Source organism: Mixophyes fleayi, chromosome 8, assembly GCF_038048845.1.
Source record: "Mixophyes fleayi isolate aMixFle1 chromosome 8, aMixFle1.hap1, whole genome shotgun sequence".
Taxonomy (NCBI): domain Eukaryota; kingdom Metazoa; phylum Chordata; class Amphibia; order Anura; family Limnodynastidae; genus Mixophyes; species Mixophyes fleayi.
The window spans coordinates 140,083,732-140,227,910 of NC_134409.1; the positions used below are offsets into that span (position 1 = coordinate 140,083,732).

At 44.5% G+C, this 144,179-nt stretch overlaps 7 protein-coding genes and 1 long non-coding RNA gene across 12 annotated transcripts in view; 5 read left to right on the forward strand and 3 right to left on the reverse strand.

The window, feature by feature from the left end:
• Positions 1–1,549, forward strand: part of MANF (mesencephalic astrocyte derived neurotrophic factor) — an 8,908-nt gene extending 7,359 nt beyond the window's left edge. Inside the window, exons 3-4 of the mRNA XM_075183849.1 lie at positions 531–672; positions 758–1,549. Of these exons, the coding sequence (XP_075039950.1) occupies positions 531–672; positions 758–942 (327 nt within the window). The 3' untranslated portion in view covers positions 943–1,549. The remainder of the gene's footprint in view (positions 1–530; positions 673–757) is intronic.
• A 5,477-nt stretch (positions 1,550–7,026) lies between these two features.
• RBM15B (RNA binding motif protein 15B) lies at positions 7,027–13,007 on the forward strand. Its single transcript, XM_075183850.1, has one exon. It carries the CDS (start codon positions 7,142–7,144, stop codon positions 9,335–9,337), a length of 2,196 nt encoding a protein of 731 aa, XP_075039951.1. The 5' UTR covers positions 7,027–7,141; the 3' UTR covers positions 9,338–13,007.
• Positions 13,008–21,556: 8,549 nt separating this feature from the next.
• DCAF1 (DDB1 and CUL4 associated factor 1) lies at positions 21,557–42,228 on the reverse strand. Of its 4 annotated transcripts, none has more exons than XM_075183851.1 (24): positions 42,105–42,228; positions 36,878–36,989; positions 36,643–36,719; positions 35,869–35,942; positions 35,533–35,646; positions 35,285–35,422; positions 34,537–35,013; positions 33,971–34,072; positions 33,721–33,879; positions 33,455–33,634; positions 33,004–33,213; positions 32,011–32,180; positions 30,446–30,570; positions 29,071–30,331; positions 28,780–28,978; positions 28,431–28,513; positions 28,259–28,343; positions 26,732–26,965; positions 26,074–26,167; positions 25,889–25,993; positions 25,486–25,559; positions 24,787–24,888; positions 24,448–24,706; positions 21,557–22,480 (listed from the first exon to the last, which is right to left on the reverse strand). In XM_075183851.1, exons 2-24 carry the CDS (start codon positions 36,985–36,987, stop codon positions 22,422–22,424), a joined length of 4,491 nt encoding a protein of 1,496 aa, XP_075039952.1. In that variant the 5' UTR covers positions 36,988–36,989; positions 42,105–42,228; the 3' UTR covers positions 21,557–22,421. The 4 variants fall into 4 exon arrangements, with proteins under 4 accessions (XP_075039952.1, XP_075039953.1, XP_075039955.1 ...); XM_075183852.1 differs by lacking the exon at positions 42,105–42,228 and adding an exon at positions 41,969–42,059; XM_075183854.1 differs by lacking the exon at positions 42,105–42,228 and adding an exon at positions 41,985–42,005.
• Positions 42,229–46,320: 4,092 nt separating this feature from the next.
• On the reverse strand, positions 46,321–72,479 carry RAD54L2 (RAD54 like 2). The gene is made up of 22 exons (XM_075183856.1): positions 72,336–72,479; positions 66,245–66,472; positions 59,045–59,216; positions 57,789–57,934; positions 57,575–57,700; positions 56,808–57,040; positions 56,516–56,698; positions 55,140–55,273; positions 54,677–54,873; positions 54,250–54,592; positions 53,867–54,044; positions 53,288–53,530; positions 52,725–52,843; positions 52,528–52,646; positions 52,056–52,155; positions 51,762–51,967; positions 51,501–51,676; positions 51,018–51,214; positions 50,742–50,935; positions 50,242–50,331; positions 49,758–49,847; positions 46,321–49,426 (listed from the first exon to the last, which is right to left on the reverse strand). The coding sequence occupies exons 2-22, from the start codon at positions 66,411–66,413 to the stop codon at positions 48,636–48,638; spliced, it is 4,206 nt and encodes a 1,401-aa protein (XP_075039957.1). The 5' UTR covers positions 66,414–66,472; positions 72,336–72,479; the 3' UTR covers positions 46,321–48,635.
• Positions 72,480–74,199: 1,720 nt separating this feature from the next.
• On the forward strand, positions 74,200–88,571 carry ZMYND10 (zinc finger MYND-type containing 10). Its single transcript, XM_075183876.1, has 12 exons — positions 74,200–74,483; positions 76,313–76,421; positions 81,379–81,495; positions 81,608–81,661; positions 84,570–84,719; positions 85,339–85,427; positions 85,505–85,605; positions 85,762–85,934; positions 86,058–86,183; positions 86,646–86,767; positions 86,841–86,966; positions 88,269–88,571. Exons 1-12 carry the CDS (start codon positions 74,392–74,394, stop codon positions 88,375–88,377), a joined length of 1,368 nt encoding a protein of 455 aa, XP_075039977.1. The 5' UTR covers positions 74,200–74,391; the 3' UTR covers positions 88,378–88,571.
• A 7,858-nt stretch (positions 88,572–96,429) lies between these two features.
• Positions 96,430–119,834, forward strand: RASSF1 (Ras association domain family member 1). 2 transcript variants are annotated; one of them, XM_075183877.1, is made up of 6 exons: positions 96,430–97,371; positions 106,769–106,893; positions 116,021–116,125; positions 118,533–118,827; positions 118,918–119,033; positions 119,141–119,834. In XM_075183877.1, exons 1-6 carry the CDS (start codon positions 97,050–97,052, stop codon positions 119,285–119,287), a joined length of 1,110 nt encoding a protein of 369 aa, XP_075039978.1. In that variant the 5' UTR covers positions 96,430–97,049; the 3' UTR covers positions 119,288–119,834. The 2 variants fall into 2 exon arrangements, with proteins under 2 accessions (XP_075039978.1, XP_075039979.1); XM_075183878.1 differs by lacking the exons at positions 96,430–97,371; positions 106,769–106,893 and adding an exon at positions 111,241–111,525.
• A 4,498-nt stretch (positions 119,835–124,332) lies between these two features.
• TUSC2 (tumor suppressor 2, mitochondrial calcium regulator) lies at positions 124,333–132,981 on the forward strand. The gene is made up of 3 exons (XM_075183857.1): positions 124,333–124,570; positions 131,002–131,122; positions 131,953–132,981. Exons 1-3 carry the CDS (start codon positions 124,440–124,442, stop codon positions 132,016–132,018), a joined length of 318 nt encoding a protein of 105 aa, XP_075039958.1. The 5' UTR covers positions 124,333–124,439; the 3' UTR covers positions 132,019–132,981.
• Positions 132,982–141,221: 8,240 nt separating this feature from the next.
• The window catches only part of LOC142099906 (uncharacterized), a 17,386-nt gene continuing 14,428 nt past the window's right edge, over positions 141,222–144,179 (reverse strand). The window contains exon 3 of the long non-coding RNA XR_012678630.1: positions 141,222–142,068. This is a non-coding gene — a long non-coding RNA (uncharacterized LOC142099906). The remainder of the gene's footprint in view (positions 142,069–144,179) is intronic.

Consider the following 144,179-nt stretch of genomic DNA (forward strand, 5'->3'; position numbering starts at 1 on the left):
AGGTTGGGACATTTCAGTTGACTGATGTCATTACAGCTTGATATACTGCGTGTGAAACGCAGATTATTATATTTAGGTTTGAACAACATCTTAGTGATTCAGAGCCATGGGTAAGTGCACAAAGCCACAACAGATTTGGGGGGTGCACCTTCCCTTTTGTAAATGCTGATCCCTACTTTTGGTTAGGTGACAGAACGTTATACAGGGCGCTGAGTGCAGGATATCTCTGGGTGTGAGGCACTTGTGTTACGTATGTCTAACCAGCAATCATGTCACAGCTAGAGAGGGCATTGTGGGTACATTGGGTTAGTTTGTTTGAGTGGGAGAAACTTGGTCCTCTGTGAGATGACATTTCTGACTTCTAGACCAATTCATTGGTCCTATTATAAGCCAAGCGTTTCAATTACTTATTATAAATGCAGCTATCAGATGATGTTGCTATTTTAATAGTGGCCAGTAGGGGGAGACGTGCTTCCAGGAATCTTTAGCACCTGTTTTATTAATATCCTCCTAAACATTGTCTTCCTCAGTGCTATTATATCGGGGCAACCAGTGATGCTGCCACTAAGATTACCAATGAGGTTTCCAAGCCACTAAGCAACCACATCCCACCTGAGAAGATCTGTGAGAAGCTGAAGAAGAAAGACGGACAGATTTGCGAGTTGAAATACGGTGAGTGTGAGTGTGAGTGCGGTGGTTATACCGGTGAGGGCTGCAGCCGCTGGGCCAGAGTGTAACCAATTCCTTCTCCTCACAGACAAACAGATTGATCTGAGCAAAGTGGATCTGAAGAAGCTGAGGGTGAAGGAACTGAAGAAAATTTTGGATGACTGGGGAGAGAACTGCAAGGGCTGTGCCGAGAAATCCGACTACATCCGCAAGATCAACGAGCTGATGCCCAAGTACGCACCCAAAGCTGCTAGTGCACGGACTGACCTCTGACCCCGAGGTGCCGTGCACGGACTCTGACCTCAGGAGCCAGCGAGTAGACTGATCCTGAATCCTAGTTTCATTTACTTTTTTAAGGAATAGGTTATGTTTTTTCCCTTGTTTTGGTTAGTCTGGAGAATCCCCGGACGGCAGGAGATTGCAGAAAAGTGGGACACTCTTTTGTGATATACAATTTCTTGTAAGTTATTGTCCCTCTCGCACTGTTTCGGCAGCAGTGGTTTTTCCTTTTTTTATCACCTTTTTTCCTTTTTATGAGTGGTATTTTTTTTCTATGAAAATAAAAGAATCCGCTCTGGTCTTTCTGTGCTGACCGTGTTAGTGGTGCCTGAGAGCAGCTGTGGGGCTGCATGTTCCACATCTCTGTACCTCAATAAACGGACTGCGCATCACTGTAAGTAGCGCTATCTACCGGTTACTGGTTGTTCCGCTGGACATCATCTGAAGTCAGTATTTTACTACACGAGGAGAGATTCCTCCTGCACTCTGTATACTGTAGGTGCCATCAATGCCTTCGGGGGAGGGGGTCTCGTCTCCATTGATCACTATTTAGGTTTCTATTAAAGGCTACTCTCTCTGTTGAATGACGCCGTTATACATATCTGCTGTTCTGTATTATTTAACACCTCTAATAATAAACTTGTAAGTGGAACAAAGATAAAATAGCGATTCAGAAAACATACAAATGAGTTGGCTAATTTCTAACACCCAGTTCTCCCATCAGACTAGATCTCAACATCATTTATTCTGCTATATTACCGTAGAAAGGTCATCTCTCCCATTCTGTACTTGGGGACAGGGGTAGGTGCTACGTCTGGGAACATCCAGAGCAGGTTTTGTGCCTCTGATTATCTGTGTGTTTGTTCATTATAATGCAGCATTGTTCAGTTACATATCAGGCAGGGGACATGTAACCACAAACCTAAATCCTAATGTTTTCCAGACATGAATATTGTTTAATATGGAGATGACAAGTTGGTGGTTACTCTGTATTTACTATAAGACGCAGTAGTAGTTTATGGTGTTACACTCACGGTAATAAAGCTGTCTGACATGTAGAGCAGCTGCAGCATTGCTTCCTGCTTTCCCTGCCTCCCTTCATCTGATTGGTTCCTCCATCTGCAGAGAAACCAATGAGAAGGTGGAGACACCCACGAGGATGATGGCGCAGAGTTTGCGTTCTCTGCCGGGAACCTCCGGCCCATTATCTGCAGACAGATCGTCCGTCTCCGCTGTGTTTACTTGTGCACAGAAGTGGCTGGTTTGTGATTTACGGTATGAAACAAGGCAAGTCCTGGGAGGTTAGAGGGGTTAGGGCAGAGGCGGATCGCCCCCCCCCCCCTAGCAGGGGCTTGCTGCCGACAGCTGCACACTGTGCAGGTCCGTTCAGCAGTGACAGTGTGCTGCCCAGCTGCTCTGATTGTGTTTTAAACACAATCAGAGCAGCGGGGCAGCACACTGCCACTGCCGAGCGGACCTGCACAAAGTGTGCAGCCGCCGGCAGCCTTAGGAATCAAAAAGGGGGCGGGCCTAAATCCCCCCCTAAAATGGCCCCGGGTATATCGTATATCAAGAGTCTAGATCCGCCCCTGGGTTAGGGGCAGAGCTCTATATCATTATATTACAGGAATATAACAGCTGCTCTAGTGCCACTACAGACTGTCTCCAGCAGGGGTCACTGGAGAGATGGGCTTCAGCAGTATATTAAATGAGACATCTGCTTAACCCCTCGCCCGCCAAAGAGAAAAACAACAATAAAAAATAATGTGACAATGCTTTAATGTCTGAGCTGAGGGTATTCTCCATGCTGGTGTTTGTGGTATTCAGAAGCTGCAGCGATGCTATCGGAGATATAATCTGTTGTATACAATTATCTTACTACAAAAAATACATCATTTTTATTTATATTGGTTCGGTTGGAATCGTCCTTATTTGCTGGTGTCAGCCCCTTGCTGACAATGGTGCATATAGCAGTATAATGGGGGAGAGTCGCTACGTATCATCATACTGCCTCATGGACTGTCCTGTACTCCTACATCCTGGACTTATCCTGCAACTTCCCACCTGTCCAGTGACATATTCATATAGACGGTGTGTGGTGTAGTCTGCAGTCTATATAAAGTGCAATATGGAATCCCCAATCTAACAGAACAATAGAGACTTAAAGCTGCAGTGAGTGCCTACAAAATATATGTTTGTGGTTTTAGTTTTTAATATATGTTAATAGAAACTAAACCTAAAATACATATTGCTGCAATGTTCCTATGGTATTATTGAATTTAATACAATACATTTCTTAATCGTAACTACCTTGTTCACATATATTATTATTTGAGGACTTACATGAGGATGATGGGGCCACGTTAGGAATCTGCCCTTGTCCTATATACACAATCCAGCAGTGTTTTCCCAACTCTCTTCCAAGCCAGGTTTTACTGATCTCTGTGCTTAAGTACAGGTGATTTTATTGCCTCAGTTATTCTGATTCAATCACCTGTGTTCAAGCATGGATATCCTTAAAACCTGGACTGTAGGGAGGTAATGAAGGTTTTGAGGTCAGCAGTTGGGAATTACCGTATGTTAGAAGTAATTGTCTCGGTCTTAACTGCGGTTGGCTGTACAATTATGAAATATTGAAACAGTAAAGGAATAACAACAGACACTGAGGTATAATGATTAGAGTTAGAGAGCTTACTTAGCTTTGTAGATGATCAGACAGGTACGGGAGGCAGGATGACTGATAGGGGCACTAGACGACTGGAGAAAAGGAAAGTAATGTGTGAGTTGATAGGATTATTATAACTAATTGGGAATGTTGGAAAATGATAATTAAAGGAGAGGAAAGAGAGGTGCGAAGGAGATTAGAGACCGGCTGGAGATGTTAATGCAGAGAAAGGAATGATGAACCCAATGAGGAAGCCACAATCTGTAGTAAATACGTTGGTACAACCTTTACATCATTTGATTACTGAATCCCCTTAGTATATTTTACTAATTTGCCGTTTTGTATATCTTTGTTTTCATCATCATCTTATTATACAGTTTGATGTCTTCCTACCTCCATTTAAACCACCAGATCATCCATTGCCATCCGATCACTATCCTAGATCCCATTTTGTTACATAACAGTATATTAATTGGTCACTTCTGCCGTTTACAGCTAAATTAGCAGATTTTACCCACTGAGCTTTCCATCTTTCCAGTGTGTTACCTTCACCTCACCATATGTATCACCCCTCTATATCCCACACCCCCCCTTACTTTCCTTGTGTGCACAAACCTGAATACTACAGATAACTATCAACCAGCAAGTTCGGTGGTGGTGAAGTGATGATTTGGGGTTGTTTTGCAGCATTGTAATCAGTTTGAGTCAACCACATACTCCTCTCTGTACTAGAGTATTGTACAAGAAAACGTGAGGCCCTCTGTCTGACCACTGAAGCTCGACTGAAATTGGATCAAGCAGCAATTCCCCGATCCCCTAAAGTTTGCTAAAAACGGACCTTTAGTGGCACATAAAGATGTTGTGTGTATGTGTATATATATATATATATATATATATATATATATATATATATATTAAGGTATTTAATTAAGATCCATGTCAGCTTGGATCTATTAGCACTGCCTTGGATTGGATGGCTGATGCAGCTGTCCCAATGAAGGGCCCATGTATGGCACCTGGAGGAAACCCCTAGTGACATCACATGGTGACATCACTGGGGTTTCCTGTGACAAATCTGGAGCCCCCCAATTCCATCACATTGTAATTGTACAGACTGCAAGGTCAAGAAATGCAGATGGTTCTCTCCAAAAATAGTTTTATTGTTCCAGCCTCCGCATGTGCTTTCAGGACATGATTTTATATCATCAGGCAGAGTTGATATGACCAGATCTGCTGTGCTCTCTGTAACTGATACAGGTGTGTTGTATACAAGGGAAAATTCAGCTTTCCCTGATCATGTAACAACATGACCATAAGGACAGGTGATGTATTTAGTATAAGATGCAGCAAGAGGACAAATGCACAGCAATAAAAAATCTGAAGTTGGAATCATATTCAAGATATGAACTGGTACCAGGATCCAGGCACCTTGTTTGGGAGAAATCTGGATTACATATGGGTACCAAAGCTGCAGCCAAAAGCCTACATGTAATATTGTAACATAACAACTATTAAAAGGGGAAATTATCAACAATTAATGAACCTGGAAACTGGGCATCTTATAATGTCTGTGTCTATTAATAACCCCACTCAGACTGTCATCTAAACCAATGGTTCTGTCTTGTACACAGAACTTACTGAGGAACCCCTACGTCTCCATATCCCACCTCCCTCCAGAGCTGGGATACAAGTTTCTGGTACCTTAACTAAAAATATATATTTGAGTAGTAGGGAAACAAAGTAAGTAAATAAGTAAATAATAACCACTGGAACAAGCTCCCCCCCCCCCCTCCCTCCATCAGAACTTGCCCTAATCTGTCCAGTTTCAAATGGGCTTTAAAAACCCACCTTTTTCTTACAGCTTTCCAGTCTCCCACTTAACTTCCTACCCTTTCTTCTGCCTCTTTCCCTTAATTCCCTTGCCATCATAGTTATCCTCCGTTCCTCCCTCTCTCCCCCGTGTCTCTCTGTCTGTCTACCCCACCCCTTAGATTGTACACTCCTTTGAGCAGGGTCATCTCTCCTCCTGTCTTCACCACTCTTAACTCTGCTACCAGCCCTCCTCCTCGAGGACCCTCTAATCCCCCCCCCCCCCAGTCCCCTCTCGCTCCCTCCTCTCTCTCTGGGAGTTTCCCTGTCACCCGTGCCCTCCCTCCTGGGCTCCGTCGTATGAGGACTCTCCCCTCACCCTACCCTAGCGTTGAGCTCATTGAGTTACTGTGCTTATTGTTTACTGTACTGTGCTGTCTCACCTCGTATTGTAATTTTGTTTGTCCCTGTACGGCGCCACGGACACCTAGTGGCGCCATATAAATAAAGATTAATAATAATAATAATAATAATAAAATACCAGCATTAATTTGTCTTATGTCCATTGTGAGGCGATGTCATCTGCTCCTGTGGAAAGGTGGAGAAATCGAAGCTTAGAGAGGCACAGAATGTTCCGGGCAGCGTTTGGCAAGGAGTCAGCAAGGGTGGTACTAAGAACACTGGAGTGAAGCAGCGGTAGACGGCCCATGCGCTATAAGTGGCAGAATGATTAGTATTGAATGTCGACAGGTGAATTTGTACATACAAATATAGGACCAACATTATGTTTATTCATCCCGCGGAACCATTGGTGGAGTATTAGGGGACCGAGGAACCCAGTTTGAGAGATGCTGATGTAAACATACAGCACTGTGGCTGCTCAAGGGGGTTACTATACCTCTTATCAGATGAGAGGAACCTCCCTCATGGGATGAACTCTAAAGTTCCATTTAATACAGTCACTGGGGTCCCAGGAGAGAACCAAGCACACTCCCACCACCCAAACAACCACTGCTCCCCACCACAGGACAGGCTCAGTCCTTTAGAATTATTATTAGGTACATCATGAGGTGTATTACCAGGTGTAGTATCAGGTACATTATCAGGTGTATATGAGGGGTATTATCATTGATACATTATAATATGCTATTTGCGGAGATGTTGGGGCCACAGTCTCTCTCCTGGTTGAATAGGGGGCCTCCAGTTATTTATACAGTGAGGAGGGGGGGCTCCAATTATGTGTAAAGTAGGGAGTGGAGGGACATCAGACACCTTTAGACGGACAGGGAGACTCTGCCTTAATTGGGGGCGGCTCCCGCCGCACACTGTACTGTGTCTTTAAGGCCACCATTTTGGTGAAGCCGATTCCATTACCCTCAATGGAGGTAGATTTCTCAGCAAATGGATCCCAGCGGCGGACAGTTTTCTCTCTAGCACCCACTGACCTATCCGGGCGCCCAATCTGACGGCCCGGACGGTTTCCATGGCAATCTCGCGGCTCCTGTCACTCACGTCACTCCGCCGTCACCCCGCCCACCCTCCCCTGTCAAATCGCAGGGCGGCCTCGGGCGCGCGGCTCACGTGACGATGTCCGGCCACGCCCCGCCCCCGGCGCCCCCTGATGACGGCTGGAGCTCTCCCTCCCGACTCATTGTGGAAGATGGCGGCCGCAGAGTGAGCGCGCCCCCCGCGGACACCGAGCTGAGCCCCGGGAGCAGCATGAAGCGGCAGAGCGAGCGCGGGGAGCCCAGTCCCGGCCGAGCCAAGCGGGCCCGAGAGAGGCGGGAGGAGGCCGGAGGCGGCCACCACAAGAGCTCGGGGGGGAGGCGGGAGAGGCCCAACCAGGCCGGAGCCTCCACCTCACGGCGGCCCCGGGACCCTCCGCCCCGGCCCCTGCTCCAGCCCAGCCAGCCCGAGTCCCCGGGGCTGGAGTACAAGACGCTGCTGATCAGTAACCTGGGCTCCACCCTGCCGGAGCCGCTGCTGGAGGACTGGCTCTTCCGACACTTCCAGCGCTTCGGGGACATCAGCGTCAAACTGTCCCACACCCCGGAGCTGGGCCGGGTGGCTTACATCAACTTCCGGCGCCCGGCCGAGGCCCGACAAGCCCGACACGCCAAGCTGCGGCCTCTGCTGTATGACCGGCCCCTGCGTGTGGAGCCCGTCTTCACTCAGCAGCCGGCCCGCAGGCCGGACCCCGTGCCCCTCAGTACCCTGCCGGCCTATCCCCGCTCCACCTCCCCCCGTCACCTGCTGCTGCCCCCAGCCTCGGCCGAGGCCTACTACAACCTGTACGAGGACCGGGCCCGGGGCAACAACTACAGCCTGGGCAGCACGGCCGACACCGACGAGCAGCTGGCCCCTGAGGATGACCACAGGGCCACCCGCAACCTGTTCATCGGGAACCTGGACCACACGGTGACAGAACTGGACCTCCGCAGGGCGTTCGACAAGTACGGCCCCATCGAGGAGGTTGTGATCAAGCGTCCGGCCAGGGGCCAAGGGGCCGCCTACGCCTTCCTCAAGTTTCAGAACCTGGACATGGCGCACCGGGCCAAGCTGGCCATGAGCGGCCGCCTGCTGGGGCGTAACGCCATGAAGATCGGCTACGGGAAGGCCAACCCCAGCACCCGCCTCTGGGTCGGAGGTCTGGGCCCTAACACATCGCTGGCGGCCCTGGCCCGAGAGTTTGACCGCTTTGGGAGTATCCGTACGGTGGACTATGTGAAAGGTGACAGCTTTGCCTATATTCAGTATGAAAGCTTGGACGCTGCTCAGGCCGCTTGTACACAGATGCGCGGCTTTCCTCTCGGGGACCGCAGGCTTCGAGTGGATTTTGCAAAAGTGACCCCAGAGGAAGCCGCAGCAGCAGCATCCAGATACGCCCCCGTTCAGCCCACTCCATACCCACTTCCTCTGCCCTATGAACTGCTACAATCTGAGGCTTATAGCCGGCATCGGGCAGCACTGGAGCCAGATCTGAGAGTGAGAGATAGGACTCCTCCGCACCTTCTGTATTCTGATCGTGAGAGGCCTTTTGTGGAGGCAGGATGGGTAAACTCTGAGCGGAGAACTGCTGTACAAGGTGCACGGAGCAGGAGTGGGGACCGAGGGGGTGGGAGCAGCTCTAAGCCCAGGGAAGAGAGACGGAGACGACGCAGTTTGTCTGGAGATAGAGGGAGGAGTAGAGTGGAAAGGAGTCCAGATCGTCCTAGGAGGGAACCCTCAGAGAGAGAGCCAAGCACCCCACCATCCCCACCACACAACCATCGCCCCCCACCACAGGACAAGCCCCGTCCCCCAACCCCTGAACCACCCCAGCCCAGGAGGAACCATCATCCAAGGCCACCTGAGCCCCCTGCAGAAAGACAATCTCCAGGGGTAGAGAAAGGACGGACGCTGCCGCCCCTCTGGTGTGGCCACCTGGTACTAAAGAACAGCTGTTTTCCTACCTATCTACACTTCTTGGAGGGGGACCGTGATGTGCCCAGTGCCCTCCTTAGGGACCGCACAGCATCCAGTGGGGGTAGTTTGGCACAGCTCAAAATTGCTCAGCGTCTCAGGCTTGATCAGCCCAAGCTAGAGGAGGTCACCCGCCGCGTGAGGCAAGGAACTACTGGAGGCCATGCCGTACTTGTTGCCAGTCAGGCTCCACAGAACGAAGGGGCAATCCCCGGGGAGCCCGGCTTACAGCGCCGCCTGCTCAGGAACCTGGTCTCATATCTGAAGCAGAAGCAGGCGGCCGGTGTTATTAGCCTGCCAGTGGGAGGGAGCGGAAAGAGCAGGGACCCCAGCGGCATGCTGTACGCTTTCCCACCATGTGACTTCCACCAATTGTACCAGCAGACTGCCCAACGCACTGTAGGCAAACTAGAGGAGAACATGATTATTGTGCTGGTGAAAGACAGCGCCTGAACCAAGAGTTACTGTGGCCGCGAGGGCCTCCTCAGACCGGCTAATGTCCACTCTGTCCTGTCTCTGTTATGGTTTTCAGGGCTGAATTTGTGACTGAAATGTGTGGTTAGCATTTACCCTTTAAATACTGAAGGTGTCTGTTTTGCATTTAAATGATGCAGTTCAGGCTCCTTCCGCATTCAAGGGCTTAAAGATGGCACAGCAACAAGTAACTGCACCCCTGTGATACATTGCTACGTAATAGGCAGAGCTGGTTACAGTAGGGAGTCTTGTCCCAGTTATTCCTCAGCAATCACTCTGGTAACAGAGTGACAGATCAGGTCCTCTTTTATATGTCTGAATAGAACTGAATTCTCCCAGTCATGCTGCTGGACAGATTATATGTATATTTTTTTGTTTTTATTCTCTTCACCTTGTCTGCTGTGTTCTGCTCCCAAGCTCCTCATAGAACCCCTAACAAGTTTGCTTTGTGTCTTTGGATGGGCGGTGGTGGGATAGCGTAATGTTTTCTTTGGTCACAGATGGGGAGGGGGCTAGCGCTGTTTTTTAGTTTTGTGTGCTTGTGTGGTTCTGGATCCCTCTGTAGTGGGCGGACCCAGTGAGTGCCTTATGTATATGTGACTCTAGTGCAATGCGTACTGTCACTGTGTGTCTATGCTGGATGTGTGTGGGAATAGGGGATGGTGTCTAGGCCCTGAGGTATCATTAGTTGCTTTACAGTCTCATTGTTTATAACCAGAAGAAGCCCCCAAGGATCAGAGCCTGCTCGTTATCTCTTAATGAAGTTCTCAGTACGCCACACCCTGACAATTAACAAATTATGATGTGCAGTGAGACTATCTGTCCCTTATTATCTGTAGATAAAACATCATTAACCCTGTCACTGCTAGAGGATCACACATAAAACACTGTAGGCTTTTCTGTGGGTATATTTACACCTTTCCAAGTGTGTACATGTTATCTATGTATCTGCCCCGCAATGTAACTTCTACCTTCTGGAGGGTTATTTTCATATATCCTTAGACATGACAGGTTATATTTGTTTCAACCCATGTGTGGTCTGTCTGCTATACACACGTGTGTCTATGTTTTATATAGTTACCTGTGTGTAGTTTTAATTCGGTCTATGTTTGACATTTTATTTACATATGTAACGACTACACACTTGTGTGCAGAATATGGGCACAAACTCTCTAAAAACAAAATATCAACTGAGCTCAGAACATATGAATTAAGAAATATAATACAGTAGCCTATGAAAGACTCAGAAGCCATACGTGTATGTAGTAATATGCAGAGGCTGATCAGACACTTGGCTGTTCTAGATGAATGACATATACCAAATATGGGAACTGTACAGGGGGTTGATATCATTCATTCGTAGAAAATTGCATATCCAAAATAACTTTTATACAGATTTACAAAGTAGAAAAATTAAGGTTTTACCCAGTGGTCAGTTTCCGGGGGTTGTGTGAATGCCCCCCACCCGCGATGGAGGTATGTGAAAGACGTGCTCCCCTGATCATGTTTCTACGTCTCGTCTCCTTTCAGAGGTTGTGTGGACAGTTATCATTTTGTACCCGACCGAGGCGTTGTCCCTCTAGAGGAATTTTACTTATTTATTAACAATTCTGTGGCCAATTATGGTTCTCTAAGCTGTTGTCAGGGATGTCTGCGCAGGACAGGGCCCTCGTGTGTCTTTAGGGTTGAATGATCAGTATGTAGCGCAATGTGAGAGCAGCTCTTCGTTATCCATCACCTGCTCTGTGGTGTTCGTCCTCTCCCCTCAGCTTGTATCATTCATCTGGTCGCTCTTCTGCATTAACCCCACTGTTTTGTTGTGTGTTAAATGCCGGAGGGCTCAACCCATGGGTTATACAGGAATTCAATTTAAAGGTTTTTTTTTTGGATGAGATGTACATTGAATGCGACTTCTGACTGGATCGTTATTCTGGCTGTTCAACCAATCAGGTGCCACATTCAATACACACCTCTTCCAACACAGCCTTCAATGTTCTCCCATGGCTTGAGTCCTCCCCTGATTTCACCGGTGACCCCCTAACTAGTGAGGGTAGATGCGTTGTTGTTTGGAAGCGTCCACCCCCCTTAAGCAAGATGTGGTTTGCTGGCCTGAGGACTGAAATGGCCGTTATCTACCCTGCTGTAGACAGTCTTTGCCACTTTGATGTTGCTGAACAGCAACTCTCATGTTTCCCGGACCAGCCATCCTGGCTTTGCTTTATGTAAGTTGTAGTTGAGCAGCCGGAGTGTCAAAGACTGTCCGTCCCATGAACCAATATCTCTGCAGCCTTCTGCCCACTGGCTGCTCAGTCGGTCACATGAGACAGCCAAAGTGCTCTTCCCTGGTCAGTTTGGATGTGGACTGCTGGCCGGCTCCTAATAGCTGAATTTCCCAGAATAAATGAGTTTCATGTGTGTTCTCCTCAGTTATACACGTCTGCTGTCATCTTTAGCCTAAGGGCGGTCACAACGGCATCGCAGAGCGTTGGGACTTCTGACCAGGAAACTGCGGCTGTATAAAGCATAGATACGCTCTTAGCAGAGCAATCACTGTCTGTTCCATAACACCATAGACGTTTTCCATTTACCCATGTTACCCCAACTGCGCATATCTTCAGCGCCGCAGCCGTTTCCTGGTCAGAAATCATCGACGTCCTAAAATCACCCGTTTGGCCTCACCCTTGGGTCACAGGAGAGGAGATGCTCTTATCTTCACGTAAATGTGTTAACGTCCTGCACGGTCATTGGGCAAACTGGGGCTCTCCAGCTGCTGGGGAACTAAAAGTCCCAGCATGTTCTGCCAACTGGACAGGCAAAGGTTGCTCTAAACTACTATCTTACTGATCTATTACTTTTCTTTTGCTACATGTGATGTTCTCACCGTAAACCTGTGTATGCAAATGAAGGAATTTCTCCCGCAATGTTTGTGGCATAGAACGCGAGTGAGTCACTAGGTGCCAGTTCCCCGAGACATTAGTTACAATATTCAGCAGCATTCTTCCAGATTGTATAGAGAAAATGTCAATAAACCACGTTGGAATAAAGTGTATGTGAGACCGACTGATTTACTGATTGTGGTTCTACAGAGCGCTCTGTGATTTACCCTGTGTAAGATTGTGTCTGTCGTTATGTTATTGTACAATCACCGTTTACAATGTACTGTCCGTATGGAGTGCAGGTGGAAGTGCTGGTGAGATGCAGCAGTATAGGGATTATTGATGACAACGTACATCGTTTTCTAACCTTAATTATCAGAGAAACAATCTGTTCCTATAGCTGTAATGTTATCTCCCTCAATGCAGCATGTCACCTGTACTTCTACCTCTTCTGTATGGAACACAGTTTGTTTTTAAAGGCATTAGTCCAGATCCAAATTCTGGTCCGTTATGAAAAAGGTGCTATACGTTTGATTTTATTTTCACCAGAAAAAAAAAAGATATTAAGAATCTGATTGCAGCATCATGTTGTGTACACTCAGGTTCCGGTGTAGCTCTCTCTGTATCCTGTGACACTTGTAGTGTTTGAAGAGCCCAATCTGGTCTACAAGCTTACAGTTCGCACTTATTCCTATGTATCGTATCTGCTCCACCTTGTCCTAAAAGACACCGAAGAAGTCTATTAAAATGGTTCTCTCTGGTTTGTCCTATAAGCCTGCAGTCATGTTTATTCATTGTATGTGAGGCATGAATCAGGGTAGAGTCACAAGACTAATTACAATTACAGCAATTAGCTGCCTTTTGTATTGACAGGTTGTTTTAGAAGCGTAGACATACTGGTATGGAAACAAACCAGTTATTTGCATGTTGGTTATTGCAGAGTCTGTGTCTAGCAGAGGAAATTTGGGTAATGCTAAGTAGATGGACACGTTTACACCAGCACTAGTCAGCTGTCAAAAGGATCGTTAGTGGTCTAAAATGGCAATAATGTTTAAATAAACCCAGTTTTTCATAGAAAACTTATCTTAGATGGTCAGATAACATAGAGTATAACCTTTAACAGGTCTATGGCAATAATTTTGGCCCTCTGGCCTTGTACACATGCGTTAAATAAATGGCCGGTAAAATCGTAGACAGAACCTTGTACTGTCCTTGAGTTTAATATCGTTCAATTCCATTATATTGTGCTGGATGTTAACAATTGTTCAGATCATTATTATAAATATTCAGGTGAGTCCAAGAGGTATGTTTACTAAACTGCGGGTTTGAAAAAGTGGAGATGTTGCCTATAGCAACTAATCAGATTCTAGCTGTCATTTTGTAGAATGTACTAAATATCTAGAATGTGATTGGTTGCTATAGGCAACATCTCCACTTTTTCAAACCTGCAGTTTAGTAAATATACTTCCAAAAGTTTACAGGAATCAAGCCTATGATTCAAAATGGCAGACAGAGGGGTGTGCTAGCCAGCTTTAGTTAAATAGTTTGTACCTAAAGATCAACTTCTCAGCACCACTTATCTGTAAGAAGCAGGAAAACATATGTATAGAATAGAGACTCCAATACAATATAAAAATGATGAAGTAAAAGAGATTGGTCCTCAGCCATCCATCTGATATTCTTTATACATTTTCTATAGTTAAAGTTGTACTAATTCACAGTCCCTTAATGATCCTCATCATCTACATTTACGTAGCACTTTACAATTGGAAACAAACAGTAATAAAACAATACTGGGTAATACAGACAGAGAGGTATGAGGGCTCTGCTTACAATCTATGGGACAATAAGTGTTTGATATATGATATATATATAGCATATTGGTCCAGACAGCTTGCAAAGATAAAAAAAAGTGCTTAGTGACTATATGATGCAGTCACACCAATGCTGCTCAGAGGTTTGTTGTCTTGTGTAAAGGGTGGTAATAGGGTAATCGAGGTTGAGGAATATTATAAGCTTGCCTGAAGAGGTGGATTTTCAGGGAATGCTTGAAGACAAGAGTAAAGTCTTATTGTGCAAGGGAGGGAATATATTCAACAAAGTGAGTGCAGCCGGAAAAAAGTTCTCTAACGGGGAATGGGAGGATGTGATGAGTGGAAGAGAGACGCAGAACGTACGTGTCGAGTTGGGAGACATTTTCAGACAAGTGAGGAGATGTATGTTGGTGCACTTTTGTTGATGGCCTCGTATGTTAGTAAAAGTATTGTGTTGGATTCCGTAAAACAGACAACCGATGTAGAGACTGACAGAGTGGTTCAGCAGAGGAAGAATGATTTGCAAGGAAAATCGATATAGCCGCTGTGTGCAAAATAGATTGTAGAGGTGAGTCTGATTTAGGGAAGACCGGTAAGAAGGGAATTACAATAGTCTATGCAGGAGATAAGTGCAAGAATTAAAGTTTTTGCAGTGAGATATGTACGTATTCTGGAAATGTTTTTTAGATGTATGCAGCATGATGTAAATATAGAGTCGATGAGGGGAACAAAGGATAACTGTGAGTCAAGGATTACACCTAGGCAGCGAGCTTGCAGGGTGGGATTTATGGTCATGTTGTCAATAGAAATGTCAGGTAGGTAACTTCTGTTGATGTGTGGGAATATTATAAACTTTTTTAAAACATTGAGTTTGAGTTGGCTGAGCCTTGTGGTCTGATAAAGGACGCGGAGTAGAGGTGGATCCAGAGAAATTAACACTGAAAGAGCGATTAGATAGGTAGGATGAGAACCAGGATAGGACAGTGCCTACAAGACCTAGGGATTGTAGCGTCTGTATGAGGAGAGAGTGGTCAACACTGTCAAATGCAGCAGAGAGATCCAGGAGAATTAGGAGAGTAATGGCGTTTAGTTTTCGCTGTCATCAGATCATTGACAACCTTGGTCAGCGCAGTCTCTGGAATGTTGAGAGCGAAAGCCTGACTGAAGAGAACCAAGTAGGTTTGCTGTAAGAAAGTGTGTGAGGCGAGTGTAGGCAGGTCTTACAAGAAGCTTGGAGGGGCATGGGAGCTGAGAGATGGGGCGGTAATTTGAAAGAGTTTGGGTCAGAATTTACTTTTTCTCGGAATAGGAGTAATCAGTGTGTGCTTGTATAATGAAGGAAACACCAGTAGAGAGAGAGATATCATAAACTTTAGTTAGAGGTAGAATGAGCACAGGAGACACCGATCTCCCGAATTGTGAGGGAATAGGATCAGGAGCTAGAGTAGGATGATAAGAGAGTAGAAACTTCCTCTTCGGGAAAGAATTAAGCTGATTACTTGTTGAGGAAGAAGGTACCATTTATAGATGTTATTATAAAGCCCATTTAGTTTACAAATTCATGTATATTCCAAGTAAATACATAGTTCAATGTTAGATCTAGAAAGATTTTTAATCCAAAATCGATGAAGTCCGGTAAAAGCTGCCTGTACGTAATCCGGTCGGTGATTATATGTAGATCAGTATAGACATTGCCCGGTGTTCTGTCACTAGTGGGGCTGAGAAATGGGTTCTGGGAGGGGTGATAATCGCCATCAGCAGGTGCCAATCTGCCCTGACACAGGGCAGTTGGTCCAGTTTCACCGATCCTGAGTGCGTCATTCAGAGGAACATTCTAGTAGTGTCTGAACCTCTCCTAACACCACTGATGTATTCTCTGCACAAACCACAGTAAATTCCTTCCATTATGTTACCATCACAGACCAGAGGGAACACTACAATATTACATGACAAAGCACCTTCCATGTAGAAATATCCATATGAATAGGGAGCTGTACGGTTATGGGATATTATGCTGTATATCTGTTACTGTCTGAGCGGCCAGTGCTGGGTACAGACATTGTCACATTATAGAGTCTGCACCATTCAATGTTTTTAATGACCGATTTCTGTATAAATCTGTCCCCTCATTTTAAATGGCCAAAGCTCAAAATAAAGACAAAATAAAGTCTAAAACATGGAAATACAACAATTCCTATAGTAGGTGATGACAGTGATGGTAATGAACATAGTATTAGTTTCTGCCCCACTAAGGGCCTGAGGCAAAAAAAAAGGAGTAAATGTTCTCTGGGACAAACCATGTTACAATACACGGGGTGCAAATTCATTTATTTTACACATAAGTTAAATACTGACTGTTTTCATCTAGCACAAATACTTGATAGCTTTATTTTACACTGAAATTTAAAATTGACCCAGGACCTGCCCTACCCCAGCTATAATCTGTCCCCACATTTTAAATCTCCCCCCCACCCCCTCCAATGCAACATGGTTTTGTCCATTTACAGTTACTCCTTTTTTATGCTTTGCTCTCCTTAAATATTAAGGCCCTAACTGTCTATGTGTAAAAAATTGAGGAAAGTCAATACAATCCTGCTTGTTCTGTATGAGACTTCGTACGGTAACGCTGATTATTGCTCACTGCTCAGGGGGCTGTGAGCAGAAATCCGGGTTAAAATGATCGTATTAACGGTAATACTATTAGTGCCTAACTTCCTCCTATTGTAGTTGATGGTTACCGGGGAGCTCCTGGTATAGTAGCGCCTTACTTTGCCGTGTTCGGATGGAGTCTAGGGGTTGCTCCCTGCAGGTGTAGTATCCGGGGGTTCCTAATCCTCTGTGGGATGTTTATGATGATAAAACCAACGTGTTTCATCACTCAAGGTGACTTCCTCAGGAACTTTGGAGAGAGGGAGCGTTCCAAGGACCTCTTTAAATAGGTGTAGGTAGTAGCTTGTGATCAGGATTGCATGTGTGCCTAATTCATTGATTGGGAGCAATCCAACACCCCTTATCTCCCTATTAAAGACAAAACGCATATATCGCACCAGGGAAATCCTATGCATTCTAGGAGATGGCTATTTGTACCAAAATGTTTATCAGATTTTAATTATTGGAACGCCACAATCCTAGAAGAGGTGCTCCCACACATAGTAACAGATATTTACAAAAACAGAGAACCAGTATGTGTAAGTTAGGGCACTAAGGATATAGATTATATAAAACACATTTGAAGTTTATTGGTATACATTAAAATTAATATTACAGTTTTAATAATGTGTAGAGCAGTGAAATATTAAAATGAGTATATGAAAACTATGACCTGGATATAACAAAGACTGATAAAACTAGCATGTTACTGCTAGTACGCGCCGTCCTCTCTAACTATATATATATATATAGTAAAGAGCTGTAAAGAGCCAATCTTCTGCCCTTGTATTCTCTAATCTATAGAAATAATGGCACAATATATAGTTTTGACTCCCGAGTTGAGAGCCGATGTCTCGGGCAGTTATATTCTATCTGGGTTCAGAGCGATGGATCAGCGTGTATATGACTCCACCTCTGATAGATTCTGGTCCTAATAAACCTAGCCATAGATCTGTTCTGAATAGTCGTATATTGACACTGTGCTAAATTTCCCTTCTTTAACATACTGTAGTTGCTATATACCTAAATCTACCTCCTATATGATTGTATAATATTGTATTCTTAGAAGAGAAGGACAGCGCGTGAGACGCCTGTCTCAACTCGGAGTCAAAACTATATATTGTGCCATTATGGCTCTTTACAGCGGGGTGTGTTATTAACTCTGTGCAGGCACCTACTGCAATATCCAATATTATTGCAGCATATGTACATTTTGACTCTTTAGCCATAAGAGAAAGAGAGACAAATGTGTATGACTAGCATTATATAACGCTGCTCAGCTGGTACTAACCTGCTCAATAAGGCATTGCCAATATACCTATTAACATAGATCTGGTCACCGAGTATTAACACATTATTAGGATTTCCTATGTCCCACATCACTAAAGAGGTTAGATGTACCCTCTAATCAAGGTCAATTACTGACAGTGGATAGGACAAATCCTTTTGCTAACTAGACACTGTGAACTGATAACCCTTATAACGAATGTCTACAGTATAAACCTAATCACTGCTCACCCTTCTTCCTCACTAAGAAACAGATTGGCCTAATATTAGGTCCTTTATTACAGTGATATATCATTTCAATTCATATTATGATATCATTATTCTAGAAAGAAGTAACACTCATAAAATTCGTAATACCTTTCTATACTATTACCATATACTAACTATATATATATATATATATATAGTTAGAGAGGACGGCGCGTACTAGCAGTAACATACTAGTTTTATCAGTCTTTGTTATATCCAGGTCATAGTTTTCATATACTCATTTTAATATTTCACTGCTCTACACATTATTAAAACTGTAATATTAATTTTAATGTATACCAATAAGCTTCAAATGTGTTTTATATAATCTATATCCTTAGTGCCCTAACTTACACATACTGGTTCTCTGTTTTTGTAATTATCTCCCTATTAGTCTGATAAAAAAAATCTTGAGAGACGAAACGCGTTTGATTTTATCTTTAATATCTGTAACACTTTTGACCAAATTATCACAGAACAGCCTGAAAGACGACACTCAGCTTTGTTTACAAACGTGACCATTCAGTACACATGGGCACTGCCCAGCCGCATTGGAACTCCGGATCGGCTTCCACCAAGGTCCTGCACATCGATCGACCAGCAGCGGATGGGACCCACAGAGGATCGGACAGCCCTCTGGGTACTACACCTAAAGGGAGCAACTCCTAGACCTCATCCTGCCACAAGTAAGGAGCTACCAGCCCGGGGATTCCCCAGCAACCATCAACCACAACAAGGGTAAGTTACTCAGAGTGAGACTTCCCATCTAGATGTTTTAAGTCTCATAAGTCCATGCAGATACTTATAGGGGCAGTAACTAAGACGATGTTCATTACTATCACTGCTCATCACCACCTACTATAGGAATTGTTGTATTTCTGTATTTTGTGATTTATTTTTTTTATTTACATTTTTTCCTTGAGTTTTGGCCATATTGTGGCCATTCTATTCCTCATGACATCCAGCCCTGAGGTGACCGGCCAGGAGGTCTGTACTAGGATTTGCAATTACTTAGATCAACAGAAAGTCATTCAAATTATTTTATTGAAGTGAATTTCTGTATTTCAAATGCCCATTTCTTCTGTATACAACATACCATCATAGTCAGAATACTAGATACACTTTACTGCCACACCCTGTCTGTACCATCGTATAGATCAAAACATTACAATTAAATCTACATTTCTCACTCATTCTAAGTGGATGCAGCACTTGAGGAATTTTCTTTCACCTATTCGAGTTTAGAGGTTTGGGAATCTGTACTGGAGCAGCTCCCAGAAAGAATCTACATCAAAATTGAGAAAACCTTGAGCGCAGATCAACTGGTTCTTGTTTGGACCTGTATCTCAGTGATCAGATCATGATTATAACCAGGACCTACATTTGGTACGCGATTACTCAGTCGCACATCGAGCCGCAGCAACCAGAAAGGTGAAACTATCTTCAAGTTTCTATCACACTCGTGTTTTAGACAAATTTCCTGCAGTGAAGACTATCTCGAGCCGCAGAAGCTGCCGGCGTGCGCTATAGCCGGGAATCTGGGACTCTCTCCGAGCATTACATCACTGGATGTGCAGAAAGTGTCTAATGTATCATTTCTTCTTGTAGCCAAATTTATTTCCATTAACCTCGGCTCTTTTGCATGATTTCAAACACAGAAAAACACCAAAGATGTGACTGACGGAGCTCTGTCCTAGGTAACACAGGAGACTGTTTATTAAAGGCACAGTAACCATTTTTCATCTTTCCTGTAAGATTTATCTAATGTAGTTATACATCCATCAGCCACAACATTAAAACCACTGACAAGTGAAGCAAATTACATTATATACAAAAACACACACACCCCTCCGTGATGGCCACTATGTGTCCAATAACATCAGTCCATTCTTATCCTCAAAACTATATCTCATAAAAAAACAATTTAGAAACACAAATAATCAAATTAGTGGGCTGCTCAAGCCCGGGAAGTAAGCACCCTAGATAGACAGGCAAAGAAAGAATAAAGGGTAAAAGCTGAAAGTAATCCAACATTCACCAACGTAGATAAATACAATAAAATTAATAATTTATTAATAAACCTTAAACATCTATAAAATGATATTCAATATTGTGTATAATGTTCACTGCGTATCAAACTACCATTGGTTGAGGAAACACATGAACAACTTCCTGTGGGGTCAATTCTCTCATTACAATGGCACCCTGGCTCGTACATGTGACAGGCATTTTGCAGGGAGATCAGAATGGCTGCAGAGACGGATCCTAAGATCCCTCACCCGCAAATGCCTCCTCCCCATAGGGTAGAACAGCTGTTGCCATCAGGCTCAAGCTCTGAAAAGCCTTTTAAATTGGCCCAAACAGAAGATTATGGGGCCTGTGGTTTAATCTGCAGGAGATATTTATACTACTTCCTGCATTGGGCTTTTGTTTGATACAGACGATACTTTAAAATGCCTAAACCATGCAGAAAAATCAGTGTCAAATAGGCCCCAGAACCATTATACAGCCGGTCACACCTCTGGTCAGGGGACAGGAGAGATGAAGGACATGATCACCGACACAGAGAATGCTGAACCTCAATAATGATTTCTGTCCCCATATGTGTTGTCTTAAGCTGGGAACACACCTATGTAATCTACTTCAGATGTGATTTCTGTACCGATTTCACCAACGACTGAAAGTCTGGATGACCATCCGATTCCTGTGTACACACCTACAGGATTTACAGTCAGATCTGTGATCTTCATCTCATAACCATCTGCTGAAGAGGTCGGGACTCTACACACTGTACAGATATCTGCCTACACTGCTGGTGGTGAGTGCGTACACACTGCCATATTCACCCGACATCGTTCTATCGCTAATCGTGATTTTTAGGAAGTTTCTAAAACAAAATCAACAGATGTATTTTGGTGCCTTAAAACATGTTATTGTTGAACTGTATCAATAATGTAAGAAATGCACTATATATGATTGTATTATCTAATACTTTATACACAATGCAGCTGCCTTCTGATCACTGATTCTGCTGTACACAATTGGGGACATTTATGAAAACAAGTGGAAAAGAAACAGGTGGTGTAACCCATAGGAACCAGATGTTTCATTTACTAAAGACGGCATTTATCGCTCACTACCACCTTCCCCATAAATGTGCCCCATGTACTATTAGCGACTGCCGGACAGGCTGATAAATCATAGAATTTATTCTGTACAAAACAAGAAACTATAAAGTTCTATTCCCCCAAATCACAGTAACTGCTGTAAACCAGGAGGGCGCAGAGGGGTCACCTTCCCGAATATCAGAGAGGACACAGACACAGCGACCATTTCATTTTATTTTTTAAATAAATACACTTTACAGAAACGAAATGTTTTCTGATTTGTGATTCACAGGGAACAAAAAAAGTAAAACAAAAAAGTCTGAGTATTGGCTAAGAAATGTTATTTAGAAAAGGGGCGAGAGATGAGGAAAATGCGATACAAACTTATTATAGGGTGGGATTCAAATTCACTCACCCAAAACCCCTCCACCCCAATGCATCACGGGGGAAACATGACGTTTTCTGTGATATTTCATGGATGTAGAACCAGAGAGGACGCAGGAGGATTGTTAAAATGATTTCTAACATTAAACACACTGAACCCTAGTCAATATCATCACACTCAAATTGTCCTTTCAGTTCTAACTCTTTCAAAAAAAACAAATACACACGTTTTAAAAGGAACAAAAATACACATTTCCTATGGAATATATTACAATTTTGTCATAAAAATACTTTGTTGCTCAAAGTTAAGAAAAAAAAAACCCCCTCCTCCCTTTTTAAATAAATCTCTGCAAAAAATTGAAAACGAGTCACGTTAAAAAGGAAAATTAACACAATTATTTTTTGCCCCCTGGGGAGGAGAGGACACTGCCCGGCATTGTATATTTTTGGTTATTATTTTTTTGTTTTATATAAAACTATTTTTTATTTATTTTTTTAAGAGCTCTGTTGTTTTACAAAAGAAAAATGTCCATCTTGGAGTTTGTGGGTACAGAGGGGTGAAAGCCGCGCTGACAATAGGGAGAATGTGTTTATTTGAGGTACAGACCCCACAGTTAGTTAATACACTGCTCCATCCTAGCACCTGCTTCACAGAACAGTCCGTGCTGGTGGAGAAACACTGAATAACCCCAAATCTTCATTCATTCAACGCTAGAATAATGTCATCTTCCAGGTCCGAGTTGTCTGAACTGTCGGCTGTTGGAGAAAAAAAACAAGAAGATCAATGCTACAATTATCAACATAAATACTTACACAGTAGTAATAGCTAATCTGTGGGCTAGGCCCAGTCATGAGAATGCAGCCAATCAATTCACTTTGTGCCTCATCCCAGTGATGTCACTGGTTCCTAGTGACTGGATAGGCTGCACTCTCAGTGATGTCACTGGTTCCTACTGACTGGATAGGCTGCACTCTCAGTGATGTCACTGGTTCCTACTGACTGGATAGGCTGCACTCTCAGTGATGTCACTGGTTCCTACTGACTGGATAGGCTGCGCTCTCAGTGATGTCACTGGTTCCTACTGACTGGATAGGCTGCGCTCTCAGTGATGTCACTGGTTCCTACTGACTGGATAGGCTGCGCTCTCAGTGATGTCACTGGTTCCTAGTGACTGGATAGGCTGCGCTCTCAGTGATGTCACTGGTTCCTAGTGACTGGATAGGCTGCGCTCTCAGTGATGTCACTGGTTCCTAGTGACTGGATAGGCTGCGCTCTCAGTGATGTCACTGGTTCCTAGTGACTGGATAGGCTGCGCTCTCAGTGATGTCACTGGTTCCTAGTGACTGGATAGGCTGCGCTCTCAGTGATGTCACTGGTTCCTAGTGACTGGATAGGCTGCGCTCTCAGTGATGTCACTGGTTCCTAGTGACTGGATAGGCTGCGCTCTCAGTGATGTCACTGGTTCCTAGTGACTGGATAGGCTGCGCTCTCAGTGATGTCACTGGTTCCTAGTGACTGGATAGGCTGCGCTCTCAGTGATGTCACTGGTTCCTAGTGACTGGATAGGCTGCGCTCTCAGTGATGTCACTGGTTCCTAGTGACTGGATAGGCTGCGCTCTCAGTGATGTCACTGGTTCCTACTGACTGGATAGGCTGCGCTCTCAGTGATGTCACTGGTTCCTACTGACTGGATAGGCTGCGCTCTCAGTGATGTCACTGGTTCCTACTGACTGGATAGGCTGCGCTCTCAGTGATGTCACTGGTTCCTACTGACTGGATAGGCTGCGCTCTCAGTGATGTCACTGGTTCCTACTGACTGGATAGGCTGCACTCTCAGTGATGTCACTGGTTCCTAGTGACTGGATAGGCTGCGCTCTCAGTGATGTCACTGGTTCCTAGTGACTGGATAGGCTGCACTCTCAGTGATGTCACTGGTTCCTAGTGACTGGATAGGCTACACTCTCAGTGATGTCACTGGTTCCTAGTGACTGGATAGGCTGCACTCTCAGTGATGTCACTGGTACCTAGTGACTGGATAGGCTGCACTCTCAGTGATGTCACAGGTTTCTAGTGACTGGATAGGCTGCGCTCTCAGTGATGTCACTGTAGGTATAACCGCAGGCAGCTTTCTGCAATGGTATGGGACCGAGAACATGAATACAGAACTTACTCCAGGTATATTGCTCAGTAATACTAGGCTTTGTATTCACAAATGATCTGACTGGCTACTGGAAGGCTGAGTGAGTAAACTGGTGCAAACAGTAACCATGTACTGTAACCCATAGCAACCAGCAGTGCATTCAGACTAATGAGATCTGATTGGTTACCATCGGTTCAAGCAGCAGTTCTGTACTTACACTAATTTATTTCTAATTAGCACTCGATGAGCCCGGTGGGCATCTCTCAGGGTATCTGTACAGAGAATTTGGCAGATTTAGTACAGGTTGTATAATAACAATGATTTCTGTAACTGCTCCCCCCCAACTCAGCGGTCACATGGAGACCACTCTGAACGCTTGTTACATGGGTTTACCACCGACTACTTCCACCCTCCAGCTCCATTGAGAGGAAGCGGATACCTCTATGGTCACACATGTGTAACAAACATGCCACATCTAACGGGAAGGTCCGCGGACCATAGATACAAGACGCAGTCAGTGGAAGGAGATCCCGCGATGATGTACGGTGTGTGAGGCTCAGTCTACATTAACTCATTACTTACTATCACCCAATATCAGCTCCACCTCGGGGTCAATGTCTGAGTCTTCATCATGGCCTTCCTCATCGCCATCATCAACATCATCTTCGTCATCTTCCAGCAAGTTGGCCAGTTCTTCATCATCCGAGGGGGAGAAGTCGTTCTCTCCATCCTCACCCGCCTGCTCGCCCGCCTCTTCCTCTAAGTCACCATCCAGCAAGGGGCCAAGGTCATCAGAGTCGTCATCATCGTCGTCATCTTCATCTTCCTGTTCTTCCTCTTCCTGAACACAGAAAAGTGGAAGTTAGAAACCTAGGACGCCAGCGAGCCCCCAGTCATAATGTCCTCGTACTGTCAGCTCACCTGTTCTTCCTCTTCATCCTCATCCTCCGCCAGGCGCTGCCTCCCTACCTCGTACAGGCGGCAAACAGTGTCCATGTTCAGAGCATCCATTGTGCCTTGGTTCTGGGAGCGAAGACATTAAACGTTACTGTGTAATATAACACACAGACATTAAACGTTACTGTGTAATATAACACAGACATTAAACGTTACTGTGTAATATAACACAGACATTAAACGTTACTGTGTAATATAACACACAGACATTAAACGTTACTGTGTAATATAACACAAAGACATTAAACGTTACTGTGTAATATAACACAGAGACATTAAACGTTACTGTGTAATATAACACAGAGACATTAAACGTTACTGTGTAATATAACACAGAGACATTAAACGTTACTGTGTAATATAACACAGAGACATTAAACGTTACTGTGTAATATAACACAGAGACATTAAACGTTACTGTGTAATATAACACAGAGACATTAAACGTTACTGTGTAATATAACACAAAGACATTAAACGTTACTGTGTAATATAACACAAAGACATTAAACGTTACTGTGTAATATAACACACAGACATTAAACGTTACTGTGTAATATAACACAAAGACAGGCACCATAAACTACGAACAATTACAACTATGAAAGAGTTTATAATTGGATGTTACACAGCAGACACCATGATGCACAGAGGTCCCCTCACCTCAATCACCGCCAGGTAACAGTCTTTCGTGTCTGTGCAAAGGTCAAAAATATTCCTCTTCACATCGATCGTAGCTGAAAAGACGACACAATGCAGCATAAGAATATAGCATCATAGTACTATACAGTAATAACGTAACAATATAGTATTACGTTATCATACAGGAATAATATATTACACTACTATACAGTAATATTATAGTATTACAATACTATATAGTGATATTAAGGTAATAGTATTTGGTACATAAAATACAATCCCCTCCGTTATGTTCTCCAGACCGCCGGTTGGAGCTCCTCTATTTTCCAGGGGATTTTTCAAGAAACATTGAGAGAAATATGTGGCGGCTTCCATACACCCGTCATGGGGATGTCCCATTTTCTATTGTGCGTTACTAACTCACCAATAGGCTTGTAATCCGTGGCATTAAACGTGCGGAAAGAGGAGCCGAAGGGGCTCTTCATCCTCTCCTCCAGCAGGTCGTCTTCATCGTCCGCCTGCAGCATGGCTGGGGGGGAATGATGAGAGTGTAACACATCGGGCTCCAGCCAATAGGAGGAAGAGCAATATATATACAGGACGTCTTACCTCCGTACATCACCGTTCCCGTGTTATTGAAGACCAAACGGCACTGGTCCAGAGCCGGCACTGTGTGAAGAAGGTGGAAGGTACGTAGGTCCCACTAAGAGGATGGTTAAGGAAATAGCACCGATACTGTATCGCCCATTACACAGAAATATATAATACTCAGATTAACTGGAAATCTCAGTGTTACCGGGACTCCCAGAATATTACACCCCCCTCCGAGAACGGAGACACAGCGGCTGTAGGGGGCGGGACCAGTAAGTTGGACAATGTAATGTATGTAATATTGCTAAAGCAAACAAAACGTATAATGTGTCCCCCTTTAGAGGTGCTGGGGGCCACACGTGAGACCTCCCATATGTGCCTGGATGCCCTGCACTGCTCCCATACACATGGCGGTGTCCATTGTAGATTCTGGAAGCTGCTGTGCGAACTAATGACAGCAGACGTTTATCCCCCCTCCGTCCTCAATGCCAACAGTACCAGATCCGAGGTAATGGGAGAGCAAGAAAAACAAAGACTAAATGTGACCTATGGAAACTGTAACGTTAAAGAAAATAAAATGATAAAAGTTAATTTCTGTTTCATAACAAATCCTTTTCAGAGACGTCTGTCACCTGCCCTCCCCCCGCTAATTCTACAACCACTGGGTACAGGATACAATCTCCGTATTGACGATGACCTCCAGGCTGTTTGGATGAAACACCCCACTGATGTTCATATTGAACTTGTCAAACTTGTGAATTGCTTGAGCAGAGCGCACGTCCCACAGGACCCCGTCGTTTAGCACCAGGTCATCCGTGGGGTTGAAAGTGGCGCAGTTACGCTTGTAGTTATTGGCCAAGTCCGGGTTATACAAAGTCAGCAACTTCTGCCCGGTCTGGATGTCATAGATCTGTAGAGAGACCGCTGGACAATCAGAAAGACGGCTACAAGCACAACAATCTCCTCATAGTGACTACACCCATCTGTCAAAGGGAAACCATCATTAATACACTGCATGTTTATTAATATATTCTATAAAATTATATCTAGAAGTGGCTTTGTGACCATCCAGCTGTTGCTGTACTACAAGTCCCATCATGCCCAGCCAGATCTACCTCCCTGACATAACAGTACCTAAAAAACAGCAGAACCTCACTTCAAATATTTAAAATTTGGAATATGTCTGAACATTACAAAATGCTGAACGTATACAGCCATGCGTAAAAATTCTAAATCCCTGCTTTTACAGACCAGAACTTAATCATCTAGTCCTCACCAAGTCCTAAATCTAATCTTGTGACAAATACCACATAAGATATCATCAATTCAATAACATGAAGTTATGTATGAATAAGTAAGTGCCCCCCTTACTGCTTCCGTACGAACAGCGGATGATAAGCAGGCGCACGTCACCCCCCTCTATATAAACCTAGCACCTCTGGAGCGGCGGTCGTAGGCATCCTGATACACTTCAGGGGCCACAAATTACCCATAATCTCAGTAACAAGTAAGATACCAGTAGACATATTATACAAGTGTTACATGTTATAACAAATATCTGTAAGAGGCTGTGCATAACCAAACACCCTCAACCATGAATGAACTCAAGACACGCTGGGAGAGAATCACAGAAACACAGCGTAAGACTGATACACCCAGTATATAGCTGCTAATGCTGGTCCGACATCAGGGGCGTACTTACTTCTTCACACAGGCTTCTTCGTGGCTTTAGAGTTAGTTACCACATTTTAGGACTTGGCAAGCACCAGATGATTGTTAATGATCTCTGGTTATGTAAATGCACAGATTTGAAAGGGCGTAATTTCTTTTTCACATCACTATCTTACAGGGGTTTGTCCACCTTCAGATATCTTCACCTTATTGGTTTGTATGCCCTCCTGCGACTTATACTAAACACTGAGTTATGTCCCTGGCTTCCTGTTACACTGGGTGACGACACCGAGCTGTTCTCTCCAATGTACAGAGCTCAGCATGTCTGTCGTATCCAGGGTCCGCCCGATGATAGTCAGAGGACAATAGGAAGATAAAGCTGCAGGAGACGTACAAAGCAATAAGTTATCTGAGGGTGGACGACCTTCTTACACTACACAAGACTCCGCGTCATCCTCTCCGCCCTCTAGATGTAAAACGCGTTACAAACATTACAAGTTAATGAGGCCTCTGTGCCAATATAAATACCCACATGAGCGATGTCTTCCTTTGTGCCGATGACCCGATCCTGCGAGTGTTTACTGAACTCCACGTAATGATCATCTGTGAACGAATGTCTGCGGATACAGGAGAAGAGGGGTGAGGACGGGATCTGCTGCCACTATGGAAATGGAATTTACGTTCATTACTCAACTCACACTCACTTCATGTCAAAGACAGATTTCATGCCCCATAAGGCGGAGAGCGGCTGGCTCCACGTGGCAGCGGTGAGAAGGAGAGACCCGTCCTGTGGAGGGCGAGAGAGAGATCAGAGACACCCAGGAACCAATACTCACTACCTGTATATCATACTAACCAGGGGCTCTAGAAATTACTGGTGGAAGACTTTATGTCTCCCCAATGACAGCAGCGTTATAGGCAAAGGACAACTAGGAAACCCCATAAAAATAAATAGGTTTGGGAAGAGGAATTCAGAAAGGGCATAGCAGGACCACCCCTGGGTCAAGGCAGAAGATCGCTCCCAGAGAGGCTGGGGAGGAACCTTGTCCTTACTCTGGACGGCTCAAGGTGCGTTATGGCCGAGTTGTGACAGTTGTAACTGGCTTCTTCCTGGCCGCTGAACACGTTGTACAGTTTAAGCTGCCCCGTGCAGGTTCCCAACATCAAGAAGCGTTCTCGAGCTGAAAACGCACAACACGTAAACCCGCTTTCATCTTCGTTGGCTTCTCGGAACACAGAGATCGGACGGAACCTACCGGAAGAGAGGACAGTTCACAAATACAGCCACATCTCTGAATGTGATACAATGTAACTTAAAATGCTACATTCCCACTGTAATCTCACCTGCCAAATATGAGGTGCCGGTCAAAGCATCCCCCATCCGCACCCCCATATTTGGGGAAGGCAGCGCGGCGGGTCAATCGTGAAGTGCAATTGGTTGGTGCTTGTCTGCGTTGCTTGGGCTCTGGGCATTGGTGGGGAGTAAATAAGGAGAACGGGGGGCAAATGGCCACTGGGTTCTTACAGCGAGCATGCTGCTCCCGCAAGTATTCCGTCATGATACTGTCCAAGGTGGGCGGGGAAGGCACGTGGCGCTCCAATTGTTTCCTGAATGCCGGACTCTGGCTATAGGCGCCGTGGTCCGACTTCTGCCTCAGAACGCGTCCTCTCTTCCCATTACAGGGTGACTGGCGCTCTCGCACAAAGCTGATGCGACCAATTAGAGGGGAACCTGTGGATACCGGGGCAGGTGACGATAACTGGGGAGGCAGCTGAGCTCGGGCTGGTGGGTGAGGGCACATGGAGCTGGTGGATAAGCGTGCAGGGATGCGCGGAGTGCGCGGCAGGGAAACAGGTGAAGAGGTAGCAGGTGGCTGAGTGGCGGCTGCTGGCAGGAAGGAGGAGTGCGATGCAGCGGTCATGGGGAGGTCGGCCTCTCTCGTCAAGGTTGTGACGGTTTCCTGAAGCCCCTTTGACACAAGATGGTTGCGAATTAACAACAACAGTTCCTTCTCTGGGAAGGTGATACGAGACTGTGCTACCACATCTGCCTTCTGCAATCGTGCCAACGACACATCACTGCCCATCAGCAGGGGCTTCCCCGAGACCCGCTCAATGAGCTCAGCCGCAAACTTGCAGAAGCGGACGTGTTCGCTGCGCTTATCTTGGAGTATCGGCTCCTTCATCAGTTGCTGAATCTGACCACTGCTGAATAAGGGAAGCTTACTGATGATCTGCCGTACGGCAGTACTCCGACCTAGGCCAACCAGTGCCTTGCAGGCCACAGTCCGGATTTGGTCAGCATCCGTTATGGGCATCTTCACCGACAGCAGAGACAAGAGGACCTTGATACCATTGTTGGACTGGACGACGTTCCACATCTTGGCCAGGGTGGGCTCCCCACTTCCTCCACGTCCAGGCGGATGGAAAGAGTGGGAAATGGGAGGTCGACGACGAGGTGTCCCCGAGACATACTTGCCGATGCTGGAGATGCGCGACTCTGGAGCGCACACACAGTTGATGATAATCTGCAAGGCCGACTTCTGGATCTCTGCGTCGTGGGTGAAAAACTCGCCCTCTGCCACACCCAATACAATGCTCATTCCTAATGTGGGGAGAAAGAAACACAGTAAGAGGAGGTAGTTTGAGGGCCGCACAATGAAGCGTAAGTGGTGGGATACACTAAGAACCATTCTTACATGTAGGAATTAACTCTTACCTACAGTGGAGACAGTGGAACCTGCCTCGTCCAGAACATCTACCGACTCCGACAGCTGCAGCTGAATCTTTGGCACCACGGTGAGGATGGCGAGAACGTCCAGGGCATAGCGGACGGTATCATTTCTGTGTGGAGTTAGAGATTGAGACTCACTGGGGTGGAATTGTTTACACACAGTAAAGCTAAAGCCTCCTGCAGTATAACCACACCTGTTACTAGCCACAAAGGGGTATAATCTGGGACAGAGGAATCACATACTACAATATCTACAGAAAGCATCTTTACCCCGAGACTACATTTCACCGCGGCAAATGAGAAAAAAAAAGACAAAAAAAAAAAAGACCAAACACTGTGGAACTGGATTGCTCACCAACGAGCACACAAGTCTCAGACATACTAAAGAGCAGTAACAACATTGCATTAATTTCCACTTTGGACAACCTCTTATTGACATTTAACCATCACATATGGCGAATACAACCGGATAGAGCTGGAGAACTCGATGCTTCCACAGCTCAGAGCTCAGCCATAGAACTCCATAAAAACACTACAGACATCGGCACAACCCAGCGGTAACCGACTCCAGGTAACGTGGGGAGATCCTGAATTAGGTTTTATAGTCCGTTTATCTGCCAGAGCTGATTAGACACTTTCTTCTAATTTGAGTAAATAAGCGGTGGTAGAAAAGCATCACATGCTCTACAGCACCTGGTACCAGCGCTATCGGAGGAGGAAGTGGAAGCTCTTCAATGGCCAGAGGGTCAGTTACACTGCTCTATATGGTAAGGTATAAGGGGGGAGGGGGTCTCATACCGCTGACCTGTATATTACATCACACAGAGACAGCGCCCTCCAGTGGCCAGAGGGTCAGTTACACTGCTCTATATGGTAAGGTATAAGGGGGGAGGGGTCTCATACCGCTGACCTGTATATTACATCACACAGAGAGCGCCCTCCAGTGGCCAGAGGGTCAGTTACACAGCTCTATATGGTAAGGTATAAGGGGGGAGGGGGTCTCATACCGCTGACCTGTATATTACATCACACAGAGACAGCGCCCTCCAGTGGCCAGAGGGTCAGTTACACTGCTCTATATGGTAAGGTATAAGGGGGGAGGGGGTCTCATACCGCTGACCTGTATATTACATCACACAGAGAGCGCCCTCCAGTGGCCAGAGGGTCAGTTACACTGCTCTATATGGTCAGGTATAAGAGGGGGGGGTCTCATACCGCTGACCTGTATATTACATCACACAGAGAGCGCCCTCCAGTGGCCAGATGGTCAGTTATATCTGACCATATAGACCTGTATAAGGGAGGAGGGGGGCGGGACCTGTATATTACATCACACAGGCAGAACGCCCTCCAGTGGCCAGATGGTCAGTTACACTGCTCTATATGGTCAGGTATAAGGGGGGAGGGGGGGACCTGTACATTACATCACACAGAGACAGCGCCCTCCAGTGGCCAGATGGTCAGTTACACTGCTCTATATGGTCAGGTATAAGGGGGGAGGGGGGGACCTGTACATTACATCACACAGACAGAACGCCCCCCGCGCTCACCTTGCATAATACGTCTTCCAGCTGCAGGCGATTGAGATGAGCTGAAGCAGCAGCTGCACACAGGACAGTTTCAGGAAAACTTCTGCAGGTTCCCAGTACAGCTGAGATGGACCAAACTCTATCAGATACTCCATCATCTCCACAATCTGCTCGCGGGTGTAAGTACAAGCCTGGGAGAAGAGATGGAGAACATGTTCCTGGTACGACACCTGATGATGGCGGATAAAGACCATCTGTCTCATCCACTCTACACGTTATATACGAGAGCTAGATGGATAATCATCTGATAAAGGAACTACGTCATCAGAGATCAGGTCTACAGCAAGGATTTCTATGTTCACAAACTTTCATCAAACGTAAATAGGGAATATGTATAAGTTTATATTAATGTTATGCAAATGTGAGGTAGATCTACATAACGTCCGACCAGCGTCTTACAGCACAGCAGCGACTGTTCTGGTTCTGGGCAATGCTTATATGTGGGCATATGATGGAACGACCCATTTGATTTCACAGAGAAGTCACATAAGTGCCTCTAAGTAATCCGGTCATTTGTGGGCAGAACTCAATTGTCAAATCAATTCACTACGAACCAGTCGTTGCAGGAGCGTTAGTCAGGCCTCAGCGATTGTCACTGGTTCCCAGCAAACTGATAGGCTGCATGAGACTCAGCCCTCCCAATGACTGCCTCTACCTGTAAGTTAGTGAGGTGGCCAACAGAATGTCAATTCCTAAATCTTAAATGAGAACATTTCAGCCAGGAATATTTTGGGTCAGGAAATGTCCCCAGCAAATCCTACTGGTGAAACTGTGTCAGGAGCGTTCTCCTAATGACTTCCTACACCCTCTGTATTATATATGTACTATGCCTGTCCTTACATCTGTGTGTTGGTGGAATGTAGTTATTATTAGAGTACACTAGGGGCAAATACTTACTATGGGGGCAAAACAACAATGGAGGAGGAACATACAGTATAAATACATGTTGCTGACCTTGTAAGGAGGGGGCGGGTGAATTGGCAGCCCCCCCTCTGTACGCTGCAGCGACTGCTTGACTTGCTCCACCTTAAGGGCGAGATGCGCTTCGAAGTATCGGCGCAGGGCCATGCACGTGTGTTTCCCTGTTTGACGACTTGCAAAAATCTCATCATCACTCAGCAGAGCTCCCTGGTCTTCCAAGTTCAAGATCTCCAGAGTGCTGATCTGTGCGGGAGAACAGATCAGAGAACATCATTCATCGCTACATAAGACCTCTCCCCAATACAATATCCCTCATCTTATTCCCCTCCCACCACAGCTCACGCCGACCCTACCCAGGTACTAACACTGACAGAGGCCGTACCCCCCACTCCATCACAATCTAGACTTTAGGTACCAATGTCTGCGTGACACAGACCTCGCTTTCTCCTCCCACCTCTCGCTATAGACAACAGGCCCCACTTACAAGATTAACCAGTCGCCGCAGACCGTCTTGACTGTCGAACAGCTCCAGCACAGCCCGGAAGGAGAAGCAGATAGAGAAGAACATGGTGGCATGGCAGCAGCCGGATGCATGAGAGCACTCCATGAGCCAGAGGGTGTAACTCACTACGTCCACCAGTACCTTGTACGGGTGCATGCAGACCTGGGAGGGGAGAGACAGACGGAGATCTAGGACCTATTCACTTCAGCTAAACATCACCACGGTCAACGTCACATGGGAGTACTCACCCGTTCCATGGCGTCCTGGTTATAAGACAAGTAGTACAGACACATGGACACCCCAGTGGCTGCCATAGAAGGACGAGGAATCTCCAGCAGTTTCTGCACACCGCCATGGGCAACAAATTCTGCGGCAAACTTGTTGTGGAGGAGAAGAGACGCTAAATGCTGTACAGGAAGAGAGACTGCTGTGAGCAGAGAGAACCAGGTAACCAGCTTCAGACCAGTGTTAAAAAGGATCCCCCCCACCCAAACGTACCTTAAGTGCCTCGAATGTGAGGAGGACGTCGTTTGTTCGTTTCAGATCAATATAATACATCATCAGCTCCCGAGAACCCAACTGCATGAAAATGGGGAGCAGCTGGAAAGAGACGATAAGAATGAAGCGATCAGTGTTGCGCTACGTCATGCGCTACCTATAAGCACAGACCTATGATGGGGAGAATCGCAGCTTTGTATTCTGACCAGGTGCCCTGTCTGTACCCGTTCACTGCGTAATGTGCACAACGTATACCAAGTACCGCCAATAGGTCTAACAGCGATCACAGTATAAATGTCGTCAAAAGTCACTTTGTCTCCGTGTCCTGGGCACCAACAATAGATTATAAGATCCTCCAGGGTTATATATTATACACTATATAGTAATAAAAATGGTAAACAATAAAGGGATGTTACAAAACCTAATAATGAATTGTGAAACATGAAATCTGAGTAGAATATGACCTCTCTCTAGTAACATTTCTCCATCCTATACATGGTAACATGCAGCTCACGTGTTACTCCCTGACGCTAACAAATGGGGGGGGGGTGGGGGGTGCTTCTCACCTCTTGATATTCTCCGAGAGGTGTGAGGTACTGCAGAATCAGTCTTTGTTCAATGGCCGGGGTCAGAGGTGACAGGCTATAGTTGGTGCCGATGACCCAGACAGACATCTCTGACCAGCTGCTGTTGGAGAGTTCACTGGGTGCTCTCTCCGACTCCGAGAAGGCAAGTTTCTGTTTCACCTTGCGGTGGGCTTCGGGGTCCATCTTCATTCTCCGTGGTGGTGGTGGTCCTATGCCATCTGAATTAACGAGGACCCCAGATCCGGGGGAGGTTGCTGGCTGAAATGAGAGGTCTATGTTTTCATCTTTAGACTTTGTGCCATGCGCGTTCTCTCCATAGTCCATGTCCACGGCCTCTTCATCCAGCGGGAGGAGCGGCTCACCAAGTGGTTTACGCGGACTTGGACGTTTTGCATCCGGCTTGAAGGAGGCATCTCGAGACTGAAGCTCCCTCAACCTGCGCAGAACAAGGCCGACCTACAGCAGACAGAACACAGATTTACTGCAGGAGACGTCCCAGTGACCACAGCAAGTACAGGAGGAAAATAAAATAAATCGATTCTCCTGGAAGCGCCCCAAATCCTGGAGCCACGTATTTGTCAACACAGCAAATACCTCAAATATATCAAAATCTGTCTATTTATCTTGCACTTATTTCATCTTGAAGAGAAATGAGCCCAGGACATACCCCAAACCCACGATATACAGATCTCGCCCATGTCCTACAGTCTGTAGTCACAAATCTTACCATCTGCGAGTTCTCGTCGCGATAATTGGCAGCAATGTCTTGGTTCTCCATAGCGCCTCCAAGCAGTCCGATGGCGTAGGTGCGGAGAGGCTGTTCGGCTTCCCGAGCCCACTTGAAAAGGTTTTCCACAATCCCTTCCTAATGCCAACAAAGACAGGTCAGCGTCACATCACAGAGGTGGCAGACTCGTCCACCATGGTATGACGGACAGATATCAGCAGGACGGTCAGAGGGGGGCGAGGACTCACCTTCTCCTGGAACACCACCGCCGTCTCCAGTCCCGGCATGATGTCCAGTAATAGGCGACAAGCCGCTGTGTTCAGAGGAGGCTCCCGGCTCGTCATGACATAAGCGTTCACTAGCTACAAAGAAACCCACGCTTAGACCTTACAGAGGATGCCATAACAAGGAAAGGAAATCGTAATCGAGGAAAATAAATAATCTGAGGGAGCTACACGTTTAATCACAAAATACAGGTTTTGGGGTTTGTTTTACATCCCAAATGCCCTCAGCTGTCACACGAGGGCCCCTACAAACATATAGATACACCCACACCCCGCAGGAGCAGACAGTGATACACTTACTGCATTCATAAAGTCGTCATTCTTAAAGAGAATGCGCAGAAGGTGTCCCAGCATGCACTCTGGGTTTGCGCGCCCTGAAAGAAATACAACAGCATCGTGTAAAATAATTAAACATTTTATGACATGTAAGTTGGCGCAATCAGCTGCACTGAATACACCTAGATCAGCAGGATTAGGGGCTCTAGAGCGTGACTGTGTAAATACTCACAGGAATGATGATATATAAGAAGTTACAATTACCTCTACATGTGTTGACACAACAGGAAGAGATTGTTTAGAAACTCGATCATCCAAGTTTGTCAACTTTATCGCCTAATACTTAAATATAATTGCATCGCTAAGTGTGTGAACAGATTGAGTATTATTAATAGATCTCTACGCTGTACAAGCTCTTTATATTAAGTTTATCGGATTTAGATCATTCAGTTTAATTTCGGAAAAAGATCTTTTAATTAAAATTCACATTCAAATCCTTGAGATTGGCTACATTAAGAATTAACTATTCTTAAATGTTAACAGTGGTCAGACAGCTGTGAGCTAAGGGGCCAGAATATTACATGGTCTAATTCCCTTAATAAAGGACGATAAGTGCATTACAAGAATTATAAGTAAATGCTGTATTTCCACCATAAAGCCATCCACTCCCTACCACAACAACCACTGTTTTCAACCTGTGAATAGAAGCCTTGGAAGAAAAATCAGTGGATTACTATTGTAGTATACTAAAAACACATTTCAACTTTTATCTGCCCACATCAATAAGCATAAAGTCACCTGGATGTCGGTCGTCAAAGGGGTCGGGGTCCCCCTTGCGGTACTCCTCTGTCTCCTTCTCAATCAGCTCAGACATCCTAGGTTACAAGGGATAACATGTTGAATTGTAATTAACTTACAGACATTTACAACTTTAGGTTCTGTGTCCCAAAAATCTCATCATTAGTTCTCTCGGAATTCAAGCGAGTTACGAAGCAGAGAATCCCCATGGTGAATAGTGACTGACATCTCTCACCTGGTTAATAAAGGTACCATGTCCTGGCCGCCCCCGTGTCCAGACTCCCACTGCTCCAGCAAGGCGCTCAGTTCCGCCTTAGAGTCCACGTGTGTCCCCGAGGACGCCATGTCTGAAACATAAGACGAGGCGTAAACCGATGTCCTAGATTTATTACAATCATCTATATTAATATATGTATCAAGTCAGGAAATCCTCTATGCATGAAAGTGGGAAACACCAGTAAGATACATTGTATAGTCACCCAAGAGGGTAGGAGGGAGTATAATCATAACATTATATATATATATCACATTATATATCTATCTCTACGGCCTTTATTTCAGAGCTAGTCAGTGCAGCAGATACCACTTAAGTCACGTACAGCAGCCATCTTTATTGTAGATGTGATGACCACTAGTGACCATACCTGAACGCTCATCATTTCTGAGGCCAAAGAGGGCTCATCAATCGCGCCCCATGTTGCATCCTGCCCCTTCCTGATCATGTGACCCATTTTAATGGGTCACATGACTTGTTTTAAATTTTAGTGCATTTTTGTCCGCCACTACTTGCACTTGAATAAGTGGATGTATGAACTCACGCAACATTGAGCTGTACTCTACAAACAAACTAGCAGTTAAGTTGGTTACATACTACTGTGACTTCTGTAACGGTTTTACTAAAGACTGAAAGATCTGATGAGTAGCAGATTCCTGTGTACACACCTACATGATTTACCGTCAGATCTGTGATCTTCATCTCATAACCATCTGCTGAAAAGATCCTCACTGTACATATATCTGCCTACACTGCTGGTGGTGAGTGTGTACACACTGCCACATGTGCCCAACATCGTTCCATCGTTGATCGTGATTTTTAATCAGTTTATAAAATCAAACAATTCGATGTGCTTTAGTACGATAGAACATGATGGCCGGAGGGCACACACTAATGTGATATCGGACCTAACAGTCATTTATTTATATTGTGTGATTTGAACGATAATTGGTTGAAAAACCTGTTGTGTATACCCAACTTTACTTCCAACAAGTAATACCAACCAGATCTTCAGCAGTTGTATAAATGCAGGGATAGTCTCCAACACCAGATGACTAGTAAAAGGATGAGCTGGGTATAAACACACTGCTGCTATAATAATAATGTAATGAGGCTGTTTTACTGTTGTTAATATATAATAAAGGGGGGGGGGGATCAAGTGAAGAGTGATTTTGTTATACAAAAAATCATTTAGAAATCACTATAATAAAATTGTCACGTGGTCAAACTTTCTAATCTAGTAAATAGCATTTTATTTATTTCATTTCTAAATCAAGAGAATTGTTGCAGTATTTCACTCCAAGACCTCATCAATGTGTTGTTACAGTGTGGCCAACACTTTACCAAGTCACAACAACAGGCTGTCAGACACTGAATATATAGAACGTGCAGAATCTGTATATACATACAAGTACCTGGATGTATGTGTTCTCTGTAACAGGTACACACAGCAGCTCTGACATACATGCATATGTAAATGTTTCCACATCTTAGTAGAACTTACAATTTTTAAACACTATTACCTTCGCTGGGCAGCCTGGACTGGTTCCACAACAACAGGGGGACCCCAAACTCGTTGCACGCCCTATTTAGTTGGAACAAGCCCAGACCCTCTAGCGCTTGGACAGGTTGTGCAATTTATTGGGGGAGAAGGGGCATAAATAGGTTGATTTATGTACAAAGCTCCTCTCATTCATTCCAACAGGGTTTCTACATATATCAAATAGAATGGAAACTGCACTGAGATGAATGGGAAAAGCTCCAAGCCACTTGTGTTCTGGTTGCATATTGTGCACATTAGCAGATATTAGGTAAAGTGTACATGAACTGAATGCACAAATTCTGGTTATAATTTTGCTTTTTTAAGATATAAACGACAACATCAATGGGGTATCTGGCCTAAAACTCCTAACATGCTGTGCAGACTCCTCGGGGAAGCTTCATGAAGGCCAATAACAATCTTGTACTGACAAGGCTGATGTGAAATAGAATATTCCCTCCGTCTGCTAAGAAAAGGCAAAGCCTCAATGTGATCCAGAACATGCACTACTAATGGTGTCCTCCGGGGGGGACAGGACACATGGGAGGAGGGATAGGACGAAAGTGTGATCAGGGAGAATTGTGTAACACTTCCACACATGGCTCCAACACAGTAACAAAATACTATCTCATTATAGACTCGAAAAAAAAAGTTCTACACTAAGAAACCAGTGAAATAATCACAAAACTATTCTGTGCCACAGTAAACCCAACAATATGAGTAAACATGACAAAGGCAAAGGTTCAGTGGTACAAGATAACACATTACACCAGTTCCCATGTACCAGGTATATCAGAGCAGAGAAGGGCCTCTTGTATCCTGTACTTCTCTATCATGCATTAGACTAAAACAGATGTATCAAGATGACCCCAAGACCCCGAGTAATCCAGCAAGACGGCGCAGCTGCTGCAAACACAATACACAGTGTTCCTGTGCCATGCGGCCTGACCACAGCACTGGACCTGGTAACATGGGTACTATAAGGAACATCAGGGAGGGCTGGTGTAGTTCAGTCTTACTTGCTACATCTCACTAAGAAGTCAAGTTTAATTATTTTACAAATCACAAACAGCTGCAGTCATTGGAGCGATCCCAATCCAGTTATTTGGCAGGATCACCAAACAACCAAATCAGTGACACATTTGTCCTCAGATGTGTAGGGAAACTACACTCATCTTAGTTACTCAGTCATTGCGTCAAACAAACGTAACGCAATAAACACATGGGCCCCGGTATAGGTTGTGATGCTGGATTTTATTTTTTTTGGTCATATCAAGTGAAATCCAATCAGATACTAACCAGGTATGAAAAGCTCATACACTGAACAATGATTGGCCAAATCCAATGTAGGACAAAAAGCTGAAATGATATCCCAACATATCAGTTATTCTTACTGTGACATCACTGACAATGCCCCATGTATGAGTCCTCCAATCTTCAATACACACAACATGCCCCTGGGCTGCCCCAGAATGATGTAAAACACAGAAGCACTGCCTCCCTAAGCTACCATTTAAAATGTCTGTGTCCCTTAAAGGACAGAACAGACACCATGCTGGGCAGATTTAGTTAGACAGTACTGGGAATTGTGGCAAAGAGTCTGCCATCAATTGGGCTTTCTGGACCCATTTGGTCAGTAAAGAAAACAAAGTCACGTCCATACCTCAATTCATACCCACTACTGCTGAATACATCTTTACATATAAACACATTAGTTACAGTGTACCACTTAGTAACACAAATAAGTTACATATTGCTACAGCAGTGATATTCTGCCCTGGAAATTACCCCACTCCTACAAGAATAGATGTGGAAATGCTTCATGATCTACAATACATTATATGCAAAGAGCAATGAATGAAATCTGCATTATGGATGAATACAATCAGAATGTAATCTGTGCTCACACAAACATCAATCTGATTGGTTGAAAAATTACAGTGAGATACTTCATATTTAAAATTGTACTTCTACTTTAATACTAACAATATATTTGTTACAGTTCTACATTTCTTGCAAAGTATACACATAATGTAAAGACAAATACATATTATAGTACATATTAATAGCATAATATTTTGAATTCTGGGTGCTCTGTTCAGTGTGTAGCATCGTTACAGACAACTTATATTTTTTTATACAATCAAAGCACAAATAAAAGTTTGGTGAACAGAGGATAAAACATTAAACTGATCTTTATTATTATTATTTAAGTGGTTACCTAAATAAAACGCTCCAAGATTTCTTATTAATACTCTAGTTTTAGCTCTGCGCCCCTCATTTTTGTATTTATAATTTATATGTACTGTCTCTATTACTCCCCCACACTCTTCTAGTGGTATCATTAAACTACTTTCATTTTGCATATCTCCCCACCTCTCATGTACCTCCTATGTCAGTTATCTCTTCGCTTGTCCAGTATGTCCTCTGGCATTATAAGGCAGATGTCACATCCAGTCAGGATCTGTCAGTCAATCACCCCATGAACTACAGTAGGAAAAACAAACTGTGACTCTCCAGCTGCTATGACTGACAGCGCAAACTGGGACTTGCAGTTCCACAGCAGCTGGAAAGTCATAGGCTCTATGCTGGTCTCAGTGTCTCTTTCCCTATTACTGACACTACAGGTTTCACACAGCCTACTGAACTCTCCTGTGTGTCTTACTCACTCTCATACCTCTCTACCCCCTGGTGCCAGTATAACACCGCTCCGCCCCCTGGTGCCAGTACAACACCTCTCCGTCCCCTGGTGCCAGTACAACACCTCTCCGTCCCCTGGTGCCAGTACAACACCTCTCTGCCCCCTGGTGCCAGTATAATACCTCTCTACACACAGGTGCCAGTATAATACCTCTCTACACACAGGTGCCAGTATAATACCTCTCTACACACAGGTGCCAGTATAATACCTCTCTACACACAGGTGCCAGTATAATACCTCTCTGCCCCCTGGTGCCAGTATAATACCTCTCTGCCCCCTGGTGCCAGTATAACACCTCTCCGCCCCCTGGTGCCAGTATAATACCTCTCTGTCCCCTGGTGCCAGTATAATACCTCTCTACCCACAGGTGCCAGTAGAATACCTCTCTGCCCCCTGGTGCCAGTATAACACCTTTCTACCCACAGGTGCCAGTACAATACCTCTCTACACACAGGTGCCAGTATAATACCTCTCTGCCCCCTGGTGCCAGTATAACACCTCTCCGCCCCCTGGTGCCAGTATAATACCTCTCTACCCCCTGGTGCCAGTATAATACCTCTCTGCCCCCTGGTGTCAGTATAATACCCCTCTCTCCCCTGGTGCCAGTATAATACCTCTCCGCCCCCTGGTGCCAGTATAATACCTCTCTACCCCCTGGTGCCAGTATAATACCTCTCTGCCCCCTGGTGTCAGTATAATACCCCTCTCTCCCCTGGTGCCAGTATAACACCTCTCCGTCCCCTGGTGCCAGTATAATACCTCTCTGCCACCTGGTGCCAGTATAATACCTCTCCGCCCCCTGGTACACTACCTCGCTGTCTCCTCACCACAGCATGTCTCTCCCTCTGTGATGCGCCCACTATGACGGTCTCTCACAGCAGCTGTCACTTCCCCATCAGATCACACCCCCACTGTCACCACCTGTCTGTCTGTCTGGCTGGCTGTACCTGTCTCTGTCTCCGCCTCACCGGACAGCCGCGTCCTCCGCCTCTCACGTTCTATCAGACACCGCTATGGCGGCGCTCAATATTGACGTCACTAACCCGCGCGGGTTCTCTTTCCCTCCACAGAGAACTCGGACAGAATCGCGCCGAGGACTGCGGGTATTGTAGTTCTATCCGTGACGTAACAGGAGAGCTGCGGCCATGTTATGACTGGCAGTCATTGTGCGAGTTGTAGACATATTGTGACTGGCGAATATTTTTTCCACCCATTGACAACCATGTTGTGATTGGCATATATTGTGCGACCAGCGACCATGTTATGAGTGGCGGACATCGTGCAACGGCAGCCATGTTGTATCTGGGGATCATTGTGAGACCGGCAGCCATGTTGTGACTGGCAGGGGTACAGTGACTTTCACCACGGGGGATAGCCACACCACAGTAATGGGGATTCAAGTGTAACCATAACGAATATATTGTAGTCAATCGTAGGCAGTTGCTCTGTGCATACTGCCATACTTCTGTATTATTTTGTAGAATCCTTACCAAATGTGATATCTATGTCAGTTGGTGACCCGAGTCCTCCAAGTTACAGAGTAGACCTTACCATAAAATCATCGTTATTCTCAGTATATGTAGCACAGTATAACCACCTTAATATACACTATATCAGGCCTGTCCAACCTGCGGCCATCCAGCTGTTCTGAAACTACAAACCCCATCATGTTTTGCCAGTAAACAACCAGTTGATAGCTGAAAGGGCATGCTGGGACTTGTAGTTTCACAACACCTGGAGGGCCGCAGGTTGGACAGGCCTGTACTATATAGACAAAAGTATTCGGACGCTTGACCATTACAACAACAGGGACTGTAATGACATTGTATACAAATACATTAATATGGAGTTGGTCCCCCTTTTGCAGTGATAACAGCTTCCACTCTTCTTGGAAGGCTTTCCACAAGATGTTGGAGTATTTCTGTGGGAATTTGTGCACATTCATTCTGTAGAGTATTTATGAGGTCAGGCACTGATGTTGGACGTGAAGACCTGGCTCGCAGTCTCCGTTCCAGTTCATCCCAAAGGTGTTCGATGAGGTTGAGGTCAGGGCTCTGTGCGGGCCAGTCAAGTTCTTCCACACCAAACTCATCAAACCATGTCTTTGTAGTCCTTGCTTTGTGCACTGGGGAACAGTCATGTTGGATTACAAAAAGGCCTTCCCCAAACTGCTGCCACAAAGTTGGAAGCATAGCATTGACCAAAATGACTTGGTATGCTGAAGCATTAAGATTGCCCTTCACTGGAGATAAGGGGCCTAGCCCAAACCCTGAAAAACAGCTCCATACCATTATCCCTCCTCCACCGAACTTCACAGTTGGCATAATGCAGTCAGGTAGGTAACGTTCTCCGGCATCCGCCAAACCCAGATTCGCCCATCTGACTGCCAAACGGAGAAGCCTGATTCATCACCCCACAGAACACGTTTCTACTGCTCCACAGTCCAGTGTCGGTGTCCTTTACACCACTCCATCCGATGCTGGGCATTGGTCTTGGTGATGTAAGGCTTGCATGCAGCTGCTCGGTCATGGAAACCCATTCTATTAAGCTCCTGCAACAGTTTTTGTGCTTATATTAATGCCAGTGGAAGTTCAGAACTCTTCAGCTATGGAATCAGCAGAGCGTTGGCAACTATTATGCACCATGCGCCTTAGAAGTCATTGACCCCACTTTGTGATTTTACGTGGTCTTCCACTTCCTGCCCGAGTTGCTCTTGTTCCTAAATTCTTCCATTTTCTAATAATATCACTTACAGCTGACTGTGGAATATCCAGCAGGGATGAAATTTCACAAACCACCTTATTGCAAAGGTGCCATCTATCACAGCACCACGCTTGAAGTCACTGAGCTCTTTAAAGCGACCCATTTTGTATCACAAATGTTTGCAAAGACTGCATTGGTAGATGTTTGATGTTATACACCTCGGAATAGGTTTGATTGAATCACCTTATTTCAATAATTAACAGGTGTGGCCGAATACTATTGTCCATATAGTGTATCACCAGAGCAGCAACATTGTAAAATGCTTGGGAGTGTTTTTGTTATTCCCCCCTCTCCCCAATATGACTGAAAATTGACACGCAGATATGGCTAGTGACAGAGGCAGCCAAAATATTGGCGTGCTGGCACCTATTATCATGGCAGCCGATGCTGTGCATAAATTGGAGCCTCTTTTCCTGAGCAATGTGATATATAATCCAGAGGCAGTGAAGGAACAGAACATGATGATCATTGGGGCTAAAAAAACATTCTAGATACTGGCAATATATAATATTCATTGTGGCTGTAGAACATGAAGACCATTGAGGTTCTAGAACACTACAGACACTGAGGCTTTAGAACATTCTGTACATTGTGGCTGTAGAACCTGATGCGCACTGGACCTGGAAGACAGTCTGGAGGCTGCAGAAGATGATGGTCATTCCACTTTTACAATATTCAGAAAATGGTTGTTGGGGTTGTAGAAGATTTTGGATACTGCAGCTAAAGAACATGTGGACATTAGGGCTGTGGAACATTACAGATACAGAGGCTATAGCAGACATTGAGGCTTTTAAATACGTTGTCATTATTATTATTTTATAAGATGCCACATGGGTTCCATAGCGCAATACATAGAGGAATAACACATACAACAGAACTACATAAGTTATAAACACAAGCAACGAAAACTTACACAAGTACAAGTCACATAATGACAAAAAAAAACCAGTAAGAGTGCACTGCTCGTGAGAGCTTACAATCTAGAGCTGGTCATCCGGGTGGTAGAATATTCCAGACACAGATGGTCATTGGTGGAGTTATTGCTACAATCTGAAAACAATAACAAATTATTTTGTTTTTTTAATCTTTTTTCCATGATGCTATAATTTGTCACTAACATCACAGTAACCAATCCACTATTTGCTTTCAAAGTCCAAGTTGCATAAGACAGATAAACTCAAATTTTTCAGTTTTAATACATGAGCTCTAATTGGTAGCTACGAATTACTGCACATATGTACATTGTCGGTAATAATCCCCATCGGATCTGCTCTAGGACGTACTGCGCTCTTTATTAGTCATAAGAACGGGAGGAAAATATATTAGGAGACCCGTGTGGATGTCACGGAAACACCTATATGCCCTTCCACCAAAGCTCCCAGAGTTCTAGAAAGGAACTTTACAACAGTGATCTTGGACCCTTATATATAAACAGATGCTGACACATGGATGTCAGTCACCTCACCCGTATGGAAGCCGTTTCCATCACTTCCGCACCGATCAGGCAGCAGATCTCAGGAAAGGAGGAGGAAGCAGCTGTTTAATGGGCACAGTGGATCACATTAATGCTACTTACAAACAGGCTTTTTTTTTTTCTTAGAGCGCATTCAAAACCCTGTACGCTTCACATATGTCCCTGCGTTCACCTTGAATTACTGATGTCCAACAGCCAAACACACAGTAGTATATTTCATAGGAGCAGAAACGTGAAGAAATGCTATGGAGGAGCCAGGAACTATTAGGCTATGCCTAAAGACATATTCAAGGCTTTTGAAGGAAAAGCCCCTGGCACACTTATCTCCAGCTTATATACATCTCTGCCATTCATAAGAACACAAACTGCCCACAAATGACATGTGCTGGGTTTCCTATTATAAAAACTGCTCAAAAGTTTTCAAAGAAAACCATTTGGACACCATACTCAAGGGGGTCATCGCCTACTGAGGCTCCAGGTCAGCAATGACTGTATGTACCCACTTGGAGCACTTACCACAATGAAATGGATTTCTGACAAGAAGCATCACTCAGTAGGACACACACACATTGCTGTTCTGCTCATGCATAAAGTTACCTCCCTAAAAAGAGCCCCCGCTACAAGTGTAACATGCCTCTGCAAGAATAGCGGTCACGCGTACAGGCGTGATAGAGGCGTAATCACAAGAACATAATCTTTTTGTAACGGCGATGTCACAAGGAAACGGAAACCAGCTGAATTCAAAACATTTCTGCGCACGGCCCATTTTGCATGTAATGAGTTTTTATTTAAAATTGAAATACACAATAAATATTTAAAGACAAGTTTAGTATGTACGTTAAATTGACTATTTCCCTATGAGAGATCAGTAAGTGTTAGAATACTCTGTCATTTTACAATATAAGACTGAAATAAGACACCGTGGATTGTTTTTTAGATTTAACATTTATTTTACAAAAAGAAAAAAAGGCGGATAGTCATTTATCCTGACCGACATGACAGCCTTGAGTATCTGGTCTATTTTTTCCCATATATATAATGTGGTTTGTTTGGTGTTTTTTTAAAAAAAAAAAAAAAAAGACATGGGGCACAAGAAAGTAGAAATAAATAGATATCTATAAACAGGTGACCGGCTTTATAACTAATAACCGTCCTGACACCCCGCAAAGTTCCGGTAACGTTACTCTTGCAGTCTCGCACATTACGTTAGACACATCTCTCACACTCAGGGGAGGCCGACATTTGTGTCATGCGAGTCAGTGATGTTCATTATTTCCTAGAGAATTGAATGGTTGAATGATTGGTTCAGCCCACAAGATGTCTGCTTCCATTGTGTGTATGTGACGGGTCCACTGACAGCTGGCCAAATTTGTGCTAGATGTCACAACAACGATGCTCGTGTCCCAACAGGCTGCCACAAGATAAACAATTGTACAGTAATCAATACCTCGCTGTAGGGTAATCCTGAGTATCTCCGTACAGTCCAGCAATGAGGGGGTTAACGACAGTTCTCTAATGACAAGAATACAAAGACACCCTGTAGTACAACGCAACATCGTATCATCATCACCACAATGACGCTGTAATATGACAACAGCACAGTGTGTACTGAAATAGTCTCCAAACCACTCACTCTCTCCTTCTCTCCTAGCATGTCTCCTTGTCCACTGGAATATATCATTCTGGGTTTTGCATGTTTTTAATCAGCAGCATTTTACCATCTAGAATCTCTCTCGGAGGTCGCATTGCACTGAACTATCATTGGAGAATCTGCATTCAAATGAAAACCTTTAAAAAAAACTTTGAACAAGAAATTTCATTGTGTTCTGGGTTCAGCATCCAGAATTGATTTGTAATTCAAGTTTTGACCTGTAATTTATTCTGCAAACAGCGCTATCCAAGTGTTTTCACGTTTAAGAGGCAGGACTTGGTATAAACACGTTAGAGGGATGAATATCTAGGGAAGGTCCCAAAAACCTGTCCCAGAATAATTCAGCATAAATTAGTTCCATAATGATCTAAACTACCCATTCCATGCTACAATCTCCAATTAATATTCCACCGAATGTCAGGCATGCAGTTATCAGTTTATCTGCTGATTGAGGACTGGTCTTCTTACAACACACAAGACAAGTTCCTCCTATACAAAGAGAACTTTCCGACCCATTATGGGAAAAAAATATATCCAACAGGGAATCTCCTCCGCAGCCACCCTCCTCTGATTGGTCACCACCCACCCTCCTCTGATTGGTCACCCCCCCATTTCAGATGCTGTGCTCTCACTTCTCACTGTGAATGAGTATAAATAAGTTTGTCTGACATAAGGGAGATTAAAAAAATAATAGTTTTCAAGTACACTAAAATATCAGAAGGACCTGAATTGATTAACCCCTTCACTGCAAGGCCGGGGGAAACCTAGTTTTTAGCACTGAGATATCCGCCTCCTTCAGAAAAAATATCCGAGCCTAATTCTAATGTATCATGTTGTTTCTAAAAAAATAAATAAAAAAAAAAATCTCCTGTTCTAAAAGCATCTTCCTCTTAATGTACAATAAGCCGCTTTCTCACCACGTACAGGTAGCTATTTGCACTGGAGGGACGAGCAACAGAGATGCACTCAAGGGTACTAAATGAATCCATGTGAACAGAAAACTGACGGAGCTCCGGGATGACGCTCTATCTGCCCTTGTACGCATTAGATGACTCAGGATAATCCCTAGAACCCAGTGTCCGATGTCGGCACCCACCAGTCCTTATCGTCGATGACACCACTCTGATGAGAATGGTGCCAGCGTTGTAGTGTTGTGCGCTCATTACCTGACCGGGAGAACAAATCTGCCGCTCCGCAGGGGAAGGACAAAGATGAACGTTCCCAGCCCCGTCTCGAGACAATCTGACGTAACATTCAACAAAGGTATTCGGAAGGAAGGTGTATTTGGAAGTTCTAAAAATGGACGCTTGTTTTGTTAGGGAGGACCTTAAAATTCATATGAGGGGAGCGACATCAGACCCCCCAATATCGTTGTCCTCGTCTTGTGGAATGACACAATGATGAAAATGTTTCCTGTGCTTGTTGGCCCAGCACCGCTTTTCATCTAAAGAACACTTCTTGGACGCAGCGTTTACCCCCACAACAGAACATCCGGCCTAGAATGGCCCCAGCGCAGATGAGAACCAGTTGAATATGAGGGAGGCGCAGTTCTCTGCCAACCTGTCATAGCAAAGGTCCAAAGTCTTCACATCACTTCTCCGTTACCTCCACCACATCGTCGTCTTTCCCGTCCTCCTCGCTGGACTCGAGCTCTGCTTCCATCAAAGGTAGAGATCGAGATGCAGTCCCAGCAGCTGGGGCCTGGTAGCCAGTTTGGGAAGAGAGGTAGCCGGGGAAGGTTGACGCTGCGTTGCTGGTGGATAGTCCTCGGTTGAGCACTGGGGAAGGGAATGGGGCAAACATTCGGGTCTGGGGTAGTAATGGTTGCGTAAATGGGAGAGGGAAACTAGGGGGCAGAAGGTAAGGGGACACACTGGACGGGGCAGATGAAGTACCCGAGCTGTGTGTCAGTAGGGAGTCTGGAACCATCGGGGAGCCTAACTGTGGGTCCGACAGCAAAGAAGGCAGCTGGTAGTGGGATGAACCGCTGCCCACACCCATGTACATAGAGTTCGCAGCCCTCGACAGGCTGTGGGTCAGTGAGGAGGGGGTCACGCCAAAGCCTCCTGCGCCAGGGTAACCTAGCTGTGTGTAGGGGTGCCGCTTACTGGAGGGCCAGTGGCCCGATTGGTCAGCCGGTTCCCTGCGCTTCCTGGACTGTGTTTTGGGAACCTGGTTTAGATGGTGGAGGTTAGGTTGTGGAAGAGGAGGGGCAGTGTGGGACCCTCGAGCTGCCGCAGCTTCTGCATACTGCTGCAGCTCACTTAGAATCTCCGGGCTGTCTGGAGAGAGAGGTCTTGAGGGTTCGTCGGGGTCCTGGCTGGGTGGGCTTGATGTATGTCGCCCGTTACTCATATACGCTCCAGACTGGCCCTGGGAACCTATGAACAGAGAAAAGAATCATCAATATAAACCAGGAATACTCCCTCACAGGTGTACCAGATGAAAACCACGGCGCTCATAAGCGTTAATGCCATACACAGCGCTCCAATACAGGCGGCAATACTGACGTGCGTCATTAAGAGGACATAACAATGTAACAATCAGTCTGGCTGTTAGTTATCACCTAGGCAGACTGGCAATTTTCCGAACACGGTTCAGAGGGCCGACTGTTTTGCCATTTGGTCCATACCAACCTTCTAATAAGGTAACGCAATGGCTAATATTGAATAAAGTAGAATATAATACTGAAACTCTGTACTGGTGTATTACCTAAGCCAGGACGCCGCCCTTCTGGACTCTTGTGTTTGCCGCTTGACCGTATGGCAAATATCCGCCCATCACTGGTGCGGATATATGTTCCTGCAGATAGAAACGGGATAACGGTCATTTCACAATGATTCACATGTGCTCTTTACAGAGAAACGTAACCATGAAATATAACATTACATTCTGGAACTATTTTGTATTATGACGCTTGTTACCACCCGAGCAGCAGCCTCTGGGTGGGCTCCCTGCGGCGTTTCTCCCAGGGGTCCCCGTTTCCGCACAGCCCCCGATGAAGAGACTGCAGCTTGTGCTTGGCCCCCCCACCAGTTAATGTTGGTTAATAAAATGAAACTGTCATTTCTGTATTACAGACAGAGCACCAGGAAATGCTGCATGTAAGTGGGAAATAAGAGCAAAACACAAAACAAGAAACGTTTACAATTAGGATGTTAGAAGTAGCTCACAGATCCCTCTCAGGGCCGCTCACCTTTTGTGCCGCGAATGACGTGTATGCTCTCGCCCGCGCTGATTCGCGCCTGTACGTCCGTGGATGTGGTCATTCCAGGTATAACAATGTCTGAAATACAGTGCAGTAAACATCACCTTAGGTCACCATACCTACAGCCTCTCCCTATCTGTGTGTATGTGGAGCAATCGGAACAATCAGAGGATTTTCATAAACATCTCAAATAAAATTGTTCGGATTATAAGACGTGCGCCTCAGTCATATACGGATGTAACTGTACAGAAACACAGCCGCCTATTCGGACACAACAACTTATATCCGTGGTGCAGACTTTACATTCACAATGGTGACTGTTTTGTGAAAATATTACAGTTTTTATACTTTAACAGATTATCTCCCATTGCTTCCGTCTATTTCTACCTGTTCCAATTATTTCTTCTGCATTTCTAATTCATTTTGGGACAGTTCTGTACAACTCTATGGACAGTGATAATTCTGAAAAGACTGAGGCCTCTCCTCACCCGTGGTGGTGACCACTTTCTGTACCAGGACTCCAGCTCTCTGCAGGTAGTTCACAGGGAAGTTAAAGTGGACAGAGCCCGAAGCAGATCCTCCGTGGCCCACAGGAATGTGCCGGGGCATCATGGGGATTGGTGTGGACTGCACAGGCCGAACACTAGCCACAGGCCTGTCATCCCCCTTTAGAAACTGGCGCCTGAGAAAAACAATGACATCATTAGCACATTTAATCTATGGCCCTGTCCCCCCCCTCTCCTCTCATCTGATTCTATTCTCACCAGTTCCTCTGGCTAAAAGCTGGAATATTTGCCAGGCTATGGTCTTGCGTTGGGTAGTACTGGGTATAGGAAGGCCGGGTGTAGGGTACAGAAGCTCTTTTCTCCTCCTCATAGCTGCGCTTTGCTGCTTTCTTCTCGGCCAATGTTAGTTTTTGTTCCTTGCGATCCAGGAGAAGAGATTCATGTTGGAAAGGATCCTGCAAGACAAGTTAGGACGAGGGGAAAAAAGTGTCACAAAAAGAAACATGGCAAATATGTCCTACCCACAATGCAAAGAGGCATTCCTTACACAAAGAGGCAGCCATTGGGTGTGCTGAACCAGTATTTGTAAATACCCAGCTTATTTATCGCCGAGTGATGTCACTGGTACCACATAATTGGATTATAGTACTGTACTGAATATTGGTTCAACACACAAGATGGCTGCCTCCATGATGTGCAGGCGATGGGTGCACTCCAATAAACTGGGCGTCTGGACTTTACCTTGGTGATCAGGTGCGGGAACAAAACACAGGCTCTATGCAGGACGGTCTCACAGAAGTTGGCGGGTTCCAGATGTTTGCGCATTAGATCTGGCTCCTCTTCCACAAAATGCAGCAGATTCTCCACCTCTCGCCGGGTGAAATTGACATCGGGGTTGAGGTCGTCCACCACGCGGTCTGAGAAGAGAAGATCGCAGACTCACTCACCGTTCCCACCACCAACCATTCCCCACCAACCATCTGCCCGGCTCCCCCCTCTCACCGGACATTCCCTGCTTGGTTATCTGGCGATCGTATATCTTCCTCTCCAGGGTAAAGTCAGACACTAGCCGGTAAATGTTACAGGGTTTCCTCTGCCCATATCTGTACACGCGACACACAGCCTGAGCGTCATGACACGGGTTCCAAGAGGCATCAAACACCACCACTCTGTTGGCCCCGATCAGATTTACCCCGAGGCAACCGGCACTGAAAGAAATTTGGTGTTGTCGGTAAAATAAATCGCACATCTCCCAATAAAACCCATCTCACAGAATGAAGCCCCTCCAGCACTCACCGGGTGGACAGCAGAAAGAGCCACACGTTGCTGTTGCCAGGGTCATTAAACTGATTTATTAACCGTTCCCTTTCTGAGGCCGACGTGCTTCCGTCCAGTCCTATGGAGGGAAAACATCCGCAATCAGATGGAACAGATCAATCAAACAAGGATTGTGTGTGTACAGAAAGAGCAGGACAGTGCACAAGTCCATCAGGGACAAAGGAAGCCCGGCTCTCAGGCTGCTGGATGGCAAGGCATGCTGGGAGATGCAGTTACAATTGTATCCAATGCTAGGAACAAAGCAGAACGGTGTCATAGCCAACATCAATGTGGATGACATAAAGACATGGCTGAGAGGCAAAGAAATAAGCTAGAAATAAATAAACTCATTTATAAGAGGAAGAAGTAGGACATGTACAAGTGACCTGAAGGCGGAGAACCCTGTAAGATGAACACACAAGCATCTAGCGCATCACCCTGGACCACTCACGGTAATAGTTCAGATTCCGGATCCACGTGTGACCCTCCTGACCCTCGGATCCCGGTGTGGCCGGCATTGTTCTCTTCGCTAAGAACGCCTCGATGATGGACAGTGTGGACAGGCTCTGACTGGGAGGAGAAGGGCACGTTACTCAGGGCAGTATTAGTAACTGTGTATGTCCTGTGTCCATGCTTAGTATCACATACCTGAACACAAGGGTCTTGTCACCCAGCCTCATACTGTCCTCAATCAGGTGGAAAAGCAGCACCATTTTGGGGGAGTTCTGCAGCACGCCCGGCTGGTAGTCACACATGATCTCCTTGGCCTGGAGAAACAGCAAAGGAAGAGATTATAAACCAGTCAGACAGTTTCCTGTACTACCCCTGCTTCTAAGGCCGTTCCTCTAACTACAGGAGAGTAGCCATAATTACCGGCACTGACTGCTACCAGGGAGGTTTTACCTCCAGCTATCAAATTACCATATGTAGCTGCTTATACTGTGATATATTGTCATAGCACATTAACAATAAAATGAACTACCCCTCTCACAGCACATTATAACCAGCAATAGGTGGCAGAAGAGTGCAGGGAAGAGGCATTAACCATGACAAATGCAGCTAGTACAGTGTGACAGTCCCCCCTTTCCCCCCAGCCCTGGCGCGCAGACAGCCCCCCCCCCCCCCCAGCCCTGGCGCACAGACAGCCCCCCCCCTCAGCGCGCAGACAGCCCCCCCCTAGCCCTGGCGCGCAGACAGCCCCCAGGACTCACCCATTCATAGGTCACAACTTGGTTGGCTTTCTCCTGGCTGGCATTAAGAGCCATGCCCTGCAGGAGTTTGCTGTTGGCAGACTCTCCCATAAGGGCCCCGAGAGTGCCAGGCTCCACCTTGACCTTTGCACTTTGGGACTGACACCGGGTGTTGGTACCGAGATCCTCCACATCCAAATCCTGCAAATTGGCCAAGTTCTCCTTCTGCAGGGCCTCATAGAGCACATCGGGGTGATTCCAAATCTGAGACAGAAAGGGCAGGAGTTACACTCATGTCAGAGAGGAGCATGTATTGTAGGAATACCAGTCACACAAGAAAACACAAAAAGCATCTACCGAAATAAAGGAAACACTGACATGAAGCCTGAATAGGACGACGGACACCATGCGTCGCATCCACATAAACTCAATTATGTCAGTGGCTGCACAATGATGTCTCTAGAGCAGGGGCAGGCAGCCGTCCAACCCATCACTTGTGGGATTTATCTCAACAGAAGCCCTCCAAGAACGCGCCACCCCCCTGAGAACAAACAGCTGAAGATGATTACAGAAAGTAACATACCCAGGTATAACGCTCACCTTGCAGCACACACAGAAAGCTTTCAGAGGATTCAGCCCCAGCCAACCACTATTCCCAGCATCTCGGAACCTGTTCATAAACTCTGTGTACAGGGCCCGCTGGATCGGAGACAAACGCACCAAGATAACATGCTCTTCCTTAGATGGGAGCTGAGCCTTCAATACAGTGTGTCCACGTCTAAACGACAGAGCGAAAGCCAGAGGTGGAAAGAGGAGAAGGACAAGTATATATTATATACGGCTGATGTGAAAACAGGGACTGCTCCAGCATTAACGTAAGGAAGAAGGGGAAAAGTATTACTTAGGGTACCAAATACACATGAAACATTGTCCTGTCTGCTGCGCTGTGCAGGCGGGTCTTATCACGGATGAGCAGGCCTTACCTCTGTACAAAGCCTTCCAGCAAGCTGTGAAGCACGTGGCTGCGGTATCTCATTAGCCGTTTGTCCTGGGGTGTGCTGTCCGTACACTGTCCATTCAGAATGGGCCTCTCAAACATGTTGCTAAATTCCTGCCGTGTGCCGAGAAAGTCCGGCCGCACAAAGTCTACCATACACCAGTACTCGATGAGGTTGTTCTGCAGGGGGTAGCCCGTCAGTACCACCCTCCTCCGGGAGCGAATGTTCTTCAGGGCTTGAGACGTGCTAGCGTGACAATTCTTTATACGATGGCCTTCATCGCAGATGACCACGTCCGGGCCGGGCCGAGACAGCGCCTTCTCTATCCCTATGACAGGACGGTATAGAGAGATTAGACGTGTAACAACCTGGGGGATAAAAGGAATAGGGGGACACCGTCTCCCAATCTCACCTTTCAGCATCTCTTGCTGGCGGTCTTCCTCGTCCAGGTCTATGATCACTGGTCCGGCCGCCTTCTTGCTCCTCTTCTTCCTCCCCACAGTGAAGGATTTCTTGAGGGACAGGAGCCGGTACATCTCATACCCCATTAAGAGAACACCCCCACTTGTTGCCCAGTCATTCACAACTTTGGCTCGAGCAGCTGTTGTTCTGGAGAGAAATACAATATAGATTGTAAATGGAATTGTATTCTCATTTCCACACACTGCTGAAATGTTCTTGGAAAAACTAATTACGTTTTCAATACATTTTAAACGTTTTGATAGTCGTAGAAACAGGAAGGTGGTTACATTAACTTCTAGATTGCAGTACGATATATACGCTACTGCCTGTGGGCCTGTGTGTGTCGTTATCTGCAGACCAATAGTGGCACACAGCTGTATACGGGGATCAGGCCTATTCCGGATGACACCTACTTGTGCTCGTCGTTCATAGTGTGGACCTTGAACGACCGTGGTTGGAGCAGCTCATGGTTGTGATCAGGGGGCAACGTTTCTGGTGCAGGAAGCCAAATATTAAATTCAGCCAGCCAGTTCTGTAGAGTGTTTACCTGCAATGGACAAGTGACCAAAATGATACATCACAAAGAAAAGCACCAGTGGTTTAATGTTGTAAAACAGACATTGAAGGCAAACTCGGAAGACCTGTAATACCTGACCACCTGGCATTACCCATGATCCCTAGAGTGAACCCTCCTAGCCATGTCTAGTACTGTGTGCAGAACATTTCTATCTGGCCTCTCCTTCGCCTTTTATTGGCTTAGTGTATGTCATTAAATTATGCAATCGTTGCAAAGGTACATAACTAAGATGTAGGAACAGTGACAACACGCAATACCGTACATGTATGTTTTGCTTACAGTAAGTAGTTTTTGTGGGTTTTTTTTTTACAACAGATCATTTAAATGCAGCATAAAAATATTAATTAATGCAGCTGGGAGTTAATTTTATTGCATACCCCAATTTGTATTTGATGGTTACCCAAAAAATGTAAATAACGGTTTCTACTATAGTTATTATTCTGCATATTTCTCTAAATATTCAGTATAAAAACAAATACTAGAGGGAAGTAGAATATGATCCCATTACAATATTTTAGGACAATAAACATTTTAGATGCAGGTGCAGTACTTCCTCATCGCCTGAAGATGGTGCTCTATGCAATGTATATGCAGTGAGTCTCTAAGGATCATATCACACACAGGTTGTACTACATTCCTGAGTTTTGGGAGAAAGGTTTCTAGAAGCAAAGAATAACAAAAGACACTTGTTTCCTAAAACCTAAGAATGATAGACAGAGCTTATTGATAACGTCAAACAGAACATTATTGTCTCGTATCGGTCACAGGAAGCCCACAGATTGAGAAGTACTCTCACATCGAGTGGTTAAACTTATTATCCTTTATCTATATATGATTATATTATGCAGCGTATTACAGAGAATATTCACTCATTAACATCAAGCCCTGCCCCAGTGGAGCTTGCGGTTTATATTACCTAACACACACACACACTTGCTTATAAGCTGTGGGAGGGATCTGACACAAACACGGGGAGAACATACAAACTTCACACAGATGGTGCCTTGGTTGGAATAGACCCCATGGTCCCAGTGCCGGAAGGCGATGCTAACCACCGTGCTGCCCATTAATTAAGTTTGCTCTGTGGTAGAGGGATGTAAATCTTTAGATGAAGCCAACAAGCTCAGTAATGTTGTGGGTTCAGCTGCTTCTGGAAACCTAGAGAACCACCTAACAGGATGAACAGACACATTGACCAGCGCAGATCCTCACCGGTACTATCGCCAGCACAGTCTTGGCCGGGGTGTTTCGGAAGAGCACGTCCAGGAAGGAGATGACCTGCAGGGTCTTCCCCAAACCCATGCTGTGTGCCAGGATACAGCCGAACCCGCTGCTGCTGGGAAACCTCTCCAGAGACTCCACAAGGTTATCGTACAGAAAGCGGATGCCCCCGATCTGACAAGCAGAGAACACGGAGAGGATTAGGGACGCAGTCAGAGTAAGAGGACACTGGGGGGTCATCGCTGGGTACCCAGGTAATGCCAACGCACCGTTGGGTACACACCTGATGTGGTTTGACAGCTCGGGTCAGTTGTGGAGCCAAGAAAATGTCCTTTTCATTGGGTGGGTGGTTAATATTGACGAGGACGAAGCCAAACGCATCAGGTTGGTTCACAGCGTCATTGACGTGAGAGCCGCTGTTCTCATTGCCGAGATCATCATCTACTTCATTGGTGGATTCTCCGCTGTCCACAACCTGCATAGACTCGTCCTCCCCTGAGCTCAGCTCAATCACTTCTGTAACACGGGAGGGAGAAGAAGGAACAATGGAGAATAGGGGGGCCAGGGGAAGGGAATGGTAACGAGTAATAAGACAGAGGATTAGGGATGAGGATGGATAATATGTGATGGGGGAGAGCAGGAGGGATGGTAACGGGTTGATGAGGGGTAAGACAGAGGATTAGGGAAGGATGGATAATATGGGATGGGGGAGAGTAAGAGATAAAGGATTTAGGATAAGGAAAGGAGAAGGGTGGAAGTTGGGAGAAGAAGTGAAGGAATAGTAAGGTGTAGGATATGGGGAGAGGAGAAAGGGATGATGGATAAATATGGGATTGGTGGGGGCAACAGAGGATTAGGGAGGGATGGATAATATGGAAGGGAGAAGAGAAATAATGGAGAATGGACAGACACATAATAATGATAAAGGGAGGGAAAGGAAAGATGGATAATAAGAGATGGGAAAGGAGAGTAAATGATGATTAATATAAGTATATTCTGTATAATGCCACATTATTCCATCACCACCTCTCTCACCCATCGGTGCCTCACCATCTTTGATGCCCAGGACGGCGTGCTGTGCGTCATCTTCGCTGTCCTCACTACTGCTGTCCAGGCAGATAATCTCCTGGTTTCCTACCAGCTGCGACACATCCGCCGACCTCAACTCAATCTCCTCTGCAGAGTAAATACAACAACTTATTCTCTATACAATATTACAGGATGTGTCGTCACCTCAACCGAACGCGTTCCCAGATTACTGTACCATGGAGGAAGTCTAGAGCAGGCAAGGTGGGGATCATAGGCAACGGATAATCCTTCCTCTGCTGTTCCAGACGCTTGCGCCTCTCCAGCTCCTCCTGCTGGGCGGTCTTGGTCACAGCCTCTAGCTGATCCTCGCGGAGGAGCTTCCTGCAACACACGATAAGAAGAGGAAATGAGCATAATGGGGACATAAGCTTTTCATATATGAATACGCCTGTCAGGTTTTGTGTGAACTGGCATTATGTTGGTAAGTAACCTGGGGCTTGCCGGCTGCTGTGGGACTACAAGTCCCAGCAGAAGGCTATTATTATTTACATACCGCCACTATATTACACAGCGCTGTACAGTAACTAGAGCTTACAGCCTAAATTCTCTAGCACACGCACACACAGAAAAGGGTTTCTTTTGTTTGTCACTAATTAAGAAACCAATATGTATGAAGTGTGGGAAGAACTGGAGCACCTGGAGGAAACCCATGAAAGATGGGAAGAACATACAAACTTCACACAGATACAGCCCTGGTCGGGAATAGAAACCATGACCTCAGCGCTGAGAGGCCGCAATATAACAGATACATAAGCTTTGGGGTTCTTCAGTTATTTCCAGTAATAGTCGGGTACATTACACAACCCCCGCTGCTAGGTAAGATTACTTATAACAACACATTCACCATCATGATAGTGTGATCAGCGCTACCAACATATATTAATCAGTTATCCAGCAAGGACATATATTATATGCAGAATATCTTACTGCAGATCTACCGGAAATAAAAGAAAATTGGGATAATTATGGAAACAGGCGCAGAGGTTACTGTAACCCATAACAACCAGACTCTAGCTGTCATTTCTACTATCACATTGGTTGCTATGGGTAACAGCAACTTTGAACTCTGCACCAGCATCCATAAATGCTACTGAATGTATTTATGCTAAAAGGGACAAAACCATCCATAATAATTCCTTTCCCCAAACACCAGTTACCGGGGACGCAGCAATGGTCAGAGGTGCGAGGATTACGGAGTCACCCTGGCTGCATTGTCAGATCAGCACCAGATACAACGTTACAGAGGACGCAAGTAATGTGGTTGCTGTGGTAACAAACGCTTTACAAGCAGTAACTGCAGGACGGGTATTGTCCTCTATTATTATCCTATTACATTCCAGTATCATTCCTCACCAACCTCTTCACTATTGGGTATTTGGTACCAATAGAAGCGGACATGGGACCTATAAACCACGCCCACTGCGCTCTCACCTGATGTTTCTCCTCATATTTACAGGTTTCTGTGGCCATATCTTCTTGGAGTCCTCGCTTGGTGTTGTTCTCCCCTCCTGTCCACTCTGTTCTGAGGTAGTTGAGTGTTTTCGTTCCCCGTCTTCGCTGCGCTCGGAGCCGTCTGCGCCCAGTGCGGCGCTCTGAGACTTTTCTGAAAGGACACAGGAAGACCCTGAGACCCTCGTACATTATAACTCCGCACAGAACAGGGGGACGTATGAAACGTTACAAAGTAACAGAGTTCTGCACACAGAATACACCAGTGCACATACATGACCTGTGTACATGAGCTTCAACCCTGAACACACACACACACACAGATATCACAGGATAAATAACAGTAACAGTGACAAGCTCAGTGCACGTGTCCTACATTCCATTTACAGTGCGGTCATACAATGCCAGACACACGCAAACGTCAATTCAGAACGGCTGCTTTACCTGTGACCTGTGTGTGATGCAGGACAGCCCGGACAAAGTGACGGTGTGTAATATTATAATGTGGGAAAATGGGTCCATGTCGCTACATTACGTGACTCAACATGTCACAGATTAGGCAAAACCACACATAGGGAACCCCACTATGTGCCGGTCCCCCCAATCTAGATAATAAAATAACAAATCCTGATTCCCACAGGGACGTGGTGCTGTGTCAAACAGATCACACCTAGCGTGTAACAGTGGTTGCCTCCACTCACCAACACTTTCACCCTGTACCCCTCAATATAAATTCCCCCAATAAACATTCACACCATGTGGTGCCAACAGCTGTCAGATACGAAGATACAACGTCTCCCTGTATCTGTTGTCAATATGTACAACACGCTCACTATAACACCCCCACGCATCTAACCCCGCTCTACGTGTCCACATCACGCTGGAAGGTAACGGGTGGATACATGGATGACGAAGCTCACTGCTCGTATCATTATACGAACAATGAGCTTTATAATCAGGTTTAGCTGCAAGTGGTTACATAACGGCAGTGACATTATATAACAGCCAGAGAAGTCTTCACACTAAATCTGCTTCTAAACATCATTCTGTCAGTGCCACATTATACCCAGCAAAAAGCTGCGTAACTGCGTCACCCCGGTGTGTAACTGTGTGATAGTATCTGGTAACAATGTAACTGCAGTGTGTAACAGTGTGATAGTATGTGGTACAATGTAACTGCAGTGTGTAACAGTGTGATAGCATGTGGTACAATGTAACGGCAGTGTGTAACTGTGTGATAGTATGTGGTACAATGTAACTGCAGTGTGTAACTGTGTGATAGTATGTGGTACAATGTAACTGCAGTGTGTAACAGTGTGATAGTATGTGGTACAATGTAACTGCAGTGTGTAACAGTATGATAGTATGTGGTACAATGTAACTGCAGTGTGTAACAGTGTGATAGTATGTGGTACAATGTAACTGCAGTGTGTAACAGTGTGATAGTATGTGGTACAATGTAACTGCAGTGTGTAACAGTGTGATAGTATGTGGTACAATGTAACTGCAGTGTGTAACAGTGTGATAGTATGTGGTACAATGTAACTGCAGTGTGTAACAGTGTGATAGTATGTGGTACAATGTAACGGCAGTGTGTAACAGTGTGATAGTATGTGGTACAATGTAACTGCAGTGTGTAACAGTGTGATAGTATGTAGTACAATGTAACTGCAGTGTGTAACAGTGTGATAGTATGTAGTACAATGTAACTGCAGTGTGTAACAGTGTGATAGTATGTGGTACAATGTAACTGCAGTGTGTAACAGTGTGATAGTATGTGGTACAATGTAACTGCAGTGTGTAACAGTATGTGGTACAATGTAACGGCAGTGTGTAACAGTGTGATAGTATGTAGTACAATGTAACTGCAGTGTGTAACAGTATGATAGTATGTGGTACAATGTAACTGCAGTGTGTAACAGTATGATAGTATGTGGTACAATGTAACGGCAGTGTGTAACAGTGTGATAGTATGTGGTACAATGTAACTGCAGTGTGTAACAGTGTGATAGTATGTGGTACAATGTAACTGCAGTGTGTAACAGTGTGACAGTATGTGGTACAATGTAACTGCAGTGTGTAACAGTGTGATAGTATGTGGTACAATGTAACGGCAGTGTGTAACAGTGTGATAGTATGTGGTACAATGTAACTGCAGTGTGTAACAGTGTGATAGTATGTGGTACAATGTAACTGCAGTGTGTAACAGTGTGATAGTATGTAGTACAATGTAACTGCAGTGTGTAACAGTGTGATAGTATGTAGTACAATGTAACTGCAGTGTGTAACAGTGTGATAGTATGTAGTACAATGTAACTGCAGTGTGTAACAGTGTGATAGTATGTGGTACAATGTAACTGCAGTGTGTAACAGTATGTGGTACAATGTAACTGCAGTGTGTAACAGTGTGATAGTATGTGGTACAATGTAACGGCAGTGTGTAACAGTGTGATAGTATGTAGTACAATGTAACTGCAGTGTGTAACAGTGTGATAGTATGTAGTACAATGTAACTGCAGTGTGTAACAGTGTGATAGTATGTAGTACAATGTAACTGCAGTGTGTAACAGTGTGATAGTATGTGGTACAATGTAACTGCAGTGTGTAACAGTATGATAGTATGTGGTAACAATGTAACTGCAGTGTGTAACAGTGTGATAGTATGTGGTACAATGTAACTGCAGTGTGTAACAGTGTGATAGTATCTGGTAACAATGTAACTGCAGTGTGTAACAGTGTGATAGTATGTGGTACAATGTAACTGCAGTGTGTAACAGTGTGATAGTATGTGGTACAATGTAACTGCAGTGTGTAACAGTGTGATAGTATGTGGTAACAATGTAACTGCAGTGTGTAACAGTGTGATAGTATGTGGTACAATGTAACTGCAGTGTGTAACAGTATGATAGTATGTGGTACAATGTAACTGCAGTGTGTAACAGTATGATAGTATGTGGTACAATGTAACTGCAGTGTGTAACAGTGTGATAGTATGTGGTACAATGTAACTGCAGTGTGTAACAGTATGATAGTATGTGGTACAATGTAACTGCAGTGTGTAACAGTATGATAGTATGTGGTACAATGTAACTGCAGTGTGTAACAGTGTGATAGTATGTGGTACAATGTAACTGCAGTGTGTAACAGTGTGATAGTATGTGGTACAATGTAACTGCAGTGTGTAACAGTGTGATAGTATGTGGTACAATGTAACTGCAGTGTGTAACAGTGTGATAGTATGTGGTACAATGTAACTGCAGTGTGTGACAGTATGATAGTATGTGGTACAATGTAACTGCAGTGTGTAACAGTGTGATAGTATCTGGTAGCAATGTAACTGCAGTGTGTAACAGTGTGATAGTATGTGGTACAATGTAACTGCAGTGTGTAACAGTGTGATAGTATGTAGTACAATGTAACTGCAGTGTGTAACAGTATGATAGTATGTGGTACAATGTAACGGCAGTGTGTAACAGTATGATAGTATGTGGTACAATGTAACTGCAGTGTGTAAGTGTGATAGTATGTGGTACAATGTAACTGCAGTGTGTAACAGTGTGATAGTATGTGGTACAATGTAACTGCAGTGTGTAACAGTGTGATAGTATGTGGTACAATGTAACTGCAGTGTGTAACAGTGTGATAGTATGTGGTAACAATGTAACACCGTACAGTATCATCACAGAGAGCTTATGGGACATAAAAGAAAATCACACCAAGGCTTCCAAGATAAAACAAATACAGGACGTAGTAGGCTTGTGCGACGTGTGGCTCTCCAGCTGCTGGAGAACTACAAGTTCCAGCATGCCCTAGAGAACACAGTACAACTAAATGGAACATCTGCTGTCACTATATCTAACAGGAGCATGGAAGCCTTATTACAGTAAGTCATTTATTTATATAGTATACAAATGTACATTTACAGACTCCACTCAATAAAATACAGGTAACCCATAAAGACATAGGAGTCACCTCCTGGCTCTATCACATCCAATAGGCGCTGAAAACATTAATCAGCCACAAAACCAAATCCATTCTGCTCTTTCATCTATAGATCCGTCTCTTCTTTTTAATTTCTCCCAAGTCTGCCATCTACAAAAATGGCAGAAAAACATTTTGCCCTCTTACCGGCCTCTTACACACGTCGAGAAAAGTTTATTCTAACTACAAAAAAAAAACTTCTGAATAAAGAACTAGTTATCCGATACCTGCAGGCTGCGCGGATTCATCCTGTAGACGCATGGCCACCGAGAGGCGCTACTTTCTGTGTTATAGTGACAGGAGGGGGAGAGCCTGGTCCCAGCCCCCGAGCTCTGATACAGGCAACATACTTACATAAGTATTACACGCTGCATGGAGGGGGGGCACAGGGGGGATTACTGAGGACAACACAATCCATGCAGCACCAGGATACAGAACACTGACTCCACCTGAAGGGGCCCCGTGTAAGACACGCCCACTGCTCTTACCTAACACATAACCCACTTCACGGTGACAGCACGTGTGTAGATAGCGTGTAAATATCACGCCAGGATACCGCACAAAATAAATGGGACCGATATATGATACACTATGTGGTAACTGCACTGATACACATGTTATACAACCCCTAACCAGACCATATTATTACTGCAAAACCTCACACAGCACATCCGTCACTGCAAATTCTGCTTCTCAATAAGAAAACGGTCACATATTTGGCAGTTCAAATAGAAACAGTTAAAATGAATTACTCTTTCCGGGTCGGTGGGGATTCCTCAGTTTGCCATAAAATATGTTCAACATTTTTAATTAAAAAGAGGATTAAAAAGAGGATTACAAAGTACAATTTACCCATAATTTAGTGATTATCTACAGGTCACTGAGGTACACACCAACATAGAAATATACTTATTCAAATCATGGGTATTTTATTAAAAATTTGTTTTTTTCCCCCCATCACAATGTTTATAACTTATCTTAATGAATGTATTATAATGGTGCTCATACCGATATAGAAACCAAGTCTATTTGTGAAATAACATCATAATGACACTGAAGGGACTGAGCACTTTTGCAAGATTTAATTTGTGTCTGTACGGCTCAGTCATTAAATACTGAATAATTTAGGAGTCTGATGGAAATATATACATGACAGCATATGGGGCTCTCACCTCGACTTCTGGAGTGTCATTATAGACACCCTGTGTACCCCACGACTCTATCAGACAGGATCTGGGTGCAGGAAGACAGACCTAACCCAACAATGATGTCAGTATCACATGGGTTGGGGGACATGGGGGTGTCTGCCCCCTGGGCTGGATCCATAGTGGGCTACCTTGGGTTAGGTCACTGGGCTAACACCATTTTTTCCCCCTTTAAAATGTTCCTAATAAGCCACGTCTCACCCCCTGGGCTAAAATTTACCAGTCCTGTGTATGAAACGGGTACTGTTACCCACAGCAGTCACTCACATTCCAGCCATCATTGTTCTAGTGCAAATTGCAAGATCAAAGCAAAGATCTGATTGGTTGCTATGAGCAACACCAGTATTCTTCCTGTGCATCATACAATAGGATTATTGCTCATCACACTGTATAATCCTTGGCTATGAATTAAACATTATTAAAGGAGCTTTTTGACTTCAGGCGACTTTTTTGTCTAGTATGTGCTCCCCTATAACTTACACTACATACATTGTATTTCTGGCTTCCCATGGTGCTTTTCAGCCATGTATTTATATCACCAGGCAGAGGAGATGTAACAGACAGCTGTATGTATGCCTCAGGATGATATAGACACGTGGCTGAAACCTCAGAAAGGTAAAGCAATGTATTTAGTAAATGTTGCAGGATGTTATGTACAAGCTAATAAAATAAAAGTTTCCTAACGGTTGAACCTTTATAACTTAATCGCTTACAAAACCTTCTGGACAGGTTGGTAAATGGCTCAACCACCCTATTACTGCGCATGTTCCTCACAGAGAGACGGGAAACAGCAGATTGTGTCACCTCCAAATGAGCGAATGTTCCAACCAGCACTTTCCAGGGATAGATATATGTATATTATACATTGTACACCATACATGTCCCTCTAGCTTCTATATATGTAGCTATGAACCAGGTCCTATATCATGCATACAAGATCAGACAAACAATTATTCCTAGTCTACTGGATGCATCGCAAAACTGTGAAATCTGTTCCCATCAAAAATGATCTTATCAGCAAAATAAAACTAAATATATACATATACACACACACACACATACATACATATACACACGGGAAATATTTGCAGTAAGGGAGCTGGTGGAGACGCTGGAAACGTGACACTGGGTGAGCAGGACGCTGTATCACAGCCAATAGGACGATACAATGTGATGCTTGTAAATAGTTAGAAATCCTCAGGCTCTTACACACGTCATAATTCATTACTATATCAACACTAACTATAAATCAGACCAGAGGGCTTCACAGAAATGATGACATGTTACTCACTGTGCATTCCACCATCTCTGCTGCCATTATATGGAAATAAGGGGAGAGGCCAGATTGATAGATATGAGCTCTAATGATGTCATGTTTATACAGGGTAAAACCATCGCTCAGCAAGAGCAGCTTTGGAGTATGGAGCCCGATTGGCACAAAAACATTTGCGCAGGCAGAAGGGAGGAGGTGGGTGGTGTTAACATGTACCAGCCGAAATACTGACGAGGCGCACTAGCGTACCTCACCTTACTGACCAGTGTGGGTGGGACATTTCATTGTGCTGGGATGGTAAGAGCTCACCACAAAAAACAACAACATGCCCACCCCTACCACCGTCTGGGGCCCCTACCTAACTACCACAGGCTGTGGGAGCAGGGATAAGGAGCGCCCTCTGGAGTGTCCACTTTCCATCCTTGTGGTGCCAGTATAAAGGGGACACAATCGTGTTAATTGCCCCTACACAGCACTCTTCAATTCAGGGCTGCTAGCTTGTAGGACAACGTTTTGTTTTGTACCCCCTCCCAAGCCCTGCACGGACCATAATGAGGGGAGGGAAAGCAGAGAACAGGCTGTTACAATGTTTATGTTTAGTATTGTGTAGATAAAACGCTATGTATATAACTGTCTCTGTACATCCTCTATAACCAATATCCAACCCCCTCAACAAGTACACCCCCTGCTGGATGTCAGTGGTATCCTGTGCCCCACACTGACCTTTCTTATCAGGCGCGTCATCCTCATCATCTCCATCGTTCTCATCATCCATCCCGTCCTCCTCGTCCGCTTCATCTTCGTCATCGTCGTCGTCTTCCTCGTCCTCCTCCTCCTCCTCTTCCTGCGGATCAAGCTCTGGCTCACTTGCCGAGAGGGACGTGTCAGACATTGCAAATCAGTCCAGAGAGCAACACGTTACCTGCTCATTCTGACTGGACAGACAGGGAGCTGTGGACAGACACAAATATGGCATTATCTGTCTGATACTCTGATGAGTTTTACAAGAGGAAAAAAAACTACTAAACCCTGTAGTTACTAATAACATTCAGAACCAGAACTGTACAAGAGTCAGGAAGTGATCAGAACTGAAGATATCAGAGGTAAAGCTACAATTTAACATATTATCCTAGGTAGACTCCACTTCTGTCCTGTAAAGCTGGGTACACACTACAGAATTTTTCACCAACTTTTTATACCGATCGATTTTACATCCGATCAATGGTCCGATCGCTCGGTCCATGGACTGCATACACACAGCCTTGTTTAGGACGATAAAGAGTAGAGTGGACGTCCCATTAGCGACTTTTTACAGCCATGTTGTTGTGAGCTACGATTGTAATTTCGTACTCACTGTTGTGGATCGGTCGGAAGTATATACACACTACACAGCGGAAACGAGATTGGAACGAAAATATTAAACGGTACGACCAACCAAATGAGGCGACAATCGTCCATTTGGGCAGACTTTCGACCATCGTGTCACTACACACACTGACCCGACTTTTGAACGAGCGGTCATATGTCGGCTGATTTAGCCGATTATTGGACAAAAACCCTGTAGTGTGTACCCAGCTTAAGAAAGGACACTGCAGCATCCTCTCTGTACAGCTGATAACGAAGAATGATTTACACTTGTCTACACTGCGAGATCTGTCATGATATGGGAACCTTTATATATCAGTCTGTCAATGTTATAAGTAACTTGGGTCTGACATCTATACTGAGCTCTGTTCCAAAGGGATTGAAGTATAAACCAAATCTGTTTAACTTAGTGAGCTGCTACAGTTTTGTGTTAGGTTTAGTGTAAAGTGTCTCGTCACAAACACACAGTGTAGAATTTGTATTTCTGAGCGCATCCCACAGCCCATCAATTCACTAGGAATTAGTTACGTTACTGAGACATGGAGCAGAAAATTAATATGATGCATTTACTTCTCTGCAGAAACCAGGACCGAATAATGACCCTTCTTTATCTTGTGATTGCACATTGTTTTATACAAGTGGTGATGGATGACTGGGCGCTCTCTGACAATTGTATGACGTTACAGCTGAGAGGGAAGTGGCATTGGCCTGGCTGTCAGCATGGTTGGGAAGTGAAATTTGTGATTTATATTTTCACTTGTGTCCCCGAAACTGGAGGGAGCACATTGAATGTACAGGTGGAAGTAATTCCATAGAGCCATAGTATGCCACAGATTAGGTGGTAGCTCGATATAATCTCCAAGCCACCAGATCTGCCCAATCTGGACACACTCACATAGATGCCAACATAGATCCTGTTACTCTAGAATCAGGATCGGATCTGACCTTTAATATATCTGACCATGTATTTTATCTACCTCACTGCAATCTCCTGGCATGTTATTATCATCATCATCATTTATTTATATAGCGCCAACATATTCCGTACACCATAGTGACACAAAGAGGCCCCCTGCTGTGTATTTCAATACTTATCTAGTTAGGAATCATAGTGCATAGGAAAAGACCACAGAGGTCTTGTGGGTTCTGTATAATCTCCCTGAGTTTGCCTGGCTAACTCCAGCGACAGTGATCAGTTCATATAACTATATCTGTGTGCACCTATTTTCCAGTGGTACGGAAACTAAACTGTAAGCTCCACTGGGGAAGTAGCTGATTGGTCTAAATGAAGCTCTCTGTGCAGCTCTGCAAGGAGTATATATTATCACTATATAAAGTATAGAAATAATGATCATTTTTGTCACATATTGGCCAGATTACAAATATTATAAAGTTCAACAAATGCATTTGGATTCCACTCATGCAGAATACTTCTATATCAGTCCTGCCTATAGACAGAAGAGTATGGCTGAGAATTACATTTGTAATAAGAGGAGTGGAGAACATATAGACAGATCAGCCACAACATGAAAACCACCTGAATAATATTGTGTTGGTCCTCTTAGTGCCACCAAAACAGCTCTGACCCGTCAAGCATGGACAAGACCTATGAAGGTGTCAGAGAATCTGGTACTAAAGACTTTAGTTGCAAGGTGGGGTCTCAATGTTTCGGACTTGTTTTTCCAGCATATTCCACATATGCTCCATCAGATTGAGACTTGGGGAATTTGGAGACCAAGTCAACAACTTGAACTCTTTGTCATGTTCCTCAAGCCATTCCTGAACAATTGTTGCAGTGTGGCAGAGCGCATTATCCTGCTGAAAGAGACCACTGCCATCAGGTAATACCGCTGCCATGAAGGGATGTACTTGGTCTGTAACAATGTTTAGGTAGGTGGTACGTGTCAAAGTAACATCCACAAGAATGCCAGTACCAAGGTTTCCCAGCAGAACATTGCCCAGAGCATCACACTGCCTCCGCCAGCTTGTCTTCTTCCCATAGTGCATCCTGGTGCCATCTCTTTCCTAAGTAAATGACGCACACATAACCAGCCGTCCACAAGATGTAAAAGGAAACATGATTCATCAGACCAGGCCACCTTCTTCCATTATTCTATGGTCCAGTTCTGGTGCTCACGTCCCCATTTCGGCAGTAGACAGGTCTCCAGCTACACAGCAAGCTGCAATGTACTATGTGTTCTGACACCTTTCTATCATAGCCTGCATTCACTTTTTCAGCAATTTGCGCTACAGCATCTCTTTTTTGGGATTGGACGAGACGGGCTAGCCTTCACTCCCAACGCGCATCAATGAGCTTTGGGCTCCATGTCCCTGTTACTGGTTCACTGGTTGTCCTTCCTTGGACCACTTTTGATAGGTACTAACCACTGCATACCGGAAACACCCCACAAGACCTGCTGATTTGGAGATGCTCTGAATCACAATTTGTGACCTAACCCTAACCCCAACATGTACCATTGTAGCAGATAATCAATGTTATCCACTTTACTTGTCAGTGGTTTTAATGTTGTGGCTGATCGGTGTAGTTAAGAACGTCAGTGCACAAATGTATAGTACACATAGAACCGAGTGTTATACAATTACATGTCAACATAAATCCTCATCACTCCTGTCGATCTCAGCCCATGCCAACTCTCCAAGAAATATACAAGAGTCTGACAACAAGAAAACAATCATTCCTGGTTCCATTTAATGTCACTGTCCTTATAGAGCATCTGAATACCTAGATGAGCCACATGCACATCCAGAGACCATTCCCTCAGTACAGTGTCCCAATATTTATAGAGACAGACACATACACACTGATCCATCACCCACTATACACACACACAGGGTCCCATACACACTGATCCATCATCCACTATACACACACACAGGGTCCCATACACACTGATCCATCACCCACTATACACACACACAGGGTCCCATTAACACTGATCCATTACCCACTACACACACACACAGGGTCCCATACACACTGATCCATTACCCACTACACATACACAGGGTCCCATACACACTGATCCATTACCCACTACACATACACAGGGTCCCATACACACTGATCCATCACTGACTATACACACACAGGGTCCCATACACACTGATCCATCACTGACTTTACACACACAGGGTCCCATACACACTGATCCATCACTGACTATACACACACAGGGTCCCATACACACTGATCCATCACCCGCTATACACACATACAGGGTCCCATACACACTGATCCATCACTCACTATACACACACAGGGTCCCATACACACTGATCCATCACCCACAGGGTCCCATACACACTGATCCATCACCCACAGGGTCCCATACACACTGATCCATCACCCACTATACACACAGAGGGTCCCATACACACTGATCCATTACCCACTACACACACACAGGGTCCCATACACACTGATCCATTACCCACTACACACACACACACAGGGTCCCATACACACTGATCCATCACTCACTATACACACACAGGGTCCCATACACACTGATCCATCACCCACTATACACACACAGGGTCCCATACACACTGATCCATCACCCGCTATACACACACACAGGGTCCCATACACACTGATCCATCACCCGCTATACACACACACAGGGTCCCATACACACTGATCCATCACCCGCTATACACACACACACAGGGTCCCATACACACTGATCCATCACCCACTATATACACACACACACACACACAGAGGGTCCCATACACACTGATCCATCACCCACTATATACACACACACACACACACACACACACACACACACAGAGGGTCCCATACACACTGATCCATCACCCACTATACACATACAGGGTCCCATACACACTGATCCATCACCCACAGGGTCCCATACACACTGATCCATCACCCACAGGGTCCCATACACACTGATCCATAACCCACTATACACACACACAGGATCCCATACACACTGATCCATCACCCACTATACACACACACAGGATCCCATACACACTGATCCATCACCCACTATACACACACACAGGATCCCATACACACTGATCCATCACCCACTATACACACACACAGGGTCCCATACACACTGATCCATCACCCACTATATACACACACAGGGTCCCATACACACTGATCCATCACCCACTATATACACACACAGGGTCCCATACACACTGATCCATCACCCACTATATACACACACAGGGTCCCATACACACTGATCCATCACCCACTATATGCACACACAGGGTCCCATACACACTGATCCATCACCCACTATATGCACACACAGGGTCCCATAAACACTGATCCATCACCCACTATACACAAACAGGGTCCCATACACACTGATCCATCACCCACTATACACACACAGGGTCCCATACACACTGATCCATCACCCACTATACACACACAGGGTCCCATACACACTGATCCATCACCCGCTATACACACACACACTGGGTCCCATACACACTGATCCATCACCCGCTATACACACACACAGGGTCCCATACACACTGATCCATCACCCACTATTTACACACACAGGGTCCCATACACACTGATCCATCACCCTCTATACACACACAGGTTACCATACACACTGATCCATCACCCACTATACACACACAAGGTCCCATACACTGATCCATCACCAACAGGGTCCCATACACACTGATCCATCACCCACAGGGTCCCATACACACTGATCCATCACTGACTATACACACACAGGGTCCCATACACACTGATCCTTCACCCACAGGATCCCATACACACTGATCCATCACCCACAGGGTCCCATACACACTGATCCATCACCCACAGGGTCCCATACACACTGATCCATCACCCACAGGGTCCCATACACACTGATTCATCACCCACAGGGTCCCATACACACTGATCCATCACCCAGAGGGTCCCACACACACTGATCCATCACCCAGAGGGTTCCACACACACTGATCCATCACCCAGAGAGGTCCCATACACACTGATCCATCACCCAGAGGGTCCCATACACACTGATCCATCACCCAGAGGGTCCCATACACACTGATCCATCACCCAGAGGGTCCCATACACACTGATCCATCACCCAGAGGGTCCCATACACACTGATCCATCACCCAGAGGGTCCCATACACACTGATCCATCACCCAGAGGGTCCCATACACACTGATCCATCACACACAGGGTCCCATACACACTGATCCATCACCCACATGGTTTCATACACACTGACCCAGTCTACACCTCTCAGACCCATGGATGTAACAGACACAGTGTAACATGTATATATTACACACGTGTGTAACTGTGAGGTAAACACCCCCACACCGGCACCTATGGGCAGTGTACACACTCAGAGCCGGGGGTGCTCGGCCACACTACACTCACATACACGCACTCACCTCACACGACGCACAGCTCGGACCTGTCCCCTCCCCGGGGCCTCTCTCTCTGTCTCCGGTCTACCCTGTTCCGGCCTCTCCGAGTCTCCCCCGCCTCCGCTCAGTCCCTGCAGGCCCGTCCGCCCAGCGCCGCCCCGCCGGGAACATGGGAAGCACGACACAACGTTCCGCCCGGAAAGAAAGGTTCCGCCTCATGGGACTAACAGCGCAGAGCCCTCAACAAGCTGGTGGTATCTGTAACTGATAATATCAATATCTGATAGTATCAATAGCTGGTAATATGTTATCATATATCAAGTAGTATCTGCTGTTCTCAGGACATCTGTCACCCACATTGGCTCATTCTTGTCACTGACACAACATAGCAGTGAGGACTGTTATAGACACAGCTGCCATGTATGACAACTGTATGTCCTTCTGTATGTTACAAAGGATTTCACAGATGAAAAGCTGTTCCAAAGATCATCATGGTGTTTGCTTACTACTGTGCCAGAGAAATGTGGTAATATTGGGTTAAGTAAGGGGCCCATCCATGGTCCCACACAGTACCCCACATTTGCCATATCAGGCTATTATTGGGAACTGGCACTTGTATTGGATAAGGAACAGTATGTGCTGTCCATCTCTGTGCCAGCCCCCACAGTCTAGTTGATCGTAGGGTGGTAAACCGGAATAACACCGTCCCTGGACCATAATATGGGTCTTCCTATGGCTCTGATTGGTATTTTAGATCACATTCATCAACTACAAGATATGAGTCAATCCTTTCACTAACACCACAAACCCAATGGATTTCATCAAACTCTGATTGTTTCGCAATGGTTCCCAGCCACCGAACCACTGTGCCAGGTCACAGTTTTGATTATTCAAGAGACCAGTGTAGATTTATAACAAGTGTTTTTGGGTAAGTGGGGAATAATTAATATTTATTTCAGATACGCTTGGGGGTATATGTCACCATAGAGTAATTGCTGATGACAAAAATGTTAACTATTATCCCTTTGGTTTTCAAATATACTCATATTTAAGGATGGTTATGGTTTTGTTGTGACACATTTATATGTCACAACAAAATAGTCATGTCAACTGTCAGCAGGTATAGCCCAACACCACAAAGATCAAATCACCTCTCTGTTGTTTCATACTCATCCTCGCTGTAACTTCTATATAACACAGCAAAAGACTAAATACAAAATATTACATATATTATAGAAAGAGCACCTATACCATGAAATTGGTCAATATAAAAATCATGTACATCAGGAGATATTATCCAAAATGATCACAAGCGACAAGTGAACGTTAATTGGTGTTAAAACTATTCTATACTGTTAGTGAATTAGAATAAAACTTGTGGTCTCTGTTACAGATTATGGTGAGCTTTTACCAGCATGTTACATCCCCTGCAAATAATTATTATTCCATAAACATTATTAACCATATATGTGTACCTGACATAGACTTTCCATGGTAAGAAACTGGCTAAGCATGCTGGGACTTGTAGTGCCAAAGCAGTTGGAGAATCAGAGACTCTCCCTTGTCTGCACATTTCACCTAGTTTTATTGAGACATGGAGAAATCTACAATAGTACGAAAACATCCAGCAAATGACCCCCTGCAACTTAAAATTCAAATGTTGCCACATATGGTAACGTAATAATAAAATACAAATCCATGGCCCTAACTCGCTTTAACCACACTGGCATGTAATAACAGCGATTGTATTTAACAATAAATCCAGGCGCCAACATGAGGACCATAACAAAGCAACAGGGTGTGCCAAGATGGCGCCGAGGCGCTTCCGGCCGTTACACAACAGCCAGGTCAGAGAGACGATTAAGATCATTATCAACTTCCTGTAACAGTACAAATCACAGGCCGTCCTGGGGAAACCGCCTCCGCGCATGCGTAAAACCGCGAACAAAGAAGTGCAAATTGCGCATGTGCGAAAGAAACAGACGCGTTGCCGTGGTTACTGGAGAAGCCGCGCAGGCTCTGGAGCGGCTGTGTCGTGTTTCCATAGTAACAGGTCAGAGTGACTGACAGACGGTGCAAGATGGACGGTGCCCCGGTGCTGCTGCATGGAGAAGCTGAGGGCATGATCCAGGGTCTGCAGACCTTCCCCCTACGGGACACCGGCTCAGGAGGGTGAGATGCTGGGGACTGGGTAGCACATGATGGAAGCCAGGAGACTCAGTGACTAATATAAATCCTACCTGTGACTGAGTCCTCCTGTGTTCTGCTTGTCCCACTTATTCTACAGCTGCAAGTACTGTTTATTCATCCTCTCCATGTGTTCTGCTTGTCCCACTTATTCTACAGCTGCAAGTACTGTTTATTCATCCTCTCCATGTGTTCTGCTTGTCCCACTTATTCTACAGCTGCAAGTACTGTTTATTCATCCTCTCCATGTGTTCTGCTTGTCCCACTTATTCTACAGCTGCAAGTACTGTTTATTCATCCTCTCCATGTGTTCTGCTTGTCCCACTTATTCTACAGCTGCAAGTACTGTTTATTCATCCTCTCCATGTGTTCTGCTTGTCCCACTTATTCTACAGCTGCAAGTACTTTTTATTCATCCTCTCCATGTGTTCTGCTTGTCCCACTTATTCTACAGCTGCAAGTACTGTTTATTCATCCTCTCCATGTGTTCTGCTTTTCCTACTTATTTCACAGCTGCAATTTCTGAGTTTATATATTGAGATATAGTTATATACATGCTGGTGTTTCTCCATTTGTGAATGCTGCCTCTAAATAGGGATCATTGATCCCTATGGTAAATACACTGCCAGCTCACAAAATTGACACTTTTTCTGATCAAAAACACAACAAAACCTATCCAGGAAGTTCTGGTTGAACTGTCTGATGAAGGCGTAGACTCAAGCATTTCGGAAGGTGTCATGTTTGCATTTATACTGTGCTTACTATAGGGATTAATAATACCTCTTGTTACAGGCGTTTAAGATATGTTTATGTATTGAATCTGTCAGTGGCAGGCAACGCAGTGTATACTCTTGGCTAAACGCCAGTGTGTAAGTACCATACATATTTACTGCAATTGGAGAATAAGTGTAAAAATCAGCGTAGTATCAGTGTGGGAGGACTTGGCTTAGCCATTTGCAAAAGTTTCCATTAACAAAATCACAAATGTACAGGGAAGACTTGATAGATCACAAGATTTACATTGCCCCAATTATTATTAAATAACAGATGATCCGCGAGAAGGGCAGAAACATCATCCGTTGCAGCTGTAAAATAAACACACTTTATATGTTATAATTATTCTGATGGGGATCAATCACTGCAAAATTTTATTAACCTTTAACTAAATTATAATGAATACAAATTAAACAAAGTTGGTTAGTTGGTTATGAAAGCTGATGGCGGCCATCTCTTTTTTTTTATATATGTTTAATAAACTAAAAAGAGGGTTAGATCCCAATCTCCATGGTGGTTAGGGCTCGGCTGATATGACATATATATTTATTTATTTTTTAAAAAAACTCTTTTACCACATTTCTTACTTTATCTCTTTGCTAGTTTGTTTGTTTGTTTTTTAACTCTTCCAATTGTCAGTGTTATTTTTTTTTTACTTCAATTGTCCAAAAATTAATTAGAATCTCCATTAGGACCCTGTTAAAGTTTTACGCAAGTGGTGTCTGGTATTTATTGTTAACAGTACTATTGTTGGATTGTAAAATATTAATCTCGATTTGTTTTTCTTATAAAGTTCCCATCATAACCTACACTGAAACCTGTTTATGTGATTCCCTATAAGTTCTATAGATGAAAGTTTAGAAACTGTGATAAGAGCTGAGATTATATCTCAGGAGATATCACATCCTGAGCACTAAGGTTTGTAACACGTCGCCACAATACCAGAAATCATGAATAAGTTACCGCTTTCATATGGTCTCCATATTTATGGCAGAGGACAGTAAATGACACGTGTGACATGTTATGTTGTCTCCTGCCAGGTGGTTTAAGCAGCATGAGTACATTGAGAAGCTGAACATGCAGGCTATCCTCAATGCATCTGCGGGACAGGAGGAGATCATCAAAGATTTGCTGCTCACCCACGGGAAGGTAATACTGGCAGAATACGCCCCCCTCCTGCACATGTCATGTCCTCATCCAGGGAGAATGGGTCATAGTGACATCTCCACTGTATGAAGTACAGCAGGACCCAAACCGAGGATTTATTCCCAAACCTCACTTCAAGATATTCCCAGACACAACCAAACGAGAGGCCTGGTTAAGGACACGCAAATGCCACCAATGTGTCTTTATCATCTCTGTTTTCCATTCATATTATATTAATAATAATTTATTATAGTTATTTTCTAGTTTTTAGTGCATAGAATGTTAAGAAGTGGAAAGAGCGGCTTTATGTATGGGCAGTAATGTGGTACAGTGGTTAGCATTGCTGCCTAACAGTGTCAGGCTTATGGGCTCTAGTCCGACCATCTGTGTGGAGTTTGTATGTTCTCCCCATGTTTGTGACAGTTTCTCTTGTTTCCTCTCATTCCAGGGTAATTGGCTGATGATAAAATAGCCCCTAGTTTGTGTGTATGTGTAATGGGGTATATAGATTGCAAGCTCCAGTGGGGCAGGTACTTTTGTGAATTGTTAAATATCCTCTGTAAAGAAGAGTTATAATTATGGATATAAGGGGGTTTTCTGAGTAAAACACCCTCCATTACCCCTGTATTGTATTATGCTACCAAAAATAAACAAAGCAATGCTCACTACTCTGTAATACTTCCATTATCCATCCTCCTTGAAAGGGTGTTAACAATGTTGGTTAATAATACTAATTCATACTTTTTAGGTACTTCACAATTTATTGAATGCTTAAGTGATATCCATAACAACAGACCTCCTATATACATCAATTCCCCATGATTAGGGCATATGGCAGATTAGTTAAGGACAAGAATTTGTACAATTGAGCAATAACATTTTTGTCTTCAATTATTGAATATTGTTCTGAAAATGCATTCTTATTTGATTATACGTTTTCTGGTGGAATGACGATGGGGTCTCATGTCGCCCTGCCCCATATTCAGATATATTCATGTTGTCGCTATAGTGATGATTTGTTTTGCAGAGGGGGTCAGGCACACTCTCGTTGAGTTCCACACATACTTAAATTCTGTATTGTTAAATTTGTTATATATATTTTATTTATTTTTAAAGATTTTATTTTTGCAAGAGTCAACAGAGAGTAACATTCTGTACAGCAATGTGTTACAGACAGCTGGAGAATATACAGGCATTAAAACATACAGCGACTTATTAGGAAAGAATATGAGTAAAGGAGTTGACCTGATTTTTCAATAAAGGAAGAAAGAAGAAACTTCAAAGAGAGAAGTTAGACAGAAGAGAGTGAACAGGGGAGGCAGGGTGGCGGCCGCCTGAGAATAAAAGAAAGGAAGGAGTGGAGTAGAATCTGGAAAAAAGAGGAGAAGAGATGGGAAGGATGACATAGGGAAAGGAAGGAAGGACCCAGATGGAGCGATGCTGTAGGATCACGTGATGAAAGGAATTTGGATTTGGAAGAATGAGGTCCATGGTGCCTTGTTAAATGATTTAGAGGTATTGTGGATGGTATATATCGTATTCCATTCGATAAGTGTACCATATTCTGCCGATAATTATCTGCAGAGTTGGTGCGATGGGCTGCTTCCAGTCTGTGGCAATTTGACATAGGGCAGCAGAGACTATGTGGCAAAACATCTTCATTTGATGTCTGGCAGCCGATGGAATCCCAAGAGGGAGGAGGAAAAACCTGGGAGAGTAGGAGAGTCGGGTATGTCAAGGTGCAGTAGCTGTGAAGCAAAGTCCCGAAGTTCCTTCCAGAAAGGGGTACGTTTGGGACATTGCCACCAGATATGGAGGAAGGACCCTTCAGTCCTACAACCCCTCCAACATGTGCTAGATGATAGTTTTTAAGCATTTTCTTTCAATTTAACACATATTGAACTGGAGGCTGTGTTAGTTCTTATTTCCTCCCAGTCTTCATTGTCTAGTGGTCCTCCCAGGTCCCTCTCCCGGGTCCCCCACCCAGGTCCCTCGCCCCAGGTCCCTCTCCCAGGTCCCCTCCCGGGTCCCTCTCCCGGGTCCCTCTCCCGGGTCCCTCTCCCGGGTCTCTCTCCCGGGTCTCTCTCCCGGGTCTCTCTCCCGGGTCTCTCTCCCGGGTCCCTCTCCCAGGTCCCTCGCCCCAGGTCCCTCTCCCGGGTCTCTCTCCCAGGTCCCTCTCCCGGGTCTCTCTCCCGGGTCCCTCTCCCAGGTCTCTCTCCCAGGTCTCTCTCCCAGGTCTCTCTCCCAGGTCCCTCTCCCGGGTCCCTCTCCCGGGTCTCTCTCCCAGGTCCCTCTCCCGGGTCCCTCTCCCGGGTCTCTCTCCCAGGTCTCTCTCCCAGGTCTCTCTCCCGGGTCTCTCTCCCGGGTCCCTCTCCCAGGTCTCTCTCCCAGGTCTCTCTCCCAGGTCCCTCTCCCAGGTCCCTCTCCCAGGTCCCTCTCCCGGGTCTCTCTCCCAGGTCCCTCTCCCAGGTCCCTCTCCCAGGTCCCTCTCCCGGGTCTCTCTCCCAGGTCCCTCTCCCGGGTCTCTCTCCCAGGTCCCTCTCCCAGGTCCCTCTCCCAGGTCCCTCTCCCGGGTCTCTCTCCCAGGTCTCTCTCCCAGGTCCCTCTCCCGGGTCCCTCTCCCGGGTCTCTCTCCCAGGTCTCTCTCCCGGGTCCCTCTCCCAGGTCCCTCTCCCGGGTCCCTCTCCTGGGTCTCTCTCCCGGGTCCCTCCCCCCAGGTCCCTCGCCAAGGTCTCTCTCCCAGGTCTCTCTCCCGGGTCCCTCTCCCAGGTCCCTCTCCCGGGTCTCTCTCCCGGGTCTCTCTCCCAGGTCTCTCTCCCAGGTCTCTCTCCCAGGTCCCTCGCCCCAGGTCCCTCTCCCAGGTCTCTCTCCCGGGTCCCTCTCCCGGGTCCCTCTCCCAACCCCTCTCATGAGAATCTCGGTCATCTGAATCGGGGACTCAGAGTTCCCAGTATAATAAAGAAATGAGACCTTTGGTAGAAGACCGCCGGAGAGAAAGCGATTCCAAAAAGGCCAACGGTCTACTATCTAAAGTTAATTTAGTGGTAAAATTTCTCAATTGTAGGTATTGGAAAAAGTATGTGTTTGTAGTATTAAGCTTTGTTTTTAAATCATGTGAGAGAAATGAAATGTCTCTAAAAAAACAAAACATACTGGTAGGTTAATTGGCTGCTAACAAAGTGTGTGTCTGTGTCTGTGTGTGTCTGTGTGTGTGTGTGTGTGTGTGTCTGTGTCTGTGTGTGTGTGTGTGTGTGTCTGTGTGTGTTAGGGAATTTAGACTGTAAGCTCCAATGGGGCAGGGACTGATGTGTGTTCTCTGTACAGCGCTGCGGAATTAGTGTCGCTATATAAATAAATGATGATGATGATGAATGTATTTGGTAATATCGTTGAGGTAGCGTATATATCTTTCCGCTTCCAATATTCAAAGAATGGAAAATTTGGTATATTTTTATGTGTTATATAGTAGTTGTACTGCTACAAATGGTTCCCCACCTACTGAATAGTCATGAAGTAATTATTGCGTTTGATCTTGAAGCTCTGGTTTTTCTCCTTGGTGTTATCTGACGAGTGTTCCATGGAAAGGGAAGACAAAAACATAGTGTACTGGCAAAACAAGTGGGTAATCCATTATATACTTGGGTAGAAAGAATATTCTAGTGACTAACATATGAGAGATAGGTGATCATGCGTGTTTGGAGGCACAAACATGTTTCACCAGTCTCCGGTTTCCTCAGCAGGAAGATGGCTGCAATACGGCTTCTAAGAGCGTTTTATTATCCTCACATATATTCTATTTCTATTGGTTGCTGTAGCATTGGTTCTGATTTGTCATCTGGGAGTCATGTGATAGACTTACTGTCTGTTTTGATGATTTTGATAGGCTCATGTGTATGTCTATTAGTGTGCCTGGGCCTCATTAATATATACAGTTAGTTAAAATAACTGGGGATGCTGGTGGCATAAAAGGATGTATAAGAAAAGCTACAAACTGACTTCGTTGAATGCACTCGTCAGATATCACTACTGAGGACTACCACATAGGATTACTGCTCTGGATAGATACACTCTGACAGTACGTCCTTTAGTGTATTGGCCACAAGAGTGGATAAAATAAAGACCTGGAGGTGTAGAGTTACAAACGTTTCTACAAAGGAAAATTGGAGGTGTTGCCTATAACAACCAATTAGATTCTATTATTTATCTAGAAAGTGATAACTAGACTCTGGCTGGTTGCTATGGGCAGCATTCATTTAATATGTCATTTATTGACAGATTTATGGATATAGATTTAATAGAAATGCTGTTGATGCTTCACTTTTTCAAAGTTTTCATGACTTTATACCTTAGCTGGAACTGAAATGTGAAAGTAAAAATCAACAAACTAACGTCTTAATATAACTGCAAAATGCTCACACAACTTCAAATGTAAGTTTTAACTTTATAATGCAGTCATAGTATGTTAAGGCAGCAATACCCTGAACAAATCCAGTGTGTGTGTTTACATAAATAACTGGTATTTTCCCTTGGGTTTTTTTTATGCTGCTATTAATAATTTATGATTCTGGACTACCATAGCAACCACAGTCACATGGCACATGATGTAGAGAAGTCCTTCTTCTCTCCCCTCTGCCATCACATGACATGCTGAGAGCTGTGAGCCTGTGTCTGGCAGCCATTTTTGTCTGCCAATCAGAGAGCTTTTGAAAAGGATATATTGATTTCTAGGAGGATAGCTAAGAAAAATTACTATAAGATGATCCATAAAATGTACTCCTTTGTTATTTAAATGAAAATAAATATAAATCTTCTTTGTGGAATTGTTGCTTTAAGACTTATGCTAATTATACAATGCAAAAATTACGGTATATAGTATGCCATCCATCCATATCAATCTGTGGTCACCAGATAGTTGCACTGTGCAGTGTTCACAGTCTCTCTCCCTCCCTCTCTCTCTCAGATTCCCACTTTAATCCGCCAGTTGATCAGTGTGGAGATCTGGAAGCTGAAAGTTTTCCCTGTGTTATGTCAGCTCCAGGACTTCCAGCCCAGAAGCACCTTCCCCCTGTACATGGTGGTAAGTGCAGAGATGTAGGGACATGCTCAGCAGTACATAGCCAGCATGTAACAAGCATGTAACCAGCATGGCAGGATTAGTATATGGTTACTAAATGATTTGTTTCCTACAGATACATCATGAAGCCACGGTCATTAATCTCCTAGAAACAATCTTCTATCATAAGGTGAGAGACACAGTCTGAGCTGTATAACGTAGTGTTGGCTGCGGTGTTACTTGTGTCATGTCCGTGGGAAGAGACTTTTCATCTTTCAGTGTTCTCTATATTCCTACACTGTACAGGAAACAAGCGTCTGTCAGTATTTTATTTATCTGCTCCCTGATCTCCCAACACCATACTGGGAATGAGTCTCTAGGAAGCCAATGTCACTCAGTATTCACATAGTGTATAGTATGGTACAAAGTACAGTGTATACTACAGTGTAGTGTATAGTATGGTATAGTATATAGTGTACAGTGTATAGTATGGTGTAGTGTATAGTATGGTATAGTATATAGTGTACAGTGTATAGTATGGTGTAGTGTACAGTGTATAGTATGGTATAGTGTATGGTATAGTGTACAGTGTATAGTATGGTATAGTGTATAGTATGGTGTAGTGTATAGTATGGTGTAGTGTATAGTATGGTGTAGTGTACAGTGTATAGTATGGTATAGTGTATGGTATAGTGTACAGTGTATAGTATGATTTAGTGTATAGTATGGTATAGTGTACAGTGTATGGTATGGTGAATGGTATAGTATAGTATGGTGTAGTGTATAGTATGGTATAGTGTATAGTGTACGGTGTATAGTATGGTGTAGTGTATAGTGTACAGTGTATAGTATGGTGTAGTGTATAGTATGGTATAGTGTACAGTGTATAGTATGATTTAGTGTATAGTATGGTATAGTGTACAGTGTATAGTATGATATAGTGTATAGTATGGTATAGTGTACAGTGTATAGTATGGTATAGTGTATGGTATAGTATATAGTGTACGGTGTATAGTATGGTATAGTATATAGTGTACGGTGTATAGTATGATGTATAGTATGGTCTATTGTACGGTGTATAGTATGGTATAGTATATAGTGTACAGTGTATAGTATGGTACAGTGTATAGTATGGTATAGTGTACAGTGTATAGTATGGTATAGTGTATGGTATAGTATATAGTGTACAGTGTACAGTGTATAGTATGGTATAGTGTACGGTGTATAGTATGGTATAGTGTATGGTATAGTATATAGTGTACAGTGTATAGTATGGTATAGTGTATAGTGTACGGTGTATAGTATGATGTATAGTGTACGATGTATAGTATGGTATAGTATATAGTGTACAGTGTATAGTATGGTACAGTGTATAGTGTACGGTGTATAGTATGGTGTATGGTATAGTGTATAGTATGGTGTAGTGTATAATGTACATGGTATAGTGTACAGTGTATAGTATGGTATAGTGTACAGTGTATAGTATGGTGTAGTGTATAGTATATAGTGTATAGTATGGTGTAGTGTATAGTGTATGGTATAGTGTATGGTATAGTATATAGTGTACAGTATGGTATAGTGTATAGTATGGTATAGTGTACGGTGTATAGTATGGTGTATGGTATAGTGTATAGTATGGTGTAGTGTATAATGTACATGGTATAGTGTACGGTGTACAGTGTATAGTATGGTATAGGGTATAGCATGGTGTAGTGTATAGTGTACAGTGTATAGTATGGTACGGTGTATAGTATGGTATAGTATATAGTGTACAGTGTATAGTATGGTGTAGTGTATAGTGTATAGTATGGTACAATGTACGGTGTAGTGCACGGTGTATTGTATTATATATAGAACCGCCACTTAAAAAAACATTTCAGTTTTTCTCCTAAACTACTGCTCGGTTTAGCCTCATAAATGACTTAAATGAATAATGAGAGTGAGGGGACATCAGGACTGTCTGTATTACATTTAGAAATTGTGTGTGTTAAACTGGAAGTGCAAAACAGGACCCATTAAAAGTATAAGACAGGACCCTCACACCAGCTGTTCTTCCCCAAGTGGTGAGCAGGGATCTCTCTGCTGCCTTTATCTCATTATAATAATAATAATAATAGGACAGCTCGGTGCATGGGTGAGACTGCGCTGTACAGGGAGCGCCAACACTCTGCCCAACTCCCCCTCGGCCTGCGGAAACCTGGAGGCGCACAGAGGGCCCACGACGGGCCCTAAACTGCTCTGCACAACACATTGGACGTAGGAAGTACAGTAATAAGTAATAAAAAGTCATAAAAGCCGGATTTCTCCTGATTAAACACTTTCTATATTTAGATGTGGTAATAACAGCTCCTTCTACTCGCTGTATTAGGTACCGTTCCCTCTCTGAATAGTGTAAACCTCATAGGCTTTTATTGTATACACAGACTGGATTTATTTCCTCATACAAGGAGCTGTGTAGTCTGGCGTCCACGGGGCCTCTATATTTACATTCATCATTACACTGTGAAAGCCTTATTATATATGTAATGGGCGACAGTCCTGAAAACTGGTGCGCAGGTAGCTGCACAAACAGGTGCTGTAACCATAGCAACCAATATGAAATGTCTCTGTATGAGAAAGATGACAGAAACTGATTGCCTGATATGGGTTACAGCTCCTTTGTTGCAGTGCCTGGTGCAGTCTGCACTAGTTTCCAGAAATGTCCTCCATAGTGGACTTGTTGTTACAACATTGTACTAGTCCGTTATATAACGTCAGTCGCTTGTTATTGCTGTCCAGTGTCTGCGATTTCCTGGTAGATCCACGGACAGTCTGTGGAAATGACAAGACAGACTGAGCAGTATCTGGTAAACAACGATGGCTCCTATCATGGGAATCTTGGAGGGGACTTAAATACTTTCAGACTTACTTAATGCTTTTAACACAGTAGTTCCTCAGATTTGTATTTGTTATTCTGAAGCTGTTTGCAGTGTGTTCCTCCATCCACTGTGAACTACTAGTCCCAGCATGACCAGCCAGTGACTAGAAAGCTTCAGGTTATCCAGGATTGATCCCAGCAGATCCCAATGACAAGGTGACGCTTTCTCTTTGTGTATTAGGAAGTCTGCGAGTCCACGGAGGATGTGGTCCTGGATCTCATAGATTACTGTCACCGGAAACTGATCATGTTGGTGTCTCGGAGCGGTGCCGGAATTCCCAGCCAGGATAGAGTGCTGCCGAGTGCAGCCAACGAGACCTCATCCCTAGAGGTACGGGATTACCTGGGGCCGGGGGAGAACAATGCTCTTATTGTAGAACAACCAGCTGTATACAGTCTCCAATATCTTATTTCTGTGCATTGCTTGTAGCTTGTTACTCTGTGCTGTACAGTTATTCACAGCATATCCATGGCAGGACTGTACCTCTAACCTATAGTATAACCCTTCCAAGGACCCATCCACTTCTAGTGGGATATCTGTATTTCGGCCTCGCTGCCCTAAACTAAAACAGAAACATTATTATGATTGAAGATGTTTTACAATGACTTGATGTTTGTGAATGTGGAGAATAGTGATTTATTATTCAATAATGTTATTAACAACATTTTATTACTTGTGGCCCTTTATGTTTGTAAAGAATCCTGTGCCCTTTACTGCGGTATCATAAATCATTATATTCTAGATTAGGGACTGGGATATAACAGACATGCAGTAAGTCAGTGAGTGGATACAAATGTGATAACTCTCCCTGTGACCCAGACTAGATTGTTAGCTCACATTGCAGGGAAAGTCTGCCTGACACATTCTGTGTACAGTGCTGCATACGATATATATGTGTAATGTCCGCTCCCCCAGATCGTAGCTCTCCCCGTTATTCTCACATCCGCAGGAGTTAAAGCAACAGGCGGAGGCCTTGGAGTTTGACATCGCAGTGAAGTGTTTATCAGTCTTACGTTACATCACAGACCACACAGACAGGTCAGTGATCCAGGGGATTCTGCGCCTGACGTAGGCGGCTGATCTCTGTGAGTCTAACACATATTGTACATATACAGCCTCCCGCTCAGTGTCACCACACGACTGCTGAATACCCACAACGTGCCCTGTATCCTGGTGGAGCTACTACACAACTGCCCCTGGAGCCGCCGAATCAGAGGTATAGACAGACTGTAACTGCAGGGGAGATGGATATATGGTGATATATATATATATATATATATATCTCATATAGCGATATAGATAAAGAACATCTCTCAGACATACTGTTTTATTACACAGTATAGAAGGTACCTTACGTTCCTGCATCCTGTAGGTCAGCTGCAGAAGTACGAGAGCGGCCGCTGGGTCCCTGTGCCGGCTGAGGACCAGCAGAAGATGACGAAGCTGGACGGTCAGGTCTGGATCTCTCTCTATAATCTTCTGCTGAAGCCGGAATGTCAGGAGAAGTACAACATTAACAACTTCATTAAAGGGCAACTTGTGAAGGTAGTGTATCCTGATGGAGGTGATGTGTGCTCTGCTGTTCCTTCTCCTCTATATGAATGTTATTATATTGTGTATTATGTATGTTATGTCTGTATTATTATTTAGCGCCAATATTTTTTTTAGCTCCGTTCTTTCCTCACTGAAGTCCTTGTCGACCAACTACCAAATTTAGTGGAACTGCAGCGGTTTCTCAGCCATTTGTCTGTGAGCGAACCGGCGCCACCCAAGAAGGGGCTCATCTTGGAGCAGGTACGGCAATGGCGCATTCATCACTGGTGCTGCGTTTAACAGGTGTCCTAATGTAGAGCGGTAAGTTTACCTATAAGCCAAACCAAATACCTTGGTGACAGAGCAGTGTCCCTTGCTTTGGTAGAATGATCATTTTGAGCAGACGACAGACCATTTATGGTGCTGGTTTGGTGGACAATGAACAGATTAGCCAGATCTGCCTGTGTGTGGACAGATTTGGTGAGTGGGAATTACCAGGAAGATGGGCAGAGACACGACATGGAAACCTGGGCTCACAAAGCAGCAGGAGGTAGGACTGGGACACGTGAGGAATGTGACTCCTTATATACAGGCAGCAAATGGCTGAGATCTCCCATACACAGGAATAATCACCACCTAAAGAGAACGATGCAATAGGTCGTATGTACCAAGTTGCGCTATTTTGCTTACAGCGCATCTTCCTGTCTCTCCCCCATCTGCCAGGTTCCGGAGGTGTGGGACGCCATTATCAGAGAGAATTCTGGGAAATGGAAGGCAATAGCGAAGCACCAAGTGAAAACTGCTTTCTCCCCCAGTGAGGAAGATTTGCATTACCAGGCACAGAGGTCAGTCACATACAGATAGCTTCCCAGTATATAGTCGACCTGCCGATCCACGCTAACCTGTGTCCGCCAACAGATGGGCACAGACCTATAACATGGACGTCATGGAAACGCTGGTGCCGGATAAACCCAAATGTGGCTCATGTGGGGCCGAAGCCAGCAAGCGTTGCTCCAGGTGTCAGGGCGAGTGGTACTGCGACAGGTGAGTGCTGAGTGTGGGTGCAGCATACATGGATGGGTCCACTTGTTATGGTCTCTATATACGATCCTATTACACAGATCCATTGCATTTCTTATTATTGTGTCACAGCATCATTACTGGTAACAGTCTGTTTCTAGGGTCTATACACCGTGTTGTATTCAGTCGTCAACAGTCTTCATCTCCTGCTCGTTGGAGATGTTGTCAGTTTTGTAGTAGGCGGGAACAGATGTTCACAGCAGCACAAAGTGTTACAGGATTTGAGTCTTCTGAACTAGTGGGAGACAGTGACTTGTCCATAGAGGCAGCAGGAAGCCACAGGCTGAGAGTTATATAGTGGAAGGAGCAGAGTCCTCCAGCAGCACAGAGTATATCAGGAGATGAGTGATGTGTTAGTGAGGACAGAGCTGCATGTGACAGGGGCAGTGACATGATGTGAGGAGGGGAATGGAGGCAGCAGGAAGCCACAGGCTGAGAGTTATATAGTGGAAGGAGCAGGTTCCCCCAGCAGCACAGAGTATATCAGGAGATGAGTGATGTGTTAGTGAGGACAGAGCTGCATGTGACAGGGGCAGTGACATGATGTGAGGAGGGGAATGGAGGCAGCAGGAAGCCACAGGCTGAGAGTTATATAGTGGAAGGAGCAGAGTCCTCCAGCAGCACAGAGTATATCAGGAGATGAGTGATATGTCAGTTAGGACAGGGCTGCATGTGACAGGGGCAGTGACATGATGTGAGGAGGGGAATGGAGATAGCAGGAAGTCACAGACTGAGAGTTATATAGTGCAAGGAGCAGGGTCCCCAGCAGCACAGAGTATTTCAGGAAACGAGTGATGTGTTAGTGAGGACAGGTTGTATGGCAGGGGCAGTGACATGTGAGCAGGGGAAGGGAGGCAGCAGGAAGTCAAATGCAACTGGTTACAAATAAAACACAAATAAAATAAACTTTATTTTACCTCCTTCACTGAGATGAGAAGACCTGAAAGAGAATCGCTGTTTCCCCTTACTGAATCTGAGGCCACTATCAGATGGGACAGCTGATATACCCACTCCCCTTACAGCCTCCAGAGAAGGCCGTCCTGGGTGCTTCTGACATGGGGCTGTAGTGTTATAGCGCCAGTCTTGGGCTCCGTAATAATTCTGTTACAGCTGAAGACAGCCATACATGCTGGGGAAATAACTGATTTATAATAGTTACAATTATTCTTCTCTCTCCATCTTCTTCTCTGAGCTGTAGAATGGATAATGCAGGCGGCTCTGCCGTCTTCTATGTATACGTTTTTCTACACTTTTCTTTTCCTTCAGGCAGTGCCAAGTGAAGCATTGGGAGAAGCATAAGAAAACCTGCGACCTGATCAGTGACGCTATGAAGAAGGTGAAGGAAGAGAGTAAAACAGAACCACGATTCTCCTGACACATCTGCCAGCGAAGCGTTAAATCTACCAGTACCTAATTCCGCGCTGCGCCGGTCAATGGTGTGCTCCTCCCACAGCGCCAGCATTACACTATATACTGAGTACCAGTATTATTATAATTATATTAATTATGCATTATTACTTCAGTACCGCTACATGTTCTGTTAAATAAATGACATTCTTTTCTAACAAATGTTGACTTTTCTTCTGCTATACGTCTCTATCGCTAGTGCAGGACACTGTAAATATATTGCATCATGAAAGTCTATTGCGCCGTATTCAACGGAGTTGCGCATAGGGAATAGAGAAGAAATACATTTCATACAGGTCCATAGGCAGTGATTCAACTTACTATGTGCAAATCGGTAAAGATTTCCTTCTGTTCACTGCGATATTCCTATCGGCTGTTTGGGTTCCTGTAGTTATATAGCAGAGCTGTTGACTTTACCAAATGAAATGCAACTTACAGCACCTTGCAAGAGGTAGACTACGACACTTGTCCATTCAGCACACATATACAATATATGGAGACGTAATATATAACTGACTTTCAGATTTTGTGTCCTCCCTTTGTGCACAGATTTGTCAAAGCTTGTGCTTCCTACCCACATGTTCAGTACTGACGGCAGAATTTCCACACTGCACAGCACAATATAATAACACAGAAGAGAGCTGTAATTAACCCAGAAATAACATTATTACTGTACTTACAGAAAAAGTGTACAATGTTTAGGATTAAAGACAGAGTAGATGGACGTAGATCAGGAGGGATGGTAAAAACAGAGTAGATGGACGTAGATCAGGAGGGATGGTAAAAACAGAGTAGATGGACATAGATCAGGAGGGATGGTAAAGAGAGAGTAGATGGACATAGATCAGGAGGGATGGTAAAGAGAGAGTAGATGGACGTAGATCAGGAGGGATGGTAAAGAGAGAGTAGATGGACGTAGACCATGTGGGATGGAAAAGACAGAGTAGATGGACGTAGACCATGTGGGATGGTAAAGACAGAGTAGATGGACGTAGAACACGAGGGATGGTAAAGACAGAGTAGATGGACGTAGAACATGAGGGATGGTAAAGACAGAGTAGATGGACGTAGAACATGTGGGATGGTATAGACAGAGTAGATGGACGTAGACCATGTGGGATGGTAAAGACAGAGTAGATGGACGTAGAACACGAGGGATGGTAAAGACAGAGTAGATGGACGTAGAACATGAGGGATGGTAAAGACAGAGTAGATGGACGTAGAACACGAGGGATGGTAGAGACAGAGTAGATGGACGTAGACCATGTGGGATGGTAAAGAGAGAGTAGATGGACGTAGACCATGTGGTATGGTAAAGACAGAGTAGATGGACGTAGATCAGGAGGGATGGTAAAAACAGAGTAGATGGACGTAGATCAGGAGGGATGGTAAAAACAGAGTAGATGGACATAGATCAGGAGGGATGGTAAAGAGAGAGTAGATGGACATAGATCAGGAGGGATGGTAAAGAGAGAGTAGATGGACGTAGATCAGGAGGGATGGTAAAGAGAGAGTAGATGGACGTAGACCATGTGGGATGGTAAAGACAGAGTAGATGGACGTAGACCATGTGGGATGGTAAAGACAGAGTAGATTGACGTAGACCATGTGGGATGGTAAAGACAGAGTAGATGGACGTAGAACACGAGGGATGGTAAAGACAGAGTAGATGGACGTAGAACATGAGGGATGGTAAAGACAGAGTAGATGGACGTAGAACACGAGGGATGGTAGAGACAGAGTAGATGGACGTAGACCATGTGGGATGGTAAAGAGAGAGTAGATGGACGTAGACCATGTGGTATGGTAAAGACAGAGTAGATGGACGTAGATCAGGAGGGATGGTAAAGACAGAGTAGATGGACGTAGAACACGAGGGATGGTAGAGACAGAGTAGATGGACGTAGAACATGAGGGATGGTAAAGAGAGAGTAGATGGACGTAGACCATGTGGGATGGTAAAGAGAGAGTAGATGGACGTAGACCATGTGGGATGGTAAAGAGAGAGTAGATGGACGTAGACCATGTGGGATGGTAAAGACAGAGTAGATGGACGTAGATCAGGAGGGATGGTAAAGACAGAGTAGATGGACGTAGAACACGAGGAATGGTAGAGACAGAGTAGATGGACGTAGAACTACTCTGTCTGGTAAAGACAGAGTAGATGGACGTAGAACATGAGGGATGGTAAAGAGAGAGTAGATGGACGTAGAACATGTGGGATGGTGAAGACAGAGTAGATGGACGTAGAACATGAGGAATGGTAAAGACAGAGTAGATGGACGTAGAACATGAGGGATGGTAAAGACAGAGTAGATGGATGTAGAACATGAAGGTTGGTAAAATGTGTTTGCGGAGGGCAGTGTTTGTTGGTTTTTGTGTTTTCACAAATGTTTATATAGCACATTGTGTTGTTTCTAAAATTGTTACACTACAATTTCTCTGATATCGTAGAACACACAGTTTCATCAGAGAAAAGTTTCAATGTCCCACAAACCTCCCCCTTTTGTGGCTTCCTGCATATCGAGAGTCGTGTATGATAGGATGTGGTGATCACAGTGACGATCAGACTGACAGCACATCTTACCCACCATCAGCCAGGGTGGTGTGTTCTCACTAACTGTAACCTACAGAAACCATACCGGACATTGCAGACGTGTTTCTCACCTGTACCTGCCTCTTTGCACAGATCTCAGATCTCCTATAACTACCACTTATTTACAACTAGGATTGTTCTCATCTGACAGTTTTATATAACGTGGACAAGCTGCAAATGTGTATTTTCAACATATGTAAAACATTGGCACACGGAATCACTTGAGTAATTGATCCAGGATCCATTTTCCGTGGTGAAATCCCCAGGTTTTCTGAACAGGGTTTGGCGGAATCTTTAACCTTCTTCTAGTTCCAGTCTGCATTAGTGCACGGGATACAGGGAATTACAAACCAGAAATGTTTTTGATGAATGTCTCTTCTGCTCAGTTTTAATATATACACTCTAGTTATCTGCAGAATCCTATGCAACATAATTTAGTTAATATACCACCAGCTAAAGGATTTGGTACATTCATAATTAATTCAGCTCTCTATATGAGTTGGATACATAAGTATCTTCGTACAGAAATGCATATGCACACATCCGTATGTAGACTTCTGCGTATTGTTTACTTGCGTCTCTACACCTGGAGAAGTGAGCAAAGCCGGCAAGTGTAGGCCAATTACAGTAAGGCTGTGTTAACATGACTGCGGCACAATTGGACAAGGACGCAAATCCAGATACGCATTTAGAAGGCGCATCTCTTGTTGGTGCAACGAACCAACGATGATACTGACTATCATGTGGCTGCTTCTGATTGGCTGACTGTGTATAAACCCCTCAAGCTGATTCATTAGTGTGGCGGCAATACTATCTGAAGATCATCATCATCATCATTTATAAAGCGCCAACATATTCCGTAGCGCTTTACAATTGCGGACAAACATAGTAAACTAATAAACAAACTGGGTAAAACGGACAAAGAGGTTAGAAGGCTGCTCGCAGCTAATTTAATGAGATAAGATAGCGCAAAACTCAAATCGATATAAAAATTTATTACAAATACATGTGTATCAACAATAAAAATGAGCAAATTGCTTCAATATACACTCTGGTTGAATAAAATCAAATGTTGAAGGAGACTTGACAGTTATGAGACTAGGTCATTAGCATAGTATCGTTACAGATGTCATTGTGAGAATTTGTCACTGAAACAATATCACTTAATACTTGTAAGGTGTATCACACAAAGCATGTAGCCTGGTTAAGAAAGACCTCAGAAACTAATAAATGTCATCAGCATCATAGGAATTAGCTTCCACAAAGATTATTATTGTAATTAACGCTATGCATATATGGCTATTCTTCATATAAATGCATCAGAAATCTAATTAACAGCATGCAGTGGACTATAAAGGTAAACGAATAATGCTAATTAGCAGAAGTGCTTAAATGGCCTCCAATTAGGACACCAATTGAGATATAGATTCAGGGAAACCGCAAAGGGCTTCCGTAGAATGTCAGTATCGTTAGGTTGACTTCCAGACTGATCTGAACATCCACTTTGATATAGTCAATCTCCTCAGAATGTCACATGACAATATATGAGTCCCAGTTGATGAAAAAATAGCATGCTAAAAAAGGAATGCTCGCAGCTGTCTATTTGCATTAATTAGTTTACTTACTAATTCCATGTGTACTGCAGGAAGATTCCTATTTGATTTTTAAAAGTGGAAAACAACAGATGTCTACTTTTATTTAATATGTATTTGTGTTTGTATTTAATCTCATTTTATATGGAACATGGCTTTTCCCTTTATTAATAACTCTCTTGTGTAAGTAACACATCGCTATATTATTATATTGTGTACACAGCATTAACTACTAACCCTGTCAGGCCGCGTCTTTGGAGGGATAAGATTACGCACTTGTTACACCTGCCACAAATGCTTGAGATGCGTCTGACTCCACATACGTACGTCACTACGCTAAGTCCGTTTTCCCACTATCTATGTTCTGACCGCACATGCTTCCATCTCTGAATGAGCCCACAAAGTTCCAACAAGGGAAAAACAATGCACCCCCACATTTTGCTGTATTGTATACAACAAGTCGACACATACGGAAGCTGCTAAAATTCTGTATTCATGGGAAGTAAGCTAACAGAAAGCCTCAGAGCCACTGTGTCAGATCCCTCCTGCTAGAGACACCTCAGACCACCGCAGACATCTGTATGGGCAGCATGTTGGCTCAGTAGTTAGCACTTCTGCCTTACAGCACTGGGGTCATGAGTTTGATTCCATGGCCTTATCTGTGTGGGGTTTGTCTGTTCTCTCCGCGTTTGCGTGGGTTTCCTCCCACACTCCAAAAACATACCGGTAGGTTAATTGGCTGTGGCACTATATAAATAGCTGATGATGATGAGATGTGAGGTCCTGGACCCTGCTGATCTCCCAACACCAATGTACTATTATCGGAAGGGGGTGTAGGACTTTGCCCAGCAGTAATTGCATGTGGATGTTGCGCTGGAAAGATAAAGTGCCAGGAAGCTCGATTCAAAGAGAAGGAGCAGATGGAGCAGAGGAAATCCCACAAGGATCCACAATGAAGAAAACTTCCTGATATTCTGAGTCTGAGTGATGATCACTCTGAGGCTTTGGATTGGGGGATGTTCTGATGAAACACAGTCTGGAGGGCGCTCGGAAGAGCTGGGAATATCGGAAGCGTCTAATTAGCTTTAAAGTCAGAGAACTTAGGATGTTCTGATTAATTACAAATTGTTTGTTTAACATAGACAAGTTGCCATATATATATATATATATTTATATCCACAACTGAAGTAATTCTACACACAAAGCCCAGTTCATTAATGCAAATCTCCTCATCCTCCAGTCCCTGTATCCATGTAACTGTCCCTGTCTTCCAGCCCCAATGTCCTATTCACCAGTCCCTGTATCCATGTAACTGTCCCTGTCTTCCAGCCCTAATGTCCCATCCACCAATCCTTGTATCCATGTAACTGTCCCTGTTTTCCAGCCCCAATGTCCTATTCACCAGTCCTTGTATCCATGTAACTGTCCCTGTCTTCCAGCCCTAATGTCCCATCCACCAATCCTTGTATCGATGTAACTGTCCCTGTCTTTCAGCCCCAATGTCCTATTCACCAGTCCCTGTATCTATGTAACTGTCCGTCTTCCAGCCCCAATGTCCTATTCACCAGTCCTTGTATCCATGTAACTGTCCCTGTCTTCCAGCCCCAATGTCCCATCCACCAATCCTTGTATCCATGTAACTGTCCCTGTCTTCCAGCCCCAATGTCCTATTCACCAATCCTTGTATCCATGTAACTGTCCCTGTCTTCCAGCCCCAATGTCCTATTCACCAGTCCCTGTATCCATGTAACTGTCCCTGTCTTCCAGCCCTAATGTCCCATCCACCAATCCTTGTATCCATGTAACTGTCCCTGTTTTCCAGCCCCAATGTCCTATTCACCAGTCCTTGTATCCATGTAACTGTCCCTGTCTTCCAGCCCTAATGTCCCATCCACCAATCCTTGTATCGATGTAACTGTCCCTGTCTTTCAGCCCCAATGTCCTATTCACCAGTCCCTGTATCTATGTAACTGTCCGTCTTCCAGCCCCAATGTCCTATTCACCAGTCCTTGTATCCATGTAACTGTCCCTGTCTTCCAGCCCCAATGTCCCATCCACCAATCCTTGTATCCATGTAACTGTCCCTGTCTTCCAGCCCCAATGTCCTATTCACCAGTCCTTGTATCCATGTAACTGTCCCTGTCTTCCAGCCCTAATGTCCCATCCACCAGTCCTTGTATTCGTATCCATGTAACTGTCCCTGTCTTCCAGCCCTAATGTCCCATCCACCAGTCCCTGTATCCATGTAACTGTCCCTGTTTTCCAGCCCATCTACCAGCCTCTCAGATTTCTTCCACTATTGAGGGTACACAAAGTATTGGGCAGTTTTGTCCACCCATCATTTTTATACATCATAGAATGTTAATTATATAAAAAGGAGGTTTCCAACTTCTGGAAACTGCTGCTATTTCGGGAGCCACCTCAGTAGTTTCCATCTTAGAGGTTACCTGCATTCAGGCCCTAGAAGGCACCAGCATTGCTGGCAGACTAATCCCTTCCTAACCAAGAATATATGATGGGAGAGTGCACTGATTGGCTGCAGTTTGAATCTCACATCCAGATGCACTGACAGCCGTCCTCTCTGCAACTCTTCAGCGCTACTGCACTGGGAGCCAAATACGGGTACTGAGGAATCATGGGTAATCCATTAGTACCTGGATTAGAGGCGATGCCGGGAACAGAACTTGTGTGAAAGCACCTGCTTTCAGTATACTTTGTACTCCTCAATTGTGCAATAGTCAACCTGTATGCAGAAATATATGTGTTAAAGATTTAGTACTGCTGTCACACAGGCATTACAGTTCCTAGTTGAATCGATAGGGGGCGCCATGCCTACCAGTGCAACAGCAGCATGTTTGCCATAAGTAAAACAAGGATTATCCTCTGTCTAAATCAGTTGGGGAATATGACCATACTGTAGATGATTGTACATTAAGAAGATAAATCTGGGTCCTTCAGAAATTATACTATATTGGGTGGGTTTCCTTCATATCTTTGTCCAACACTGGCACCAAACATTTGCAGAAGTATTTTCTAAGCAGCCACGATGAATAATGTACCAGAGTCACCACTGACCTCAGCAGCCTCAGGCACCAGCGCTGGATTATCAGGTTGAGGGGAATTTTCAGCATTTTTAGGCAGCTATGTATAGTTCTGTCTCTTCTGTGAAGTCGGAAGCCCGGCCCCTGCTACAAGATATCAGTTCTTTACAAATCTCTTTTGTAAAGCCTGGTACACACCTATGTAATCTTACTGCAGATGTGATTTCTGTAACGATTTTACCAACAACTGAAAGTCCGGATGAGCTGATTCCTGTGGACACATCTACATGATTAACCATCAGATCTGTGATCTTCATCTCATAACCATCTGCTGAGAAGATCCTGACTCTGTACACACTACAGATATCTGCCTACACTGCTGGTCCTGAGTGCGTACACACTGACACATTTGCCCGACATTGTTCCATCGTTGATTGCAATTTTTAGGGAGTTTCCAAAACCAAATCAAACAATGATATGTGTTTAGTACCATAAAACATGATCCTGGGAGCGTGCACACTTCTGCAATATCAGACCAAACGGTCGTTTATTGTGTGATCTGCACGATGATTACATAGTTGTGTCCCCAGCTTTACTTTCTAAGGAAGCGCAGATTATATAAACACAGAGAAAGGTCTATATTCTCTTCCGTACCCTCCCTTATCTCCATCCTGACTGTGCCTTTATTATCCCTCTTACATAACACTTTCCCTCAGGCTCCTGCCTTGTCTTGGTCAGTCAGTCTTGGCATCGGTTTGGGGTTTCTCCTTCTCTGGACTCTGCAAGATATTCGTCTGATATTTCATGAGCTCTTGTGTCTCTGCTTTGTTCTACCAGATACCAACACAGCTGTTTAAAGGAGTCAGATTATCATTAACTCATTCATTGCCAAGGCTGCAAACTGCCCATTGCAGACCGATATCTCGAACATCCGGCTTTAAATTTCACCAGAATGGAAAGAAAGTGAACTTGGGGACAGACAGCAGAGGATTGTGAATTCCAATTCTTGTGTGTTAGCTGTGGAATACTCCCACACAGTCCACACACACCACAGCGCTCACAAAAGAGACACACAGACACTTCAGGGACACAGCTAAAGTTTCCTCTGATGATGATGGCAAATGCACAGTACAAATGCACAAAGAAGGAGTGACGGAAGAATGTAAGAGAACGAGGGAGGAAGGAAGCCAAAACTGAAAGAGAGAGAGAGAGGTAGACAGTTACTGGGGGCATGAGAAAGGGGGAGGGTCAGCAACTAAAAAAGTCAGTGAAAGCTTAGAGACAGAGAGTATTGTGTGTTAAAGTCAGAGGTTAGGGTTACGTGTGGTCCCTGGTGACTGGGACCTACACCCCCCTGTGGTCCCTGGTGACTGTGACCTGCACCCCCGACCCCCCGCTGGAACTTTATGGGATGTGTTCAGAAGAGGCTGCTTATGAAATGATTGAACTTAAAACTTTGGATCCACTGGATGGATTGGATCTGACACAAACCCCCAAAGGGGGTCACCGACTGGAGCGGACCAATGCGGTCAGGATCCCCCCTGGTAAAGCCCCCCCCATTCTACAGCGCAGTCTTCGGAGGAGGGTATTGGCCGGACAAGACGACAGCCCACCTCCTGGCAAAGTAGGAGAGGGTCACTACTTCCAACCCACCTCCCACACCCAGTACACCTGGTGCGATCTGTGCGGAGACTTTATCTGGGGCATCTACAGGAAGAGCCTGCGCTGTGTCTGTGAGTACAATGGTTATTGTCTATTTATATAGTGCTGCCATATTCCGCAGCGCTGTACAGTTATTATTCACATCGTGCCCCATGGGAGCAGCAGCCCATACAATCTATACACTCAGCAATTTCCATTCTGCAACCTATGTGGTATAATAATTACAGAGAAGAGGGAAATATAACGTGACATCAGTTTTAATTAGAATTTGACACATAAAATGTTTGTTCTACTCTAGTTCGTCTCTTCTCTGGGACACTGTTCACAGGTGATGAAACATTAATATAAGAATGTGCCAGAGATACAGTTACACACTAGGATCACGTATATGTAGAACGGACACCAGACAAGACAAACATTATATCTATTTAATGATGGTAAATGACAAACCTGATCTATTTTTCAGATGTGTGATAAAGTCTTAGGTGCTGTCACACTGGTGATTTTTTCTCCACGGGTATGTTAGTAAAAATCACAGTGAAAAACGCTTTAAATATGTTTGCTTAGACATCCATTAAACACCAAGGGGTATATTTACTAAACTGCGGGTTTGAAAATGTGGAGATGTTGCCTATAGCAACCAATCAGATTCTGGTTATCCTAGAATGTACTATACAAATGATAACTGGAATCTGATTGGTTGCTATAGGGAATATCCCTCTCCGCTGTCTCTCGCTGCTGACACTCTGTCCGCACAGTGAGTACAGGCTTCTGGGGCTCTACATATAATACCTGACGTACAGAGGTCATTACACCTCTCAGTACCTGTTTATAGCGCCTCCAAATGGCCTAAAATGCTCAATATTCAACAATCACACAAATAAACTGGACGAGCCGTATAAATCCCCAGCAGAGACCTCTCCGGTCCATTCACACCAACCTGATTTACTATTCTTGATGCTTTTATGTGCATTGTCGGCGCCATAGGTTGTATTGATAAAAGGCCAAATACATGAAAAGCCCATGGATAAAGTTAATAAAGATCACTAAAATACATCTAAGTTTTCTGCATTTTTACCCCTTTTCCAGCACATATGTGAGTACAAGCCCTGAGATGGGCGGACATCAGCCGCTAGATCTCTGCAGACACCGCTATGTCTTCTGCCAACTTATTGGGCTTCTTTATGAAGCCCTAAACCAGTGGAAACTGCTTTTACCTCATGTATTAGGTATTTTTAAGTAAAATGTTCATTTACTAAAAGCCTAACGCTCCGATATCTCCTGCATTAAGCAAATTACCGCGTTAGCTGCAAACCCCATAATAGTCGATGGGGGCTGCAGTCTGGGCAATTTTATCAAGTTCCAATCACAAAACCTTAGGTCGTGCAGGGGCAAAACCCTGTCAATTAATAAGGGGGCCCGATATCTGGAAATAAGAGTCACATTTGTAGTATCACTGCAGCGTTAAGGATTAGTACAGAGCAGCGCGGTGAAGAGAAGGGAATGAGAGTTCCGACTGTTATCCTCTCACACAGAGTTAATAACTGTTAGCTGAAATCGTCATCTCACAAGTAGATAGGCTAGAATCTGCTTGGCTATAGAATTAATTTTCTTAGAGGCTGCAACAGAAATGTAGTAATTATAATTTACAAATCTGATTGGCATGGGTTAGGGCAGTAAGATGACAGGAGAAACTCCACTCAGTGTACAGCTGGACAAGGCAGGAATGGGGTCTTCCATATTAGATGAGGAGTGTGGATGGACCTCCTATGCCACCTGGACTGTCCCCTTCCTTTGCAGTAGGAGGGGCTTGCTGCTCCCACCACTAGGCTACTACACCGGCACCTAGAACCGCTTCCTTCTGGGTAACTGTCGCTGCTAGTGTACCTCCTTGCTGGGCACCTGGGCTGGTACCCCTGACCTCTTCCTTTAGATCCGGGTTACTGTGGATGGTTCCCCCTGGTCTATCACACTGCCCAGAGCTGCAGGGTAGCAGGCAGAGCGTTGTTACTAGATGCTGGGTCCAACCTCAGAACAGCCAGATAACGGATTAGATTGGTCTAATCTGTAGGTCACAGGTTACAGCAGGTAGGTAGTCGTCAAAGTGGGATCCTTAAGCAGTTTTATTAGCTCAAATAGTCCTAATAAGGACTGTCACACAGTCTGTGGTACTAGCGATCTTTCTAGAAGTTACAGATGGTATAATACATTACATGGTAAAACAGTGCTCGTTTTATACAGTTTTAGACACAGCCGGCAGCGAGTAAACCAGACCCCTTTTCCAACCAACCCCCAAGAAGTCTGAAATATTTAATTCAAAGATTAACATCAGGATTTGAGATTTTTTTTAATGTAGATTTTAAATGCAATTTATACTTAACAAAATTTACACTAATCTGTGATTTTCCACATCACCTGCTGACTGCATTATTCAGGCAGGGTGTAAAACACAGGATGAAAACTACACATGAAAGGAAGGTAACGACCTCCTGCGGTGCATTTAGGCCAAAGCAAGTGTTTGTCACTTCACATGAAAAAGGTCTAATTAGCCTTAATGAGTATTTCCTCTCGAAGCTACACAACCCAAACATGACATACTGTCTCAGAAATCAGTATATTTCAATACCTCAGAAATGAATGCATTTCCTATACAAAAATACAACACAATATAATAAAATCAGCACATTTGTAATGATACAAATCCGCACTCTGTGCTATTAATTTAAATAAATGTGTAAAATAAGTTATTTATAAGTGATCCAGCCACAAGAGGTATCCCTAATAATCCTTGTTTTATGCACAAATGCAAATGAGCGGAATTCTAGGACTCGTCGGAAGCGGTGGGAGCAGAACTGGGCCGTAACTCGCCATCCGCTCCATCTGGCTGTGTGTTATAAAGACACATAAACCAATGTTAGTAAAATTTAGAGTTATGACATGATTGTCAAACAACCAGTTTTTCAGGCAAAAAATAGTTGAAATAAATGCGGCATCAGTTCACTTGTACTTCTACAATCTGTGAATGACGGGTGGACCAGAAAAATGCAGAATGGTTGGGTTCTTTCCTGACTTCTGATCATTACCAAATATTTTATACTGGGTGTAATAAGATAACATTTTGTATATGACTTCCCTGGCATAGATACCATACAGTGTTGCATAGTGTTATAATCCTTTCTGGCCACGTTAGGGTTAATCCTATACTCCACTCACAGTGACTAAACCTGGACACAGCACACTGTTATGGGCTTCAGGGATGGGAATACTTTGGCGCTCTATGATTGTACACGTCGCCTGTAAACTTCACAGCCCCAAATCACCGTCCTCAGCAAACTACAAACCACACTGGAAGTCTGCAGTAAATCCCAGCTACAGTATCATTACCTCACCCCATACCCTGTACTAGCTCATGTCCCTGGCTGCCGCCCAGTGTGGGGCAAACGGGGTAACAATGTGTCAGATAGAGGCAGCGCCAATCACTCTCTGTAATTACAAACTACTGACTTTTATTCCACGCTGAACCCACTGATGAGAATTACAATGAATAATCTAAGCTGAGGGGAACTTTACGGCCAAAATATATCCCAAATCAATTGCTTCAGAGATTGAGGATTATAATGTAGCCAGGTTTGTGTACACGGTGAGTTCTGTATAAACGTAGCTTTACTTATTACTGCTTATAGAGGAAGTGGGTGTAGCACTGACTACAGAGACACTTACAGAAATCAGTCCTAAATATAAGTGTACCGCAAACAACACTCAGAACGGACATTACCTACAAGACGGATGTCAATCATTTTCAATAAATAAAGTTCCTAAAGTATCTTCTGACTGTAAAGTAAGACAAGTTATAGGTAGTAAAAGGGGGAATAACAGAAGTTCTAGATGAGGATAACAAACTCGTCTCTTTCTCCTACACAGTGGTCACAACAATCATCAGGACACAGACTGCCACTCGGACGGGCAACAAAGGGTTACTGACCATGGGGTACACCTGAGGGTGGGGGTACACCCGAGGTGGGGGTATACCCGAGGGTGGGAGTACACCCGAGGGTGGGGGGGGGGGAACACCTGAGGGTGGGGGGACAGCTGAGCTGGGGGTACACCCAAGGGTGGGAGTACACCTGAGGGTTTGGGTTCACCTGAGGGTGGGAGTACACCTGAGGTGGGGGTATACCCGAGAGTGGGGGGGAACACCTGAGGGTGGGGGGACACCTGAGGTGGGGGTATACCCGAGGGTGGGAGTACACCCGACGGTGGGGGGACAGCAGAGGGTGGGGGGACAGCTGAGGTGGGAGTACACCTGAGGGTTTGGGTTCACCTGAGGGTGGGAGTACACAAGGTCCAGGGAGTCACTGAGGGGAGTGATGAGATCACTAAACCTACCTGTACTTTGCATCCTCAGTCACATCATCCTAATATCAAAACCTTTTCCAAAGTATTGGAAGATTCCTCTAACATTTAGACCCCTTACAATAGGTCTAATGTGACAATGATTACTCTACCTATAGCACACCAACGGGTAAGGTGGATCTCTTGTAATACAAGATTATAATCCATATAGGTTAAGAGAGAACAGGTCACAATACATATAGGGAACTTAAGAAAGACACCACTTTAATGTTTAAAAACGTTATTGATCAGACTATTGATCACAGGGTTTCTAATTATCTCATTACTGAATCTACTGCTAGTTTTCAAAGCAGCAACATCCCATCTGTCCAATTCTATATATACTTCCGAAGGTTTATAAGGAATTAAAGGACCCCATTCGACCCATCATCTCTGCTAGAGGATCCTTATTACAACCTAGGTCTATTCTTAATTAATTTGCAACTTTTAAGTAAAAAAACTGCCCCCTATCTTAAGGATACTCCATCTCTGATACAATGTTTATATGACATTATGTTGTTATTCATTTACGATGGATGTGAGAAGCCTCTGTACCTCTATGACACACAAGGCAGTTTATACTATGTTAATGGAAGGATCCACTATATGATGGACACAATACTGAATTTTGACATTGTTATTGATTACTCTTGAGAAGAATTTGTTCTGATTTGAAGAAAGGTTTTACATTTGGATTAAAGGAACAGCAATGGGTTCAAATGTGGCCCCAGTCTATGCCAAATATGTATATTTATAAAAGGACACATATTTTTAGACCCTATGATAATTACATCTAATTCTATTAAATATATATTGATGAATTGTTTCATCTGGATGGTAGTCCACCTGCATTACAGGATATGTTACAGCAGTTAAATAATTTAAATTCAATAATCTTACTTTTGAACGTAGTATAGATAATATCCATTGTACAGATATTACAATCTATAAAGAAATGCTACAGAGGTGGACACTACACTGTACCATAAACCTACAGATAGAAACACTCTTTTACGCCCTTGAAATTTGCATCCATTAAAGTCATTAAAATTAGGTCCTGCATTGTAACAATTTTTAAGTGTTCTTCGCAATAAATACACAATTTTGTTATGAAAGAGATGGACAACAAAGGTGTGTGGATACAGTGAAAATCACATAGTAACAAATATATAGACAATTATCAGAAATTATCATATAGGTTTATCCCCTGAGGTCACCGCGGCTTACGCCATTACCCGACCTGCTCCACCGCTAGTACTAAGGCCACTGCGGCACATTAGCTCCTTATTTCAAATGACAACTCTGTGCCAACTAAATTGGCTTTGAAGCCACGTATAGCATTTAGAAGGGGCAAGAAGAGGAGAGATGCTATTTCTTCCTGCAAAATACTGATTGGCTATAACGTGGTAGAAACACCAAATTAGCTTCTTTTAATGTAGTGATTGCACTAGTTGTAACAGTATGATCTCCATATTAAGCAGATATCTTACATTAGACACCAACTGACTTGTACCAGGGACCCCACAAACTACCTATGGAATTGCCCTTGTGGTCTCCTTTATGTGGGAGAATCAGACAGAACGCTGTGTGAGAGGATGATTGATCATTGATCAGCCAGGATCGCCTTGTGAGATATCTCATACTACCAGTACGCTAACATGTATATACCTCAGCCAGGAACAGCCGGCAATACTACAGCTCCGATACTGAAATATCAGGCTGAATGGAGACTGGGCCCCTGAGGGCCCAAACAAATGTGGAATATTGATATCTAAAAAAAAATATTTTTACAGATGTGTCTACAACGTTTTGTACATTTTTGGGGGCTCACACTGAAGGTGCCGGTTATCATGAACTCGGATTGAATCCTTAGGAATTAATGTTAGAAGTAACACATCAAACAACACATATATTTTATATAGCATAACACATATTTTGTTTAGTGATGCTTTTCTTTACACACATTTAGATGCATGGGTTCCAGTTTGTATGTAAATTATCAACTATTTATACTGATGCAATTATCCTGCAGATCAGACGATTCATGACCGTTTGGTCAGATACTGGAAGACTGTGTACGCTCCCACCATCATATATTTTAGTACCAAAACACATCACATCTGTTGATTTGGTTTTCCAAACTTCCTAAAATTCACACTCAAAGATGGGACGGGGAAATGTGGCAGTGTGTACGCACTCACGGCCAGCAGTGTAGGCAGATATCTGTACAGTGTACAGAGTCACAATCTTTTCAGCAGATGGTTATGAGAGATGATCTGATCTGACAGTAAATTCTGTGTGTACATATAAATCTGCATGCTCATCGGGACGGTCAGTCGTTGGTCACATCTGCAGTAAGATTACATAGGTGTGTACCCAGTTTAACGGTTATATTCTCAACAGAACAAGCAAAGGCTGACCGTATGTACATATTCCACCAGATGGCGCTATTTGCTGCCAGTATTACATCTTACGACTCTATCTAATTATGAAGGAATCTACAGAAGTTTTTTTTTCTGTTGGTTCAAGATAAATGAAAGTCACAGACAAAATATCACAAGTTAATTATCTGTACTCTCTATCTGCCAAACAGCCATTTTCTTTCAAAATTAATCCATCTGTGACTGATTTTGGGCAATCCAAAAAAATAGATATCAGAGTTTTTCGATGGGATTGTGTGCTACATGTATAATAAAGTGGTAAACACGGATATACTTTTTCTATTCAATTAAATATTATTTGTGTTTTTGTTATTATTGTAGTATAATAGACAGAGGTTTAGTGACCCAGTCCACTGGGGGGCAGACTCCTAATGTTCTTCATTACCCCTCTGGGGGAAGTGGGGGGAGTGCTGGGGTTTTCAGCCCATATAGGGGCACCATGCCAAGGTCTTGGGTCTCCCTTGCCAACCAAGGGTTTCTGCCAATTGGGCAGGTTGAGAGTTTGACGGGCGAAGGGGCAGATTTGTATTTAAGTAATATTTCAATGGCTCATCCATTTCAATGGAGTTTCCAGCATTACATGTAAAAACTCCGTACATGCATAAATTCCCTGGCTGTCCGGCAAAATTGCAGATCTGAAACTAGTACATTTATTTTTGTGAATTTCAATGAAGATTTACTGAATGAATTCTTCATAGATGTTCTATACTGCAGAGATCGGTGATGTCTGGTAATTAAAAAAATAATAATTTACATTGTAAAAACTAATGACTTCTGTGACGTTTTCCCTTTAATAGATTTTGAGATTCAAAAATCAAACAATTAGCAATTTAAATGAGTATTCATGAGACTGGTGCTTTGGTAGATGAGTAAGATCCTGAGGAGAGAACAGCATTCAGCACCCATATACACCGTCTTCTACAGCTGCCTCAGATCTAGACTTAGTCACAGTGAGTGACCCAGTTGTACATTCCCACGTATAGAGTCACTTGTGTCTGTGCCAGGAATGTTTCACCAGCCCCACGTCCCATATCTCCTCTGAGGATCCTTACAAACCCTCCTGATCCTTGAGTCATGGTGAGTAAATGGGGTGATCCTGAGTTTCTTAACACCAGTCCCCACACCCCCCCAACAGCACAGGTTTTCAGGATTTCTGTCTGTGAAATCAGGGAGGAAAATTACTGACCAGCCACCTAGACTTAGTCACCTGTGCATGATTAAAGAAATACAGAAAACATGAGCTGTTGGGGGGGGGGGGGGGGGGGTGAGCACTGGAGTTAAGAAACTGTGGTATAATGTAATGTAATGTAGCGCCATCTTGTGGCCAGTACAGTAATCAGCACAATGATACAGTTACTGATTTCTGTTACACTTTCACTATTCTGAGGGGGATCTTATCCCGCTGACTGCGCTTCTTTCTTCCAAATCTCCATTCTCATGGTAAATCTATAAGATTAAATGCTGAGAAATCATATCAATGTTATAATGCAGTCAACCTGCTAAACAGACACCAGAGCTTCTTCACGTTTTATCTTTTGATACCTGCTACAAATTAAATTAAAACATAAGTTACTCCAGTATTAAAATACCTCCATATATATACTCCCACCGGTCGGCTACCTCTCTTTCTCATCCCTTCTCCCCCTTCCTCGACTCCGTCTCCGTTTCTTCCGTCTCTTCGTCTCATCCATGTGTCTGTCTGTCTTCCCTTCCCTTTAGATTGTACGCTCCTTTGAGCAGGGCTCTCCTACCTCCTGTTTCCAGCATTTTTACTGCGCTCTCCAGCTACTCAGCTGAACTCCTCTCGGTCCCTCTGCCCTCTGTCTCCTCTCGCTTCTCTCCGCTCCCCTCAGTGACTCTCAACCTGTCATCCGTGCCCACCCTTTTGGTCCATAGTTACCTGCCTGTACTCACTTTTCCCCCCCCCTTTCGTTCGTGCTGTGCCTGAGCCCCCAGAGTTATAGTGCTTACTGTTACTTGTACTGTGCTGTTTCACCTTGTACTGTGCCATTGTTTGTCCTTGTACGGCGCTACAGATACTTTGTGGCGCCCTATAAATAAAAAGTAATAATAATAATATATAGGAGCTTCTCAGACCAGAAAACACTGGCAGGAGCCTTCCTGAGCCTAAACTGGCAGATAACAGAAAACAAAAGCTCGTACTCCACTGCACAGCAAATGTAAACTCAATAAAATGTCTCCAAGTTCTGTCAGTATACAAAGGTTCTCATACACAGAACAGGAATTATAGGTTCAGTCCTCCAGGTGAGATGTTACAATGTATCACTGTCCTGCAGCTGAGATTTTACAATGTATCACTGTCCTGCAGCTGAGATGTTACAATGTATTGCTGTCCTGCATCGCTGTCCTGCAGCCGAGATGTTACAACGTATCGCTGTCCTGCAGCTGAGAGGTTACAACGTATCGCTGTCCTGCAGCTGAGAGGTTACAACGTATCGCTGTCCTGCAGCTGAGATGTTACAATGTATCGCTGTCCTGCAGCTGAGATGTTACAATGTATCGCTGTCCTGCAGCTGAGATGTTACAATGTATCGCTGTCCTGCAGCATTGCACCTGTCTATGTTACACCTCATCTCTCTGTACCATGTCTATAACACTCTCTCGTCTCTCTTAGACTGCAGCTTCACGTGTCACTACCGGTGTCGAGCTCTCATCCGATTACACTGCAGCAGAGGAGAAGATGTAGAGAGTGACAGCGACTTAACACAAGAGACAGAGTTGGAAAAAGACACTAATGTGGTAAGAGACATCCTAAGGACTGACGTGACCGCACTATACGTGGGGGCTGCTGCTATTACCAGCCGGGGAGGGAATGAAGATTTATCTATTGATATAGATACCAGGTAGAAGAGAAGATGATGGGTCACTTTGCACTGGTCCCTGGTTCTCATTGTCCCTCACTGTATACAGCACGTGTATAAGTCTCGCTGCTGTCCCTCCTCTGACACCCGGGCTCTGTACAGCGTATATACTGAGAATCAGACATATCCTGATCGTTATATAGACATAGAGGGCCGGACTCAGCTTCAGACACAACCTGCACACATCTCGTATATAAACAGAGAACCTGAGAGTAGTTCTGACTGTATTCAAATCCAAACAAAAGTGCCACATGTGACACACACAGTCCCGATGTCCCCTCACTCTCAGGACACATGTAATACAGACAGTCCCGATGTCCCCTCACTCTCAGGACACATGTAATACAGACAGTCCCGGTGTCCCCTCACTCTCAGGACACATGTAATACAGACAGTCCCGGTGTCCCCTCACTCTCAGGACACATGTAATACAGACAGTCCCGGTGTCCCCTCACTCTCAGGACACATGTAATACAGACAGTCCCGGTGTCCCCTCATTCTCAGGACACATGTAATACAGACAGTCCCGGTGTCCCCTCACTCTCAGGACACATGTAATACAGACAGTCCCGGTGTCCCCTCACTCTCAGGACACATGTAATACAGACAGTCCCGGTGTCCCCTCACTCTCAGGACACATGTAATACAGACAGTCCCGGTGTCCCCTCATTCTCAGGACACATGTAATACAGACAGTCCCGGTGTCCCCTCACTCTCAGGACACATGTAATACAGACAGTCCCGGTGTCCCCTCATTCTCAGGACACATGTAATACAGACAGTCCCGGTGTCCCCTCTCTCAGGACACATGTAATACAGACAGTCCCGGTGTCCCCTCACTCTCAGGACACATGTAATACAGACAGTCCTGGTGTCCCCTCACTCTCAGGACACATGTAATACAGACAGTCCCGGTGTCCCCTCACTCTCAGGACACATGTAATACAGACAGTCCTGGTGTCCCCTCACTCTCAGGACACATGTAATACAGACAGTCCCGGTGTCCCCTCACTCTCAGGACACATGTAATACAGACAGTCCTGGTGTCCCCTCATTCTCAGGACACATGTAATACAGACAGTCCCGGTGTCCCCTCACTCTCAGGACACATGTAATACAGACAGTCCTGGTGTCCCCTCACTCTCAGGACACATGTAATACAGACAGTCCCGTTGTCCCCTCACTCTCAGGACACATGTAATACAGACAGTCCCGGTGTCCTCTCACTCTCAGGACACATGTAATACAGACAGTCCCGGTGTCCTCTCACTCTCAGGAGACATGTAATACAGACAGTCCCGGTGTCCCCTCACTCTCAGGACACATGTAATACAGACAGTCCCGTTGTCCCCTCACTCTCATGAGTTGGATAAGACATAAATGACCAGCAGTATTTTTGAAGAACACGTGAACGTTGTAATGAATTAAAGGGTGATTGTAAAGTATTATTAGGTTGTACTTTGTGGTGTTATCGCTTCCTCCACGGTCCAGTGCCGGCTCTCTAACATGCGCTCGGCGCTGCAATAGTGGCTGTTATGCAGAGAATATGTTGGAGCTATATAAATAAATGATGATGATGATGATGATGATGATGATGATGAAGGCAGCTGTGTATATCTGCGTTTTGTGCAACTCACAAGCTTTATTGTCTCCACCGAGCTGCGTGATGAATACGTGTGTGTGTCTCTTTATAACAAGTATTATGTGTATTACTCTCTGCTACGAGAATGCTGCGGTCTGAGTGATCATATGCCAATATAATGAGCCCCTTTCCTGCAGCTCAGTGCACAGATCGGGTGACATCTAGTACAGGGGGTGATGGCCTTCAGGCATCGTAACCCTACAGGAGACCAGCAGCAGGAACTATTAAAAGCAGGATGTTCCCACATCTGGAGAGAGACCCCCCCACCCCCATCCCATGCCCCCGGACATATGGACATGTGACCCAATCACTGCCATAATTGAATAAGTACAGCATACAGTGATATAATGAGCATTAAACCTCATGACAAGAACATAAATGGTTTAACACAGTCCTAATGTAATAGAGAGTGATAGTAATGTAATATACAGAGAGGGGATTGTAGAACTGTATCTACAGGAAAACAATAATATATTAGAACATGGATATAAGTATGTCTCAGAAACACCAGAAACTATTATTATACAAATAGATTTATGTAGCATTAAAAATACTAAAAAAATAATTAAACTGATAAATAATGAAAGTTAATATATAAATAGCTGATGATGATGATGATGAATGTATATTCTCTACAGCTCCCAGAGGCTTTATGCCAGATAAATACTGAGAGAGATATCTTCCATCTTCACAATAATATGGCCACTGGGGGGTGCTGTTTGATTGGAATCTCCCTGTCACTCATAACCCGCTTAAAGGATAATATTACACTATCTGTTGTGGACGTTCCCCTTTTAAGGTAGAGCTTCAGTTTAAAGTATTATCATTTATGTGCCACATTAATAATGGCGTTTTATCCCTGTCCCTCATACAGACACAGGGGGTAAAGGGAGAGGTACAGAGCCCAGGGGGTGAGATGAATCAGGAAGGGGAATAATTATATGAAAAAAAAATGTTTTAAGAAGGGAAAAAGCTTCAGACATGAAAGGTATGTGGATGTTATGTAATGCAGGTTCCTAGGTTCTTGTAAAAGATTTTGCAGAAGTATCATGTATTCTACACAGTAAACACACCAGGCCTGATTCATTAAGGAAAGTAAAGCAAAAAAATTAGTATGTTTTTCTCCTGGACAAACCATGTTACAATACAAGGGGTGCACATTATTTTTTTTATTTTGCACATAAGTTAAATATTGGCTGTTTTTTCATGTATCGCACAAATACTCGATCAGATTATTTGTACACTGACCTAGGACATCCCCTACCCCAACTATAAATCTGTCCCCACATTTTAAATTTACCTCCCCCTCCAATACAACATGGTTTTGCCCAGGTGCAAAGCTACTCATTATTTTTTTGCTTTACTTTCCTTAATGAATCAGGCCCCATGTTCTCTTTATACCGACAGCAAAAGAATGGGGGATTGTGATTTCCAAATCTGCAGCTGCAGAAGGTGACACCAGAAATAATATAGTGCATTAGTTTGATTTGGTGTTTTGTGGCATCGGAAGGTGCAAAAATGAGTAGAAATAATTTATGGAAAAGTGGGAGACTTAATTACAGGACTGAACTAATTAGGGCTTTCACAGCAATCCAGTAGTTTCAGCCAATGCTTTTTCTGGTCTCCCTTACTTACGTACATGTTCTAGTGGCACACATATGTGTGATTTCGTGTCAGTTATCACCATCCGTTGGCACTTACACCGGCCCTGCAGCTGGTTCAAGTGATGTCTGAAACCAGGCGTACGAGAGCCCCAGGCCTTGAACACACCCTGGCTGTGCGCGGCATTGGCCCGTCTGCCTCTTCCCAAACCCCGTTCAGTCCTTCGAGTCGTATCTTTAGCGTTGGTCCATGTCTGACATGCACAGAGCTATTTCACGCAAGATGCTGCACGCAGACGGATCTACGTCCGATCATGTACCAGGCCCTGTGTGTTGTAATATTTCCTGTGGTGTCATTGAGCGCCGGACGCTGAGATTCTAATTTGCTGCTCTCCAATGTCAGTGATACGCTGAGCTATGATGTCACAGCTCCACGTCATACACTCAGTCTGACTGGCAGACGATGGGTTAGAAGCAGGGTAACACTGGGGGGTGCCCGAGGGGTGCCCAGTGTGCCTCCGCCAGCCCCGAGTACTGTCTAGGTGGACCTTGGTGCATTACCATCCCCACTGCTACATAAATACTGCAATAAATATTAACTTAGAAAACGGAGAGAATACAGTTATACAGTGGAAACTATATTAGAAGAAGGATTTAGAGAGTGGAATTGTCCCTATTTTAGAAGACTGAGCAACTTGTACATATAATTAATATGTACAAGTTGCTCAGTCTTCTAAAATAGGGACAATTCCACTCTCTAAATCCTGACACTGTAACATGGGGTTAATTGGCAGCTATGAGACACCTTGGCTGCAGCATTGAGAGCACATTGCTCCGCATTAGGAGAACTGGTTCTTGTTCTATATAGGACAGAATAGACCGCACCACCTCCCCCCTCTCTGATGAAATCCCTGTGACAGGAAGTGGGTGTGGAGTGGAAGTGGGGGATGAAGTCATAGTTTACCCCTCCCAACCTTCCCCTTTCCTGAGTCCCAATCACAGAGTCTGTATACATTCAACTGCAGATTACTCCCAGCCAGAGCAGAGATACCAGTATCTGGGGCGCAGATCACCAATCCCAGCACTTAGCTTCACATCAGGGTCTACAATGGGTAAGGGCGACAAGGACACCCCATCTTTTGAGATGACTTGGAACAGTACGACCAGTAGCGGTTACTGCAGCCAGGAAGAGTCTGACCCAGAGCTGGAGTTATTCTACACGGCGAAGACCTCGATTCTACCCCGGAGGTCCCCCGTCAAGACACAGGTCAGAAGCTGTGCTGGATCAGGGGGTCAGGGGGGGGCAGGTTGTAGATGTGACTGAGCTACAACACTAGTGGTCTTACATGTTACTGGCATATAACACGTCTACATATTAGTATGATCCATGTGTCACCCTATGTGGGTCATTATCTAAGCATGTCATGGGCTGTACCGTCTCGGAGAACCTTGGAGAACTACAACTCCCATCATCTCTTGTTTACTGTATTTGAGTCTTATGTAGTTTTTTGCATTTTAACTTTTCCAGTATTAATGTCTGAAGCTTATAGGACGGGGACAGATGGTAGAATTACATGTAACATACAGAGGGGCAGATTCAATTATCCGCAAGGTTCCTTAAGATGTTTATGGATAATATCTTTACTCATAAGGGGAGAATGAATTTAGCGCGATGTGTCTCTGGAACGTCCGTGGAGACACATTGCACCGATCTTACGGCAGGAATCTCGCACCCCATACGGGCGAGATGTCTATACCATAATTACCACTTCGGGGCTAAATGAATCTGCCCCAGAAACAGAGGAAGTTTATTGTGCAGAATAAAAAAAAATACAAATTATTAAATCCTGGGACCATCCATGGAATTTAGAGGCAGCTCTGAGAGTACATGTATGTAACCTGTAGTATGTTACCAGTACCGCAGTGTAATACAGAGCTCAGTAGTCAGTGCGTTAGAAGATGGGAGAGTACATGTATGTAACCTGTAGTATGTTACCAGTACCGCAGTGTAATACAGAGCTCAGTAGTCAGTGCGTTAGAAGATGGGAGAGTACATGTATGTAACCTGTAGTATGTTACCAGTACCGCAGTGTAATACAGAGCTCAGTAGTCAGTGCGTTAGAAGATGGGAGAGTACATGTATGTAACCTGTAGTATGTTACCAGTACCGCAGTGTAATACAGAGCTCAGTAGTCAGTGCGTTAGAAGATGGGAGAGTACATGTATGTAACCTGTAGTATGTTACCAGTACCGCAGTGTAATACAGAGCTCAGTAGTCAGTGCGTTAGAAGATGGGAGAGTACATGTATGTAACCTGTAGTATGTTACCAGTACCGCAGTGTAATACAGAGCTCAGTAGTCAGTGCGTTAGAAGATGGGAGAGTACATGTATGTAACCTGTAGTATGTTAGCAGTACCGCAGTGTAATACAGAGCTCAGTAGTCAGTGCGTTAGAAGATGGGAGAGTACATGTATGTAACCTGTAGTATGTTAGCAGTACCGCAGTGTAATACAGAGCTCAGTAGTCAGTGCGTTAGAAGATGGGAGAGTACATGTATGTAACCTGTAGTATGTTACCAGTACCGCAGTGTAATACAGAGCTCAGTAGTCAGTGCGTTAGAAGATGGGAGAGTACATGTATGTAACCTGTAGTATGTTAGCAGTACCGCAGTGTAATACAGAGCTCAGTAGTCAGTGCGTTAGAAGATGGGAGAGTACTTAGTGCTGACGGCAGCTGTACGGTTGGAGTGTGACTGAGTGCCGCAGGGCTGGGCAGGCGTGACGGGTTCTATTATCAGGGATCTTGACGTTATTCATCTGTGACTAATTACACAGAGATTCGCCATTCACTTGTAACCAGTCACATGTACTCAGATATTCACCTCAACACCCTGTTATCTGTACCCCACTTTGTTCAGTTGGTGCTATGGATCCGTATCAATGACTTTCTCTACAGATGGACCCCTCCATCCTTTCACACACAGCTCTTCATCTTGTCAGAGGGCACTATGACAGCTGTCAGTGTGGTGGTGATTTGTAAGGTGTAAAACACAAGAGATTAAGGTGAAAATGCTAATGTAACGACAGGTTTATCATTGTCCTAAATAATCAAGGTCTAACAGTTGCTGTTATTTGGTGCAAGTCACAGAAGTGTGTGTGTGTGTGTGTGTGTGTGTGTGTGTATACACAAATAAATATATATATATATATATATATATATATATATATATAAATAATTTTTATTATATGTGGAGTTTGCAAATTATTTTGTACGAGGTGTAATATACAGCCCCAACCTTTTGAAGTTTGTCTGAACCTGGGGTGATCTGCACCTCACAATACACTGTACAGACACTTTACTAAAACCTAACACAGGAAACTTGTGAATGCCAAAGTCCACAAAACGTTATGTACAGATCTGAGGGTGCGTTCACCCATTTCCTTCCTATCTGCTTTCCGGAGTCTGTGGTTCCCAGGCCTCTTATATGACACAAACCAACTTCTCTGCAGCTCAGACAAACTTCAGCTGCACAGAGTGGGGGCTGGGGGGGATTCCAGGGAAAAGCACCCAATTCAGCTGTGTCATCTCTACCAACCCCCCAGACTATGCAGAGACTGATGCAACTCTGAGCAAGGAGGAAGGGGGGGTAGTGTGGGAGGCCGGGGAGCGGGAGAGAAGTACAGTACAGAAGTGAGAGAGAGGAAGACGTGGGGGGAGAGCAGATGCCATATTGGAGGGGGAACTATATCCAAATTGCAAACATATACAGCCGGCACAGAGCAGACTGTACACGATACAGCCGGCACAGAGCAGACTGTACACTATACAGCCGGCACAGAGCAGACTGTACACGATACAGCCGGCACAGAGCAGACTGTACACGATACAGCCGGCACAGAACAGACTGTACAATATACAGCCGGCACAGAGCAGACTGTACACGATACAGCCGGCACAGAGCAGACTGTACACGATACAGCCGGCACAGAGCAGACTGTACACTATACAGCCGGCACAGAGCAGACTGTACACGATACAGCCGGCACAGAGCAGACTGTACACTATTCAGCCGGCACAGAGAGGACTGTACACTATACAGCCGGCACAGAGCAGACTGTACACGATACAGCCGGCACAGAACAGACTGTACACTATACAGCCGGCACAGAGCAGACTGTACACTATACAGCCGGCACAGAGCAGACTGTACACTATTCAGCCGGCACAGAGAGGACTGTACTCTATACAGCCGGCACAGAGCAGACTGTACACTATACAGCCGGCACAGAGCAGACTGTACACTATACAGCCGGCACAGAGCAGACTGTACACTATACAGCCGGCACAGAGCAGACTGTACACTATACAGCCGGCACAGAGCAGACTGTACACTATACAGCCGGCACAGAGCAGACTGTACACTATACAGCCGGCACAGAGCAGACTGTACACTATACAGCCGGCACAGAGCAGACTGTACACTATACAGCCGGCACAGAGCAGACTGTACACTATACAGCCGGCACAGAGCAGACTGTACACTATACAGCCGGCACAGAGCAGACTGTACACGATACAGCCGGCACAGAGCAGACTGTACACGATACAGCCGGCACAGAGCAGACTGTACACGATACAGACGGCACAGAGCAGACTGTACACGATACAGCCGACACAGAGCAGACTGTACAATATACAGCCGGCACAGAGCAGACTGTGCAATATACAGCCGGCACAGAACAGACTGTACACTATGCAGCCGGCACAGAACAGACTGTACACTATACAGCCGGCACAGAGAGGACTGTACACTATACAGCCGGCACAGAGAGGACTGTACACTATACAGCCGGCACAGAGCAGACTGTACACTATTCAGCCGGCACAGAGAGGACTGTACTCTATACAGCCGGCACAGAGCGGACTGTACACTATACAGCCGGCACAGAGCAGACTGTACACTATACAGCCGGCACAGAGCAGACTGTACAATATACAGCCGGCACAGAGCAGACTGTACAATATGCAGCTGGCACAGAACAGACTGTACACTATACAGCCGGCACAGAGCAGACTGTACACTATACAGCCGGCACAGAGAGGACTGTACACTATACAGCCGGCACAGAGCAGACTGTACACGATACAGCCGGCACAGAGCAGACTGTACAATATGCAGCTGGCACAGAACAGACTGTACACTATACAGCCGGCACAGAGCAGACTGTACACTATACAGCCGGCACAGAGAGGACTGTACACTATACAGCCCGCACAGAGCAGACTGTACACTATACAGCCGGCATTGTGAAAACACTGAGAATCTTTATAACCCGCAGCATTGAGATCCCTATCTTTAGTGCTCCTGATCTTCACCTTTCATGCACTGTAACAGAAAACACTGGCTAAGCTGCTAATGAATTCTGTTAGGCTCGGGTGTTACTTATGTAGCAGATAAGTGTATGGCTGGGACAGAGTGCTGGTGACGTTATGAGGAGGACGTTTATGTGAAAGATGTTTTGTACAGATGCTACTTAAACCCCAACCAGTAAAACCAGTTATATTTCAGAGTGACTGGTTTTCTGCAGAGCAAACAAAAAGGTTGGAAATACACTTGACTGATTTTTTTTTAAAATCAGGAAGGAAATGTGTTATTGTTATAAGATCGGTGATAGTAAGAATAACAATAGACCCCTCTGAAGCTGGGGTGGTGTGACCGATATAATATAATAGATGTAATAGAACTTCTTGTTTCTTTCAGGATGACAAACCGGAAAAACAGCCACCGGCCCTGAGTCAGAAGGAGACTGAACAGAAGATAAAAGATTATAACTCTAAAATCAAGAGTAATCTCTTCATGAGCATGGTAAGTCATTGTGATATCACTGGGCCAGAGGGCATGTCTGTCATGTGTGTGACCACAGAGTTCAGGGAGACCCTGTTCTGTAATGCTATAGACGGACAGCACACCAAAGAGTACAGGAGACTCTGACAGACACGACACCACAGTACAGGAGACTCCGCAGTACAGGAGACTCCGACAGACACAACGCGCAGTACAGGAGACTCCGACAGACACGACGCCGCAGTACAGGAAACTCCGACAGAAACGACGCTGCAGTACAGGAAACTCCCGACAGGCGCGATGCCGCAGTACAGGAGACTACGACAGAGGTGATGCCACAGTACAGGAGACTCCGACAGAGGTGATGCCACAGTACAGGAGACTCCGACAGACTGTCACGGTCGTCTGTATTTCTCAATCCAATTCAGGACCATTGGGCCTAGCTGAAGCAGGACTGAAACTGAACCTGGAGGGTTTGATGATCTCTTTGCTCATCTAGGGTACTCAGAGTAGCACAAGCAGTACAGGAGTCTTAGGACTTGAGTCTGTGCCTGAGTACTGAACTGGAATCCGATGTAATGACAAACTGCAACTGTTCGTAGGAAATCAATCCAAGAACATATGGGCAGGCACATGGGACTGGAACCCTCTAATAAGAACTCAGATGGAAAACATACGAAAACTCAGAACAGAACGAACTGGAACTGGAAACAGGGACCAGGAACTCAGAACCCTGACACAGAATGGCAAACTCAGGACTGCGTGTCAGCCACAGCCCTGGAACCCAAAGATATATACACAGGACTGGAAATAAGCCCTAAAGACTCAGAATCAGCTGTAGGAACAGAACTGATGATACGGGTACAGCCACTGATACTGCAGAATAAGCACTGGATAGCGCAAAGTTCCTACTGAGATAAGCACTCTTGCTGAATGCAGAATATTGCAGGAAGATGAGCTACTTGGAAGTGCAGAGTACTTGCAGAAAGATGAACTCCAGGTAATGCAGGATGCTTGGAAGAAGATATGCACTTGGAATTGCAGGTAATTGTAGAGAGGTGTGGTCACGGGATTACAGCTGCTGATCACCTGACTGCAACCAAGATGGACGCCCCATGCAGCAGAACAAACAGCATGTGTTTGTTACAAATGAACATGTGATGGACAGGAATGCTGCAGGCGACCAGGAGGGACTTGGGTGGCCGTGATATGACAGCGGTGGATGTGGTAATTGCGGGTAAGACCCCGATGTGTGACACAGACATAATACAGAAGACACCGACAGACATGACACCAGTACAGAAGACACTGACAGACATGACACCAGTACAGAAGACACTGACAGACATGACACCAGTACAGAAGACACTGACAGACATGACACCAGTACAGAAGACACTGACAGACATGACACCAGTACAGAAAACACCCACAGACATGACACCAGTACAGAAGACACCCACAGACATGACACCAGTACAGAAGACACCGACAGACATGACACCAGTACAGAAGACACTGACAGACATGACACCAGTACAGAAGACACTGACAGACATGACACCAGTACAGAAGACACCCACAGACATGACACCAGTACAGAAGACACCCACAGACATGACACCAGTACAGAAGACACCCACAGACATGACACCAGTACAGAAGACACCCACAGACATGACACCAGTACAGAAGACACCGACAGACATGACACCAGTACAGAAGACACCGACAGACATGACACCAGTACAGAAGACACCGACAGACATGACACCAGTACAGAAGACACCGACAGACATGACACCAGTACAGAAGACACCGACAGACATGACACCAGTACAGAAGACACCGACAGACATGACACCAGTACAGAAGACACCGACAGACATGACACCAGTACAGAAGACACTGACAGACATGACACCAGTACAGAAGACACCCACAGACATGACACCAGTACAGAAGACACCCACAGACATGACACCAGTACAGAAGACACCCACAGACATGACACCAGTACAGAAGACACCGACAGACATGACACCAGTACAGAAGACACCGACAGACATGACACCAGTACAGAAGACACTGACAGACATGACACCAGTACAGAAGACACTGACAGACATGACACCAGTACAGAAGACACTGACAGACATGACACCAGTACAGAAGACACTGACAGACATGACACCAGTACAGAAGACACCCACAGACATGACAACACTCGCTGTATGAATGAAACACAACAAGACCGCACAGTACTCCAAAAATAGTCCAGTAAAATAAACCCATAATGTGATATAGGCTGCCCACAACATATAAAATGATGGGGCCTGTGTGCTAATGATTCATATTTCTGTCTGTCTGGCTGCCAACCATCTTATCTCACCTTGTGCTAATAACAGTCCTCTATCTAATTTCCCAGAACAAAGATGGCTCTTATACTGGATTCATTAAGGTTCAGCTGAAGCTCATCCGCCCAGTTTCCGTCCCAGTCGCTAAGAAGCCTTCGTGTATGCACGAGCGGAGAGGAGCCGCACGCTCTCAGCCGGTGAAACGCAGAACCTCCTTCTACCTCCCTAAAGACGCCTCTAAGCACCTGCACCTCAGCTCGCGCACCCCAGCAAGTGAGGTCATCCAGGCGCTCCTGCGCAAGTTTACCGTTCTAGATAACCCAAGGAAGTTTGCCCTTTTCCAGAGGACAGAACAAGAGGGGCAAGGTAAGAACGCTGATTTACCCCAAACAGGGAATATGCACCAGGCCTTTGTGTCAGGGTGTCGAGTGGCTTTAACCTCTGCTTTCCCTGCAGTGACCCTAAGAAAATTATCAGATGAGGAGGAACCATTGAAGCTGCGTCTACTTTCTGGACCTTGTGAGAAAACTCTGAGCTTTGTACTGAAGGAGAATGAAACTGGGGAAGTCAATGTAAGTTTCAGTTCTATGAAAGCCATGTCCCCTTCTCGCGATCACTCTGTGGTATCACTTCTTCCTCTTCCCGTTCGTTCTCTCTAACCAGTGTTTCCCCCTTGCAGTGGGATGCGTTCAGCACGCCAGAGCTTCAGAATTTCCTGCGCATTCTCCAGCGGGAGGAGGAGGAGCACATGCGGCAGATCATTCAGCGCTACGCACGCTGCCAGCAACAAATGCAAGAGGCTCTTGCGTCACGTACCCCTGGCTGAGTCGCAGTGCACGCACCCAAAGAGAAGTGCGTATGAAGACTGCAAGACTGATCCAGAAGACGCAAACGTGGTGTGACTGGAGACTGAGTGTAGGGGATAGAGACATCCCGGAGTGCAGGGGTGATAGATCCCCCCTCAGGACATATGTGAGTGAGCGGAAGAGAGAGTGTGTCTGTATGGGACACGAGGAGATGCATCTGTCGCTGTGACAAATGCACCAAGAGAAAAAGGCTGGAAGATGACACGAAGGTGACTTATTAGTCTCCCAGCTCAGGCAGATACATCTATATAATGCTGTCTTCCTGCTGCTGCTGCTTAGGACGTCTAATAAACTGTCTCCTCAGGACAAAGCAGCCTTCATTTCATAATAGGCAATTGTATGGACTTGTGATATCCGAGCAGACTGCACCCGATGCAGCAAAAGAAACTTAGGCTACAGTATCGGCCACATCTTACCTCCTGCATAGGAGGTAAGCAGGTTCCTGCTGCCTGTTTCTTGTTTGTTTTCTAAGTTACTTTGCACTTAATAAAGTTTTTTTTACTATAATGTAACTAGAATCCCTGAGACCTGTGCATTTCTCAGCAATCCTGCAGCCCTTATCATACATATGTAATATACAGTATATAATACAGAGCAGGGATTCATGCAGCTAACAGAGGTACGTAGCAGGAACGGTGGGGCCATGACCTGAAATGCAACATTTAACAGAAGAACAAATGTGTGTAAACCTATTCTCAGATTTGAGATACATCTTACGAGTACAAGGCGACATTGGAACAGGAGGTAAGGAAAATATTAACTTCATATTCATCAATGCAGCAATAGGACATATTGCCTCCATATAATATGCCCACCATACAGTATATGTCAGAGCAAGTCTGCAATAAACAACATTACTCAGCATAAAATATACCTGTGTGCCAGTATGTAGAATATCCCCAGCTCAGTATGCCTCAATACCCAGTACAAGATGTGCCCTACTGCCCAGTATACAGTATGCCACCCAGGCCAGATACAGAATGCCCCATTCCCAATACACAGCATGCCCTACTGCCAGATGCAAAATGTATGTCCCTTGCCAGTATATACAGTATTGCCCCTTTTACTTAGTATAGTATGCCCCATTGTCCATTATGCCCCATGCCAGTATATACAGTATGTATTGCCCCTTTTACTTAGTATAGTATGCCCCATTGTCCAGTATCCCCGTGCCAGTATATACAGTATGTATTGCCCCTTTTACTTAGTATAGTATGCCCTATTGTCCAGTATGCCCCATGCCAGTATATACAGTATGTATTGCCCCTTTTACTTAGTATAGTATGCCCCATTGTCCAGTATGCCCCAGTGCCAGTATATACAGTATGTATTGCCCCTTTTACTTATTATAGTATGCCCCATTGTCCAGTATGCCCAGTGCCAGTATATACAGTATTGCCCCTTTTACTTAGTATAGTATGCCCCATTGTCCAGTATGCCCCGTGCCAGTATATACAGTATGTATTGCCCCTTTTACTTAGTATAGTATGCCCCATTGTCCAGTATGCCCCAGTGCCAGTATATACAGTATGTATTGCCCCTTTTACTCAGTATAGTATGCCCCATTGTCCAGCATGCCCCGTGCCAGTATATACAGTATGTATTGCCCCTTTTACTTAGTATAGTATGCCCCATTGTCCAGTATGCCCCGTGCCAGTATATACAGTATGTATTGCCCCTTTTACTTAGTATAGTATGCCCCATTGTCCAGTATGCCCCAGTGCCAGTATATACAGTATTGCCCCTTTTACTTAGTATAGTATGCCCCATTGTCCAGTATGCCCCGTGCCAGTATATACAGTATGTATTGCCCCTTTTACTTAGTATAGTATGCCCCATTGTCCAGTATGCCCCGTGCCAGTATATACAGTATTGCCCCTTTTACTTAGTACACAATGCCCCATTGTCCAGTGACCTTCAGTGAACAATATATGGCATTTCTCACTGGCTATTATACAGTATACCTCAATACAGTACGGCCCCAGCTCCTATATACAAGACATCTCAGTGCCAGCAGACAGTCTCCTTTACTGCAGTCAGAATACACTGTCTGCACATAAGTCCCATTGCTCACTCACCAGCTGCCGCACATCTCACATTCTTGTCGGCTGCTATGACATCAGCCACAGCCGGAGGATGTGGGTAACTGTGCACAAAACTTCAGGTTACTCATTCAAAAAGTGATTACATCTGGGGTTTTACAGAAGAGTCAGTAACTCTAATTGTAAGGAAAAGTAACATTAAAGAACCAACATACCAGTTACTGTCAGAGCTGCCGTTATACATTATACTCCCATCAACAGTGAGATGATAAATAGTATATTCATAATGACACTGTTACAGTCACTTCCTGCCATCCCATATTCTACAGCAGCTGTTCCAGAAGATGAATCGGCTCACTCAGTCTGCTTTTAATTGCCTGAAATGAAGATCATGCAATGATTGTAGCTTTCATTTACAGTACACCCCTAAAAAAAACAACAACAAACTATTCTACACAGTATAAAAGGTTGAATCAATTGAGTCAGTTAATACCCTCTTTTCTGGCAGGACATTTAATACTCGAATTATGGAAACCTATTCCCATTATTCTAGTCGGCCAACATTAAATTCTAAGCAAATAAGAACATTAAAGTGAATGATTTTCAAAGGCAAAAAAACATAGCAAACAGCGCCGCCACAGTTTGTGGAAGGTACTGCAGTTCAGTGCGATCAGCTATACCCCTAAAAGGTGATTTAAGAGAGTACATATGTGCATCCATTAGTGTATTTCTGTGAATACATTTTATATGCATTATTCATTAAGTCTGCATCTCAAAATGTCAATTTCTACGGGGTTGCAAAATGTTCTATATAGTAATGTAGGGACTTTGTGCCCTGACATGTAGCCAACAAAATGTGAGCTAAGTACACCTCATTGTACTCTCACAAGATCTCATTATATTTGACTAGATATTTAAATGAGATTAGAAACTTGTAGATGGCGCATTTACTGTGTAAACCCCTGGTCTGTGGGCAACAGCACCCCACACACAACACACAGACACAAATACACTCACTCTCATGATTAATTAAGGTAATAAATGAGGCTATAACCAAGCAGTGTTTTAGGATACAAATAGAAAAGTTTAAGTTAATGAAATGGATCGCTCTAAAGTAGACTAAGCCTGAGGTCAGGTAGCAGCGCTTTGTGCTGTCCTATCATGGAGAGAGATCATTATAATTATTCCCACACACCATAATAAGGAACAGGAGCTGTATATGCAATAATCATGTAATATTATACAAGTCACCAACATTCTGAAATCATTTCCAGGGAGATTTTGCTGCTCAGCAAGATACAGTCTCTGAGAACCTCGGACACAACAATCTCCATCATGTCATATATCTTGGATTTCATTATAATGAAGAGACTTGCATTTTAAATCATTCTCCTCAATAAACAGTGACAACTAACATGCATGAAAACAAAAGGAGGGATTTAATTGTGCACTTCGTCAATGTTGAAAAAAGGAGACTTTTCCATGGGACAGTCCCTGTAAAACAGGGACAGGTGGTAACTATGTAATTCTTGGTAAACTGCAGTTTGTTTTCCTTCTTGACATTGAGGCATGTAGTAGAAAGAGGTCGCTCTCCTACAATGAGGACTCTGTTTCTGTCTCCTAGGTGTTACCTGCACACTCAGCCTTCAAATCGATAAAGGTTCTCAGCTTTACAAATCAATGGCAAAAATAATAAAAATCACTGGCCCCACCTGTCAATGAACGCACACAGAGAATTTCTATAGAACAGGCCTTTTGTGGCTCAGATAGAGAAGCACCTCCATCCTAACATGGCAGCCTCAGGCAGAGGAGGGAAAGGGAGCATGACGGACATATGTAACTAAAACTAAATATAAACCGTCCAGTTATTTCACCTATATAATTTAGCTCAAAAATACACAGACTTTCACATATATTAATGTCATATAGTTGCTTTACTTGCTGTGTAAATTCCAGTCCAAGCAATAGACTAGATAATAGACTAGACTAGACTAATAGACTAGTCTTTATGTGGAGCGTGGACGAGTGTGACATCATAGCCCAGAACCAACATGGCAGAGCAGTGGACAACAGTCGGCAGCTTCTTAGCTGTTATCCCTCAATGAGAGGGAACAATGAGTCATCAGGGGTGTGATGGTGAAATAAGCATCATCATATGTCTTACTCCACACACCTAATGACACAAATGGTGTCATCAAAACACATCTCCCGGATGAAACGCATCCAGAAGATGTGTCTGAAGTATGTCAGAAACTGACAGAATCTGTATAATCGCTATGTGTTACAGCACCTTCTCCCTGTGCACCATCTTTCCAGAGCCGTAACTTAAAATTCTAGCGCCTGGGGCGAGAGAGACTAATGCTGGCCTACTAGCTCTCAATTTAACCAAATTAACCTAAAATATTTGTAAATTTCGCCCTGGGCGGTCGCCCCTATCGTACAGCCCTAGTTACGGTCCTGCATCTTTCACACATCTACCCTCAGTAATATGGCATAATGTGTTATTACAGGACATATGTATAGTACAGTACACTGCTCTATAGGATAAGGCTGTTACTACAGGATATGTGTATAGCATACAGTATAGAACACTGGTCTATAGGATAAAGCTGTTATAACAGGATATAGAGATGTATAGGATACAGTATAATACACTACCTGTACAGGATAAGTGTTATTACAGGATACAGATGTATAACATAGCATATAACACACTGTTCTATAGGATAAAGCTGTTATAACAGGATATAGAGATGTATAGGATACAGTATAATACACTACCTGTACAGGATAAGGGTGTTATTACAGGATACAGATGTATAATATAGTATATAACATACTGATACTGTTATTACACGAGACACGTGACAGAGGCCAGGCGCAGTGGGCGTGCTCAGTCCGCCTGCAGTCACGTGCCTGTGCTCCACGCCTCGGTTTGACCAGCCACGCCTCTTGTGGTCACGTGTTCCTTCTGCTTAGTACCGGAAGTGACGCAGGGTAATAGCGGAACGTGTGTGACAGAAGCCGGGGGCGATACCTCCCCGGGGTCACCTGCGCTCTGTCACCCGGCATGGGCAGCAGCGGGTCCAGAGCTCGGGGCCTGTGGCCCTTCTCCTCTCCGGGAACCGACAGTCCTGGCAACACCGAGCAGAGCGTGGCCCGGATCCGTAAAGCCACCCCGTTCATCTTCACCCGGCGCGGGTGAGTCCGGGGAGGTGACACTGCGCGTTATACCCCTCCCCCATACATTATATACACTGTGCTCCTCCCCCGTACATTATATACACTGTGCTCCTCCCCATACATTATATACACTGTGCTCCTCCCCCATACATTATACACTGTGCTCCTCCCCCATACATTATACACTGTGCTCCTCCCCCATACATGATACACTGTGCTCCTCCCCCATACATTATACACTGTGCTCCTCCCCCATACATTATATACACTGTGCTCCTCCCCCGTACATTATATACACTGTGCTCCTCCCCCGTACATTGTACACTGTGCTCCTCCCCCATACATTATACACTGTGCTCCTCCCCCATACATGATACACTGTACTCCTCCCCCATACATTATACACTGTGCTCCTCCCCCATACATTATACACTGTGCTCCTCCCCCATACATTATACACTGTGCTCCTCCCCCATACATTATACACTGTGCTCCTCCCCCATACATTATATACACTGTGCTCCTCCCCCATACATTATATACACTGTGCTCCTCCCCCGTACATTGTACACTGTGCTCCTCCCCCATACATTATATACACTGTGCTCCTCCCCCATACATTATACACTGTGCTCCTCCCCCATACATTATACACTGTGCTCCTCCCCCATACATTATACACTGTGCTCCTCCCCCATACATTATACACTGTGCTCCTCCCCCATACATGATACACTGTGCTCCTCCCCCATACATTATATACACTGTGCTCCTCCCCCATACATTATATACACTGTGCTCCTCCCCCATACATTATATACACTGTGCTCCTCCCCCATACATTATATACACTGTGCTCCTCCCCCGTACATTATATACACTGTGCTCCTCCCCCGTACATTATATACACTGTGCTCCTCCCCCATACATTATATACACTGTGCTCCTCCCCCATACATTATACACTGTGCTCCTCCCCTGTACATTATATACTGTGCTCCTCCCCCGTACATTATATACACTGCTCCTCCCCCATACATTATACACACTGTGCTCCCCCCCATACATTATACACACTGTGCTCCTCCCCCATACATTATATACACTGTGCTCCTCCCCCGTACATTATATACACTGTGCTCCTCCCCTGTACATTATATACACTGTGCTCCTCCCCTGTACATTATATACACTGTGCTCCTCCCCCGTACATTGTACACTGTGCTCCTCCCCCGTACATTGTACACTGTGCTCCTCCCCTGTACATTATATACACTGTGCTCCTCCCCCGTACATTATATACACTGTGCTCCTCCCCCGTACATTATACACTGTGCTCCTCCCCCATACATTATACACTGTGCTCCTCCCCCATACATTATATACACTGTGCTCCTCCCCCATACATTATATACACTGTGCTCCTCCCCCGTACATTATATACACTGTGCTCCTCCCCGTACATTATATACACTGTGCTCCTCCCCCGTACATTATATACACTGCTCCTCCCCCATACATTATACACACTGTGCTCCTCCCCCATACATTATACACACTGTGCTCCTCCCCCATACATTATATACACTGTGCTCCTCCCCCGTACATTATATACACTGTGCTCCTCCCCTGTACATTATATACACTGTGCTCCTCCCCTGTACATTATATACACTGTGCTCCTCCCCCATACATTATACACACTGTGCTCCTCCCCCATACATTATACACTGTGCTCCTCCCCCATACATGATACACTGTGCTCCTCCCCCATACATTATACACTGTGCTCCTCCCCCATACATTATATACACTGTGCTCCTCCCCCGTACATTATATACACTGTGCTCCTCCCCCGTACATTGTACACTGTGCTCCTCCCCCATACATTATACACTGTGCTCCTCCCCCATACATGATACACTGTACTCCTCCCCCATACATTATACACTGTGCTCCTCCCCCATACATTATACACTGTGCTCCTCCCCCATACATTATACACTGTGCTCCTCCCCCATACATTATACACTGTGCTCCTCCCCCATACATTATATACACTGTGCTCCTCCCCCATACATTATATACACTGTGCTCCTCCCCCGTACATTGTACACTGTGCTCCTCCCCCATACATTATATACACTGTGCTCCTCCCCCATACATTATACACTGTGCTCCTCCCCCATACATTATACACTGTGCTCCTCCCCCATACATTATACACTGTGCTCCTCCCCCATACATTATACACTGTGCTCCTCCCCCATACATGATACACTGTGCTCCTCCCCCATACATTATATACACTGTGCTCCTCCCCCATACATTATATACACTGTGCTCCTCCCCCATACATTATATACACTGTGCTCCTCCCCCATACATTATATACACTGTGCTCCTCCCCCGTACATTATATACACTGTGCTCCTCCCCCGTACATTATATACACTGTGCTCCTCCCCCATACATTATATACACTGTGCTCCTCCCCCATACATTATACACTGTGCTCCTCCCCTGTACATTATATACTGTGCTCCTCCCCCGTACATTATATACACTGCTCCTCCCCCATACATTATACACACTGTGCTCCCCCCCATACATTATACACACTGTGCTCCTCCCCCATACATTATATACACTGTGCTCCTCCCCCGTACATTATATACACTGTGCTCCTCCCCTGTACATTATATACACTGTGCTCCTCCCCTGTACATTATATACACTGTGCTCCTCCCCCGTACATTGTACACTGTGCTCCTCCCCCGTACATTGTACACTGTGCTCCTCCCCTGTACATTATATACACTGTGCTCCTCCCCCGTACATTATATACACTGTGCTCCTCCCCCGTACATTATACACTGTGCTCCTCCCCCATACATTATACACTGTGCTCCTCCCCCATACATTATATACACTGTGCTCCTCCCCCATACATTATATACACTGTGCTCCTCCCCCGTACATTATATACACTGTGCTCCTCCCCGTACATTATATACACTGTGCTCCTCCCCCGTACATTATATACACTGCTCCTCCCCCATACATTATACACACTGTGCTCCTCCCCCATACATTATACACACTGTGCTCCTCCCCCATACATTATATACACTGTGCTCCTCCCCCGTACATTATATACACTGTGCTCCTCCCCTGTACATTATATACACTGTGCTCCTCCCCTGTACATTATATACACTGTGCTCCTCCCCTGTACATTATGTACACTGTGCTCCTCCCCCGTACATTGTACACTGTGCTCCTCCCCTGTACATTATACACACTGTGCTCCTCCCCCGTACATTATATACACTGTGCTCCTCCCCCGTACATTATATACACTGTGCTCCTCCCCCATACATTATACACTGTGCTCCTCCCCCATACATTATATACACTGTGCTCCTCCCCCATACATTATATACACTGTGCTCCTCCCCCGTACATTATATACACTGTGCTCCTCCCCGTACATTATATACACTGTGCTCCTCCCCCGTACATTATATACACTGTGCTCCTCCCCCGTACATTATATACACTGTGCTCCTCCCCGTACATTATATACACTGTGCTCCTCCCCCGTACATTATATACACTGTGCTCCTCCCCCGTACATTATATACACTGTGCTCCTCCCCTGTACATTATATACACTGTGCTCCTCCCCTGTACATTATACACTGTGCTCCTCCCCTGTACATTATACACTGTGCTCCTCCCCTGTACATTATATACTGTGCTCCTCCCCCATACATTATATACACTGCTCCTCCCCCATACATTATATACACTGCTCCTCCCCCATACATTATACACTGCTCCTCCCCCATACATTATATACACTGTGCTCCTCCCCCATACATTATATACACTGTGCTCCTCCCCCGTACATTGTACACTGTGCTCCTCCCCCGTACATTGTACACTGTGCTCCTCCCCCGTACATTATATACACTGTGCTCCTCCCCCATACATTATACACTGTGCTCCTCCCCCATACATTATATACACTGTGCTCCTCCCCCATACATTATATACACTGTGCTTCTCCCCCATACATTATACACTGTGCTCCTCCCCATACATTATATACACTGTGCTCCTCCCCCGTACATTATATACACTGTGCTCCTCCCCCGTACATTATATACACTGTGCTCCTCCCCCGTACATTGTACACTGTGCTCCTCCCCCGTACATTGTACACTGTGCTCCTCCCCCGTACATTATATACACTGTGCTCCTCCCCCATACATTATACACTGTGCTCCTCCCCCATACATTATATACACTGTGCTCCTCCCCCATACATTATATACACTGTGCTCCTCCCCCATACATTATACACTGTGCTCCTCCCCATACATTATATACACTGTGCTCCTCCCCATACATTATATACACTGTGCTCCTCCCCCATACATTATATACACTGTGCTCCTCCCCCATACATTATATACACTGTGCTCCTCCCCTATACATTATATACACTGTGCTCCTCCCCCATACATTATATAACCTGTGCTCCTCCCCCGTACATTGTACTCTGTGCTCCTCCCCCGTACATTATATACACTGTGCTCCTCCCCCGTACATTATATACACTGTGCTCCTCCCCCGTACATTATATACACTGTGCTCCTCCCCCGTACATTATATACACTGTGCTCCTCCCCCGTACGTTATATACACTGTGCTCCTCCCCCGTACGTTATATACACTGTGCTCCTCCCCCGTACGTTATATACACTGTGCTCCTCCCCCGTACGTTATATACACTGTGCTCCTCCCCCGTACGTTATATACACTGTGCTCCTCCCCCGTACGTTATATACACTGTGCTCTTCCCCGTACGTTATATACACTGTGCTCCTCCCCCGTACGTTATATACACTGTGCTCCTCCCCCGTACGTTATATACACTGTGCTCCTCCCCCGTACGTTATATACACTGTGCTCCTCCCCCGTACGTTATATACACTGTGCTCCTCCCCCGTACGTTATATACCGTATATCCCCTCCCCCTCCACATTATATGCAGTACTGTGCTTTATATACCCTACTATATTATATATCTGTCTAATCACACACACACACATATATATATATATGTACAGTGTGTGTAGATATATTTCTTGGCTGCTGTAGTTGAATCGCTGATCTGTATGTGCAGCCTGGAAGGTCAGTCTCTGCTTATGTATATTTCACCCCCCAGCCCAGTGTCCCATGTCTACCCCTCGCCCATCCTTGTTGCCAGGGGCACTGACACGATGTGGAAATGCTCAGACAGGTCACCTTGGTGGCAGCAATTTACTAGTTCATCATTAACTTTAGTCCTTAGCAGCTACATAGTGGATGTGATTATTCTGAGTTATGAGCCCACAGTGTCAATGTCCGGATTATAGCATTTGGGAGATTGTAGCCAAGGCCAGACTAAGGGCAAAGATCACATTACTGAGTCCATAAATTTCTTTTCCAAGCATCAGGGTTGACACCCTTCTGTATCCCAAATAGTGTTTAGTGTCTGATACAAATGACCTAGTGTGAGAGGGTCTTACCGGTCTGTTTATGTAGAGGGTTATCACTGGGATTAACCGAGGCTTCTCTTGCATCTCCCGATTTATCAAATATATTTTTAAATAAATTAAGAATCATATAAATGTGTCAAGTATAATTTTAGATTATACATGAACTTTTATTAAATATGTATAGCAATTTTAGCTCACGCTGTAATGTATTAAATACCCTCTATATTAATCACATAAATCCTGTTATCTGTAAACAATAACAAATGTATATAATCTCTGAAGGTGTAATTCTCCTTCGTATAGTAGGATAACCATCAGCACCAGTGTCTCTCGGTCAGACATCTCAGCTGTCATGTTACTCTCCGAGCTTCCAGTAATGTCACTCTGTTGGATGCCATTGCAACAAAACTGTCATGGTGGAAATACACTGTCCCGTATGTGACAAACCTGGACATACACAATCAGCCAGGGAGAGAGAACCGTTAGTTGTCTCCCTGGCTGATTCTGCGTCACTACACTGTGATGCTGGGGGCCACAGGACCAGCCTGTTACATTTACAGTACTAGTAGGTTTAAGGTTCAGCTTCCATTAGGGTTTGGGATAATGTTGACTTAAGGGTTTTAACTTTGAGCCCTGACTTGATAAATTGCGCCCATGTTTTGGACCAGGGAGTGTTTCCTCCCACTCCTGGATGAAAGAAGAGACCGCTCTTTGAATTAAGGGGTCTCCTAACTTCCTATAAAACCAGTGTGCTGGTATAGAAGGATTACTAGTAACCCCCTTTCCTGGTGGGCCTGGGGACATGCTCTTTTCTCTCTTTGTTAGGAATGTGTGATGTTCCCATATTTAGTTGGTGTGAGCGAGGCCGTGTTTTATAAGTCGTCTTTTTCCCGATAGCTCCATGTACTTTGATGAAGATGGAGACCTGGCTCATGAATTCTACGAGGAAACAATTGTGACCAAGAATGGTCGGAAACGAGCTAAACTGAAACGTGTCCACAAGAACCTGCGGCCTCAGGTAACGGCAGTGAGTTCATATACATGGGGGCAATTAGTGACTGGCTGAGAAAACCGCACCGATCTGAAAGTGAGAGTAATGATAAGTCTCCCATATAACATTGAGATATAACCATGCGGGAACTTCACAGTGGTCGAGTCATATTAAGGACATTTCTAAAACCAGCTATGCTGAAGTGTCTGTAGACTAATGCGATATTATAACCTTAGCAACTCTTGATTCTGATTCCTCGGATGAAAGTGTAAAACTTATTAAAGCAAAGCAACAGTTTGATACCGTATTGAAGCATAATGTTGAAGTTTTCATTTATACATTTTTTTATCTTCGTGCCTTGTTCTATACATGCTCCCCATCGTATTATCATTATATTGTGTCACTCCCTGACTGCTGTTTGTATCAGCAGACGTTACAGAATACTGTGTAGGAAAGTACCAGGGAGTTTTCTGAGTGGAGGGTAATGAAGCTCTACAAATACCAATAGAAATACGACTGTTCATAGTACTAGTTACCTGAATGTTATATCGCAGCACTGATTCTCATTAATCATAAGGATATTATAAGTCACTGACTAGTTCCGCCACCAAATATAAATGCACAAGGCCACAGGTCTCTGAGGTGGTTTAATATCCATTATAATGAACTTGAAAAGGTGCGTTATACCGAATACCACACAAGTGATGACATCAAAACTCACTGTTTATATGATTATTATTTACAGAAGTTGAGTTGTATGATAATGATATAATGTATTTGTGTTGGCATTAATGGTAAAATATTACCATACCGCCTTGTTCTCCTGGAAAATAACTACCCAATCTGCTTCCTCACAGGGCACCATCAAGTTAGACCATCCGTGCATCCACGTGGATTTCCCTGTTGTACTGTGTGAGGTCTGACATTGGCTATACCACCCTTGCCTGCCAAGCTGTGCCCTCCTCCACCAACCTCTGCACCCTACGCTGTGCTCCTGAGACGGGAGCTAGAGGAGGATGATGGGGGGGACACAGGGACAGTCCCCAGATATAAACACTGGCTCGGGGTGTATATAAGGACTGACTCGGGGTGTGACAGCGCACTCTGTTATAGCGGACAGGATCACTGCTGGAGTGTAACATTTCCTGGATTCTCCGTCTGTGTATAGGCTGCTAGCGTTGTATCCCCTCTTGCTTTGATATTTACCAGTAACCCGTTGTCTGCACCACCCTATTTTATGGCTGCCAGGAAAAGAAGAGAGACAAGAGGCACAGCCTCTCTCCTTCATCCTATTCAGGGGGGATACAACTTATTACTGACCGTGTATCTGATCACAGCTGCCCAAAACCTTACAACGGGTCAGAGATTGGTAGCGTATGTGCACTTCTGGCATAATATAGAGGATAAATGTATGTGAAATGTCACCAAAAGGCCAGTCTCCCAATATATTTATGTGGTCTTCAGGGTCCAGCATTTGCACCTGTCTTAGTCGGTTTCGCCTACACAACGTGATCAGTGAAGATAGTGGAATATAGCCAGGGTGCTCTGCACTGTGAAGGAACATTTGCGTGTCTTTGTGACAAATCCTATTTATGGAAAAGCGCACAGGAGTCCTGCTGGAAGTTCCCCGGTACAATCACACTTGTATGTAACTGTCCTGTGTTCCAGAGCTCCCTTCCATGTATGTTTATTTATTACATGTATGTTTTAATTTGTGTTCTATAATCCTGAGCTGTGAAATGCCCCTTCTCCCAGCATCCTCCACTCTGAGCTGTCCCCATACCCCAATCCATCGGACTGTGATCACTGCTGTACCCAGACTTGTAGCAGATTGGGAGACGTCGGGGGCATGGAGAGATTCTCCCCAATAAAACCTATGTTTGTAACTTGGAGTTGTGTTATTCCAGTCAGAGGTAACTGTATAATGGCGCTTGGTACTGATAGTGATCTCCTGGCACCAAGTACTGATATGGATACCTGGAAGTGTGTTGTGATAATTTATCCAATAAGCTGGGTGTGTTTTAGATGCCATAGGCAGTTTGGGTAATGTTACGTTAGGAAGGCATCGCATGATGTAGATGTGAGCAGAGTATATTTCTCCCCAGAGGTCTTGTAGCGCTCGTTCTGTTCATCCACAATGTCCAGCACTTAAGAGTGTCAGTAAAATGGTAATTTGAGTCACTTATCTGAGGGCGGCTGGATAGTATTGCTCTCCCATTACCCATGTCAGAATGTGTAGGTGAGACTTCTACACCAGCTCTTATTTATGTAGCTGGGAGACCTTTGGTTTTGGGTAAAGATACCTCTCATTGTATCCTCCAGAACGCAGCTGTCCTGGTACTTTGGGGGCCTTCATCTACTTTGAAAAGCTGATGAGAGCGTTTGGCAGCTCTGCTGTACAACGAGGTAGTAGCACTTCCCAAGGGTTACAAATGGCCCATGCTTGTTAGATCTTACACTGCATTACTGCTAGCTGCATGGAGACCATCACATCCAGGAGGGATTCCTCACATGCAACCACAGCAGCCAATCAGGTGCTTCCTTTCGCTGTCTGTCCATCTCAAGTGAAAGGTGATTGGTTGGTTGATGTGGGTCAGTACAGGGTAACCCCTGAATGCAGCATTCATGAATGAGATGTTCTTCCTGCAGTATAAACTCTGAGACCTCGTTCTCGCTGGGGTAGATTGTTTGTGTTTTACCAGCATTTGTAACTCGTACAAGACATGTAAGTGGGGCTGACAATGTCCCTGTACCCACTCACGATTTTACTAGTGTACGGGAACGTTGGGTTTTTCATTGCATTGTGTTCTTTCAGTGTGTGTCCTGTGGGTGTAATGTAGAGAGAATCTACAGTGACCTCAACGCCAGTAACAAACGTCAAACACAAACATGCACTTTTTTGAGTTCAATACGGTTTGACCAGTAAAAGAAACAAATGTACCTAATTATACAAGTAACAGCCATTCATACTTACAGGGGAATAATCTGCATATATACTTGTTTTGTACGTTCCTAGTTGTGTCTCTGGTAACAGATCCTTTTTTCATATTTACTAAATGTAATTTTCTTTTTAACACTGAGGTATCCAACATCTCTTCTACTTATGACCCTTTATAACCCATTTATTTGCGTTTACATCCAGAAAATACCATCTGATTGCTGTTTGCCAACATGGACATAACAATGTCGGAAAAAAAGAGGGTGGAAGTGGTTCGTGCCCGAGCCCTACAGCGCATAACGAGTTCACCATATTGGACAAGACAACTACTGCCGGTATTTACAGTGATATATATGTGTACATCCTGCAACTTCAATAAGGTGTTAGTGAGGAAAATCAGGATCCATCGTGTCAGACCTCTCTCCACCTTGTATTGTAAACAACAAAGTGATAAACAAATAGACAATTCTTAGGAAAAAGTGACAATAAAAAACTGGTTGCATAAGTGTGAACACAACCACACTAATACTTTGTGGAAGTACCTTTTGCTTTTATTATTAAAGCAGTGAGTCTGAATAAGTATCAACTTTATCGGGGGTAAATATATCAAAGTGCGGGTTTGAAAAAGTGGAGATGTTGCCTATAGCGACCAATCAGATTGTAGCTGTCATTTTGTAGTAAGTACTAAATAAATGGTAACTAGATAAGTTTACCCCTGGACTGTGCCATTCTATCCCATTCAAGGTCCATAAGATTGTGAGGGGTCTCCTGTGCACGGCCCTCTAGGTCATTCTGTGGGTTTTCAATGGGACTGATCCATTGCAAGACTTTGATCTTCCTTCTCTGAAGCCATTCCTTGGTTGACCTGGATGTGTGCTTTGGATCGTGTCATATTAGATGGTGAAATAACTCTTCCACTTTCAGACAGATGCCAGCAGGTCTCGTGCCGAAATATCTTGATATCCCAGCTGAAGAGAGGCAGCACCAGACTGCCACCAGATGCCTGATCTTTGGGCGAGGAGCTGGGTTGTGTTTGCACCAAACATATTTTTTATAATTAAGGACAAAAATTTAAACTATCTGATCATAAGATGGGTTGGGATGATTGAATGTATATTTATGCAAAGTTTAGACAGGCTGGAATGTTCTTCAGTGTGAGAAGTGGCTTCACCCTACCCCGTAGCCCAGGTATGTACAGAAGATGCAGGAAGTCACCGCATCCTCCCACAAATTCCTGCAGCCCCTTTAATGTTGCCGTCGGCCTCTTGGAAGCTCCCTGATGAGTCTTCTCCCCATGCTGCCACAGTCTATAGATCGACGTCCTGATCTCAGCAATGTCCCTGTTGGTGCAACAATTTCTCCAAATATTGATGATAATACTGACGATGTCCCGTGTTATATGTGATGCCTTTTCTTTTATACACCCCTCATTTCAAGTGAGATCCTGTAGATGTTGTGGAGGTCTTTGCAGAGCATGGTTATCCCAGTAAGATGCACCCTGGGAAATCTCACAAGAAGAGCTCATCTTTTATAATAACGGAACAGTAAGATCAGATTATGCTCCTCTGATTTTCCCTGTAACTCTTCTGTCAGATGCAGATGTTTCTTGAAGCACTTGCTACAGGGGGGGTTTCTCCTGTTTGATTGGTCAGCTGGTAACGCCTGAGTATTGAGGTGCGGGTCTCTCAATTTGTGCCACCGCTGATGTATGATTAGTTTTGCCAATGATGATAAAATAGTATCAAAAGCTTCAACGCTACAAAGTCCAGAGTGTAACTAGACCCCAGGTCTTATGTTCAGGCTGAAGAAGGAGGTCCGGGGTGGGATAGTGGGTAGAGCCCAAACGGCGGTGCCTCCTGCTGTAAACGTGTATCAGTTTGAGGGAGCCCAGGCAGTATGGGTGGGGCAGATGGTATAAAGCAGCCGCTCATTAGGACCCAAACGGTGAGTAGTGTGATAAGCAGTATGTCCTCTAGTTGTGCCTCTACGGGGATGATGAGCCCACCAGTCCTTCCAGACTTCTGACTCTCAGTTGGGTGTAATATACGGTGCTATAATTCCAGGTTAGGATAATAATAGGATTTGGTGAGAAGAGCTAGCGCTCCACCTGTCTATTCCCATAGCCTGGCCAGGCCACGCCCCTCATTGGCTGGACTTTAAATGCAAGTTCAAAATCCATAGATTTGCCTTTACAAGTACTCACTTTACTAAAATAAATACTTTAAACTAATGCTCCTGGTACTTGATTACTCTGATATTGGCTTCAGTGATTATAATATTTGAAATTATAACTTGTATATTACATATTATCGCTTTTAGCCTGTAAGTTCTCCCTATTTGAGCAACTTAAGTCCGTATGTGCTCCATGATTGCTCTTGGCACCAGTTACACATCTTGTGCTATGTGTGTATTTGTGGAACAATGGTGATTTCTGCTGAGCAAGATGTGAGCCCAGAAACTGGATCTAAATGAACAGCTGGCACCACTGAGCTCCATAGACAACTGTGAGAGGTGGCTGCTGGTCACTGAGCAGGAACTGGGGGCTGGAGAGACAGGAGGACCCTGAGGAGCTGGGTCACAGGTACAATGGGTAGAGGTTAATCCTGACACACACCCCACAGATGTACCAGCTTGTCTAATATTGGGCATGTCCGTTCAGGGGCAGCTTTGCTATCGCAGGGTTGTACTCTAGTGACCGGGGCAATCACTGCCCCAGGTAAGAAGGAATTAGAGGAGGGGGGTCATCTGTTTCCAGGACCATGAACACAGAACAGTCTGCTGGCTCCTGGCCGCCATGTTGTGGATCCGATCGATAGATTGTCTTGGCGCCCTCTCCTGTGGTGCCAACAGGCACTTACAACGCAGGTACACCTTAGTTGCCCGGAACGCCTCTACAACAGTAGCGGAGCCTTGAACTGAATGAACACTGGGTTACCAGCAGCGGATAGCAGGGAGATAAGTAAGAAGTTATATAGAATATTATATACATTACATTATTGACAACTAATTTATATAGTGCCAGAACTTTCTGAAGCACTTTACAAAGAATAATCATTCACATCATTCCCTGCTCCAGTGGAACTTACAGTCTAAAATCTCTACCCCACACTGACATTAACCTACCAGTATGTTTAGGATTCTGGAGAAACCCAGGCAAACACTGGGAGAACATACAAACTCCACACAGATAGTGTCCTGGTCAGTAGTGGCCTCAGCCTTGTGAGGCAGCAATGCTAACCACTGTGTCACATTGCCTGGAATATAGTGAGAAAATATACAGTGCCTGTAGAAAATCATCATACCCGGTAAAATCATTACCTTATGTCACATTACATGGCAGCCTGCCCATCACTTCTATATAGAGTCAGAGAATGCATGTAGGCCATGCTCTACAGATATGTCCTTAAGCCACCTTTAGGGCCCACAGCTCAGGATATCCTCACACATGCACGTTTTAAAGGATCTGCAGAAAACAGGTTTCATAATAACTGAGTCACTTATTCCACATAAGCAAAAGCTAAAAAAAAACCATTAAGTGATGATAGATGCTGTCTTACTCCTATCTGTCCACATGGGGGCGCAACTACTTAAGAATATGTGCCAGTGATTTGTACTGGTGATAAGTAGCCTTGTCTAATATGGCAGAAAATCATATTTATATGCAATAAAGTCCTTATCATCAGCCACTTTATTACACACTATTCTGCTTTCAGTCCTTCCTACATCAGTCTGCCCAGGAGCATAGATACTTATAATGAGAATGTATTACACTGAGCCATCTCTCAGAGCACCGGCCTCCAGTCACAATGCTGGACCAGGGGGAACAGCAGGTACAGGAAACAGTGGTAGAATCTATATGAATGCAGATGTGAAATTAGAGTGGCGAGGGCCCTGCTCCTAAGAGCTTACACTCTAGTGCTCCTATGTAGTTCACGTTTATAGTTCATAGTTTAATATGTTTTAACCTGTTAACCCTGAGTATTGGTAGTATTGTTTTGGTACTGTCTATAGTACTACTCTACTACAACACCTTAATAACATAATGTTACATTTACATCTACAAAGACATTGGAGAACCTTTATGAATTTGTTGTGGATCATTGCAGCCAATCAGATGTTTGCTTTTGATTTGTAACCTGCACTGGGGAAAGTACAGAATCTAACTGGTGGGTTTGGGTTACACCACCTTTTATCTTTGCACCAGTTCTCATAAATATCCAGCGATATTCAGAGAGGCGGTGGTTCATACTGCAGACAGCCACCATTTGTTGCTGAGCAGCTGGGAAGCAGCTTCCGCCGACGATGGGTGATCACATGACCCTCTGGTTGGGGGCAGGTCTTTGTGCTGCCTCCTGATTGGCTCCCTGTCCTTTATAAGGCAGGGTAATTGTTGCCTCCCTGCCAGGGATAGTGTTGAGCTGTTTCCTGGTTCTTGATATCTGGCGACGTTTATTATAATACTCTTATCAGCTGCCTGTACTGACCTGTGGCTGTATTATTAGTTTACGGCTGTCCTGACTGCTGATCAGTATTAGATATTCCAGTTCTCTCTTGTTCAGATCTGGGTCTCTAGTCCTTGGATTCATTGGCCACTGTCTCCTATACTTCCATACTACCGTCATATTGCGCCCCAAGTGAAGCGCGGCTGCTATAGGTGAAGACCTCGTTAAGATGGTTTTAGGAACTTATCTGGCATCAAACATTTGCCTAAAAATGAATTAATGTCTGTTCTGTTTAGTGTGTTGGGGTCAGTCTGTAGGAGATGCTTCATGCTATGCTCTGGTTCTAATAACGCACAGCTCCACCAACAGGCTGCTTGGCAAACTGCACCCTAATGAAATTGCCTGATTTTTTTTTTTTTCCTACATGTGTGAGTGATCTTCCAGCTATTTGTTGGTGTGATTTTATTTTAGTCTATACAACTCTCATTTGTATCTGTCACATTGATCATATATGATATGATATGTAACCAGGGGGTAACTATAGCCATACAGACCATGTAACCAGGGGGTAACTATAGCCATACAGACCATGTGACCACGGGGTAACTATAGCCATACAGACCATGTGACTACGGGGTAACTATAGCCATACAGACCATGTAACCAGGGGGTAACTATAGCCATACAGACCATGTGACCATGGGGTAACTATAGCAATACAGACCATGTAACCAGGGGGTAACTATAGCCATACAGACCATGTGACCACGGGGTAACTATAGCCATACAGACCATGTGACCAGGGGGTAACTATAGCCATACAGACCATGTAACCACGGGGTAACTATAGCCATACAGACCATGTGACCACGGGGTAACTATAGCCATACAGACCATGTGACCACGGGGTAACTATAGACATACAGACCATGTGACCAGGGGTAACTATAGACATACAGACCATGTGACCACGGGGTAACTATAGCCATACAGACCATGTGACCACGGGTAACTATAGCCATACAGACCATGTGACCACGGGGTAACTATAGCCATACAGACCATGTGACCAGGGGTAACTATAGACATACAGACCATGTGACCAGGGGGTAACTATAGAGATACATCCCATGTGGCAGCTATAGAGCCCGGTAGCAGGGGCCCCTATCTCAAAGAAAGAATGTGCCTTAAATTACAAACTTAATTATAGCTTCATTACACATTTATCCAGGTAGTTATGTGATTTGGAAGGACTGTGTATATAACTCAGATTACTAGTACTGCAATTAGTACTCGGCTCGGATACTGACTGGGATGGAGCAGATACTAGTGACTGTATAATGGTGCCTAGAGGACCCTATTAGGGACCACGGTGTACAGATCATGTGACCTGTCTGATGTGAGTTGTCACGTGTGTCGCCCAGTCCGTACACTGTATATAACACTACAGGGTTATCTCCGGTTCATCTCAGCGTCCTCTATACAATACACAGGAGGGCGATGTGTCCTGGGGCAGCACTGACGATTCAGATGACCTCCGAGGATATCCTGAGGGAGGAGAGGACAGCAGCAGCAGGGTTCAGGATTTCTGCCCTTCCAAAGTGTCACAACGCCCCCCAGAATGAAATATCCACATAAGCTGATATAAATTGTAAAGCGCTACGGAATATGTTGGTGCTATATAAATGATGATGATGATTTAGAAAGTGGCGACATATGACACAGCCGTGTATTCGTGAGATCATACAGAGTACGTGGTACCTGGGGGCCCTCACGTGTTGGATGCCTGGTACCTGTATGTCACATTTGCTGGTTGTCTCTGACAGAGCTGATAAACATTACAAGCAGAGAACGTAAACCTGTGTATGATACTTCTCCATATATAATTGTCCAGGGGGCTGTGATATTTACTGACATCAGTTTGCTTACTGACAGGTGACTGTTGCAGTCTGTGTTATAATTTACGGCTCTAGATCGGACATATAGAGGTCTAGGGTTCCACATTCGGAATAATCACCACTGGCTGTCACTAAGCTTCCAGCTGCCGGTTTGTAATACAATATGTTTCACATTTATTCTTATATGATTTGTGTCTGTACTTCTGGTGTGTGGGGGGCAGGGAGGGGACCTGATGCATTTTTAATTTTTGGCTGCGCACATTAATTGCATCCAGTTGGGATGTGTTGGAGGACTCGGCAGTGAAGTACAGAGGGGGCCGAGAGAAGCCAAGTCCTGTGCTGGACGTCTGCTAAATAATCTGTAGGTCACCAGGACACTTACGTGGGGGCTCATTATACTCTACGGTGCTACTGTGTACATTAGTCCACAAATGAATAATTAATCCTGATAAATACTTTATATCCTAACAGAAATACATTCATTCAAAACTCACCCTAGGTCTTGATAAAAGTGACAGCGCTGAGCCCAATCGTTGTTTTATTAGGAGCCCCCCCCCTAAGGAGATAGGGTACAGGGGGCTCCGTACTGTTGAATGCACTATGGTTCTGGCTACATTCAGCTCAATAGACTTTATCCGTGTTTATAAAGGGACGTGCGACAGTCTACTGTATGTACTGTATGGTACAGCGCTCCCGGGCACAACTGCTGATAAAATAAGGACTAGGCACAAGGCTGTGTGGGTGAATTTAGCCCTTCGTCTCTACCCTAGGCATAAAAATACATGATATAGGGGCATATTTATTAACTAGAATATTTTTGCCACAATCATCATCATTTATTAAACGTATTCTGCAGGAACAGCCGTCACAACAAGCTGCTGTCTCTGCGAACACACAAGAGTGCCTGTCTCCTATCTTCTATTTGGTCAGTATCCCAAAGTGTCCACCTGTGCGATAGTGACCGGACGGGAGAGCAGGTAAGATGCTGTGACTGGTCCATAGATCCCTCTATCACAGTGCTCTCCCCATAGGATTCCAGGGCTAGCGCCATGTTCAGCCAAACAGCCTGGAAATGACACATGGAATACGGAGACTGTGAGCCTCATACATGGAGATAAACAGCCTGGAAATGTCACATGGTATACGGAGACACTGAGCCTCATACATGGAGATAAACAGCCTGGAAACGACACGTGTGAAACACATGGTGAAACTAAACCTATTGTGTAGTTTGCAGTTGTGAAGATAAAGTTAATGAAGAACGAGCGGCCGACATGTTGGAATGAGGGACTCAGAGCCATATATTGGGATGTTTTATGGATCATCAGATCCGTGTTACTCTATAAAAGGTCAGACTGAGATCCGGAAGAGAATTCTGAGAAATGAAACTGGTCTTACAATGAGGTCATTATTATACAGAAACCGCCACAAGGGCTACATTCAGGAAGGAGGTTTCGGGGCCTTTTAGCAGGAACGAGACTGGCTGCTGCATTGGAACAAAGCTCTTACTGATCTTATCTATACAATGCAGTAAAAATAAGTCATATTCTATAGTGAAAAATGTGATCTTGTCCTAAACAGCAAAGAAATTTCCTGGGATCCAGAGTAGAATTCTGGAAGTTCCGTCCATTCTCACCGAGCAGCTACCCCACATGAACGGCTATAACCTATGAGTCAATGATAAGAACTGTCCATCTACAGCGTGAAGAAAATTATTAGAGCAAATGCAATTACAGTAAGACAGGTTGGTCACCAGAACATGTCTGGATTGTATAACTGCCACTAGAATGCTCATTGTATTATACATTCATCACTAGAATGCTCTCTCTGTAGTGTGTAGAGGTCACTAAAATGCTCTCTGTGTTGTATATCAGTCAATAGAAAGCTCTCTATATGGTATAAAGATCACTAGAATGTTTTCTAGTGTAAACAGGGCACTAGAACACTCTGTATTTTATATCAGTCACTAGAATGCTACCTGTATCATATAAAGGTCACTAGAATGCTCTCAGCATTATTGTACATAAGTCACTAGAATACTCTCTGTATTGTATAGAGATCACTAGAATGCTCTTTATTGTATAGAGGTCACTACAATGCTCTCTGTAGTATATAAATGTCACTAGAATGCTATCTATATTGTATTGAAGTCACTAGAACGCTCTCTGTATTTTATATAAGTCACTAGAATGCTATCTGTATCATATAGAGGTCACTAGAATGCTCTCAGCGGTATAGAAGTCAATAGAATGCTCTCTATATTGTACAGAGATCACTAGAATGCTCTTTATTGTATAGAGGTCACTACAATGCTCTTTGTAGTCTATAGAGTCAATAAAATGCTCTTTGTATGGTATTGCGGCACTCTATGTATTGTACAGAGGTGCAATGCCCTATATAGTGTATAGATGGCACTAGAATGCTCTCTATATTGTATAGAAGTCTGCAGAATGCTCTCTGTATTGTATAGAGATCACTAGAATGCTCTTTGTAGTATATAGCGGTCACTAGAATGCCCTCTGTGTTGTATACAGGTCACTAAATTGCTCTCTATAGTGTACAGAGGCACTACAACACTATGTATTGTATAGAGGTCACTAGAATGCTCTCTGCAGTGTATAGTGGTCACTAGAATGATATCTGTATGTCATTAGAATTATATCTGTATTGTATAGATGTTACTAGGGGGTGGGGGTCGTTTCAGTGTAATTCTGCTGTTAGTATCGACCTGTCCCAGGATCCTGCACAAACACTGTATTAGATATGTGGACAAGGAGTGTTCTGCATAATGCGTGAGAGAGGATATAGACACAGCACGCAACTTACTGGGGAATATCCATCGTTATTTCCTATACATTGAGGAACATGAAACTACGATGGTCAGGACCTGTGACTATATAATAGTCAGTGGTGAAGCTAAAAGCCCCGGTGTCTCTGTGCAAATTCTGAGCTGGGGCTGTGGAATTTTAAATCAGATTTAACTTAATGAATAGAAAAGAAAATCTAAATGAAACTATTTTATATGAAAACCTAATGACAGTAAAAGTTTCAGAAGCTTGTGACTCACAGCACCCAATCAGCAAAGAGCTTTCATGGCTCTAGTGCAAGTTATAGAATGAGAGCAAATGTCTGATTGGCGGTTATGCACTTTGGGCCTGATTCAGAGTGAGACGTTCGCTCTTTGCGCAGAGATCTTTGCGTTTTTTTTTACGCTGCGCATCCTGAGAAAGTTAACGTACGGAACTGCGGCTATTCAGACTTGCGACTTTGTGCAGTAAGGGGGTGTTTGAGCAGCTGCGTCCGGACTCACTGGGATGTGGTTAAATGATGCTTCATAGCAATTGCGTTCATCCGAGGGGTGCATCTGAGGGGGTGTGTCTGTGTCTGAGGGGTGTGTCTGAGGAGGGTGTGTCTGGAGTGGGTGTGTCTAAGAGGTGTGTGAGGGGGGGGGGTCTGAGAGGTGTGTCGGTGGGGTGTGTCTGTTGTCTACCGCTCAGTCACACCTAGATACATCTCTGAACACGGCTTACATACACATACACTTGTATGCAACTTCCTCAGTCACAGGTTACGCTTACACTTGTGTTACTCTCTGAATCAGGATCTTTGTTAGAAAATAACTGAACTGTCATATAAAAGCTGGTGCAAAGAAAATAAGATGCTGTAGCCCGTAGCAACTAATCAGTTTTCTAATGCTAATTACAACGTGAATGTAAATATCTATATGTTTTCTAAAGACAAAACTCTCTTTTCCTCTGCTCCAGTTTCTATAAATGTCCCCGGTGATATAAAACCAGATTCCACTG

Excerpts from the sequence above, each read along its gene's own strand:
- DCAF1 (XM_075183851.1), bottom strand. The coding sequence starts at position 36,987 with ATGGCGTCCTCGGGGACACACGTGGACTCTAAGGCGGAACTGAGCGCC. Across the intron at positions 33,635-33,720 it reads ACCAGGACGCCATGGAACGG|GTCTGCATGCACCCGTACAA; the intron begins GTGAGTACTCCC and ends CTCCCCTCCCAG. Across the intron at positions 33,214-33,454 it reads TGCGGCGACTGGTTAATCTT|ATCAGCACTCTGGAGATCTT; the intron begins GTAAGTGGGGCC and ends TCTCCCGCACAG.
- RASSF1 (XM_075183877.1), top strand. The coding sequence starts at position 97,050 with ATGTGTTCAGAAGAGGCTGCTTATGAAATGATTGAACTTAAAACTTTG. Across the intron at positions 116,126-118,532 it reads GTAATCTCTTCATGAGCATG|AACAAAGATGGCTCTTATAC; the intron begins GTAAGTCATTGT and ends CTAATTTCCCAG. Across the intron at positions 119,034-119,140 it reads ATGAAACTGGGGAAGTCAAT|TGGGATGCGTTCAGCACGCC; the intron begins GTAAGTTTCAGT and ends TCCCCCTTGCAG.
- RAD54L2 (XM_075183856.1), bottom strand. The coding sequence starts at position 66,413 with ATGTCTGACACGTCCCTCTCGGCAAGTGAGCCAGAGCTTGATCCGCAG. Across the intron at positions 52,647-52,724 it reads GACAAGACCCTTGTGTTCAG|TCAGAGCCTGTCCACACTGT; the intron begins GTATGTGATACT and ends TTCTCCTCCCAG. Across the intron at positions 49,427-49,757 it reads AGGGCGGCGTCCTGGCTTAG|GTTCCCAGGGCCAGTCTGGA; the intron begins GTAATACACCAG and ends CTCTGTTCATAG.
- ZMYND10 (XM_075183876.1), top strand. The coding sequence starts at position 74,392 with ATGGACGGTGCCCCGGTGCTGCTGCATGGAGAAGCTGAGGGCATGATC. Across the intron at positions 81,496-81,607 it reads CCTTCCCCCTGTACATGGTG|ATACATCATGAAGCCACGGT; the intron begins GTAAGTGCAGAG and ends TGTTTCCTACAG. Across the intron at positions 86,184-86,645 it reads AGGGGCTCATCTTGGAGCAG|GTTCCGGAGGTGTGGGACGC; the intron begins GTACGGCAATGG and ends CCCATCTGCCAG.
- RBM15B (XM_075183850.1), top strand. The coding sequence starts at position 7,142 with ATGAAGCGGCAGAGCGAGCGCGGGGAGCCCAGTCCCGGCCGAGCCAAG.
- TUSC2 (XM_075183857.1), top strand. The coding sequence starts at position 124,440 with ATGGGCAGCAGCGGGTCCAGAGCTCGGGGCCTGTGGCCCTTCTCCTCT. Across the intron at positions 124,571-131,001 it reads TTCATCTTCACCCGGCGCGG|CTCCATGTACTTTGATGAAG; the intron begins GTGAGTCCGGGG and ends TTTTCCCGATAG. Across the intron at positions 131,123-131,952 it reads ACAAGAACCTGCGGCCTCAG|GGCACCATCAAGTTAGACCA; the intron begins GTAACGGCAGTG and ends GCTTCCTCACAG.